At 37.8% G+C, this 144,179-nt stretch overlaps 7 protein-coding genes across 9 annotated transcripts; 3 read left to right on the top strand and 4 right to left on the bottom strand.

The window, feature by feature from the left end:
• Positions 1 to 3,430: 3,430 nt before the first annotated feature.
• Positions 3,431 to 18,678, top strand: LOC145765053 (uncharacterized). The gene is made up of 10 exons (XM_082576792.1): positions 3,431 to 3,588; positions 5,164 to 5,271; positions 5,893 to 6,059; positions 6,305 to 6,471; positions 6,895 to 6,984; positions 11,048 to 11,215; positions 11,566 to 11,729; positions 12,004 to 12,119; positions 12,427 to 12,947; positions 15,966 to 18,678. Exons 1-10 carry the CDS (start codon positions 3,431 to 3,433, stop codon positions 16,098 to 16,100), a joined length of 1,794 nt encoding a protein of 597 aa, XP_082432918.1. The 3' UTR covers positions 16,101 to 18,678.
• Positions 18,679 to 39,512: 20,834 nt separating this feature from the next.
• LOC145765421 (uncharacterized) lies at positions 39,513 to 47,381 on the top strand. The gene is made up of 10 exons (XM_082577243.1): positions 39,513 to 39,699; positions 40,306 to 40,413; positions 40,947 to 41,113; positions 41,346 to 41,512; positions 41,926 to 42,015; positions 42,970 to 43,137; positions 43,491 to 43,654; positions 43,920 to 44,035; positions 44,334 to 45,202; positions 46,156 to 47,381. The coding sequence occupies exons 1-10, from the start codon at positions 39,542 to 39,544 to the stop codon at positions 46,333 to 46,335; spliced, it is 2,187 nt and encodes a 728-aa protein (XP_082433369.1). The 5' UTR covers positions 39,513 to 39,541; the 3' UTR covers positions 46,336 to 47,381.
• A 6,362-nt stretch (positions 47,382 to 53,743) lies between these two features.
• Positions 53,744 to 56,001, top strand: LOC145765235 (decapping and exoribonuclease protein-like). Its single transcript, XM_082577022.1, has 2 exons — positions 53,744 to 54,561; positions 55,105 to 56,001. Exons 1-2 carry the CDS (start codon positions 53,758 to 53,760, stop codon positions 55,447 to 55,449), a joined length of 1,149 nt encoding a protein of 382 aa, XP_082433148.1. The 5' UTR covers positions 53,744 to 53,757; the 3' UTR covers positions 55,450 to 56,001.
• Positions 56,002 to 56,637: 636 nt separating this feature from the next.
• LOC145787873 (outer dense fiber protein 2-like) lies at positions 56,638 to 73,439 on the bottom strand. 3 transcript variants are annotated; one of them, XM_082599719.1, is made up of 22 exons: positions 73,259 to 73,439; positions 72,470 to 72,625; positions 71,304 to 71,489; positions 70,984 to 71,060; positions 70,239 to 70,511; positions 69,451 to 69,523; positions 69,203 to 69,376; positions 68,793 to 68,858; positions 68,194 to 68,315; positions 66,092 to 66,221; positions 65,530 to 65,655; positions 64,614 to 64,751; positions 63,854 to 63,985; positions 63,149 to 63,384; positions 61,344 to 61,490; positions 60,928 to 61,117; positions 59,684 to 59,818; positions 59,352 to 59,450; positions 58,426 to 58,608; positions 58,097 to 58,210; positions 57,709 to 57,801; positions 56,638 to 57,142 (listed from the first exon to the last, which is right to left on the bottom strand). In XM_082599719.1, the coding sequence occupies exons 1-22, from the start codon at positions 73,349 to 73,351 to the stop codon at positions 56,948 to 56,950; spliced, it is 3,138 nt and encodes a 1,045-aa protein (XP_082455845.1). In that variant the 5' UTR covers positions 73,352 to 73,439; the 3' UTR covers positions 56,638 to 56,947. The 3 variants fall into 3 exon arrangements, with proteins under 3 accessions (XP_082455845.1, XP_082455839.1, XP_082455851.1); XM_082599713.1 differs by having other exon boundaries at positions 70,957 to 71,060; XM_082599725.1 differs by lacking the exons at positions 69,203 to 69,376; positions 69,451 to 69,523; positions 70,239 to 70,511; positions 70,984 to 71,060.
• On the bottom strand, positions 73,403 to 76,151 carry LOC145787892 (uncharacterized). Its single transcript, XM_082599732.1, has one exon. The coding sequence runs from the start codon at positions 76,133 to 76,135 to the stop codon at positions 75,110 to 75,112; it is 1,026 nt and encodes a 341-aa protein (XP_082455858.1). The 5' UTR covers positions 76,136 to 76,151; the 3' UTR covers positions 73,403 to 75,109.
• Positions 76,152 to 83,637: 7,486 nt separating this feature from the next.
• Positions 83,638 to 113,830, bottom strand: LOC145764381 (uncharacterized). Its single transcript, XM_082575997.1, has 33 exons — positions 113,617 to 113,830; positions 111,481 to 111,621; positions 108,247 to 108,462; positions 107,834 to 107,953; positions 107,167 to 107,343; positions 106,766 to 106,963; positions 105,583 to 105,768; positions 105,238 to 105,446; positions 103,524 to 103,653; positions 102,338 to 102,466; positions 101,436 to 101,512; positions 100,949 to 101,096; positions 100,289 to 100,437; positions 99,711 to 99,837; positions 99,413 to 99,537; positions 98,770 to 98,965; positions 98,277 to 98,436; positions 96,904 to 97,051; positions 96,619 to 96,787; positions 95,710 to 95,901; positions 95,307 to 95,489; positions 94,649 to 94,828; positions 94,069 to 94,263; positions 93,418 to 93,597; positions 92,179 to 92,367; positions 91,309 to 91,704; positions 89,726 to 89,839; positions 89,119 to 89,313; positions 88,277 to 88,666; positions 87,584 to 87,697; positions 86,654 to 86,842; positions 84,484 to 84,675; positions 83,638 to 84,377 (listed from the first exon to the last, which is right to left on the bottom strand). The coding sequence occupies exons 1-33, from the start codon at positions 113,828 to 113,830 to the stop codon at positions 84,178 to 84,180; spliced, it is 5,928 nt and encodes a 1,975-aa protein (XP_082432123.1). The 3' UTR covers positions 83,638 to 84,177.
• Positions 113,831 to 128,841: 15,011 nt separating this feature from the next.
• LOC145765552 (uncharacterized) lies at positions 128,842 to 133,697 on the bottom strand. Its single transcript, XM_082577388.1, has 2 exons — positions 132,416 to 133,697; positions 128,842 to 131,830 (listed from the first exon to the last, which is right to left on the bottom strand). Exons 1-2 carry the CDS (start codon positions 133,637 to 133,639, stop codon positions 130,424 to 130,426), a joined length of 2,631 nt encoding a protein of 876 aa, XP_082433514.1. The 5' UTR covers positions 133,640 to 133,697; the 3' UTR covers positions 128,842 to 130,423.
• Between the last annotated feature and the right edge of the window lie 10,482 nt (positions 133,698 to 144,179).

Below are 144,179 nucleotides of genomic sequence, written 5' to 3' on the forward strand. Positions count from 1 at the left end.
ATTGATGAAATCCTTTGACTCAAAACATCAGTTTGCAGTTTGATTGATTTGATGTTTTTTTGCCATTGTTTACGACATTATGTCTTCTGTCTGAGTAGTGATCTCACTATGATATTAGTGATTATTAAGTTTGCAGTTTTTTTAGTTGTTTTAATTTGACCAACTAGGCTACTGCTTTTAGTGCTGTGTTTAACTATAGCCAAACAAAAGAGTCGCATAAAAGAACAAATTACTGACTTTAACACCATTCGTCATAACACATGACTGGGGAACTGTGTCCTGAAAGCTAGTGCAATCCATTATTACCACAGCGAACTCACAGCATTAGGCTAAAACAGGTCGTTAAAATTACATAATTATATTTAACTCTCTATGACAACTTGTAAAAAGTTAGTAGAATTTCATCAAACTTCACATTTCCAGTTTTTTTCACTTCTATAATTTCAATGTTTTGTTACTTCAACACTAGAGGGAGCTATTGAAAAATCTTGATGCAACCTAAAAAATTGTCAAATTTGATGGTGGTTACCTGATTTCTATGGCTGGTCAAGATCTTATCATCGTTTTCAATTTTGCATGCTTATGGAACCCTTGCCCATTTTAACAACCTGTAGGTCTGTGATAATGCCTCAAAATAGAGTTTTTTGAAAATAACTTCATTTTTAGACATTTTATGGCAAAATGTTCTCTCAAGACAAATAGAAACATGCTTCTTCTGCTTCTTTTGATACCAGTTTTAGTTCTCTATGGCCATCGGCTACAAAGATAGAGCACTTTCCAAAAAATTGACCTTTTTGCAACCTTTAGTGCGATGTTGCTCGGCCACTAGAGGGAGCAACTGAAAATTTTTAGTGAAACAGATGGTTTTGGACAATTTGCCAACTTTTAGGAGGGGCCACTTTTTCAATTTCAAAAAAAGTTTTTTTCAGCCCACCCTAAATTGCTAACTGCAGACATGTGCAGTTGTGCATGCACTACATGAACTACTATTCAGGTATACTTTTATCCTTTCAAAGTTTGGCACCTTTTTTGGTTCATTGACGTGCTGGTATGTTGGCGATTGTAGCTAGTAGTATCTTTTTCTTGTTTTGCACACTTTAATGACGAACACAATAATGACTCACTGAGGTGAAATGATATGATTTTGTTTGCCATATTTCAAACCGTTTTTTTTTTTTCAAATTTAAAGATTTCTTGTCATTTTAAAAGTTAAGGTTGTTAAGCTCTAGAAAGAAAAAACTGCTTTTTGGGAAATGCTGAGTAGGTTTCTTTCTGGATGCAACCTAGTTCGTACCCTGAAAAGATTGAGAGAAAAAATTAAAAGAAGCGGAAGTCGCTGATTGCAGTTTCTGCAAACATTTTTCCGCAGTTTCCGCTAACTCTAACTATAGGCTAGTCTATGCTTTAACCCTAACCCTCGCTGATTGCAGTTTTCGCAAACATTTTTCCGTAGTTTCCGCTAACCTTTACTCTAACCATAGAGTAATCTATGCTCTAACCCTCACTGATCGTAGTTTCCGCTAACCATGGAGTAATCTATGCTCTCTAAACCTCGCTGAACGCAGTTTCTGCAAACATTTTTTTGCAGTTTCCGCTTACTCTAACCATCGAGTAATCTATGCTCCCTAACCCTCACTGATCGCAGTTTCCGCAAATATTTTTCCGGTAACCCTAACCCTCGAGTTTGTTTGCGGAAACTCCGATCAGCGACTTTGGCTTTGTGCTATTAAACTGCGATCATCGACTTCGGCTTTTTTTGTTTCTCTCGATCTTTTCAGGGTACAAACTAGGTTGCTCCCTTTCTTTCTTGCCAACTTTATTCATTACTATGGTTATATACCAGTGGTTCTCAAACTTTTTCAAAAAAATGTTTGAACGGTCCCTTACGATTTTTTTCAACGACTCACGGTCCACTAAAAACTTAAGGCAAATTAGCGCAATTTATTTGTTACATGCAATTAAAATGCACACGTCAATAAAATGGGTGCACCTGCTTGGGTGTTATCAGTTCTATGTTAAGTTCCGTTTGGTTTAATATGATCTTGATATTATGCATTAGCATTACATCCAACATGTTTTGAGCTAGGTATCAATGTGACATTGACTTCTGTATATTTGACACTACCTGCGACAAAATGCTTTCCGATAGCTCAGATATTCTCGTACTCACAGTGTCGTTTGACAGAGACACTTGCTTCAGCTTTTGAGCTTCAGATTCTCCCAAAACGTTTGATACAATAACTTGGCAACAAGGCAAGATCAGTTGTCTCCGATGGCGTGAGGCTTCTCAGCGATAGCTATTTTACTTGCAACTTTGTAGGAGGCCTTAACCCTGCAGTATTTTCCTTCCATTGATCACTAGTGCTATAAAATCTTGACCTAACTAAACTATTAGCTTGCCGTTTAAAAAAAATCTGCATCTTTGTTTTGATAATCTGGATGATGTGTTACCAAATGTCTTTTCAGCTTGCTAGGTTTTAGAGCAGAACTTGCTAAAACTTTACAGCATAGCACGCACTGCGGCTTTTCTTCTTCTCCAGAATGTATCACAGTGAAACCAAATTGAACATGGGAATCATTGAATCCTAATTTTTTTCGAGGCTGAGCCATTTTCACTTTTTGTACTCAAATTTAAGTTAAAAATTCAATTAGTAAAGTTAAAGAGTTATTAAGTTTTGGCTAATTTGACTAAGGCTAAAAGAGCTAAAACTTCGGAAAGGCATTCAATTCAAAACTTAAATCAGTAAAAATAACTAGCCTTAACTTCGCCTAACTCCTTTTTAGTCTTCTTCTTCATCATCGTGTGTCACACGGCCGTAGCCCAGAGCATCACGCAAGCTTCTGCTCTATCGTTGAACTCGGCCAAATCCTGTGCAGAGCACCTTTCGTTTAGTCAACGAAAGGCCAGGTTGAAAAAACTCTGTGGATGGATGCCAAGCCAGCTTACTAAAATATATCTTTTAACTTTGGTTTGGAAAATAAGTTGCCAGAAAAATTTTACTTTCCACAAAACTTTTTTCTTCGGGATCGTGTTAATGTTTTGGAAGGTGCTTCGCGGTCCCAGAAAATTGTCTCGCGGACCCCAAAAGGACCGCGGACCCCAGTTTGAGAACCACTGTTATATACTGTACCTTGATAATTGTCGATGTCAAATTTGAAGGCTGGCATCCAAGACAGCACAGCAATTGTTTTGTAGATAAAAGTGGTTGCTTTGTTTGGGATTATGCTTCAGTGACTGGGGGAACATAGCCTTAGAAGCTATGTTCACAATATGGTAAGAAGCACGCCTGCACCTCTGCACACTGCAGGTTCTCTATTCATCAAGTATATATCCATCTTAAATTGTTCTAACTGTACCGAACATTGTTTTGATATTGTTTTTACATCTTCAGGATTTTTGTTGTTGTTAGATGAAATATTACTTGTAGATATGAAAGTTCCAGCAACATCCTCTATCCCTGGTACAGCAGAGGCAAAATTTGCGAAGCGTCTAGCTGGTAATGAAAAGAAAATACGTGATCGTGCTTTTAAGCAATTGAAACTATACATGATAGCAAAGTCAGAAACAACAGAAGGAAGTTTTTCCAGGTAGGCTATATATCATATAATTAATTAATACATAATTAATCGTCATAATTAATTATATCTATATTGTAAAAACTGATGATATTTGTTTTTCAATCTATAGTTCATGTTTTTTCCTTTGTAGTCAGTTTAAATACAGTATATATATATTATAATTGAATTTGTCAACTAGACATCTCTAAATGTCTAGTTGACTCAATTTGTTGACTCAAGTTGTTTAGTCAATTTTTTCTTATTACATGTTGTTTTTCTGTTAATATTTACATTATTGTAGGTGTAGGTCTATTTCTGCATTTTTATATTTTCTAAGGTTATAATTTGTTTTGTCATGCACCTGTTCTCCTAAAAGTTTCCATATATTACAGTTTACTTCTGTCCTGTTGGCAGTGTTAGGTTTGCTTGGCAGTCAGCTTTTTCTTTCATTTGTTTAATCTGTTTGTGTTGGTGATTGAATTATTGTAATTTCAGTGCTATCTACTTTAGGGATGCAACCTATTTCGTCCCCTAAAAAGATCAAGAAAAAAATACAACAAAGCCGAAGTCGCTGATCGGAGTTTCCGCAAACATGTTTCATGTTTACGGAAACTCCTAACCCTTAACCCTAACCTCTATCATATCACATCAGTAAATTTTGATATATAAGGTATGAACTGCTCTTGAGAAAACTGCAAACCTTGTGTGTGTTATATTTGTTGTATCTGTTGTATTTTTTCTCTATCTTTTCAGGGAGTGAAATAGATTGCACCCCTATTTTAGTACTTAGATAGCCATTCAGTGGCGTAGCCAGAAAAATAATTTGGGTGGGGCCAAATATGTGATGAATTGAAGAGAACGACAAAGTGTTTGATTTAAGACATCGCCTGGTGTGCTGTGGCGTATTCTGGTGGGTTAATCAAGAGAAGCAATAAAGCTGGCGGGGGTTAGATTGTGCGAAAGGCACAAGAATTTTAGGGGGATCCGGGAGCATGCTCTCCCGGGAAATTTTTGCAAAATTACACTCAAATAATGGATTATAGCGCTTTCTGGAAATACTTTGAGGGTAATATTTGTATGAAATTTATTAGCAGATAAACAACTATTAACTTATTAAAGGTAGCTGCTACACAAAAACCCAACAGAGTAAGCCATTCTGAAATTGCTTCCACAGATTAGTTGAAAGAAGCGTAAATCGCGTAAACTTTGCGCGATTTAAGATTTTCAAAATTTATTGGTGTCTTTCTTTGTGTCTAAAACAAGTCCTGGGGGGTGTTAATAGCCAGATGTCTTGGTAAACGATATAAATTTATACAAAGTATATTATATTTTCAACAAAGGGTTCAACTTCGGAATCCAAATTTTGAAAATTTGGGAGGGTCATGGCCCCTTTTGCCCCCCCCCCTGGCTACGCCTATGTAGCCATTGACTTAATTGCTAACATATTCCACAAAAGTGGGCTGCTAAATTGTTGTTGTGTTGTTTCATTCTGATATCAATTGTGCAAAAGCTATTGTATGTTGGGCTTTAGCTTAATAAAATTTTACAAAATTTTTTTGTAAATTCTTTCCTTTTTACTTAGGCTTGTGATTTTTGTGGTTGCAGAGACGAACTAATGCGATTATGGAAAGGTTTGTTTTACTGCATGTGGATGTCTGATAAACCACTTGTTCAAGAAGAATTAGCAAACAACATGGCTGAAATTTTACCAAAGTAAGTTGCAACCAGGATCACTCACAACTCACAAGTATATGTACAATTGAAACAGAATTCACAAGTATACAATTTTGGTTAAAAATCGATTTATTCAAATGTTTGCAGAGGTTTATAAAGTTATTTATTGTTACCATGTATAATGTATATATATATATTGTGTATGTTTTACATTTGGATGTGGTTTGCATTTTTTTATTAAACGAAAATTTTGTTCGGAAATTATAAACATAAGCAACTACAGTGGATTAAACACTTTCAAACTTATACCTAAATTGTTCAACAAACGCAAAGGCTTGGCGCATGGGCACATTCTGGGTTACTCTATTTTATTGGCAGTACCATGTCCAATGTCCATACCTACTTTATTTATGTGAATAAAATGACTATACATTATACAAATGTACTATACAAATGTATTGAGGCCACAGCTTGACAATTTACTTGATATAGGTACTGCTAAAGTTACAATATCAAAGCTGTTTAATGCTAAATGACAAGATTTATCTTTAGCTCGCTTTTATTTATAATCAAGGTATTCAATTAATGCTAAATGACAAGATTTATCTTAAGCTCGCTTTTATTTATAATCAAGGTATTCAATTATCACATGTTGTTCAGGCTTAAAAATACAAAAGCAAGCATGCTGTATTTTGAAACATTTCTTGCTACAATGGCTCGAGAGTGGAGAGGGATCGACCGTTTGCGAATGGACAAGTTCTATTTGCTGACTCGTTTCATGTTAAATCAGGCATTTGAATGTTTAAAACAGAATTCATGGGATAAAGGTATTTTTATCTAAATATTTAACTTTGTCAACTAACGCATCTTTGATGGGCTCATTGCGTACATTTGTATTAAAAGTGAAATGATTTAACCGACTGTACTTAGTTCAGCCGCATGTCAGAATTTGTGCTACTCCCATCTGTAGCTATCCTTAAACTTAATGCATAGATTATATATGATATAATATTTCAAATCTTGTTTGTTGAGTAGAAAATATATTACTCAGATGTTGAATCACTTTAACCAGGTCTTGTTGACTGGATCCTGAGTTTATTAAAAAACGGGCCATTGTCTCCCCTTGCCCCCACCCCAGGAGGTAATTCTGGATCTCCGTTGGGACTTCGTCTCCACTTCATGGACATATATATTAAAGAGTTGACTGCTTGCGGTCATGATTGCTTGACCACTTCTCAGGTAACTGTTTGTCACTTTGAAGCTACAGAAGAGTTGATCAATTGATCATGTCAAAACTGGAATGTATTTCCTTCAGAGTAAATAAACTAATTGTCATAATTTTCACTTCAGTTTTTAACATTTTAGTTAGCTTCATTTTAATACAGCTAATGCCTTGACAGCCATACAGGTTTATGCCTATTGCCTACTACGGTTTTGCTAGTTTTGATGTTGGGTAAGTCATATCACTTAATGGTTATCATATTATATTCGACTTTGAAAATGATGACAAAACACTGAAACAGTTCCATTTTTGCAAAGAGGTTTTACAACATTTTTTGGTGCCTTTAAAATGGTTTCCAGAAGCAACGATGTTTCACCGTATTGTCATTTATTTCATTTTAATGTGCTTTTAGATCTTTAGTGCTTTTCTTTCCCGTTCAGGTCACGAGGTTTCTTCTCCCGTATTGCTTGCTCTTGTGCAACACACCTGTGCGTAATCTTCGCAGCCGAGTTGTTATCAGAATTTTTCAGGTATGAACTTGTTTTGTGGCCCCTGTTACCGCAACCAAGGAATGTTTGCAGAAGAATGGCAGACTGAAGAAATTTGCGACTGCTGAGCCTGAAACCGTTTTGTTCTCTTGGGCAAATGTTTTCAAACTGTGTGTCACGACGCCCTGGCGCGTCGTTATCGTTTCACTTTTCCCAGGTCGTCGACCGTCGTGACACGAATGAAGGCTGGTGACAAACGAATTGACGTTTGAGAACTACTGCTCTTGGTCGTATTGTTATTGCCGGTACTCTTATTGTCGCTGTCCGAATGCGGAATGGCCCGTTTCGGCGAGTCCGATTCGGCGAGTCCGATTCGACTAGTCCGATTCGGCGAGTTCCCTATTCGGCGAGAGCCTTTTTCGGCGAGTGCCCTATTCGGCGAGTTTTTGAAATTTTTAAAAGGAAATTATCGGGTACCGTAGCCTAATTACAATTGCCGCTTTTACATCGTTTTAACGTCGCTAAACGTTGAAATCGTGCAGAAAGGAATAAAAATACAATGTTTGAACTATTAAATTAAAATTCGTCATATCAGTTCAGTTAGTTTTATTTCTGACCATCATATCAAAAACAATACACGTCAACATAGCAAAGGTCGAGAAAAATGTAGAAGCGACAAAACGCGAAGTTAAAACGTGCTTGTGACCGAAGTAAGTTATTGAGTTGAAAGAAATTTGGCACGGTCGCAACACCTTCAGAAAAATTTAAGATATGAAGGGAAAATAAAACAAAGACAATGTTACAAAAAAAATCATGTTTATGTCTATAAGTTAGTACTTTTGAATAGTTAAAATGATTAGTTTGGATCAACAAATGTTTGACCTACAGCTTAGATTGAAAGGAAATTATCGGGTACCGTGGCCTAGTTATCCCGACCAGCAAAAATTTGTTCCAAGAACCCAGTTAACCTAACAGTTCATTTTTACATTGTAGTAACAGAATAAAAAGGCTAACCAAGTGTGTAGCCTATCGTTTTAACGTCGCTAAACGTTGAAATCGTGTAGAAAAGAAAACTTTGCTGACTAGGATACGTTGAAACTGAGAAACATTCACAGAAGCCCTACGATACGTTGCATTTTTAAGATAATGTATTCAGACGTTGAATCAATGTACAAATGAAATGTTATGCTAAATGGGTTCTTGGAACAATTCGAAAGGCTTCTGTGAATGTTTCTCAGCTTCAACGTATCCTAGTCAGCAAAGTTCTCTTTTCTACACGATTTCAACATTTAGCGACGTTAAAACGATGTAAAAACGGCAATTTTTGCTGGTCGGGATAACTGGGCTATGGCACCCGATAATTTCCTTTCAATCCAAGCTATAGGCGGCCTACAGTAGGCCACACATTTGGTTAGCCTTTTTATTCTGTTACTACAATGTAAAAATGAACTGTTAGGCTAACTGGGTTCTTGGAACAAATCGTAGGGCTTCTGTGAATGTTTCTCAGTTTCAACGTATCCTAGTCAGCAAAGTTTTCTTTTCTACTCGATTTCAACGTTTAGCGACGTTAACACGATAGGCCACACATTTGGTTAGCCTTTTCATTCTGTTACTACAATGTAAAAATGAACTGCGTTCTTGGAACAAATTTTTGCTGGTCGGGATAACTAGGCTACGGTACCCGATAATTTCCTTTCAATCCAAGCTGTAGGCCACACATTTGTTGATCCAAACTAATCATTTTAACTATTCAAAAGTACTAACTTATAGACATAAACAAAATTTATTTTATTTTTTTTTGTAACATTTTCTTTATTTTATTTTCCCTTCATATCTTAAATTTTTCTGAAGGTGTTGCGACCGTGCCAAATTTCTTTCCATAGGCGCCGACTTTTCAAAAAACCTTGGGGGGCGAGAAAGGTGATGACGTCATAACCATAACGCTATTTTACTCAATTAAAATAGTCTTTGATTAAGCTTAGTGTCTTGTTTATATTAACAAATAGGTCGCAAACCAAATTTATTAGAAGCGCTGCTTGAAAGGATTAGTTTTACGCATGCAGTACGCCTAGTTGTAAAAATTTTGATATTGTTAGCTCATAATTGGAACTGTTGGAAAACAAGCCGATTCATTTCCTTTTCGTGCGAGTGAATAACAACGATCAAGACAGTGAAGTTATCGAAATAAAACGCAAAAAATCATGATCTCAAGCAGAGTGAAAACCCGCTATCAGTTTTATTAACCTCGTTTCGCTAATTACTTTCAAAGCGTTAACAACTGCGAAGTGTTTTCTCTTCTGTTGTTTATTGAAAGTCTTTATAGTCTTTTATTGAATACAGTAGGCTATACTCGAGTAAAGGTCGAGATGTTCGCAAGTGATTTTCACCTCAAAAAGACAAGTTCAACTAACACGGGACAAGCTGTTGTCTCCAGCTCGGCAATTTTCAAAATGAACGCACTAAAAATCATTGTCGACGTAGATTACGTAAGTGTGAAATCGCGTCGGCCTAAGTAAAAGTTTTGAATACGTTTATTTGCAGTGATTCAAACTTAATTTTCAAATTCAATGATTTCTTGTCAATTCTAAACTTTATGCACTTGTTGAGCAATATGCAAAGCTCACGAGACAAAACAGAAAGAGGAGATCATTTTTTTTATTTTTGCGTGTAGGATATAATCGTTCTTATTATAACGTAACATTCCATGATCGTTGAAGTCGATGTCAAACCTTAGCGGCCGCATAAAACAATGATGTCAGGTTAGCTAGGTGATAATAGCGGTAAGAGACGTCGTTAATGCAGGCAATATCTGCGACCAAGACCATTAAACACCTTTTCTTTTATCGGTTTTCGATTTAATTCTCACACATTGCGAAGAAAACAAATGCGTTCTGTTGAATCATAATTTTCTCACAGCGGGAAGGCCTCGTTGAAAATAGCGCGTCTAATTTAGCTGGTTTATTTAATATTGCAGTGAATAGTTACGTGACTATTCCAGCAGTGCAAGTTACTCTACCATCTACTTTGAAACTTCCATACCGCATGAGAAAGCCATGCGATCAGCTGCTGTTTTGCGGGCAAGAGCAACGTAGGCTTTTCTTGCTTTCGGCATTCTTTAAGACCGTTTAAATTATCTAAATCTCTTTCACGAAGTGTTTTATCTTTGAAACACCACTTGTCATCACCATTTTTTTTGCCCTTCAACCATAAATTTACGGGGGGCGCCGCCCCCCGGAAGTCGGCGCGTATGTTTCTTTCAACTCAATAACTTACTTCGGTCACAAGCACGTTTCAACGTTCGTGTTTTGTCGCTTCTACCTTTTTCTACACCTTTGCTATGTTGACGTGTATTGTTTTTCATATGATGGTCAGAAATAAAAACAACTGAACTGACATGACGAATTGTAATTTAATAGTTTAAACATTTTATTTTTATTCCTTTCTGCACGATTTCAACGTTTAGCGACGTTAAAACGATGTAAAAACGGCAATTGTAATTACGCTACGGTATCCGATAATTTCCTTTCACAAATTTCAAAAACTCGCCGAATAGGGCACTCGCCGAAAAAGGCTCTCGCCGAATAGGGAACTCGCCGAATCGGACTAGTCGAATCGGACTCGCCGAATCGGACTCGCCGAATAGTAGCAGACCCGTCCGAATGACGCGAACACGAATGACGCAAGACTCGGTTATTTCTTACTAAAGTTAATTTGTTGTGTTGTCCCTGAAGCAGCGAGGAAAGAGATTAACTTCGACAAGCCTGACTTACACTTTGAGTTTACCAGACGTTTCTGATTTATAAGATTTCTGAGCAGAGTTGTCCATAAAGATTAAATAACAACAAATGAATTAATGGCATCGTCATCTTCATTAAGTGGAAGAAAAGAATATTCTTGTTTGTGTAAAAAATTGAAATTGCTACAATGACAAATGAAATTAGTGTCTCGCGTCATTTATGTATTGCGGCCTGAGCATGGCGTCATTCGTGTTCCCGTCATTCGGGCTGCGGCAAAAAGTCTTGTATCCGTTATTGCATTGTGTTATTACTGCCACATTAAGAAAACCCACTTCGAACAAGTTAGTATGTTGAAAACGTATTGGCAGGAAATCATCGACCATTCAGACGTGGTGCTGCAAGCCGTGGCTGCCCAGATAGACGACGATGATGAAGCGGTGCCTGAGGTCGTATTAAAATACGATTTTGCTGAAGTTGCAGACTCGCTTTTTGGGCTTATCAACCAAGAAGGAGCCTATGCAAGAAATCGTCAAATCGTAAGACCTCCCGATAGTCACAGAACGTAGACTATATTTCATCATTTCCAGACACCTGGTCTTGGGTATTGTGTGTTAATAAACGCGGATTATCACCTGGAACACCTTGTTGCAGTTTGGGTTAGTTTACATCAGAAGAGCGTATCATGTTATTGGATGTTTTCAATTGTTCATAAAAACGTATTTCTTCAACTTTTAACTTGGAAAACTTCCAATTTGAAACTGCTTGTACTTTCATGAACCGTATTGAATGATGAGGCATTTTAAAATCTGTTTTAGTGTTTTGTCGCAGGATTTCTAATATTCAATTCTCCTGCTCCTTTCTTGATAATGGTTTCTTCTTTCTCCAGGTTTACAAAGTGATTCGAAAACTTCGGGAAGTTGCAGAAGGGAGACTCCCGCTGGAAGATGTTCCAGATATTCCTGAAGATCTGGACAATGAAAAAAGTGATATGAATATAGCAGAAGATCGCCTTGCCAGCAAATTGGCCAAAGAAATGGCTCGAGAGTACAGGTTTGAAAGCAAGATATAAAAATAAAATTCGTTATATTTTTTGCATTAATTCTAAATTCTTTCCATTTTACGACAATTTGCCAACGAAACGATTTTTTCTCAACAGATATTAAAATAATGTAACAAACTTAGAACTTAGTTACCCTGCTCTAGCGCTTGTACTAAAATCGCAAACGGAATGCACTTTTTTCGTGTATTACAAAGTAGTTCAAAGGTTTCTGACTCTCATGAAAAACATTTATGGCTTTCTTAATTCGATGAAGTTGTTTCTTAGGGAAAGGCAGCAGAGCCGCAGATCGTTTCGTAAAAAGTCGAAGAAACTCAACAATGGATCATCGCAAGACGCTTCAATGAAGTTTGATGGCGAAGATAGCGAAGAACCATTAGTTGGTACGTGTAAAAGTATTTTGTTTTCGTAGAAAGAAAACATTGTATGCTGCATTATTGTTAAATCTAGTTCAGGAAACTTTGTTGAAATAGAACCATCAACACGTGAAAATAATATTGTAACAAGTAAAAATATTTTATGGTTGAAAATCGTTTTATATAACTACAGAACTAAATCAGGGATTTCTGGTGTCCCTGCTAAAACTTTTTGACTTGATAATTTGTAGCATATCTTTCCAAAGTCGACTACCGGATATTATTCTTGTCAAAACTGACCGTTGTTAATCTTCGAAACGAATTGTTTTTGCAGATTTCAATCAAGAAGAGTTTAACGAGGAAAGCGAGGAAGAAGTTTTGATCGCGGAAGAGAAAATTAAGGCAAAAAAAAGGAAACAAACGAAGAAGGCAAAAAAGGCCACGAGTGGTTCAATGGCAAAGTCGGTATTTTACTCAAGCAAAAATTTTAATCAAACGTTACTCAAGCAAAAACTTTTGACACCCGACGATGACTTCAGTTGCAAATCTTCCGAGCAGACTTGTGAAAAAACAGATGTTGTAGTTATATCAAAAAATTTGAAATCTAAAAAGAAAACAGTGAAATCACCAACCCCTGCTGTGGAGAAACCGAAGAAAGAATCACCCCCGAAAGAAGAAGAGGGTATCGCTCGTTTTACCACTTCAGCTTCTCCGAAAGCTGCATTTGTGAGGTTAGCTGCATCCAAATTGAACAAGCAGGTGACGAAAACACCAACAAATACCCCAAAGCGAGAACCCCGTGAAACTAGATCTGCCTCTGCCAAGCGAGTTTCTTTTCAAATGTCAAAAACTCAGGTACGTTGAGTTGATGTGATGTATTTAAACTACGAAAGTACACTCAGAAACAACACAATCCTTGTAGGCTGCATGGGTGCGTAAACGTTCACCAGCACACGCCAAACCAGCAGCGGTGTGTATTTGGAAAGACACTACATTCTAACACAAGTATGCGAATATTTTTAAATCAAGCCTGGGTTTTTACATCACACCAACACATATTTATGTTGTTTCATAACCTACTGGAATAGTCTATAGCACGGATGTGCAAACTTGCAGCACTGCTAGGCCAAATACACATACCGTAATCATCTTGGTCTGCCGGCCACGACTGGAAATATTTATTGTCTACTTACTATGTCATGACGAATATGCACGCAATAAATGACCACGCAGCTACCTCACGCCTAGCTAGCCTAAAAGCGCCTCCAGACAGAGCGCGGATAGCGGGAACCGCAGCGGGATGCTCGGTGGATGAATATTCACTAGGGTGGCTCTTAAAATTGAGTTTTTGAATTTTGCATGGGACACCCTTTCAAATGGTGAGGTTGTCAGAAAAAATAACTCTTGCAAATTTTTTTTTAATTTGAAGTTGATTTAGAGGTAGCCCTCCCCCCCTAAAGTTCCGTGCCCTCCCTCGAAATACCAAATCTGCGTATCTCGAAAACCACTTGAGCTAGAGATACGGTTTTTGTTTTAAAAGATGCAAAAAACATGGTTTTCTATCTGCTTTCTGAACATTGAATGCATCTATCTTGAGTAGAAAAGCAGTTATTTAGAAAAAACGCATTTGACCAAATCTTGATTTTACAACCTTTTTTGTGACCACGAAACCGTCTATAAAATTTCGTTTTTTTTCTTAATTTTTGCACCTTAGAGGGAACACTGGTAACGATATTCATTTCAAAATGTAATTCTGGTCAGTACTGCAAGAAGCGATATTATCGACAATATTTTACATATTGCCTTGCGTATCGTGACAGGATGTCTGCGACCTACACAATCGGACAATTTCCCTGTCCTTGCAGGCAACCAACCAGCTGAGTTTTGTCGCGAAGAAGCCATCCTGTCTCTTTCTCGGCATTACGAACCCCAACCACTTGCTCCACTCAAGTCTCTACAAGTCTGTGAGCGAGCAATCGAGAATCCTCGCCAACTGAAATCGAGACACCCATTTGTATGTGACGCACAACTCCTGATGAAAACCGCTGAAAACCAATCCATCAGCGCGGCTACCTGGGAGGACAACAAATGGAGCTCAGAGAGGAAGAAGAACTCCTCAAGGCTCTAAAGTTTTATCTTCGACACCAGCCCCCATCCAACCAGAATGCATAATTTGCCAAGGAAGGCCTGGGTGTGGCACAACCGCCTGCGTACTGGGCTACTGGAGTCAGACTATTCCGCTCAAATATGCACAAATTGGGGATGGCTCCATCCGCAATCTGTGAGTGTGGCATAGAGGAACAAACCACTGACCACACCATCTGTAACTGCGCCAAATGGTGTGCGTGGTCTGCTTGAACTGGATGACGAATCAATGCAATTGCTACTCGACACCTGCTCAAGCATCTAAACCACATCGGCACTGCCGAAGGGTGGTAAAAGATAGAGCCCCTTGACCCCTGGAGTAACAAAGAAGGTTTAAACGAAGAAGAATCGACAATATTGTTCTTGTTGGAATTTGGATTCAACAGTTTCCTGTGTTCAGTAACAACTTGCAAAAGAAACTGAAGTTGGTACTCATCTTCAGTTGAGAGTTTGTTAAAATCCGGGATTAGACTGAGAGCAACTCCTCTCTCTGCTTTGTCATTGACTACTGAAAGTCCCTTCGCCATGTGTAAACCTTGAATAAATGCACCATCTTCAGTCCAATGAGCAGGATCCTTTGAAAGTCTAATTATTGCTTCATCTTCACCCAACAGCTGAAGCCATTTTGAATTAGAGGTGCAATACTGTTCTAGACCCTTATTGCTAAGAAACGCATCTACTTTGATGCTTCGTCTCCTTGGTGGACGTTCTGCTGTTTCATTTAACATGGTTGCCACCATTAGCTTTTTACTTTCCACAGACAATCGAGAGTCAAACAAGGCTAGACCAACCATTTCTTCAGACAGATACCATAAATGCAGACCAAGCTTTTGCATAAATCGCCTTCGCCATCCAACAAGTGCGATGCATAGCACCTGAAGCTTGAAAGCGGATTCCACGCTCAGGAGTTTCTCCAAGGAATATGACAAAAAACGGGCATTTTAGCTATGCATGAATGCATAAAAGTTTAGGAATACTTATTTCGTTTATTACTTTACCAGTTTTACAGGTTAGTTTATGAACTTTGTTTATTGAATAGCTTGGGCCACAATACTTGTTTAGCACTGTTTTGTGCTAGAATACCGAAAACAGGTTTTTTCTAAATAACTGCTTTTCTACTCAAGATAGACGCAATCACTGTTCAGAAAGCACATAGGAAATCATGCTTTCTGCATCTTTTGACACAAAAACCGTATCTCTAGCTCAAGCAGTTTTTGAGATATGCAGATTTGGTATTTGGGAGGAGGGCGCAAAACTTTAGGGGGGGAGGGCCACCTCTAAATCAATTTCAAAGTCAAACATTTTTTGCAGGAGTTATTTTTTCTGACAACCTCACCTTTTCAAAGGGTGTCCCACACAAAATTCAAATTTTTTTCATTTTTTGCCAAATAAGAGCCACCCTAATATTCACACTTGGTTAGAGTCCCCCACACTTGGTTAGACTTTGTGGAAAAAGTGTGTTCTTGCACTGGTTCGAGTAACACAGAATGATTGAACTTGTGGTTGAACGTAAATGGTTTGTTTAGTACAATAGGTAATTGCTGATATGCGTTGTCGAAACGATCCCCTTAACATTGTAGATTGGCTTTCCGCAAGTAGAAACAGCGACATGAGACAAATTAATATGTATTTTGGAAAAACTCTTGTCAATCGAGATGATAGCCATTTATGCCAATAGAAGAAATCTGTGTGTCAGTCAATCATTATCTTAAGTTGTTGCATTGACAGGTTCAACCTTTCAAGAAAAACGACCGTTCGTCCGTGCTGAGTCCTTCCCCGTTAACAGTCCCCTTCGATCCTAGCAAGACACCCGATTTTGGACGACTTCTCAAACAAAAACGCGTCATGGAGCAAAAAAAGTAAAAGTATGCCGAAGAGGAAGCGCCCACGTGCGACAGATTTTTTTGAGTAAAGAGATCAACTTTGCCTTTAAGATATAGCAAAGCGTACGAGCGTTTTGAAAGGGTCTTGTTGTTTTGGAAACCACCGCAAATTCTGTGACAATCCAACTACGCATATGGTGGCGTGATGGCGAGCCAGAATGAGTGTGTAATTAACTGGGGAAATGAGATGCAACAACATTTGAACAACGTGTGTGGATATAAATGATGCTAGGCCTGGTTAATTTTAGAAGTGATTGTTTATCCTTGTACGTACTGCCAGGCTGCTAGCGTAGCGGAAATGAAGCTGAATGTTTTTTTTTTCATGTGGTTTAGCAACCCAGTTGCTGCCCAATGGTAACTATGTTTTTGCAAAATCGAATCTGTCTTCTTTTTTGAGATGACTTGCCTTTATAAATGTACAGCACGACAATGGATAAACGAGTGGCCAGAGTCTTATCTTTTCATGAACAGCTCATATTGTGTTTTCCTCCATTGAAATTCAGGGGTTAACTTTACGCCTGCTATCTCACCATCATCATTCAAATTCGGTTTTGTCCCACTGGTGGAGGTGGCCGACTCTTTCCTTGCAGCGATTGCCTTCACTTCTATTCTCCATCTCTGTCTGTCCATTGTCGTGTTGAATTCAACGACCGATTATTATGAAGTTGATTAGTGTATCAACGTTGCCATGCCTAAGACAATTGAAAACTAATTCCTGGTGATAGGGGGTAGTTGAAATGAGTCATTCAATTGTCAACGAAATTGAGCCGATTTTACCAACATGGTTTTACACGAATAATGTTTACACTGTACGAGTTGACCGTCCGTCTAAACTCTATGGGCTTGTGCAAAGCTTTGAATTGTCAGGAAAGTCACATTTTTCAACGTCTTTGGAACAAGCTTACGGAATAACTCATTTTGTAGTTGGCAGTGACGATCGGTAAGGGAAAGCAAGGAAAGCAGTGCTTACCTGAGCGAAAACTATGCAAATTAATGACTGAATTCTAGGTTTAACTTCTTATTATTTTTATCAAGTCTATTTTAACTTGAAAATTACTGTGTTCGTGACTAGAATTACTCGTAACGCTTGTGAGTAGTCTAAGTCCTCACCAAACCGCATGTCTTGCCTATAAATGCCAATTAACGCAAACGCTTTTGTCAGAAACCATCACTGAAGCTTCAGGGAAATCAACTTTCAAAGTTGCTTACCCTACATTGAAAAACGCCTTCGTTTTATCCAATCCTCAATCGTTTTGCAAAACGACACCAGCTGCTTAGCCAATCAGATGTGTTATCTGGTGTTATGGTTAAAGTTGCTTTCCCAGTGACGTCATGCGTATCTCATAGCGGCTGCTTTTGGTTTCAGGCGAAAGGAATACAGCCTCTACGCATGAGTGATTTTCGGGCTTGTAACTATGGGCTACTGAGTACGCTGAAAATAAAGCTGGTTCTCTTACCAAAAAAAACATAGATTCTACAATAAAACATGCAATTCCAAAGGGTACATTTACCAACCAGTACTGAAACAGCACAAGTGTTTTTTAAATTCTTTGGGTCAATAGACTGACATCACAAGTTCAGAGCAAACATAGGCCTACTTGTGTTCTTCAAGAATGGACTAGCTTAATTTATAGGCTAATTATTTGCTCTTTACTAGTGCACCAGTCCAATGCATGTCGTAAATGCTTACAGATGACATTGACAATAAGTTTTTGTGCTCAGTCTAAAAAAGCAGCCAACATTCTAGACTAGTCCTAGTTTGATTGATTGATTGAATCTTTATCCTCGGACTGGGAAAGTCCGAAGATTTTGTTTTGGAAATGCTCTCAGAGCGCACCAAATTGGAAGTGTTTTTCAAAATTTTCTGGGGGAGGCCCCCCAGACCCCCCGCTGGAAGTGTTGCCTTCGGGCTTCGCCCGACGGTTACGCCCCCTCGTGCCTACTACCTTGCTGCAGCATATTTCCAAGTTGCTTTCCCAATGGTTTAAGCCACCGAACGTCACTGGTAGTTGGTATAACCTTTGATGCTTGATTCAATTTTTTTTATTTGTCACAGCTCTGCCTATTTTTTTTACAGTGCAAGTTTAAATTTCGTTTTCCAATTAAAACGCAAGGGTATATGAAGTAATTAATTATTGCTTTCGTGTGACGCCATCATAGATATAGTACTAGGCAATTAGTTTGGCCAACCGATTGCATAATTCGCTGGGTGCCAATGTAGGAATTTAGAGCCATTTTAATAAGTCGTCAGGCCACTCAGCAATCGGCATGCGACAATTCAGCAAGTGCATTTCAGCTGTTAAATAGGCAAATGAAATTTACGTGCTCAGTTCGGACTTGTAAAACGAATTTTGGTGACATGCCAAGTTTGGACTTGCTATGTTGTTCGACTTTGTTGCGTTTCAAAACTGCTGATGGTCTTGAACAGCGAATATGATGGAATAGAAGGCATATTTTGCGATGGAAAATGTCACAGATGGATGATGGGATTCCATCATTAAATTTCTAACACGTTTTTTTTTAAACATATATAAAAAAATAAATAAAAGTAAGCTTGCCTTGTTACAGGAGAATAATTTTTTGTCATTATTATCATTGAAATTATCCATCGATCAGACTCCGTTATTTTCTTTCATACAACTTCAAACACATTTTAATGGCAACATTTGTTGGAGCTGACTCAGCCGAAACCAACGCTTCGTTAGCTCGTTTGTCCGCCCCGTTAGCTCAGTGGTTACGCGCCCCGCTCAAGATCACGCGGCGCAGGTTCGACTCTCGAGGTGTGCGCTCGAACAACGCATTTCAGGACTGTTCTCCATTCAGCGGCACCTAGTGGATAGAATAATTCCCCGGCAACAATACCAACAGGCAACAGTTGGAAAACTTCACTCTACCAATCCCGGTACCCTGCCCTGCGTCAAGAGCCTCTACAAGTATGCGAAACTACCAGGAATAACCTATCAAGGCGATGTCAATACGAGAATAAACATTCAAAAACCAAACCAACGCTGAACCAAACGACGTCAGTTGAAACAATCTGAAACCTTGAATGGCTGTTTTATAGTTTTTAGTCTTATAATAATGTCAATCAATTACCGTATATGCCTGTAAACGTACAAATATGCTATTGGTCATGCATAGGCCTACTGGGTTTTAAACCAGATTTCAAGTTTACTTCGCATGCTCAGCAATTTTTATTCAAGCAAAATTTATTTTTCAAACATTCACAATTGATAAAAATGGCTGTTTTAATGTCTATTTTATAGCATATCGTATGATATATGTCGTTGTAAGTTATCAGTGTTCATGTCACATCAATCTTGTTGGATGTGATGCCCTCGGCGTTTAGCTGTAAGATGGTGGGATGACGGTACTTGTCGACAGTGGAACTACCGAGCTCTGAAAAGAGCGGTTCTCGTGGCCCGTGGGGTTTTGTGCTGAGCGTTCCGGGTCGAGGATCGGTTTTGACAGTCTTCGTTTCGCATTTTTATGCTACTTACAGGGGGGACCGCGTGAAGGTGACTGTTTTTCCTCCTGGCTGCTCAACACCTGCCCAAACATCTAGACCGGTTCACCGCCACTGCCCAAGGGTGGTAAAGGCAGAGCCCCTCGACCCTTGAAGTGGCGAAGAAGATTGTTCATGTCCATTTTATCTTTTTCTTTCTTTTTAATTGATTTAGAATTTTTTTGCCCCCGCTCCGATAAAAAATCCTAGATCTGCCCCTGCAGGAACATAGTACACGTTTGAAATATGCAAGTAATATACACAATGCAAAAGTTACACATTGAAAAAACATCATCCAAGTGAGATACCTCTGATGTTTTACATGAATTGACGAAACACGGAAAACAGCCATTCCAGCTCTCTGTACAACAAGTGTTGCAACAAAACAAGATCACAGATATATTTCTTCTAGTTTTAACTTCAAACACCAGACGGAACCTACACTTTTACAAAAAAAAATTGAATCTGTCATGTGGTGAAATTCTTTTTTTAGTAACATTTTGGACATAAAATTACTTCGGATCCGGATCTCCAAAACCAAAACTAGGATCCTAAAACCTTGGATCCGTAGTTCCGTGCACCTCTGTAGTCAGCCCAACTAGACCATGGTGCCACTCCTAGTGTTTTTCCACTAGATCTAGTGTTTTTGGGTTGCATCTAGTGCTTTTTTTTGCTATCTAGTGTTTTTTAGCGATTTAGGGAGCGTTCAAATATTACGTAACACTGTTTTTCCGAATTTTTGACCCCCCTCCCCCATGTAACGCCAACGTAACGTTTTCGTCAACCCCCCCCCCCCCTCCCCCACGTGACGCTTTTCCAATACAAAGCCCGTTTTGCCAGTTTATATCAAAATTATGACGTGGAAACACCTGCTGATAAAATATCATGGTTTGTATGCACCTAAAGCTTACGTTTGAGAGATGAAATTTTAGCTATATTCTTTTTTTGGAATTAAAACGTTATGTACCTACTGAAAACGTTTAGTAGCCTACAGCAAGCGGATGGAAAATTTGCATTGGTGTAGGCCTATGTGTGGTAATTGTGCCATCATGCCGACAACAATCGAAAGCGAATGTTGCCAGGAGAATGACTCTGTTAGCCAAAACTGTTTCAAAGTCTTGTTGTTTTCTCGCTTTGCTATTCGATCCAAACGCCCGATCGTAGCCTACTCACAGACCTGTACCTAGGTCGATCGAGTTTTGTGGGTACTGCATTGACAGTGGCTTTCACATATCTTGAAAAATCAGACAGAAGGAACAGCTTCAGGAATGAGCAGGTGTCTGGACTTGGTGCCTTGTAGCTCTGCCTGTAGATCACGTTGGTAATCGTTGGCTAGAAAATGATTGCTGCACACACGGCAGTGCTTGTTTACAGGTGGGTCTTTGAGTTTCATCGCCGAGATCCATTTCTTCAGCTTGTCGTCATTATTCAGAGGTAAACGATGAAAGGATACCCCTTTGACGATTCCCCGGTTAGTGCAACCGGGAGCCATACAAGAAGCCACCATTTTAAGGGCGTAAAAACTCTCTTAGCACAAAATTGTTCGCTGTTTCGGTAGCCTACGCGATTTGTTCCTTGTGTTTGCACGCAAAACAGTAGACCTTGGATGCGGCGTTGCCAGCCAATCACGTTATCAAAAATTTTGACCAATCAGAATCATTCAAATCAAAAAAGGTTTTTTAATTAATGGTAACACAAAAAAAAAAAATTGTTGAAAAACGTTTTATTTCAAAAAGATCTACAAATACAAAAGCCATGTATTTTCGTTGCAGTGCACCTTTAAGTTTAAAGCATAAAGACCAAAAACAGTCTTTAATGAATTTATTAACAATTAACGTAATGTAGTTCAATGGCTGCTGAAGTCAATGAGACATCTGTGGTCGATCAAAGTTGTCACTTTCATTGCAAAGCAAACATACGGTAGCCTACTGCTTTCTTGCCGACTTGTGTGAAAAGGCGCTTGAGCATATTTGTTAAATTCGCGACACTCCTTTTCAACTTTACGTTTCTTAGCAAAATCCATAGGAAAATATTTAGTGTAAATTCAAAATCTAATTCTAACTGAAAACAAATAAGCTAAAAACACAAAGAACTAAATTTTAACCAACAATCACTATTATTTGTATACCTTCCCGGTTTAGTCATTACACCAACCAGCCAAATTTCACTTTGATCTATTTTTCCGGCTTGAGACTGAAGAGATTCTTACAAGATACAAAGAAATAGAATGGAAGGCCCGTTTATGACAGAACATAACATGTTCGTCACTTGACTAAAAACAGAAAACAAATAATCAAAGAACTAAAAAATAACCAACAGTCACTATTATTTGACGTAGTAACCAAGTAGTGGTGGATTGCGGCAGAGTGTGGCCGCGGGCCACATTTATGTAAAGACCGGAAACTGTCTGCGGGCCGCTCAAAATCCCGGGCCGGATCCGGCCCGCGGGCCGTATGTTGCCCGTCCCTGACTTAGAACCTGTATGGAATTAGCCTACAGTATCGTAGTTGATACTTGATGGAGATTTTGTTGGTTGGATATGATTTCAGCTTAATTTAGTATCCAAACGACGATACCAGCCAGCACAAATAAACTACCGTACCGTACTCGTAAGCGTTACGTAACGTTTTGCTTGAACCCCTCCCCCCCGATGTGACGCTAACGTAACGCTTTTCATAAACCCCCCCTCCCCCTCGATAGCGTTACGTAATATTTGAACGGTCCCTTAGCACTATGTTGGTGTGCATAAGTTTGGACACTTGGACAGTGTTCAAAGTAGCCCCACCTGTATGGAACCACCTATTTTTTGTTTGGCTGCATCAATGTGTTTGTAGTGCTTTTCAAAGTGGACAGCGAGTTTTTTGTCTGGTTACACGCAATGATGACCAAATTTGAGATATTTAGCATAAATACTTTAAAACATGCACACAAATAACTGTGAAAAGTGTTCAAAGTAGGTAGCGTAGCCTACCTTATGGTAGGCTTACATTTCGTCGGCTTAGGCTACATTTCATGAGTGTGGAGTTCTTAGACTACACAACCGTACCTCAGAGATTGTGAGTAATATTGCGTTTTTGACAATATATTTGCAAAGGCCAAATTTGGGGAAAATTTTGTTCACCCCCCATTGATTTTTCAAAATTTTCACAGGGGGCCACGGTGTAAAAGAGGTTGGGTACCCCTGATCTAAGAAGATGTAAAAATTGTTTAAACGTAAAAATCCACTGGCATTTTACTTGCTTATACTAAACATGTCCTCTTTTTGGGTGATGAAAATATGGTAGGCCTAGGTTAAGTAGCCATTACAACACATCAGCATTGAAATTACCGTACCTTACCATTTTTGTTTCTTGAGTATGAATTTCTCTCACGATATTTCGTTTGTCTCTCACGGGTTTGGAAATGTTATGTTTTAATTGTTTTGCTCGCTTTGCCTTTATAGAACTATCTCCCACAAGCATGCACCACGTGACATCATGTGACGTTTACAAAATAAGTGCCTTTACGTCAGTAAAAACTGAAAAGTCATGCTGTCAGGAAGTCAACGTTCCACAAAAACGAAGCAGATTGAAAGTTTTTACCCACTCTACGACGTCTCTTGTCAGCTGACTTAATTATCTTATGATTATTTCATAGAAAAAATATCCTACGTACGCAGACCAGTTATTTTGATGATTGAAACAAAATTCTATCACAAAAAGCAATGTCATTGGACATTTTATCACATGAACAATTAAAAACAGTTTTTAGCAGGGAGTCGAACCGTTTGATTTTTCCGGTTCGGGTTCAAAGATTGTTTCAAAATTTGGTTCAGTTCCAGTTTGGGTTCGAAGAAACTTAAAACCGGTTTTATAAGTTCCGGTTCGGGTCCGATAAAATTAGGCCTAAGCCTACTTGTTCCCGACAATTTTCACCAAATCAAACGTCATATAAAAACCGTTCAAGTCTACTGAATATTACGTCATGGAAATTCCTAAAGCATGTGCCAAAATTGCACCATCGTTCATAAGACCTGTTTGGACCTGTTTGGGCCTGTTTAAACAGGAAATATTACATCAGCTTAAACACCTGTTGGAATGACTTCATAATTGTCTTTCATTTATTGCGTCACAGTTACTTTCTACGTGAATTTGAGATATTGATATCTATTCTGGTCATTCGTAAAATGATTGTTTGAAAGTTGGCCGCACATTTAACTGTTGGCTTAGTGCTTGCTAGCTGGACAAAAGTTCCGTCTTTTATCCAAGTAATCTGTTGTGTAGTGACAGTTTAAGTGGTGTACGCGTTGCACCCCCTCGTTTTTGGTAGCCGTGGGCTAATTTTTACAGAAATACACTGTTTGAAAAGAAGTTCAAGTGTGTGTTTCTTCGGTCATTATATGCAGACGAAAGGATCCGGGAACTTTAAGTTACAATTTTCCCACGAAGAAATTATGGTTTACCGCTGTGACCATAAAAAAATAAAAGACGAAGTTGTTGGTTGGTAGGCTACAAAAGCAAAGAAATAATAAAAGAAGATCTTGTTGGTTGGTAGTCTAAAGAAGCAAAGAAAATTAAAGACATTTCTTCTCGGTAGGCAACTGAAGAACTTTAAGCTAAAAAGTAAAGACATTTCTTCTCAGTTTGGTACAGAAGAAAAAATAACTTTGACATTCATTGGCAAGAAAGAAGATTAAAAGCAATCCATCTGTGCTTGAAGATTCAAGTGGAAGAATCCAAGCAAGTTTTGTGGACGTTTGGACTTCACATACTCGTACAGCTACGGTATCGTGCATTTAAATTCTTTTTTGTATTTTTTACGGTCTTTGCAGTTAAGTTTTTTATAACTACTGTAATTTTGTGTGTTTGTGTAACTTAATTTTTTAATTGTTAAATTTAGCCCTAACATTTAATATGTCTACACTCGGTGGTGACAGGGACTCGACCGCCGTCGACTCGACTGAGTTTAAGCCTGATGATGTTCTTTGCGGTCGGGCAGGCCATTCTGGGGAGGGACCCATTAACGATGAGGCTAAGTCAGTTCGAGAGGCCCGGCATCTTAGACGGGATATTTTGACTCAAATTGGGAAACTTTCTGTAGCCCTAGGTTCTTTGAGTGATAAGCAGGAACTGTTAATTTTTAGATCTAAGTTATCTACTTTAGAAGAGGAATTACGGCATTTCCATGCTCTTTTGAGTAAAATTGTTAACTCTGCAATCTTGGCAGAACTTCGTGATAGGGTAGATCCCGAATTTAACTCGTTAAAAAATAACTTCGAACAAAAAGAAAGTGAGTTCTCAGATAGGTTGGATGCTGACATACATCCTGAGGATAGCGCCTCAAATGTAAGCACTAGGATGTCTGAGAGCTCGTCACGGATAGTTGCACAAATTAACCTACAGTTAAGACGAGAGGAGCTCCAGATCCAAGCTGAGGCCGAAGCAAGAGCTGCTGAGGCCATCGCAAGAGCTGAAGCCAGGGATATCTATAACTACGGGATTGGAAACTCTATCCAGTGCTATACATCAGTAGGGTCATCACATTACTACGATTACAGAGAGATTAACAAAACAAAATACCGACTAAAAGATACACAAAATTTGATTTTACAATAATAATACAAAATGTACACTCACATTAAAACTTAATTGATTATAAAAGTACATTTACGCTGCTAGAAAAAAAAACGATGAATCCAAAAAATGAATGAATGCAACGAGTCCAAAAACCGCCTACTGTTGTTCTTTAGCATTTTGCGTGCTGCAAATCGGATCAGAAGTAAACGAGGAGTGTTCAGCAATCAGTGAAATATGCTGTTGTATCATCAACTTGTTCACAGACCAATCTAGTACGAAACTAATCCCTTTACGATGTCATCAGAACTAAAACCAATAGTCATTCTGGAAATTTTTTAAGCAGCAAACAATATACAACATGACTGCACTAATGGAATACAAACAAATAAACAAACCAGGCAAGCGTAGACCTTACAATTTACAGCAGGTGAATTGATTGTTACACTTTAGGTTGTTCGTTTAGCCTAATACTTGCTGCCCTTTGAGGTCAATTTATGTGATTACTTATCACAGCAGCGCACAAAGAAAAGTGACCCTACTGGTGTATAAAATGGTTTTCAGTTCCACAGAGTTTCCAATCCCGTAGTTATAGATATCCCTGGCTGAAGCCATACGAGCTGAGGCTGCCGCACGAGCAGAGGCTGCCGCAAGAGCTGAGGCCATACGAGCTGAGGCCATACGAGCTGAGGCCATACGAGCTGAGGCTGCCGCGAGAGCTGAGGCCGACGCGAGAGCTGCTGAGGCCGAAGCGAGAGCTGCTGAGGCCGCCGCGAGAGCCGAAGCTAGAGCTGCTGAGTTCGCACTCAAAGACGCTCAGTTGAGGGCCGAACAACGTAAAGAGGTAGTTTTAGCTGAATATCGTTCTGAGTTGGGCTCCCGGCGTAGCTCTAGGAAGGGCTCTTCTAGGCATTCCAGAAGTGAACATCAATCACAGTTTAATTTACCTAACCTTTTTCACACGCCTGTTCAATCCGTAAGTGGACCTGTACAATCCACATGTTTTCCAGCTGTTTCAGGAGGTCTCGGGGCCGCGGCTAAGGATCTTCCGAAGGCTGTAGAGCCAAGGTCTGCAAATTACAACCGAACTCCTCCCCCAGAGCGTACAGGTCACGGGGCCGCCATTAGCAGTAATGCTTTGCCCCCTTCACAGTTTTCAGCGCCGCTAGTTTTTGATCGCCCAGCTACACGTAATTTGGGTGGTTGTGAGAGGCGTATCGTGTCTCCTGATTTTAACGTATGTGAGGATCGTGATCGGGCTGTGCATGTGACTGAGCCCACTCAGCCCATTAAGGGATATAGCTTGTCTTCTCCCGCTAAATCGAGTTCTCAACAGCAGGATTGCTTTTTTGAATACCAAAATAGTAGGACGTTCTTCGATAAGGCGGCCTTGATTGGTTACGATGGTAATAATATGCCATTTGTCTTCTTTAAAAATCGTGTTATGGCCTTGATGGCAGCTTCGCCCTTTAAGGGAACTCGTTTGACTTTGTTGCAAGCAGCTTGTGTTAGAACAGCTGCACAAACGATTGCTAATTTGGTTTCTGACACTCCTGGCTTGTCAGAGGAAGACAGGATAGAAATGTCGTTAGCTCGCTTGTCCCAACGTTTTGGGGTTCGTGGAGGTCTTTTCGCAGAACCAGAAATTAGAAAGTATCGCTATGGTAGCAAATTGACTTCTATCTCTTCCAGTGATTTGAAAGAGTTTAAAGATGAATTGTCGCAGTGTTTGCTTTACGCGAAAGCTTATGGTCAGCGTGATAAATTAGAAGGACGTTTTGTTTTGGATTTGGCTAAGCGACTCCCGTTTGACGCTAAGCAGCGTTATCTTGACTTTTTAGGTGATCAGTATGGTAGCACTGAGGAACCCACCTTTCAGAGTTTGTTTGATTTTGTAGTACGGGAGGAAACGCGCAAGTCGACTGATTTTAGCATTATGCTAATGGGCGATTCTGGTGAGTCGCAGCATTTTAAAAAGTTTGGCAAAGGAAAATTGCCTTCATGTCCGGTTAGGCAGACGTCGGTAAAGCCCCATGATAATGTGATTTCAGGGAGTTCGCAGTACTCGACTGCTGTTGGCGCACCGCGCGGCGGTGTGGCCAGACATAGTGACATACCGGCGTGTTTTTGTTGTTCGTCACGTGGTCAAGTTGAATATCATTTTTTGTCTAATTGTAAAGAATTTTTGCGCTTGACACCTAAAGATCGGAGAGATGTCATTGTGAAAGCTGGCAAATGCTTGAATTGTTTGCGCCAGCATATGGTTAGAGACTGTAATCATGCAAATAACTGTCGTAAGTGTGGACCTACCAACGATAGGAAACACTATTTTCTTCTGCATGATTTTTATGTGACGTCACGTGATTCTCTGGATTCGGTTGGGAAAGATGATGCTGGTGCCAGAGTTCCTGTGCGTAATGTTAAGATTGGAAATGTTAAAGCAGCCTTTAACCGCGTTACTGCTGCTCGTGTTTTGAATCCAATGACTGGCAAATCGAAGTTGGTGTATTGTCAGCATGATCCTGGTTCGCAGTTGACCTTTGTTTCGAGTGACTTGGTGTGCGAACTTGGTCTTAAACCGTATGATAAAGCGTCGTTTAAAATGGATACTCTGGCTGGTCAGAAACCTACTTGTGCTGAACTTGTTAAACTCAACATTCAGTCGTTAGAGACGAATGAACTGTTTTGTGATATAACTTCGGTGGTTAACCCAGCTTGGGCTGACGATGTTAAGACTTTACCACATAAGCAGGATTTAAGTAGTTTCCGTCATTTTCATGACGTGAATATGTTTCATTTGAATGATTGTAGTACTGTAGATGTACTGATTGGCAATGACAACGCTTATTTGATGTGGGCAAAAGAAGAACGTGTTGGTGAAAATCGCAGTGAACCGCATGCTTTACTCACTCCTCTCGGTTGGTTGGCTTGTGGTGGTAAGTCACCCTTAGTTGAAAGCGTTGCTAAAGTGTGCAGAGTGCAGACGTCTTCAGAGTCGGATGTCATCTCTGGCTTTCAGCGTAAAATTGAGTCTCGTGATATGGAAATAGCAGACCTGAATAAAGTCATTCAGGATTTGACTTTGCAAAATGAAACCTGTGAATTGTCTCGCAATGATATTTTGGCTAGAGAACTTGTCGAACCGAATATTGAGTTGAAAGATGGTCGATTTGAGATACCTGTTCCGTTGAAGGAAGATATTGATCTACCTAACAATTTTGTGTTGGCGTCAGATAGAGCTGCTGCTTTAAGAAAGAAAGCTTTAAAACAACCTGAACTTCGTGATTTCCTTACTGACACCATGAAAGATCTTAAATCTAATGGCTATATTGAGCGCGCGGGTGAAGCAGGAAATGTCAAGGGATTTGAATGGTATTTACCATACTTTGTGACGTCACAATTAAAAAAGCGCATTGTTTACGATGGCAAGTCTGAATTTCGAGGAACTTGTGTTAATGATGTAATGTTTTCGGGTCCTGACTTGTTAAACCCTCTGGTAGATGTCTTGGCTAGATTTCGGCTTGGTAGATTTGGTCTCATGGCTGATGTGACTAAATGCTTCTTTCAAATAAAGTTACCGGAGTCGCAAAGGGATTTGTTTCGTATATTGTGGTTTGAAGATGATGACCTTGAAAATGGTAGGATGGTACCATTTCGTTTTTGTGTACACCCTTGGGGAATAAAGAGTAGCCCGTATATCGCTTGCTTGGCTATAAAGAAAATGATCGAGCAGAATCCCAGCAGTGCTGGTGAATTGACTCTCTGCAATATTGCAAATAATATGTACATGGATGATTTTATATTTTCGGCTGATAGCTTAGAGGAAGCTCAGCAAATCACTCATGAATCAATTGCTTTGTTTGATAGCCGTGGGTTTAAACTTGTTAAGTGGAGTGCTAACAAGGAGTCTATGATTGTCTTGTCAAATTTGGATAATGAGATGCTTTCACCTTTGATTCGTGACATTGACTTTCAGACTGAAAATATGACTTTGCCATCAGCGAAGACATTGGGTTGTGTGTGGCAAACCGAGTCTGACGAGATGCGTATCGCATGTTCCTTAAAGCCCTTAGCTAAACACACGCGCCGAAGTATGCTCAGTCAGCTTGGACAAAATTTTGATCCGCTAGGCTTTGGAGCGCCATTTTTTCTAAAAGCACGCCTTATACTTCAGCAATTGGCGATAGACAAGTTTGATTGGGACACCGAGGTCCCTGATAGCTTTGTTAAAGAGTGGGAGTCGTGGCTTCGCTCTTTGGACCTGCTTAAGGATTTTTCGTTACCGAGATGGTATTTTGCAAACTCTGGTGTGTGCAGTCCTGATGATATTGTTTCATATCAATTGCATGGGTTTAGTGATGCTTCGAATCAAGCTTTCTCTTCTGTTGTTTACTTACGTAGACTGGTTAACGGAGTTCCGAGTGTGTCTTTCGTTCTGGGTAAATCTACCATTGTTGTAAAAAATCAGTTTTCTTGGCCGATAGCTAGGAAAGAGCTTGTTGCCGCTTTAAATACAGCAAGACTCGTGAAGCAGGTCTACGAGGCATTGAAGATGCCCGACTGCAGTAAGTATTTTTGGTGTGATTCTCGGACTGTGTTGCAGTGGGTTAAGAACCCTGATTTACGTTTGAATAAGTTTATTACGCGTCGAGTTGAGCATATTTTATTGTTGTCTGGAGCCCAGGATTGGCGTTTTTGCCCTACCGATATGAACCCAGCTGATGTTGGCACAAGGCCAAATCTTATTACAAAGAAAGAGTTTCGAGAGTTGTGGTTAAATGGTTCTAGTCTTCTCTATCAGTGTGAAGAAATTCCATCTGTAGAAAACCCCACTCCAGTACCTGTCCATAGCCTATATCTTCGTGACGAAGAGGGGTCGCTTGACGTTGGACAGGGTGGCCTTCACAGATTGATCGAGGCCGCACCTTCTTTGTATGTTATGAAAAAGAGAATTGCTTATTTGGTTGCTTTTGTTGAATTTTTGTGCTGTAAAACGAAAAAGCGTAGCTTTATGAAGCCAAAACTGGACGCCTCTTATCTTGATAGAGCCTTAGACTTAACTGTGAAGTTTGTTCAGAAAAGCGTGTATGGCGATGTGTTACATTTAATGACCAAACGATCGCCGGATGCACTTGAGGAAGTGATAAAGCGGGGTAGTGTTGGCGCTTCGCAACGTGAGAAGGAACGCTTGAAAGGATTGCGTTCACTTAAAAAGTACAGACCTTGTGTAGATGATGCTGGTGTAATCCGCATTGAAGGGCGCTTAAGTAATTCTCCCGAGATTTCTCTAGAAGCAAAGCATCCGATTGTTTTGCCTTCGAAGCACCCCTTCACTAGGCTTGTTGTACTGTCGCATCATAATCGAAATGCGCACTGTGGAGTACAGCACACTTTGTTGTCTACGCGACAGAAGTTTTGGATCGCTAATGGTAATGCTTCCGTGAAGAGGTATCTTAATGATTGTGGTGTATGTGCGATTGAGAAAGCTCGGCCTATAAGGCAGCTCATGTCTGATTTACCTTTGTCTCGCACAACTGCCCATAGGAAACCCTTTTTTGATTGCGGCTTGGACTATCTTGGACCATTGACCTTTGTTGAAGGTAGGAGTCACAAAAAAGCTTGGGGACTCTTATTCACATGTATGGCATCTCGCGCTATTCATGTTGAGCTGGTTACGTCATTGTTGCTGAGTGATTTTTTACTTGCCTTTACAAGGTTTACAGATTTACGTGGGCAGGTTAATGCTATCTATTCCGATAATGGAAGTACCTTTCAGGCAGCATCTAAGAAGTTACCCGAGTTGATAGAATCAGCTGAATTTCACAACGCCCTGAGACAGAGAGAGATAAACTGGGAATTTATACCTCCGTATGCTCCGGCGCAAGGTGGCGCCTGGGAGGCAATGGTTAAACAATTTAAAATTGCATTTTTTCACATTTTGGACTCTTCAATACGTAAGCCCAGTTTTATTGAACTGCTTACGTACACAGGTAGTGCCGTTCGGATCGTGAACGAACGCCCTTTGGTACCTTTGAGTGACGACCCTAGGGATTTTACTGTCATCACCCCTGCCTCACTTTTGACCCCATACTTAGACCCATACTGTGCTGTTGGGCAACCACATGATCGTGACCAATTAAGAAGGGATTATCGGTTCAATTTGTCACTTTCTCAGCAGTTTTGGAATAAATGGATCGATTTTTACTTGCCAGGTCTTCAGGGCCGGAAAAAATGGCTAAAAATGGCCGAGAATTTGGAGCCTGGTCAACTTGTAGTGGTAGGTTCTCTCCAAGACATTGGTAAACGTGGGAAGTATCAACTTGGGAGGGTGCATGAGGTAGTTCCACAAATTAGGAAAGGGAAGCCTGTGGTTCGTAGAGCCAAAGTTGCCGTCTGCAACTATGATGAGAGTACGGGGAAAGTGAAAGTAGACTACGTGTTGAGGGATATTTCGTGCCTCGCCCCCGTAAAGAACACCTAAGTGTTAGGGTTTGAGCCTGGTTTTGTCTGCGGTGGCCGACCCTTGTCTGAGCCCGGAACAGTCGGTTATTAGCGCAACCATTGTATATAGCGTCATTTAGCGTGTACCTATGGTACCAATTTCATGTATCGTCGTGTTTATTCTTATTGCTGTTCATTCTTTGCATGCCCTTTGTATTTGCGTATTAACTTAAACGTGAGTGATTCAAACAATTTGTGTATCATGTGTTTTTATTCATTGGCTCACAATTGTCGTCATTTCTTTTTAGTTATGCCATGTCAGACTGTCATAACTAGGGGCCGCTATGTTCCCGACAATTTTCACCAAATCAAACGTCATATAAAAACCGTTCAAGTCTACTGAATATTACGTCATGGAAATTCCTAAAGCATGTGCCAAAATTGCACCATCGTTCATAAGACCTGTTTGGGCCTGTTTAAACAGGAAATATTACATCAGCTTAAACACCTGTTGGAATGACTTCATAATTGTCTTTCATTTATTGCGTCACAGTTACTTTCTACGTGAATTTGAGATATTGATATCTATTCTGGTCATTCGTAAAATGATTGTTTGAAAGTTGGCCGCACATTTAACTGTTGGCTTAGTGCTTGCTAGCTGGACAAAAGTTCCGTCTTTTATCCAAGTAATCTGTTGTGTAGTGACAGTTTAAGTGGTGTACGCGTTGCACCCCCTCGTTTTTGGTAGCCGTGGGCTAATTTTTACAGAAATACACTGTTTGAAAAGAAGTTCAAGTGTGTGTTTCTTCGGTCATTATATGCAGACGAAAGGATCCGGGAACTTTAAGTTACAATTTTCCCACGAAGAAATTATGGTTTACCGCTGTGACCACTACTATTGCCCAACTACTAACTAGCCCAATTGGGCGTGAAAACCGCAAGGTTGGCAACACTGCAGTGTTAAGATTCTTAACACTGCTTTGCTCAATTAACTTGCCTTTGTTGTTTGTTGCACAACTATATTGTCTATGATGTCACAGAACAGAAGTTGCTTACCTCAAAAAATTCCTCTCCAAAGCATCGATGATAGTGGATCGTGTGTTACGGAATAGGCTACAATTCATCCGTACAATGTGGCCTCCAAGATAACAACATGCTACGTACAACTTCACTTACCACAATGCGAACAATGACGTCATGCTGGAGTGAACCGCTTTTTTCAACCGGTTCGGGTTCGGTTAGGGTTTAAGCTAACTCAAATTTTCGGTTCAGTTCCGGTTAAGGTTCAGACAAAATCGCACCAAAACCGGTTCGGGTTCGGTTCGACTCCCTGCTTACCACAATGCGAACAATGACGTAATGCTGGAGCGAGCCGCTTTTTTCAACCGGTTCGGGTTCGGTTCGGGTTTAAGCTAACTCAAATTTTCGGTTCAGTTCCGGTTAAGGTTCAGACAAAATCGCACCAAAACCGGTTTACAAAAATCCGGTTCGGGTTCGGTTCGACTCCCTGGTTTTTAGATCACAAATGCAAAATGCATTTGGCTTTCTGAGTAGGCTACGCCAAATCAATTTTAGCGTGCTCGCTTCGGCTAATTATTTATTTCTCTCCCAGCTACAGTTGGCTACGGTAGGTTAGCCTAGCAGCCTGATACTATTGTGCACAGATGTCCAATTCTGCAGTAAAATGTTGTAGGCTATGGTGTGCAATATGCCTAAGCAAACATCACGCGTTTTGCCCAAGACAAAGGGGGCCCGTAGTGAAAGGGGAGCCCGGAATGACTCTTCGTACCCCTAGTGAAAATTTCTCTCAGAGGCCCTGTGCATAACTGCATAGATCGTTTCATACTAAAGTTAGTGAGATAGATTGATTGATTGAATGTGGGAATCTTTATCCTGGGACTGGGAAAGTTTCTTTGAGAGCTTATTCCTGGCAGTTTCGTATAGGCTAATTGCAGTGATGTACGCGCATGCAAAAAATATTGACGCCGTCAGCGTAAACGCAAACGTTTGAAAAACCATACGCCGTATGCGTCAACGCAACTTGTAAGAAAAGTTGGTGGCGTCAGCGCATACACTAGCGTAAACGTATTTTGTTTTCTAGGTGCCAAACATTCACACGGTATAAACCACTCGAAACAAACAAGTTTTATTTTGAATTTCCACGAAGAAACACAAGCATCTGAAAGTGTTCATTTGACATTTTGCTGTGTTTTGCTTCCAATATGTCTTTGCCCATTGAAAACATTCTTTCAACTGCAGCGCTGGAAGGTATTGGCGTGTTGTAGCGAAAAAATGACATCAAAAAGTATGCGTTGACGCTATGTGCTAGAAAACTGCGAAAACTTTACGGCGTAGCCTCAAGCGACAACTATCCAAAAAAATGTGGCCGTAAGCGTTAGCGTAAACAAAAAGTCTAAGCCGCAAGTCTGCGGCGTATACGTACATCTCTGGCTAATTGTAGAGGCTTTGAATTACTGACGCAGGCTCGACCACTGAGATATAGCCTACTGTGTGAAGTTTGCACTTGTTAAAGTGTTGTTGTTTGTGAATTATTCCATCCACTAGGCGCAGCTGAATGGTGAGGAGTCTTCAAATGCGTTGCTCAAGCGCACACCTCGAGAGCTAAACCAGTATCACTGCTTGATCTTGCCATTTTTTCAGGCACAAGTCGGGCGCTGTAACAACAAAGCTATTGGGGCGAAGGGTATGGGAAGGGGATGAAATTGATAGCCTACTAGCACCAACAAAGCCAAAATCCAACCCCAAGATTAAATACAAAAGGTGTTGCGACAGTGCCAAATTTTGGACTGATTATCCTGTTTCAGTATCAAGCACGTCAGAGGTGGGCAGTAGCGCGCAACTTTTTTGGTAAAAGTAGCGGTAGCGACGCTACTTTTTAGTTGGAGTAGCGGCGCTATTTTTTCTCCAAAGTAGCGGGAGAGGCGCTACTTTTTTTCAGTCGCACTCGCGCTACCCCCTACTTTTTAAATTAAATTGAAAAAAATGCTTGTATTTTGGCAATACTGACGTGGTCAAGCAGCTCTATAATCGGTTTGGTTGCAAAGTTTCGGTTTTTTCTAGCTGACGTCAACTTCTTCGGCGAACATCTCCGTGTGATGAAGCCTATCTGCCAGGCTTTAGACATTCTCCAGGGCGAGTCCAAGGCGTATTACAGAGTCTTGCTTCCAACCATCACAATTTGCGCAAAGAAGTTGACCGAGATCAGTGATCTTGTGACCTGTGAGGAGTTGAAAGTGAAAGTCCTTGAAGGGGTGAAGAAACGATAAGTGCTTTAACGACATAAAATGCGTTATGGCATCATGTCTTCATCCCTCCTTCAAGACGTCGTGGCTACAATTTCTGCACTACGTTTCCACGGATGATGCTGACGCACTGCGAGAAAAAGTTAAGACAGATGTAATTCGACTGTTGCGGGAGACATCAAGTCAGGTTGATACCGAGAAGAGTGACACCAACACCAGTCATGACTCCGAGGAAGAATTTTTTGGTGTAGGGCGCCATCCCGTGAAACGTCAGTGCAGAAGGAAGCAGCAATTATGGACGCCTTTTTTTCGGAAAGAGCAAGTTCTTGAGCTTTTCGAATACCGAGTTAAAACATCTGTTCATTAAATACAACACCCCCATTCCTTCCAGTGCTGCGGTGGAGAGACCTTTCTCTGTTGGAAAAGATGTGCTTAAGCGAAAGCTGGCAGGGTTAGTGACTCTCATTTTGAAATGGTTGTGTTTTTGAAAGATGCATAACAATAAATTTCCGTTAGAATGTGTTTTCTATAACGACGTTAAAATGACAGCGTAAACGAATGATAACATTCGTTTTCAAGGTCATTTTTGCGTCACTATAGGGACTTGAGTGTTTCCCAGTGTCACTTTAGACAAAAGTAGCGGTAGCGCGCGCTACTTTGGCCCGAGTAGCGGTAGCGCACTACTTTTGTAAATTGGTAGCGGGTAGCGCGCGCTATTTTGGCCCAAGTAGCGGTAGCGCGCTACTTTAAAAGTAGCGAGTGCCCACCTCTGAAGCACGTTATGAAGTTAGCATTTTGTCGCTTCTACCTTTTTCTAGACCTCTGCTATGTTTGGCGTATATTATTATTATTTATATGCATCAGACACAAAGTCAGAATTCAAACTTTTAACAATCATCACACAAAATATCAGATTAGGTGTTGTGTGTGACGCGAACACAACAGGTACGGTAATTGCGCCGGTGACGTCACGATTTTCCTAATCCACCCGGCAGGACTGAGCAACTGTTAAAGCACGCCAACTTGAAGAAATCACGCGGTTTCCAATGACTGCTTCGCAGCAATGAAGTTTATATCGTTTTTCTGTCAAGAAATAACACAACATAATAAAACAGTAGTCACAATTCAGCAAGCACAACAGTCGAACTGATAAACGTACCAAATTTGTTGACTAACAGTTCTCAATCCACTGTAGGCTACGGTACACAAGTTCCACAGGTTGGCCAATGACGCACTGAATAAATAAATTTGCGATGTTACCTTTCACAATTATTACGTAGGCTACCGTACAACCATAATGCTAGGCCAATAATCATTAGAAAACAAAGAAACGTGGCAATTCACTTGGCCTAGTTAAGATCGGTTTACGAATATTTATTGCCAAGAGGCTGACAAGTTATTAGTCGATAATTCAGTAGTGAACATGAATCCACAATTCACGATACAAATCAATCGATCATACAATTCAGAAATAATAAACGTACCGGTAGTATGACCGGATCAGTAATGCCAAATGATGCATTTGCACGCGAAGGATTCTATTGTGATTGACTCTGTGAAGTAGGCTATTAGCCTAACAACAATTTACGCACACCAGAGATACGTTACGCAGTGCTTCCACTTCTGACAATTGATAAATCTTCTTCAGTTTCCTTTTTTGTCCTGAAAAATCCCTTTTTTCTAAGTTGGAAATCCTACAAAATTTCATTCAAAGGCGAGGTTATTTTTGACGTTATTTAAGTTAAAAAAGGTGCTAATACAACTTTAAAGTTATTATAATTTCAGTTAAAGCTATTTTAATCTTGATTTTTTTGCAGTAGCACCGGTATGTCGAAGCAACGTTGTTTTATCGGAACAGTAGGCTGCACAAAAACAGCCTGTTTTTTTTTTCGCTGAGACTTTTCGGCCATTTGTCCGAAATGACTTGAAAAAACTCGGTCAATATTATTTATTTCGGTCATTTTTAGTCGTTTTTGGTCATATACACTCAATGTACTATATATTTTTTCGGACATTTTGACCGAATTGACTATATTCATTTCGGACATTTTGCTAAAAAATCGGTCAATGACCGATAAATGAGCGAAAAAAACCCTGAAAGCAGCACATATTTTACAATAACATGGTTTACTTCCTTTGTTCACTGTCCAGCCAAAAACTGCTTGTCAGTTAATCGGTTAGCTGGGGTATTTACCACCTGGAGTCCTGGACATCATTTACCAATTACCACTCTCATCTTTTCTACCCAGACTCCAAACCTATCCCTAACACCGAAAATGTATAGGTGGTAAATGTCCAGTAGCCTAATCAATTATCCATCCATTAACAAATTTATTTTGCGTTTAGTTCAGTTTTCCTTGATGCGCTAACTTAACACCATAGGCTAGGCTATCTTTTTTCTCCTTGTCAGTAATGCCTTCACAATCATCTGAGACTGATGAAAAACTTCAGGATACTAGGCCTATTCATGATCTACTGACTTAGTCTGACTGTGTAGTGTGTACTGTACACTATGTTGTATACACATACACAGCCTAGCTAGCTCTATTATTATGACACCACAATAGGTTAGCATAGGCTATAGGCTAACTAACTTTTCTAAACCGGAAGGATACCACTAGCCTAAGCTTATCATACCTAACTGTAGGCTATGTTGAAGCTCAGTGAACTTTCTCATTGCTACTCAAGTTCAATTTTAAATCAACGGATTAGCTAATTTTAACTAAAAGAATTGAGAACTAACTCACTGCACTCACGTCTAATTCCCAAAATAGCGAGAATAGAAATCAAGCGACAGAAAGGTGAGAATGGGGAAGAAAGGGGCTGGGGGGTTCCGGATGGCGAGTGACGACGGAAACCAGCTGATCATCGTTATTCTAGTTGTTTTTAGAACTTGAAAAGGAATATTAATAAATTTTTCTTTAAAATTGCTAAAAACAACAATTCACTTTTTAAGACAAAATTTCCTTGTAAAATTGTTAAAAATCCTTAAAAAATCCTTCTTATCTTCATTTCCTTTTTTTATCCTTCAAAGCGTTGAAAAATCCCGATTTCGGGATAAAATCCTTCAAAGTGGAAGCACTGACGTTACGTTTGTTCACGGTAGAAAGTCAACATTCAGTTATACAAAAACATTATTACATCACAAGTAGGCTCACCAGTAAGTTGAACTCTGAGAGCTAGCAAGCTGCAAATATGGAATTCAGCCTACACGTAAATATTACCATAGCAGTTGTCAAACTTAAGTCCTGTAGAAATACATAACAGAGAAGCAGCTAACAAAGCATAAACATCAATCAATCAATTTTCAGTCACAAACTACAGTAACTAACAAGTTTGGCTAGCTGGCAAACTAGCACCAAACGAAAACGTTTCAAAAGTTCCATGACAATATCGTGGTGAATGTTGCCATTTGCAAATCAGCGATAACATAACAATGAAGGGGAAACGACGCTAGGTGGCGAATACACAAATGAACGGGAGTAGGCTAATGCAGTAAAACGAAAGGCAGGCCTTATCAAGAACCTGTTGAAAATCTAACACTAGGAATACAACACCATGCAGGCTACATCAAACAATATAAAAATACTGTTATAGTGAATATAAAATGTGGAATTGAAATAGTATTCAGAAGACATAACATTCTACAAAGTGGATTAATAGATCTTTTGTAGCGTTCTACAATACATAGCAATTTTTTCTAATTAGAGCATAAAAAGTTAAAGCGTCGTTTTGTACTTGATACATTCTAGCACTATCGTATCTCGAAAAATTGTGAATGATTCTGTACGAGTCGTTGTAAGCAACTCGTATGCGATTTTAAAGTACCGTAGAAGTTTTATAATTACACCATAGCTGAGAACCATACATTGGCATAGGCTACAATATGATTGGTAGGCCTACATTACATTTTTAACTTGGGTAGAGCAATTTCCAAACTTAGACCTAAGCTGATATTATTTTGGTGGTCAGAAATAAAACTAATTGAACTGTTTTATTGATGGTTTTGCGCTGTATAAAACTTCAACAGTGGCAGACATACGTAGGCTATTGTGTTCAATTTCTTACAATAACTTAAATGCAGCGGTTCCTAGTGGTTTCTATTTTATTTGATATTGGCAACTCTAGAAACTTTGAGTGGAGTGAAAACAACGTGAGAATGAAATAAGAGAAACTGGAGAAGTGGAAAAAAGGTTAGCAAGCAAAGTTGAAGACTTCCAGCTGGCCAGTTTAAGTCATTGAACTAAAAGTTGCCAATTTTTCACATTATAGGTCTGTCCACTATTAGATTTTTTGATTAGCTAGTTTTCATTATACTCCCTGTAACCCTGTTCTCCTCCCATCAAGTATTGTCATCTTAAATTGTTCCAACTTAAACACTAAAAAACTGGGCGCTGGTATACAAGTCTCCCCCCCCTTTGGTAACTCATGACAAAGACAGGACTCGACCAAACATATAGGGTGAAACTACTTTGCCTTTGCTTTACTGTTCACACACTTCAAACCACATGTTTTGGTCAACTCCTCTTTGTCGTGAGTTACTAAGGGGGGGGGGGGGGGGGGACTTGTATACGAGCTCCAAAAACTGTACTGAAAGATGCTTTGATATTGTTCTTACATTTTCAGGATTTTTGTGTTAGAGGAAATATTACTTATAAATATGAAAGTTCCAGCAACATCCTCTATCCCTGGAACAGTGGAGGCAAAATTTGCAAAGCGACTAGCTGGTAATGAAAAGAAAATACGTGATCGTGCTTTCAAGCAATTGAAACTATACATGATAGCAAAGTCAGAAAAAACAGAAGGAAATTTTTCCAGGTATATATACCGTCTATATTGTATTGTAAAAGCTGACGATATCTGTAGTTCTTTCCTCTGTAGGGCTAATCAGTTTAAATATAGGCTACAGGTAATTGAATTTGTCAATTAGCCATCTCTAAATGTCTATGTATTCAATTTTTGTCTGATTACGTGTTGCTTTTCTGTTAATATTTACATTATGGTAGGTTTATTTCTACATTTGTATATTTTCTGTGCGCTATACTTCGTTTTGTCATGCACCTGTTCTAAAAGTTGCCGTTACACTTATACCGTATGTATATTATACAGTTTTCTTCTGCCCTGTTGGCAGTTTCAGGTTTGCTTGGCAGTCAGGTTTTTCTTTCATTTGTTTGTCTTGTGATTGAATTATTGTAATTTCAGGCTATCTATTTGAGTGATTAGATAGATATTGACTTAATTAATAACATATTCCACAAAAATAGGCTGCTAAATTGTTGTTGCGTTGTTTTATTCTGATATCAGTTATGCAAAACTGTTCTTATATATTGAACTTTAACTTCATAAAATTAAAAAAAAAACTTTTGTGATTTCTTTTGTAAATTGTTTCCTTCTTACTCAGGCTTATGATTTTTGTGGTTGCAGAGACGAACTAATGCGATTATGGAAAGGTTTGTTTTACTGCATGTGGATGTCTGATAAACCACTTGTTCAAGAAGAATTAGCAAACAACATGGCTGAAATTTTACCAAAGTAAGTTGCAACCAGGATCACTACTCACAAGTATACAATTTTGGTTAAAAACCGATTTATTCAAATGTTTGTAGTGGTTTATAAAGTTATTTTTGTTCCCATGTATTGTATATATATTGTGTACGACTGTACGTTTTACATTTGAAGGTGGTTTGCATTTTTTTATCAAATGAAAATTTTGTTTGGAAATTATAAACATAAGCAACCACATTGGATTAACCACTTTTAGCTTATTGCTGCCTTCTTAAATTGTTCAACAAATGCAAAGGCTTGGCATGGGCGCATTCTGGGTTACTCTATTTTCAGGACAGTACCAATGTACCAATTGTACCATCCCTACTCTACAGTATAAAATGCATACAAATATATTGAGGCCACAGCTTGACAATTTACTTGATATAGGCACCGGTACTGCTAAAGTTACAATACAAATCTGTTTAATGCTAAATGACAAGATTTATCTTATTCTTGCTTTTTAGTTTTATTTATAATCATTAATCAAGGTATATATTCAATTATCACACGTTGTTCAGGCTTAAAAATACAAAAGCAAGCATGCTGTATTTTGAGACATTTCTTGCTACAATGGCTCGAGAGTGGAGAGGAATTGACCGTTTGCGAATGGACAAGTTCTATTTGCTGACTCGTTTTATGTTAAGTCAGGCATTTGAATGTTTGAAACGGAATTTATGGGATAAAGGTATTTTTATCTAAATATTTTACTTTGTCAACTAACTCATCTTTGATGGGCTCATTGCGTTCATTTGCATTAAAAGTGAAATGATTTAACCGACTGTACTTAGTTCAGCCGCATGTCAGAATTGTGCTACACCCATCTGTAGCTATCATTAAATTTAATGTATACCGTATATTTCAAATCTATTTTGCTGAGTTGAAAATATGTTACTCAGATGTTGAATCACTTTAACCAGGTCTTGTTGACTGGATGCTGAGCATATTAAAAAACGGGCCATTGTCTCCCCTTGCCCCCACCCCAGGAGGCAATTCTGGATCCCCGTTGGGACTACGTCTCCACTTCATGGACATATATATTGAAGAACTGACTGCTTGCGGTCATGATTGCTTGACCACTTCACAGGTAACTGTTTGTCACTTTGAAGCTACAGAAGAGTTGATCGTGTAAAAACTGGATTGTCATTGAAATATATTTTCCTTCAGAATAAATAAACTAATTGTCATAATTTCACTTCAAATTTTAACATTTTAGTTAGCTTCCCTTTAACATAGCTAATACCTTAACAGCCATACAGGTTTATGCTTACTACGACTTTGCTACTTTTGTTGTTGGGTAAGTCATATCACGTGATGGTTATCATGTTTACATGCCGACTTTGAAAACGCATTGATGACAAAACAGTTTTATTTTTGCAAAGTTGCATTACAACATTTTTTGGTGCCTTGAAAATGGTTTCCAGAAGCAACGGTGTTTCACCGTATCACCACTTATTTCATTTTAATGTAACCTCTTTAGTGATATTCTTTCCCATTCAGGTCACGAGGTTTCTGCTCCCGTATTGCTTGCTCTTGTGCAACACACCTGTACGTAATCTTCGCAGCCAAGTTGGCATAAGAATTTTTCAGGTATGAACTTGTTTTTGTTTGTGGCCCATGTTACCGAAACCAAGGAGTGTTTGCCGAAGAAAGGCAGACTGAAGAAATTAGCGACTGCTGAAACCGTTTTATTTTCTTGGGCAGATGTTCTCAAACTGTTTATCACGATGCGCTGGCGCGTCGTTATCGTTTCACTTTTCACAGGTCGTCGTACTATGATCTTGCTTCCTATCTAAACTTAATGCGGTAATAAAATGCTTAGAGATACTATTATTCCTGACGTGTGGTTGTGCATTCGAAGTCATTATTACGAAACTGTAGCAAATGAATAATGTCTCATTCGCTTCGCGGGACACGAATGAAGGCTGGTGACAAACGAATTGACGTTTGAGAACTACTGCTCTTGGTCATATTGTTATTGCCGGTACTCTTATTGTCGCTGTCCGAATGACGTGAACACGAATGACGCCATTCCTAGGCTGCAAGACACGAATGACGTAAGGCCCGAATGCGGCAAGACTCGGTCATTTCTTACTAAAGTTAATTGGTTGTGTTGTTGTTCTGTGTTGTTCCTGAAGCAGCGAGGAAAGAGATTAACTGCGAGAAGCCAGACTTACACTTTGAGTTTGCCAAACGTTTCTGATTTGTAAGATTTCTCAGCAGACGTGTCCAAAGGTTAAAAAGCAACAAATGAATTAATGGCAACGTCATCTTTATTTTGTTAAGTGTAAGAAAAGAATATTTTTGTTTGTGTAGAAAATGAAAATTTCTACAAAGACAAATAAAATTTGTGCCGTATTAAAAAATACAATTATTTTTACTAAGAAATAACCAAGTCTCGCGTCATACATATATTGCGGCCTGGACATGGCGTCATTCGGGCTGCGGCAAAAATTCGTGTATCCGTTATTGCATTGGGTTATCACTACCACCATTAAGAAAACCCACTTCGAACAAGTTAGTATGTTGAAAACGTATTGGCAGGAAATCATCGACCATTCAGACGTGGTGCTGCAAGCCGTGGCTGCCCAAATGGACGACGATGACGAAGCAGTGCCTGAGATCGTATTAAAATACGATTTTGCTGAAGTTGCAGACTCGCTTTTTGGGCTTATCAACCAAGAAGGAGCCTATGCAAGAAATCGTCAAATCGTAAGACCTCCCTATAGTCACAGAACGTAGACTATATTTCATCATTTCCAGACACCTGGTCTTGGGTATTGTGTGTTAATAAATGCGGATTATCACCTGGAACACCTTGTTGCAGTTTAGCTTAGTTTACATCAGAAGAGCGTATCATGTTATTGGATGTTTTCAATTGTTCATAACATCGTATTTCTTCGACTTTTAACTCGGAAAACCTCCAATTTTGAAACTGTGCTGGTACGTTCATGAACCGTATTGAATGATGAGGCATTTTGAAATCTTTTTTAGTATTTTGTCGCAGGATTTCTAATATTCAATTCTCCTGTTCCCTTCTTGATAATGGTTTGTTCTTTCTCCAGGTTTACAAAGTGATTCGAAAACTTCGGGAAGTTGCGGAAGGGAGACTCCCGCTGGATGATGTTCCAGATATTCCTGAAGATCTGGACAATGAAAAAAGTGATATGAATATAGCAGAAGATCGCCTAGCCAGCAAATTGGCCAAAGAAATGGCTCGAGAGTACAGGTTTGAAAGCAAGATATAAAATTTGTTATTTTTTGGATTAATTTCAAATTCTTTCCATTTTACGACAACTTGCCAACAAAACGATTTTTTGCTCAATAGACATTAAACTAAAGTAACAAACTTCGAAATTAGTAAGCCTGTTCTAGCGCTTGTACTAAAATCGCAAACGGAGTGCACTTTTTCGTGTATTACAAAGTAGTTGAAAGGTTTCTGATTCTCATGAAAAATATTATGGTTTCCTTAATTCGATGGAGTTGTGGCTTAGGGAGAGGCAGCAGAGCCGCAGATCGTTTCGCAAGAAGTCGAAGAAACTCACCAATGGATCATCGCAAGACGCTTCAATGAAGTTTGATGGCGAAGATAGCGAAGAACCATTAGCTGGTACGTGTAAAAGTATTTTGTACACGTAGAAAATATTGTATGCTGCCTGATTGTTGAATCTGGTTCATGAAACCTTGTGAAAATAGAACTTCAACATGTGGAGATAATATTGTAACAAGTAAAAATATTTTATGGTTGAAAATCGTTTTAACTACATAACTCAACCAGGGATTACTGGTGTCCCTGCTAAAACTTTTTGACTTGATAATTTGTAGAATATCTTTCCAAAGTCGACTACCGGATATTATTTTTGTCAAAACTGACCGTTGTTAATCTTCGAAACGAATTGTTTTTGCAGATTTCAATCAAGAAGAATTTAACGAAAAAACCGAGGAAGAAGTTTTGATCGCGGAAGAGAATTTTGTGGCAAAAAAAAGTAAAAAAAAGAAAAAGGCAAAAAAGACCACGAGTGGTTCAATGGCAAAGTCGGTATTGATTGGCTCTGCCCTTGCAAAAGAAATTGATGATTGCCCAGTTCAAAGCAATAGAGGGAGTGAATTGGACACGACCATGCAAGAGCTATTAGACACGAAGAAGACAGACAAAACCGCGAAAACATCGAAAATTGATGTAAGTAAGATGATGCTGGATTTAGTAGATAAGCCAAATTCAAATTTTGAAGAAAATTCCACACAAAAAAAAGTCATAATAAGTAAAAAAAGAAAAATCGGCTCTTCAATTAACTCTGATCTTGAAAAAAATAGTATTGAGCCAAAGCAAAAAAGTGTCAAAGTTTCGGTTACTGAGTTTGATGAGACAGTATGTTCTCCAAAAAAATCTGTCAGAAAAACAAAGCGACAGAAAGTTCACAATTTACTCATGCAAAAACTTTTGACACCCGACGATAACTTCAGTTCCAACTCCTCCGAGCAGACTTGTGAAAAAACAGATGTTGTAGTTATATCAAAAAATTTGAAATCTAAAAAGAAAATAGTGAAATCGTCAACCCCTGCTGTGGAGAAACAGAAAAAAGAATCACCCCCGAAAGAAGAAGATATCGCTCGTTTTACCACTTCAGCTCCTCCGAAAGCTGCATTTGTGAGGGTGGCTGCATCTAAATTGAACAAGCCGGTGACGAAAACACCAACAAATACCCCAAAGCGAGAACCCCGTGAAACTAGATCTGCCTCTGCCAAGCGAGTTTCTTTTCAAATGTCAAAAATTCAGGTACGTAGAGTTGATGTGATGTATTTAAACTACTAAAGTACACTTAGAAACAACACAATCCTTGTAGGCTGCATGGGTGCGTAAATGTTCACAGGCACACGCCAAACTAGCAGCGGTGTGTATTTGGAAAGACACCCCATTTCAACACTAGTATGCGAATAATTTTAGGACTAGCCTGGATTGTACATCACACCAACACATATTTAGGTTATTTAATAGCCTTCAGGAATAGTATTAGCTCATAGCAGGGATGTGCAAACTTGCAACACTGTTGGGCCAAATACACATTACCAACCTGGTTTACGAGCCACGACTTGTTATTTTTATTGTTCACTACATTATGACGAATATGCACGCAAATGACCACGCAGCTAACTCACGCCTAGCTAGCCTAAAAACGCCTTCAGACAGAGCGCGGGAACCGCAACGGGATGCTCTGCGGATGAATATTTACATAATTTGTCGGGTTTTCAAACAAAAAATAATGTTCACTAAACGTTTCAAACTTGAGACGTAAAAAAAAATCATCTACACACATTATTTATAATCCGGACCTTTCCGCGGGACGAAGAGTTTAAGCTTCTTCTATTTAGAGTTTAGGCCACAGTTTGCTCATTCCTGATCTGTAGTGGTTATTTTTGTGGAGTCCCCCATACTTGGTTAGACTTTGTGGAAAAAGTGTGTTTCCGCACTGGTTTGAGCAGCACAGAATGATTGAACTTGTGGTTAAACGTGGATAATTCGTTAAGTACAAATGGGTAATAGCAGATATGCGTTGTCGAAACGATCCTCTTAACATTGTAGATTGGCTTTCCGCAAGTAGAAACAGCGACATGAGACAAATATAATATACTTTGGAAAAACTCTTTTCCATCGAGATGAAAGCCATTTATGCCAATAGAAGAAAATCTGTGTATGAGTCAATTAGTTATCTTAAGTTGTTGCATTGACAGGTTCAACCTTTCAAGAAAAACGACCGTTCGTCCGTCTTGAGTCCTTCCCCCTTAACAGTCCCCTTTGACCCTAGCAAGACACCCGATTTTGGACTTCTCAAACAGAAACGCGTCATGGAGCAAAAAAGTAAAAGTGTGCCAAAGAGGAAGCGGCCTCGTGCGGCAGATTTTTTTGAGTAAAGAGATCAACTTTACCTTTAAGATATAGCAAAGCGTACGAGGGTTTTGAAAGGGTCTTGTTGCTTTGAAAACCACCGCAATTTCTGTTACAATCCAACTTCGCATAATGGTGGCGTGATGGCGAGCCAGAATGAGTCTGTAATTAACTGGAAAAAAAAGATGCAACTTGAACAACGTGTGGATAGAAATGGTGCTAGGTCTAGCTAATTTTAAAAGTGATTGTTTATCCTTTTATTCACTGCCAAGCTTCTTGCGTAGCTGAAATGTTGCTAAATTTTTTTTTCATGTGGTTTAGCAACCCAGTTGCTGCCCTAAGGTAACTAAATCTTGCAAAATCGAGTTTGTCTTCTCTTGTGAGATGACTTGCCTTTATAAATATACAGCACCACAATGGATAAACGAGTGGTCCAGTTAAGAGTCTCATCTTTTTATGAACTACTCATATTGTTTTTTCCTCCATTAAGGGGTTAATTTTACGCCTGCTATCTCATCATCATCCAAACTCAGTTGTGTCCCCACTGGTGGGGGTGGCCGATTCTTTCCATACAGCGATTGCGTTCACACCTATTCTCCATCTCTGTCCATTGTTGTGTTGATTTCAACGGCCGATTATTATGAAGTTGATTACTGTACCAACCTTGCCATGCTGAAGACCATTGAAAACTAATTACTGGTGATAAGGGGTTAATTGAAATGAGTCATTCAACTGTCCGCAAAATTGAGCCGACTTTACAAACATGGTGTTGCACGAATAATGTTTACACTGTACTAGTCTACGAGTTGACCGTCTGTCTAAACTTTATGGGCTTGTGCAATGTGCATAGCTTTGAATTGTCAAGATAGTCACATTTTTCAATGTCTTTGGAACAAGCTTACTGAATAACTCTTTTTGTGGTTGGGATAACCTTTGATACTTAATTCAAGTCTTTTTATTTGTCACAACTCTGCCTAGTTTTTACAGTGCAAGTTTAAATTTCGTATTCTCATTAAAACGCAAGGGTGCCTTTCTCGTACAATCATGCAGTAAAGCTGAGATCCTTCACACATTTTCAAGGAATTGGTATGTGTTGGCTGCAATACTATATTTTTAACAAATTCGATCCACATTGGACTTATATGAACATGAAGTAATTATTGCTTTCGTGTAACGCCATCATAGATATACGAGGCAAATAGTTTGTCCAACCGAATACATAATTCGCTGGGTGCCGGTGTAGGAATTTAGAGCCATTTTAATAAGTCGTCAGGCCACTCAGTAATCGGCATGCGACAATTCAGCAAGTACATTTTAGCTATTGTTATGTAGGCAAATGAGATTTACGTGCTCAGTTCAGACTTGTGAAACGAATTTTCCTGACTTGTGACCTGCCAAGTTTGGGCTTGCTATGTTAATCGACCTTGTTGCGTTATCAAAAGTGCTGATGATCTTGAATAGGGAATGTGATGGAATGGAAGGCATATTTTGTGATGGAAAATGTCACAGATGGATGGTGGGATGGAAGACAGTCTTCCATCCAATTCCATCATTAACTTTCTCACACGTTTTTTTTTTCAAAAAAACATTGTAAAGTACCACGAGCAAAAGTTGCCGTGTGATGACGTTTCTTAAACTGAAGTAATTCAATTTTCGATTCGTAGCCTATTAAACCAACGCGATGTTTGAGAAGTCAACAAGCATCCTCGTGAGTAGCATAGTTTCTCTTCAGTCATTTACCGATAGCCCACTGTTACTGCACTACATTGCTCAAGTAATTTATGTGAAAAAATTAAACAATCAATCAAAACAGTCTGAGAAACAACGACATCATGTGGCATGATACAGAGCACTAACTGTGGTAATACGTTTGACAAAAGTCCGAGACAAAAATAGTGGGCTAGAATCGTGCACATAGTCTAACTTTTCAGCCATATTGAAGCAACATCTTGAGGGACCAAAAAAAACATGCGGTTATCTTAGACAAGGTGCTCCCCCCCAAAAATAAATAATACTTAAGCGATAGAAAGTAAGCTTGTAACAAACTCTTAACACACACTGGACATAAATCACCACAGAAACAGAACACAGCCACTCCTACACTCCACCAACCTGCAAAAACATATTGGTGATACACTTTAGACATCAATCAATGGTTTATTTGTCAGGAACATAGTAGGCTAGTAGTACATGTTTGAAATATGCAAGTAATATATACAATGCAAAAGTTACACATCGAAAAAACAAACAGTCATCCAAGTGAGATACCTCTGATGTTTTACATGAATTGACGAAACACGGAAAACAGCCATTCCAGCTCTCTGTGCTCCCTGTACAACAAGTGTTACAACAAAACAAGACCACAGATATATTTCTTCTAGTTTTAACTTCAAACACCAGACGGAACCTACACTTTTACAAAAAAATTGAATCTGTCATGTGGTGAAATTCTTTTTTAATAAAATTCTAGACATAAAATTCTTCGGACAGGGATATTTAGAAAAGGGGATACGAAGGCTTTTATTGCGTCTGACAATAGAAGGGCTTCTATTTATCTTAAATAATCTCTGTTTATGGTAGCCTAATTTAATAAACTCTGTTATAAATGACAACCTGCATTGCACTATTACAACCAGGTATGAATATTCAATAAATGCTCATAATCACTTGTTAATTCAACTACCCGTATAGGCCTACTTGCTTTACACCTAGCCAACTGCAAAGGTTTTGTCGAAAAAACAGCTAAACTGGTAACCTTTCAACTGTCTTTTCAAACAAGTATTCTTTAAATTTGTTCTACATAACAATTGCTAACTGTCTTGTGTAGCTAAGTGTACCACCTGCACTACAAAACTTTCTGCAATTTTAAAAAGAACCGCATGTTTAACGCGTTACCAACTACCGCCCTTTTAGTGTCATGAGAATCAGCAATCGCTCTGAGCCTTCGTATCCCCTTCTTTAGATATCCCTGACTTCGGATCCGGATCTCCAAAAGCAAAACCAGGATCCTAAAACCTTGGATCAGGGTTGCCAGGTGGCCAACTGAGGAAATAGCCAAACTACTTCAAAAATATAGCCAAATTATAGCCAAGCCTTAATTACAAAATTTAGCCAAATTATAGCCAAACCTTAATCACAAAGTTACAATGATAAATCAATCAAAATGTCTACAAATGCATCACTTTCACCACCATCAGCATAAATATTATATTGTCTGTTGTAAAGAGTTTCAACATTTCTGAAGTAACCTTAAAATTAACACTTAACACATATTTTGAAACAGCAAATGTGTACGGAATCTTAGTATTGCATTCAATGTCTCATTACCAATCAAATTTCTGCTTTTCTACCTTCTACAATTTTTCACAATTGTCACCAAAGAAAAGACCCTTTCCCCCACTGCATTGCTGTTTGGAGTAGCAAGGTACGATGGACAGTGTATATCGTGCAATTCATTGAAACTATGTTCGATGGATATCCTTCCGTATTTCGATAACATTAGCCCATCAATCAGGTTAACAGCTGGTTGACACCCATTCAACTGACTTCAATTCAAACTGAAAGCACAATACCTGATCTTGTTTTGGTGTCAACCTCAACGACTTGTTCACCTGATTGATAATCGTGGAAAATGCGAGAGGTTTTTCGCTTCATTAACTTCTGCATACCGGTATTGTTCAATTCAATTTATTTTTCTTTGTCAGAATGCAAAAGAAATGATATTGTGAAAAAGAAATACAGTAACAAAACTAACAAAAGGAAAAGGTGGCTAAACTTTAATGGTTTAAGACGTGCATGAAAGGATCTAATATTGCGATATATATATCAATAAATATAGTTAAGCACGGCCACCAAACCTGATACTTTAAAATAAGTTGATGAATTAGTTAAGAATTAGTCGCCTCCTCGTTCCTGGAACAACTGGAGCGCCAATTCTTAAAGCAATGAGAACACGACTGAACCCAACATCACAAAAACAAACTAATATACACAGTTACACACATATTGAAATTACGTAACGGACTATCAAAACAAGGACTATTTACAGATTTCATACAGAAATAAAGTGTTCGCAGCAACGATATTAAGTAGCCTATATATTGCAGAACAAATACATATTGCAGGCTATAAGTCAGCGGAAACGCAGATAAACTTTATCATTCACCAGTAGAACTTTTGATATGTCTTATTGAAAAGCATATTTCTGGCTAGCAGGTCAAAAAAGCCAAATATAGCCAAATAGGCTTGGCTATTAAAAAAAATATTCAATAGCCAAGTCACATAAAAATAGCCAAGTGGCAACCCTGCCTTGGATCCGTTGTTCCGTATACCTCTGTTACAAGGATGCCAGCGCTAGATAGATCTGTTTTGTTTTTTTGACAACATCTGGGTTTTAAGTTTTTATTTTCAAATTTGGGTAAGTCTAGGTTTTTCTGTTTGTAACTTTTCTTTGATTCAAAAAGTTGCTGATACAGCTGAACATAAAATTCCAAAACTAGCACAAACATAATGGCTTTCTCGAGAACAGGTCATCAGCAGCATATTAGAGCAGTGGGAAGCGCTGGTTTTGTATTTTCAGTCTCAATGTAAGACTGACAAGGTTGATGGTGCAAAACGGATTTATGATGCACTTGTTAATCGTGGAACAAAGCGTATGCTCGTTTTTTGCAGTATGTTCTTAAAAAAGGTAAATAGTGTCAACCTGGAATTCCATTGTGAGCATTTTCGTCTGCACAAGTTGTATGTTACGGTTTCTACAAAATATAGAAATATTTTGAGTCTCTTCACCATGGAGAAGATTCCATCATGCACAGAAAATTCGGAGAAATAGATCCAAGCAATGCTGAAAATTATAGAAGCATGTCTGCTGTGCACCTTGGTGGACGAGCAATGTCACTGTTTAAACGGGAACCCCATTTGTTTTTGTATTATGGTTATGTGCCATAATAACTACCAACATATGCATGTATATTTGTATAGCCTAATTATGTATATGTGTTACTGTTTACAGCTTTCTGAGGCTTCTGTGTAATGATATAAAGTAGTATTAAAAGCACATGCAGGTACTTTTAACCGCTTTACTACATCTTTTCTGGACCTGACTTTTCTTTGCCAAGGATCTGGGTTTTTTTGTACACACGATCTAAGTCTATTGAAAATTTGTCGCGGGCATCCCTGCTCTGTAGTCTTTAATTTTATTGGTTCTTGTAATTTGTATGATTGATTTACTGCTGCTGCAGCCTGCAGTGTTTGTTTAAAATGTAAACAACTAGACAATTAGACATATATCATGCATATGATGCATTGGTTACAAGGTAGGCTACTCGGTCTACATTAAGTTGACAAATGACGATAGATTTTATTTCATTTGCTTACAGCCTACATGTTTTAGTTATTGCTTTGCTATGTAGCCTACTGAATGGTTAGAACAGCAACCATAGTGATTGTGGGAGCTGGTTTACAAGCTCCCCCTTTGGTTAAAAATGCAATGACTTTATTTGGGTAGACGATAGCTTGTGCTTTCCAGCAATGGTTCAATTGTAAAAATCGAAGCAGAAACGACAGAGATATGTTCTTGATTAAATGCTGGTATCTTTAGAAGTATTTTTCGGATGAATAGTTAAACTTGGTCAAGTTTAATTTTTTTCTAAGGAGATATATATGTGGTGTTTTTCGGGCCTGTGTTACATTGCTTTGCGTAGGTGAGATCTTCTGCTTTGCAGGGCTGGTTCAATTGTAAAAATTGAAGCAGAAACAAGCAAATCACAACTAATTTACTAAAAGCGGACACTTGCATGCTTTTTATCGTCATGGTTGACTGATTTCACCCCACTTAATTCAATTCAATTTATTTTTCTTTGTCAGAATGCAAAAGAAATGATATTGTGAAAAAGATACCTCCTCCGTGACGTCATCGCCTTTTTAACCAAAGGGTAGCTTGTAAACCAGCTCCTGGTTGTGTCATGTACAGTAGTAGCCTATGCAATTATGCATTTGAAGAAAGAAAGATATCACATTGCAAGTCAGGATGCTTGTAATGTAGGGGCCAAGGATGCTTGTAATGTAGTAGGTGCTATGAAAGGTAATCAGCCAGTAATGCATGATACTGTATACTGGTAGGCTACTGTAGTAGGCTAAGCACCATACCATTAGGTAGGCGTATGATACCGTAGGCTACCTACTGTACTAAGTTAGTAAGCTACTGAATTTCATAAATCCATTTTGTAAACTACTTCTACCAAAAGTGTGAATCTGTCGTGTGGTGAAATACTTTTATAATAAAATTACTTTAGATCTGTGATATCTAGAAATTTCCAGATCCGAATCTCAAAAAGCAAAAACATTATTGGATCAGGAATCAGGATCCTAAAAATCTTGGATCCATGCACCTTGAAACGGCCGTCTTTAAATGTAGCAAACCACAAAGTTGCCAGATGGTATTTTTTATTGTATTTTTTTTTAATTTCTTGGCGCTTTATTTATCGGGTGCATGTTTTTTAAAACCCTTTTGAATACCTATGTTATTTGTTTAGTATTGATGTTCTATTTTCATCTATAAAAAGATATCAAAATCTCTGCTTTGTTGGTTATGGTTAGTATTGATATAAATACGTTTAAAGCAATGCCTTTGCGATCAACATTTGTGAGATATTGAAAGTTAATATTAACGCAATATTTGGTAGTACAGTACACTATAAAAAAGTACCGGTATGTTGTTGCCTTTTTACACAAATTCAAGTAAATGTAATAGAAAATTGGACTTATTGAGCAGGGTTTTGGGCTTATAAAGCGGGTTTTTATTACATGAATGAATAGGAATAATTCTGTGCGATCTGTTACTTGAACACCAGCTTCCAATTTTGATTGAATTTGTTGATCCTATTTGTAATCATACATACCGTATATATCTAAGACCAACACATGCAACAAAAAATACACATGTTGCAGAGAACATGTGTAGTTTTGTTGCAATATTGTCAGTTTAAAAGTACCGTATATGACCAAGGCCCTCAATCTTCATCCTCGGCTTACTCAGTCTGAGAATGCACATTCAAACCAACAGCAGTTGTTTTTCAATTTCAGTGGCGAACCCTTTTTATTCAATGAAGTAGTGTGCCTGCCTCTGCACACTAGTGTGTATGAATGTGTAGTTAGATTTACTGTGATGGGGTGGTGGCTGACTAGATGACTGCTTATGGTCTTTCGCTACCATCCTGATTGCGCCATAATCTAACCAACAGTTGTACAATGCATTGTTTTGACAATTACATTTTACTCTGATTGTTTGTTAATATATGGCGCTGTTAAAACAAAATAAATTGACTTGACTTTCATCCATAGAATATGCAATATTCTATAGCCTACTGGCCGGGCTATATTAATTTGTTTTGCGTAATAATGTTTAGAGCTTCAATTCTAGTGATTCATAATAAACATTTAACAATAACATGCTTCCGTTAAACTCTTTGCTTAAGTCTCATTCTGACGGATGCACATTAAGAAAACCGACAGAAGTTGGGAGGTTTTCATTGGATGGTGACAGAAAATTTCATCATGATCGTCGCCAGATGACTTGCTACACCCCGTCCGATACAAATGAAAGTTTGAGAATGGATTTAAATGACGGATTTAATACCAGTAGACATATTCAGAGAGATGAAGAAATTAAAGAACGTCTGGACAGAATGCTAACATGGCAATTGCACAATAGAGACAAATTTTCTACTTTGCAAATGAAAAATGCTGGGTTAAGGAATGAAAAGAAAACTCAAATTATTGCAGATTTTCCCGACTTCTTGCTGTGGCGAGGCCATCTCACCAAATTCATGTGTACTCCATTTGAAAACCGAGATGGATGGATTATGGCTTGCCAAAAGCATGGGGACACAATTTACATCAGCGAAATTGAGTCCCAAAAGGCTGCTGAAAAACGAAGAAATCGTAGTCCCCGAGAAAGTTTGATGACATATTGGGGTATGAGGTTCGAAGGGTACATGACAGGTTCTTTTCCAAAGCCTGGTGACAAGCCAACTCCTTACCAAGACCAAAAACAGTACGTCACTAATACCAACAAAGCGTTTTGTGCTGTGTTTCGATCTCGTTTAAACGGTCATCATTCACTCATGTACGGAGCAGAAGTGGATTGTTGCCATCCAGTGAAAGTCTTAACACCGCCAGATTGCTACGTTGAACTGAAGACCAGTCGTAAATTTTCAAGTTACCGACAAGAAGAAAACTTTTACCGCTATAAGGTGAGATTTTGCGAAAGGTCTATTTCTTTTATCGATTATTATTCTATCATTCATTTACTGTTTTTCTTTTGCACACAGTCGGTTAGCAGCAATCATTGACATTTAGTCACAGCATACATGGTCAGAGGGAGGTTTAGTTTTATATGATGCTGTTTTCTTCACTTCTCTGCTGTGTAAAGTTTTTTGACAACTTAACGCAGTACACAACTGTCCTGACTCCACACTTGAAATTATCTATTTGAATTTTCTCTTGCAAAAGGTTAAATTATTATTATCACTCACAGATGGTGAAGCTTTATCAGTTTTCCAGTAACTAACGAAGCTTGTATCAAAACTTATTGTATTCATAATCATATGCAATAATGCATGTGAATGAAAACTTCCAGATAAATATTCCCAGTCAGAAAACTCTATCATTTTTACGTTGATTCAACGTTTCCAGGCATTTCAATGTAAAAATGACTGATTTTGCTATCTGGGTCTGTGTAACAGCCTACTACGTCAAACAAGTTCTGTGTGGTTGTGATCCAACCTTGCTTTCAGGCTTTAAAGTGGTGGGCGCAGTCTTTCTTAGTTGGAATTCCTCAGATCACTTGTGGGTTCAGAGATGACGATGGCATTGTGGAATCAATACGTGATTTTGATACTTTCGCTTTGCCGGATAAAGCTGTGCGTTTGAGGAACTCGTGGAATCCTACGGATTGTCTAGTTTTTCTTGACAATTTGCTTCAAAGTATTAAAGATATATTTAAATCAAAGTGTTTATCCGGAGAAGATGTGCTTATTTTGCAGTGGGATCCTCAAGACAGTGGTATTTCTTACAAAATAACTAAATCACCCGAAGAGAGATTTTTACCCGAATGGTACTTAACAGCCGTTGATGAATAATAACGTCAGTTTTGTTTAACGTCGACAATGAATAATATTACTACAAAATTGTTGTTTTAAGACGTTGATTTCATGTTTTTGTTTTGCCAAAAACACTGTTCTCTTGATGGTTTCAAATCGATTTACGTTGCGCAACTATGTGATAAATAATTAATTGTGTGTTTTATTATAGTACCTACAGTCCTACACTCCTGCAGGTGTATTAGCGCTGTATTTATTATTTATCGCAGATATGCGTTGCTCTTATAATTTTATAACATCAGTTGTGACTTTATATTGTTTACTTTCTAAATAAAGTTTATGCAGTATTTACCCTGACAGCAAATTAGTGATTTTTTTTACATTGATTCAACGTCTGCAGACGTTGAATCAATGAAAAAATGACTGATTTGCTGTCTGGGTAGGAAATGCCTTCAACCTGACTTGTGTAGTACAGAAAATCAATGTGCACTGATCAAGCAATTTATCATAATCAGTGGATTAAAATCAAGACTGTGGCGTAAACATATCGTTCTGTTGAGTGGAGTACGAAGTGCAACAAAAACAAGTTATTTGAAAACAGGCTGTTCAATGTTCATTGGTGACTTCGCTTCCTTTTCGTTAGCTACAACCATGTGTGAGACAGCAAAATCCGTTAGTTTTACATTGATTCAACGTCTGCAGACGTTGAATCAATGTAGAAATGACGGATTTTGCTGTCTGGGTAATTTCAGTAAAATTTACGTGGGTTGAGAATAGAAATTCTCGGACGGGAAACTTTCCACCGAATGCTGTGAACTGACACGTATCAGACATTTGTAGAACCCCATACTGTTTGCCAGGTTATTCGGCATAGGCCAAGGAAACTACGCCTGGAATTGACATTTGCTAGAAAAATATGTTTATTTTGTTTTTCGCAAACAAAATGCATACAACGTCATTGAAAATGTTGCTCAAGTAGAAGATCATATTCTAAAGGAAATTCTAAAAGGTCTACATCTCGTAATAGTCAACAAATGATCAGGCCAACACCACGAATAGCTCCACTCAGGTTTGTGGAATCACCTCAGTGACAACCAGCGTACGGTTGCTAATTGTGAGATTGCAGCGCTCTACCAGAAAATGATCGTTAAACGCATTAACGTTCATACAAGTCAAAGTTACGTTGATTTAGCGTCAGTAAACGCTAAGACGATTTACAACTAAAACTGTTTGATATAAATATATCTGGAATATAATTGCGATAAAGTAAATTATCTACACAACAATTTTCATTTCCTCAACTTGTTTTATTCACTCGTGTGTCATTTAATGCAAAGCTGACGCACAAGGGTGTTCAAGCTTCATCAGCAGCTTCCAACAAGCGAGCGTTTCACGTCGTACAGTAATGCAAAGTGATACAGTACATCCAAGCTCTCACAAAAAAGACGGAAGCTTGAACGACTGAACTGCAGTGTGAATTGTAGGTTTATGAAAGTTAATTAGGGGACGGTGCAACTGAAATTTTTTTTGGCGACTTTTAAAACGGGGAATGTGCAGAGCCTGGACGTTCCCCGCGAATAGGGGTCGAGGTCAAAGATGCTTCGCCGCCAAACACGTTGTTGTATGACGTTTTCAAGAAGTTGACGTAGTTACGCATCGAGCGGTTTGTGGATTCCGCCTGGTCGAGCCGATCGCGGGCGTCCTGCAATTTGCTCTGGTTCCGTCTTTCAGACTAAGCACAAAAAGAAAAAACGATAAACTGCTGTGATCTATTCACTAAAGTTAATAAATAACGTACCGTATTAGTGCGCACGAATTCCAAAAGTAGTTGAATTGTAAATTTGTAAAAATCAGCAACGGACATTAAAAAATATAAATGGAAAGAAATACAGTAATGTATTTTAAAAGTAAATATATTTAATATTGATATACGCGCCTACCACAGCATTGTAGCCTACGTAGGCTACCTATCAAGAACGTTTTTAAAAGTTAAATCCATTTCTAAAATCAATAGAAAATAGGTTGTGGCCGAGTTGCATTGAAGTCGCAATTTGTCGAGTTTCAAAAAGGCAACACTGTGATGCGATGGCAGTTGTATTCCTTTACGTTATATCCAAGGTAACTCAAAAGACACTTCATCCAGGGGACTCCACAAAGGCACCGTGCAGTAGCAATGTTATCTAGCTGTACCATAAATGGTGGTTAAAAAGTTAGTTTTTTTTTTTTTGTCGCAATGAGAACTTTGATATGTCAAAACGAGAGCTACCAAAGTAAAGCTTATTTCAAGAAGTCACTCACATCCTCCTTGGTACGTTTGGTATTGACTATCTCGCTCTTCAATCTCGTAATCTGCGTCTCCAAGTCAACAATCCTAGCTTGGTTGGCGTGATCCTGAATACAAGGTGATAACTGATTATCGCAAACCTCTACTATTAATACAAAGACCATAATACAGTAACGTAGGTAAAAAGAAGAGAAATTAGGGGGGCGATTGCTTCCCAGGGCCACGTCCAAGTCGTCCATGCCATGATTATTTTGAAAACATTTTAATCGAGTAAGCTAATTTATGACACATGAAAGCAAACAGAAGTTATTTTTAAATTTGAGGTTAGCTACAGAAATCGGATTTTAAGATCCTATAAACCATGCAGTGATTTTAAGCGTGAAGATTGTTGCCAGACATTACCACAGCAGTAGCTTTGTACGCTTCGGACTCAACAGCTTTCCTTGTGTCTGCCACCGCTGCCTCTAGTTGCCGTTTCATGCTGTTCTTCTCGTGTGTTGCTTCATCGAGTTTCAACTGCAAAATTGTTTACAAACTTGCACAATTGTTTACTTGTTTACAAAAAGAAAAGTGCTTATGTGTACATCTTGCCAAATTACAGTACAAAATAAAGAAGAATTTCACAACATGATCATTGATCGATCAGTCAAACCGCACATATATTTTCTTACAGTGACAGTAACATCTTATTTATCGGAATAGCATTTCAGTTCTTTCTCTGCAAGTCTTACCTGCAGCTGTTGAATTTTTTCGTCCTTATTCACAGCGTTGAGGACCGTTTCTTTGGCACGGGCTTCCCTGTCATCCAACTTGACGTGTAAGATCTGTAGGCGCGCCTCCAAAGCCCGGTTTTCGTCATTCATTGCAGCGATGCGCTGTTTCAGCGTCGAAACTTGGTCTGCTATCCCATCATCCTGGCGAAAACAAGAATTTAAAGTTGGCCTGCTGTTTATATTCAGCCTAGGCTTTGAAATGATGGTGCGCATATGTACCACCCCAACCCTCAAAGGGTTAAGGTTCTAACGAAGAAGCTTCAAGATCAAGCGGCGCTGGTTCGACTCTCGGGGTGTGCGCTTGAGCAACGCACGTTAAGGACTGCTCTCCATTCAGCGGCATCTAATGGATGGAATAGTTCCCGGCAACAAGACTTCAACAATCGGAAACTTTACTCTGTCAATCTCGGTGACCGGGCCTGCGTCAGTGATTCAAAGCCTCTACAAGTATGCGAAACTGGCAGGATTAGGCTCTGCAAGAAGCTTTCCCAGGCCGAGGATAAAGATTCAATCAAGTAAATCAGAAAGGTATGAAGCCAGGCTTCGTGTCTACAAACAATAGTTTCAAATTTCAATCCCAAGTGATTCGACAAAATGTGCGCTCGCAGTTAGCGAACAGACGTGGTGTTTGATCGCCCCTCAGAAGTCCTTGTCTTTTGACCACTCATCAGACAATCAATTGTGCGAACAAAAAATCCTTCAATCAGATTTTGCACCGAACATATTTTCTGCCCTACAGTACCATTATAAATTTACGACTGGCTACGAAAAGCTGCTTCTTTTTACATCGTTTCGACGTCGCTTGAAGTAAAAAAAGACAATCTTTGCTGGCTGGGTGGAAGGTGAACACGAAAAGCCTAACTGCAGTACAAAATGTACCGTACCTTGCTTGTTAAGTCGGCGATACGTCTCGTTTGGTCAGACGATCTTTGCTCATATATATGGATCTTGTCTTGTGCATCCTGAAGCTTCATCTCTGTCTCCTAAGCAAGTGAACCATGAAGTTACACAAATTCGATGCATATGCGGATGGAACATGCCCATGAAGTACCAAGAATAAATACTGCCGATACTTTTGAAGTCTAAATTCGGAAGAAAACATAAAATGTAGCAGTTTAAACTGTAAGTTTAAAACAACTGCAGGGACTAGCTGAGCCTGAAGTCGGCTTGTGGAAAGCAAAACTGTATAATGTATATTCCTTAGCTTGCGACGTACTTGCAATAATCCTGGAAGAGGCTGTAGGTCCTTCATTCGGGTTAGCATCTGTTCTCGTACTCTTTCTAGTTCGTTGACACCATCTTCACGGATTCTTCGTGAGTTCCTTTCTACTTTCTCAGCAGTCAGAAGAGCCTGGAAGAGAAATAGAGAAAAAAACGGGGTTATGTTTTAGACCAAGGGTCTCAAACACGCGGGCCGCATGCGGCCCTCGAGAACTTTTGGTGCGGCCCGCGATGCATTTTTAAACTTTAAAATAATTCATAATCACAGTACATATTTTTCTATATAGAAGGATAAAATGCTCAACAAACCTGAAAATGCCCATCAAACTTCACACGACTTTTTAACACTACTGTCGCACCATGTTTGCGTACGGGAAACTCGTATTGTTACATCGCAATCACATTACTTATTCACTCATTGTGTCATAATTGCAATAGTAACTTTGGCACTTGCTGAAGTCAATTCTTCAACAGTTTATTTTTTTCAGCGTTTTTGAAAGTTGATTGCAAGATTTTAGCTTTCCAAGTCCGTCTTTTCGTTTGCGTGTTTTTTCTTTTTCTTTTTTTTTTACATTGGTACAGTGTTTTCCATCTCTTTGTTCTTACTAATTTTTCTTGCGATCTAACGTTCTTGGTATGTTCTTACTACTGTACAGTACCTTTTTTATTGCGTTTTCACTGTGTTATTTTGTTTATTGGTTTGTTTTGAATCTTTACCCTCGGACTAACAAAGCCTTGATAGGTTATTCCTGGTAGTTTCGCATACTTGTAGGCTGTAGCGGTTTTTGACGCAGGCCCGGTTGCCGAGATTGGCAGAGTGAAGTTTTTCGATTGTTGAAGTGTTGTTGTCGGGAATTATTCCATCCATTAGGTGCCGCTGAATGGGGAGCAGTCCTAAAATGTGTGGTGCGGCCCTCGAGTCGATTTACAAGTGTTCATTTGGCCCTCAGAGCAATTTGGGTTTGAGACCCTTGTTTTAGACGAAACCCAAAACTGTAGGCTAAGCCAAAACGCGACCTAGAACAAAATTTGGTAAGAAACACTAAACAGGTCGATATGAAAAAATGTTCAATGGATAGATGATTAAAGTAGGTATAAAGAATAAAGATAACTGGCAAGTGGAAGGTAAAACGATTTACAAAAAATAAAAACGAATTTATTTAAAAATTAAGCCAGTAACCGGAAAAACTAGACTATTCTAAAACGTTTAAGCACGTAGATACTAGATAGTGCATCTACTTCTTCAGCCTCGTTTTTCGCTTTTCTCAATTGAGAACGGAGATCAGAGACAACTTCCTCGTACTGGCGTGCGTCAGCTCTCAACGTCGAAGCGTCATGTTGGGCTTGACGGCAACGTTCTTCAGCTGACGCTGCGTCACCGGCGCAACGATCGAGTTCAGAACGAAGACGAAAATTTTCACCGGCGAGTCTAGAAATAGAGAATGCTTTACAAGTTAGAAGAGATTGCGGTAGTGTATTTTAATTTTAAAGGAAAATGACACTGGAAAGCTTACAAAAAACGTTTTCAATTTTCAGCAATAAAGCAATAAATCAATCGATAACTCCTTCATTTTGCTTACAATCCCGTTACATTAATAGTGGCTAGTACTACGCATATATGAGATAGCAGACTATATCAATTCACTTCAACCTACCTCTCAACTTGTGTTTTCATATCGCTTTCTTTATTCCGTAAGAATGCTTCGTGTGTTCTTGCCTTCGTCTCGCTCTCAGCCACATTAGCGGCAAGCGATTGAACTTCATCTTCTAGGCTGGCCTTCTCGTCAAAGATTCGCTGATATCTGGTAAGTAGGGTAATTTAAAACAGTGGAACAGGCCAACGGCATCAAGTTCTTTTTATATGAAATTCTTAATGTACACTTGTACAGTGTATAAAGTTATCAATGTTTTCTATGAGGATGAACCCAAGCAGCAAATCAGTCATTTTTTACACTGATTGAAGGTCTGCAATGTAAGAAATGGCTGATTTGCTGTCTGGGAAGTTTTCAATGCTACGAAGTTCTTCATGTAAAAGAAATTCTTGCTCGTGCTTTTCGTTAAATTGTTGTTAAAGTAGCACCTCTTCAACATCTTGATATGGAATATTGTGAAATCAATAATTGCGTATCAAACCATTTCGTACATTTTCGTAAGTTACAGAACATATGTAGATATCTATGATTAAAGTCGCATCTTTTTTAATCTGGATATAAAATAGGTCAACTGGAAAAACATCAATACTTTTACCTAAAAAAAAACAACTTTTATTTAGTCTAATAGAGAGAGAGAGAGAAACCTTTTATTTTTATTTAATAAGGAGACATCTGTTATTGATATCACGATTATACTATTAAATCAAAAATATAATTCGAGTATTTTGCTTCACAAGTATTGCGTTCAAACCGTAATGACGCATCTAGCAAATATTGTCATTTCTACATGACTTCAATGTCTAGCGACGTTGAAATGAAGATAAACAACCCAGACAGCAAAATCTGTCATTTTTACATTGTTTCAACATCTGCAGACGTTAAATCAATAAAACAAGGACAGTTTGCTGTGTTGGAAATATAGCTGGCTAGGAAAGAAAAGTATAGCGGTTCAACAAAAGGGTTTTCATAACAAATTGTCTTTTGTATGAAGCAGGCAAGCTTCTGTTAGAGCATCAGCAATGTAAAAGGCACGAAGTTGTTCAGACACAAACGGTGCTGTGTTTTCAATAGGTTTATGGTTTAACAGCAAATTCCTTTCTCAGGATGGCTGTTACATACAGGTCCCAATATAAGCAGGCACTTAATATCTTACGCCGCGGACGTTTAGTCAAATAAAGAGGATTGTTGCTTTAGTATCGTGATACCTTAACAATGGCGTTTTAACAAGTCGTAAATTGCTGAGGGACCTGTTTTGAGACAAAAGCTTAAAAGTATAAAAAAATATTAAACAAGTATAAGAGACGATGGCTGTTCAAAAGCAAAGACACTTTGAAAATATCGTTTCAAGAATACGAAAAAACTCTTTGTCTTGGATTTATTTTGTTTTATTTCGAAAAATAAATTTCACAACTTCGTAAATTTGAAAAAAAGATTTTGGTTTACGAGTGTGCAGCAGGGTTGGCCAGTGGCCTAAAATTTGGACAAAAAAAAACGACAAATTGGCCTAATTTCATATTTTGTGGCCGACAGAGCAAATCATTCAGACATTTGTTTGTTTAACTTCCTGTGACATCACTGAAGTACTGGACCATACATAAAACATTTTTATTATCAGCTCTAAAATGTTCGAATTTAAGGCTAATATTGTCCGAGATCCTCCAAGATTACCTGGCAACCCTGGTGTGCTGTACAAAAAATTTCGAAGTCTGATTTGACTCAAAATTCATTGTCTTGCCTTCGTTTCGACTTAAAACCTCGATGAAGAAATTATTTTGACATTGTTTCTAATGGCCCTAATAAGTACGCACCTTTCTTTCCACGCGTCGGCTTGGGACCTTGCTTCTATTAGTTTATCCTCTCGATCGGCCAATACCCGCTCCGAATCCTTCAAATTCTCTTCCGCTTTTTCCGCTCTGGCCCGTTGAGACTTAGCAGCTTTCTTTAAACCTTCTTTTTCAAAAGCAAGTCCTTCTCTCTCGGCTCTCACTTTGGACGTCACTTCTTGCACTTCTTTTTGGGTTTCCTCGCTATCTCGTTCCATGTTCTGGGCATAAACACGACTCAGACAAACGGTTTCCGCAAATCGTGTTTTTCGACTTTACTAGAAAACTTTACTGGTGGCACGTATGTATTGGATATACGGGCAAGGTGTATTCAATACGTAATAGACAGTATGCTGCGAAATGTGGGAGCTAGTTCGACCTCTCACGTTATTTTACTGCAGTGAATATGGGACTTGAGTATCATCTGCTGAATAACTAATTTAAAAATGGTACTTTTTTCAACTCACTTAAAAAACTTTTCTTAACTACCACTGCAATAAGTACAGTATAACATTCGGCACAGAGAAATTTAACTCAGTTAATCTTCTGCAAATAACTCAGTTAATCTTCTGCATATGAAACGTCAACAATGCATAGTCAATGTAAAACCAATTCATACTTCATATGCAGGCCAAAGTTTAGACAACAATTTTTACGAACAAATAACCAGCAAAAAGAAAGCCCACCAACCTTCAGTTGCACCTGCAGACGGTTGTTCTCCATTTCTTTATTTCGTAATTCGCGCTGCAGATGCGCTCTGGTGGCTTCCACGGATTTGTTTAATTCTGTCAATGTCCTTGTGTGATTTTTCTCTTCTCCAACCTAAGAAAGTGAATTGGTTACCCAGTAAGCAAATGAGTCCTTTTTTTACATTGACTTTAGATTCAATAAAAAAAGAACTGCTGGTGATGCATTTTCAACATAAAAAGTTTGATTCAACGTTAAGACAAAGTTGGAACTTGATAAAATTAAACATGAACATAAGCACCGTAAAAGCCCTGTTTGCACTAGCCTTGACGCATTTGATTGGTGAGGACACGCAATTGTAACAGTTGCTATCTATAACCCTATTTGTCAAAGCTCGAATCTAAACGTTGTGTGTGACAGTGTGATCCGGGCTATCTCGCTTCAATTACCGCGCGAAAGAAATTAGCCATGAATTGATAAAAAATCGGCGCGTTAAATAGTGTTTCTCATCATAGGCAGTTTGGCACGAAGTAAAATATCAAAGTGTTTTATACGGTAGGTATGCCTGAGACATAGATTTAACATTCTTTCAGTTGCTCCTACTGATGTGAAACTCATATTACCAATCACACGTATCTGTTCAACACATGGAAGCAAAAATTTCGCGTAAATCATGCAAAATTTTACGTGGACTGGAAATTTGAACTATACATCGAATCTATGCGAATCGTGAATTTTTTTCCAAACTACTGAGGGCACTAACTTGCTCGATCAGCTGCTCAAGGTTGTTCTTTCTCTGCATTAATTCCGACCGTAATTTTAACACATCGGAGTCGGCGTCTGCCATTTTCTTCATCAATACATCACGTTGTTCTTCAAGCCTCTTCACGTCCGAGACAGTCTGAAGAAGACAGAATCTGGCTTTAGAAACAAATGCATTGACACAACCTTTGTATCACCCAAAGATTAAAAAAATATATAACTCATAAATTTGTAGGCACGAAATGGCTAGAGCAATAGAGCATTGGACAAATGTGAAGAGTAAATTCATGTTTTAGCAAAGGATTTTGAATATAAACTATTTTAATCTCCAGTGAAGAACTCCAAGTTTGTCAATTTATTTTTTGTACATTAGGTTTTGAAATGGCTCGGTAAAAACTGGCAAAAATGAAGCCAAATTTGGCAACCCTGTTTATATCTATCTTGTGAATTAAACAACTGTCGGATAGCAAAGGTGAAGATATTGATACATATCACACATGTTGCGGCCTGAAAAGTTCCCTACAGGACCTACAGCACGTTGAGCTTTATGGCTTTCCTTCATCCTACCAACACTTCTTGCACCTTAATCTTACCAAGTGGGATCCATACGGACCCGTGGAAATATAGCAATTATATGCGATCATCATTGCAGGTATGAGCTTTTTTGTTGCAAAAGTTGTATTTTTAATAAAACAGCATCATATCGGCCGACTGCGCAGAAGGTAAAAGAACCAAAATTGGCAGCCCTGTGCAGGCTACATTTATCTTTTAAATTAAACAGCTAACACATAGCAAAGCTAAAGATATTTGAGACATATCACATCTGCTACGGTATGCAAAGTTTCCTGCCTACAGCACGATCAGAGCGTTAGGGCTTTAAAAAAAAATCGTAACGGCCATTGTAAATACAAATGTACCTTGTGGTGCTTTTGTAGTAGCCTTCTTACAGTTCTGTTTGATGTTTCAAAATCTTCTAATCTTTGCAACACAAGTTCCCTTTGTCTGTTCAAGGCGTTCACATCAGCGTGAGAGAGCTTTTTTTCCTAAAACGAAACTTGTCAACAATTTGTCTCAGCCAGCAAGTTGTATTTTTACATCGTTTTAACGTCGATCGACATAACGAAAATAATTGTAACTTTCACTAGCTGGCTTGAACCAATAGTAGCCTACTCTATCGTTTTGTTACTGGAAAAACAATATTAGTAACACAAAAAATAGCTTGACACCCAGTTCATTCAAGCGTTTTCTTCTTGCAAAATAAATACGGACTTCCGTTCCCATATACTTCTACTACACATGACCTCACGACTATCCGTGGGTATTTTTGAGATATTTATTTTTATCAAAAATTATGATAATGTAGGCCTTAAGGTACTACTTTAATTCATTGCTACAAGTTAGGATAAGCATTTTTTCACCTTCCCGCAACTTTTTTAACCGAGTTTGACAAGAAAATTTATTATTTTCAATATAACTCACGTATTGGAATCGTCTGAGGACATCGCGTAGTGCTGCTACTTGCTTCCCTGCTTCGGTGCCGCATACTTCAACTTCCACGAGCTGGCGATGGAGAGCATCATCAGGTTGAGTCTGGACTTCGATCTCGTTCCTATGACAACACGCACAAAAATTAAATTGTAAAAATGTTTGAAGCAAAAAAATTCAAAAGTGATGTTTCCAGAAAATTACCGTAAATAATTAAAATACCATACAGAATTTCAATCACAGTTTCTAGTGTCTCAAGTTCGTTGAAGGTCTTGGTTACACAGACGGGATACGAGCAAGTCAGTCTTCGCATCTACCTTCAATCATGACAATAAGTGGCTTCGCCAAAAGCACTACCGCATGCTTTCAAGTTTCAACAAGTGTCAACCTGGTCCTTTCTAAAGTCGTGCAGGCTTTTTCGCCAGTGGTCCCTCAGCCAGCAGTTCAAAAATTAGACGTCACAAAAATTACTCCCATAAGTTAAGTTTCGAGTTAGCTAAAGCAAACTGAGCAACGCAATATTCCAATATTCGCACATATGCTGTAAAACTTCTGAACTAGTCAAGACTCAGATACATATCAATCAATATAGCCTACTCATAAAGCCACAAGACCTCAATAAAAACGGCAATGAAACAGCCAACATCAACTATGGCGAGGTAATCAATGATTCACAGTAAGCTACGAATATTGTTACATGAAAACTATTTGGTAGATCGCAACAATTCTAACCCCACAGAACCAGATAGAGACATTGGTAAGACGAAACAAATGCATAGACACGGTAGTGAGTTGTTTATGCAGTAAAATCTTTTCTGGAAGAAAAGTATCACTCTCTTGACAACTGCCAAAGTGCGTTTAATTTAATAAAAAGTTTAACAAGCAACGATGCATTATAAAATACGTGTTAAACTGTTAAATACTGAGATCAATTAAATAAGTTTCATTTTAATCCATCACGACAAAAAATCAACCCTGAAAAGAAATAAAGCATAAAATCAACTGGCCTTAGACGTAATAGCAAACCGGTCAGGGGTTCAATTTGAACATTTTATAAAACCATCTCCGGGCCACAATTCTCATTTCATACCAGTACATGCCGCGATGCCATCCATCCACATAAGCTTTGGTTGAAGCCCGTCATTCATTTATATGGACCCTAAGAAAAACTAGGCTACTGTTTTTAAGTTAAACTAGCTGCCCTGTGGAATAAAACCATTGCACAAGGAAAACTGATTTGAATATGACGTCATAGAGCCATATTTCATACTTTTGATTGTTTATGATTTTACGATTAGTTTATCTTTTTTGTATAGCGCCCTGTTCCAAATTACACTATAATATTAAAGCAGTAGTCCCCGCTTATAAGTCCAACTTTACCTAGGAGACCAGACAATTTTGGGCTGATTAAGCTGAAGACGAATTTCTGCCACTCACGTGTAATTGAATATGGCCGACTTTACTATGAATAAAAGTGGCTGAATCTGTTAACAACCGTACACAAAGATTGGTTCTTTCCTGTTACAATCCATACATTTTTTCGGAACGCCGAATATTGCGTTATTTGCTAGTTGTGTCAGCAACGAGCCCTATTTTGTACAACGCAAAGCTCACAGAACATTAAGAAACGAGTTAGTAGCGCAATAAAACGCGAAATTGTCCATAGCAAGGCGAAAAATAGTAAATTGTGACGCCCTTTTACACTAAGCAAATATACGGTAATCAAAATTGGGAAAATTAAGCGGTTTTTATTACAAGAATAAATAGGAGTAAGTCCGGACCGGACCAAATTGGGCTTAATAAGCGGGTGTGCCTGTTAACCGTGGGCTTAATAAGCGGGGACTACTGTAGTTTATTTTACACCAGTTAGGTGCAAATACCGTCTCCGAATTACAAATTGTTGTTGATTGCTTTCGATGGATAGATTTAGGAGGAAAGTCAGTTTTTTATACTAGACGTTACTTTAAAATAGACGTGAGAAGTAGCCAGATTTCTGACATGCGGCAGGCTCAGGCAGTAAGCACATCTACCCAAAAAATGCTCACAAAACATTTAACTGAAATTTTACATTTGGCAACAACGCAAAATGCCCTTACAAACTATTCGCCAAATCATCATGATATCTTTCCAAGCTTTTCCTCAACCGATAATTTTCCTTTTCAGTTTCTTCAAACTCTTTAGAAATGTAATGAAGCTCTTGTTGCTTGTCATCCAACACCTGAAGATAAATTAACATCGTACGAAATGACGAAAAAGCTTCTATTAATCTAATTGTGGGAGCCATGAAGGCAACCTGTGGATTCCAAATAGCCAGATAAATTTAAGAAATGCTAACTGCTAGTTTTGGTAGTAAATCTTAAAAGTTTAGAAGTAAGTCTCATTTTGGTATGTGATCCCAATATGGTATGATGTATGGTATCAAAGTTACCGAGTCAGATTGCACACGAAATCGCAGCTATCTAACGATATTAAACTTGAGGTTTTATGTGATTACTGATTAGAAATTAAAACGAAAAATAATCCTTTGGAAGAAGCCAAAATCACAAGAATTCTCACCAAATTTTCAGACTTAAACAAATATCGTACTTTGTTGTACACGGTTTTTGGTTTGCAAGCGTGGTTGGTACATTTTACTCAACCACTGACAGGTGAATGACATGAAACAGAGTGGCCCGACACACAAAGATGAACTTACCATCTTCGAAGCTTCCAATTGCCCTTCTTTTTCTTCCAACTCATCTTCTACTTTCTTCAATTCAAGCTACGTGAAATAAAACATAGAAAAAAAGCAACAAGTTATCACAGTCGTATGCCATGACAATAATCGTCCCGTAAACATATTATGGTGTCTACTGTCTGTCCAGTCAAACATTTACAGTATAACGTAAATGCAAAAAAGAGATGATATATTTTATCATGAAAACACGGTTCTGTTTGATGAATTAGCTGTTTTATCCGCGTTTTGTCGCTTCTACCTTTTTTCTAAACCTCTGCTATGTTTGTCATATATTGTTTTTTCGTTGTGATGGTCAGGAATAAAAACAAACTGAACTGAAGCTGTTAGATTTTTGTGCTAACTTATAAACCAATAGAAAAAAAAATCACAGATGAATCTGATTTGTTAAGGTTGAAGGATCGTTTCCATTCCTCGTACGATATGTTATTGATATCCTCAATGACGCTCTTTTTGCTACGGTTTTCAGGAATTTGTGCTGTCTCAAGTTGAAGGTTTGTTTCAGGCTGTAGCGGTGCTTCGGATAACGGATGCTTAAAAGAAACCTGCCCAATTGAAAAAGTGATTAATACTGAGAATTGATCCCCTGATTGGTAGCTGAAACTCAACTGAAGCTTACTTCCTTACTACTGCATCTATCTTCTTTGAAGCCCCTGCCTCCATCTTTGTTGTCAAAATCCATGTGATGTGACCTGAAAAGAATTTACTCTCTCTAGTACACATTACATGACTTTAAACTTGCTCTCAAAATAGGCGTTTTGTATCATAACTATATTTTCTTCACTGGCTCTATCAACACATAATACAGGATTAATCAATTAAGAATATTACTGTTCCAACAGAACAGTGGAACAATGCATTATTTTGCATCAAACACAATATTTGATCTACAAACTGCAAGCATCTGTAGCACAGTGTTGCCAGATGGAGAAATTCGTCTCCAATGGGAGAAAATTTCAAAGTTGTTGGAGACAAACATTTACAACGGGAGAAATATGCTGGTTCTGGATGACTGTGTAACAGAGGATTGTTAGAGATCATACCACAATCGGCCTAAAAAACAGGGAAAAGTGTTTTTTGTAAAGACTCTCTTAAACTTCGTGGAAAAACTCAGCAGTGAAAAAGTGCTGGTGAAACAAGGTTATGTTTGGGGAAATTTGTGAGGTAGCTGTGGAGAAATTGATTTGGAAGTGTCTGGCAACATTGTAGTAGAAGGCATTTGACCTTTTGACGTCATTTGACCTTCAACATGACAGACACCGCCTTGTATCTGAAAATTGGTTGTTTAACTTTAGGTTGAAATCCTCTGGTAAAAAACAAAGATAAGAAAAAGAAGTTGATGCAAAAACATATTGTTATGTATCCCTTCACGTATGATAATAAGCTTTACTGACACATGAAACGTACTTATCAAAATAGAGAGTGGGATTGCTGGAATTGTCCATAAATTTTAAAATGTCTTTTCCTGAATCAACTTTCATCTCTTTAGACTTCCTTCCTTTTTCAGCAGTTCTGCTCAGCTTTGCTAAAGCTTTTTTTATCCTTTCTTCACACGGCTTCAATTGCTCCCATTCCGCACAACAATTGGAGTGAAAAGAATATCCTCCGGCTTTTTGCTTCTCCGCATTGGGGTCCGCAAGCCCTTCAAACAATGATCCAACCATAGTCGCAGACGCAGTTCTAAAGTTTACTTGTAATGTTAAGTATACTGAAGAAGAACACGCAAAGCTGTACACTAAATTTACTTTTTTCTAATTACTTTAGCTGCCCTTGTTTACTAACTCTAAAAAAATTAATCATTTTTTTCTTTCTAGTTCAAAAACACTTCAACTGAAAGGCACACTGAAAATAAGCAACAAATTTGAGATGACAAAAAATATACCAGTACAAAAAACACTGAAAGGTGGCTGTTCTGAAAGTAATTCTAAGATAAAGCTAAAACGAAATTTGTCTGTCACTAAACTCTCTTTTATTCGAACAGGATCATAAAAAGTGAGAAAATTCAACTGAAGAATAAACTGCTTTTTAAATGTGTTTTATCATAAGAGGAAAAAGCTGAGTGCTCGTATGCTTTAGCTGGCTGATAGTAGATAAGTTATGATGAGTACTGTTCTAAACTAATAACCGAGAATTGGTTGGTGTTGATGAGTACTTGGAAGTGGAAGAGTTTCTTGGGCCAGGAAGGCTATCATCACTCTTCTCATAAACAAGACCGGACAGATTTCTCGTCTAAAGTCATTAGTTTAAGGCATTAGTTACTTTAAAAAAACAAAGAAAAATTACCAATGCTAATTGTAAATGCAATTCAAAAAATCAAGCGAAAACATTCGACAAGCTTTTATGTTTTTATTAACAATTTTGACTATAGCACGCAAAAGTTAAATTGCTATGCATAGATTACGATAACATAAAATTAAAGTGAAAAAAAATACGACAAAGATATAGCATTTTTATTTCTTGCATAAATATTACCTCATTTTTAAGAGTGCCAACTTCCATCATTAGGTTTTCAATTTTGCGTTCGTATTCTGATATATGGCTGCGCAAGCGGTTGTCATCATCTGTTGATAAGTCACTTTTTCTAAGTGTTTCCCCATCTGTTGGGTAAGCGTTTGAAACTTTTCGAGGTCGATTGACTTCCAGCTGCGCTCTTCCAGACTGCAACAAAGCACAAGGATTGAAAACATTTAAAAGTTACCCGATTGAAGTTTAGCATACAGAACCTATAAGATTTACTTGTCAAGTTTTGTAAGGCAGTAAGTTTTCATTAGCTTCCCTATGCCATCCATTTCAGTTTATTAAAAATGACAACATAATTCCTATTTAGAAAAAGCTATCTTCTTGGCGTCAGCACAAGGCTGACTACTCACTAGAACAAAGAGCACTGCGTTTCGCTAACCATACCGGTGGTGTAATGTGTACATTGTGTAGGTCGCTGAAGCAGATGTTATTTTTTGACTGGAAAACACTTTAATATAGGACAATCTTTCCTATAAATAAGCATGCTCAGTGAGATAGTTGATTCTTACTTTGAACTTTGTTTAATAATTACAATAAGAAAAAAAGTAATGGCAGTGGTGGGAATCGAACCCACATCACCAAAATGACTACTTTCCTAACTTAGCTCTCAAGCCGCTCGGCCACGCTGCCTACGGCGCAACGTTCAGGTACTAGCTGCAATCAGGTGATTTAAATCATGTCTTCTGACTGGTTAATAATAATTGGCTTACTAACCTATTCCAGTATTACTCTACAATTTCAATACAAGGTGCTCTGAAACCACGATTGCTTTGTACTTATTAAACATCCATGCAAAACTATATATATCATATATATATTTCTAAAAATCGGTTGCTAATTTCAAAAAAGGCAGCAAACTACTTAGTATGTGTGTGTTTCATTCCTATAGTTGCTTACCCTTAGTTGTATAATGTATAAGTTTGGTAGGGTACTAGAAACATAAAATACTTCATCGAAGTAGCAACGGTTAAACATTATTTTCTTAAACTGAACAGAATGGGTTACAAACTCTTAAAACAAAGCAGCAAAGGTTTGGTAACTCTGATGGGTGGAAAAAATATGAACTATCAAGCATTTAAATAAATGGAATGACTGAATTTTTATTTAAAAAGACTTACATCCCATTTATAAGCCTTTTCTAACTTGTCCCCTCCTCTATTGCTAGATCTAGCTGGAGCAGGTATCCATGGATCCCCAACAGATTTAGACTTTCCTCTTGGACTTTGACGGACGCTGTGCCTGACGATGCTTGCAGATTGAGCTTTTTGAAATTCCTGCTTAAAAACACACAAGTTTCCAAAGTCAAATGCATGACTGCAATATACTTATAAAATAAATAGATACGGTAAGCAACGACAGGACAATAATTCATGAATAAATGTTATGGCCAATGTAGATTGTGGTGTGATTCAAATTGATAGCAACATTTTATTAACTGATTATGCTACAGCAAATTAGATTCTCAGTGTAATAGGAACAGATAGGTTTGTGCACACAACATCATTTCGAAATAAACTAAACAATGCAAATTAGAATTTAAGCCACGTTCATCTCGTACATCATACATTGCTTGAACTCATGAAGGACTGACAAAGAATAAGATTCGTTGAGTGAGTATATTGGTAAGAAAAAACGAATTGCTAGAAAAGCAATTTTAATTGTTACAACGAAGTTAAACTTGTTAAACTCGCAAGGTTATATATTTTGTTTTGTTTGTCTTTGATGCAAGTGCAACAAAGAAAACTCTTTATCTTAAAAATAAATTTCAGCTTCTTATACAATACGGTATGCATTGTGGGAAATTCTCAGCAATAGGCAGTGACTGGACAGAACTTGCTAAAGTCATATTGCATTTTGCATTAGCTGTTCCTGCAAACTGTAGCAGTTGATAGGTAAGCTAAACTTACATTTTTACTTCTGTCATTCTTTTTAGGCTTCTTTACGTGGACATGCAATGGTGTGTTGTCTGCAACATGAACATGGACAGGTGGTTCAGACATTCTTTCACCGCCACAGTGTAAACTTAGAACTATTACAAACAAAGCCTAACACTACGAAAAGCTAAAAACGATTAAACTTTAAACAAACTCCACAGCTCCTAGCCATGTCAAGTATATACACTTCCTCCGCAGTCCGCATTAATTTGTTGGACTGAATCATGAATAACAGAAAGACATTAAGACATTTAAGTAATTACACAAAGCTTATTTAGACACAATTGTTTTCTCAAAACAATTAAAAATCAGGAATTATTTAGTACTTTGATGATACATAGACAGTTAGGCATTAAATCTAATCTATAACAAAAGAAAACTGATTGAGCGCCTTAGTAAGGTTAAGACAGTGAGTGAGGAATGTTCATTGAATGGCTGTGGCAGTGTCTGGGCGGAATGGCCCGTTTCGGCGAGACTAATTCGGCTAGTCCGATTCGGCAAGAGCCCTTTTCTACGAGTTCCCTATTCAGCGATTTTTTTTTTTTTTTAAATTATCGGGTACTGTAGTCTAATTATCATTGCCGTTTTAGGGGTTGGGGTTAGCGTCTTATTTCAACGTTTAGCGACGTTAAAACGATGTAAAAGCGGCAATGATAATTAGGCTACGGTAACCGATCATTCAAAAAAATTTCAAAAAATTGCCAAATAGGGAACTCGCCAAAAAGGGCTTTCGCCGAATAGGGCACTCGCCGAATCGGACTAGCGGAATTGGACTCGCCGAATAGTAGCAGACCCGTGTCTGGGACCTCAATTGCTGACGAGTGGATCAGTCAGAGATCACGTAAAAATAATTTCTTGTTAAGCCATACCGGTACTTAGACATGTCAAAGTGTATGCAAAAGGATAAAATAAACATTTTACTGCAACTAAAGTAAAACTTTGGTGGATCAAAAAGGTCAATAAGAACAGAATTTATTAGCAGCAACATATCAAGTAGGCTACCGTAACAAAATTATTAGCCTACTCAAGGTTTAAAAAATACAAATGAGTACAATTAACATGTTTTTGATTATTTTATGTGCATGACGAGTGACGAATCACAAGAGTTCTAACAACCCCAAAACCAGGACATAACAGGAAATGGGATGTGGCAGTATGGCAGTAGGCTACGAGTTACAAATTCTCTAAGTTTGGAAAAAAGATTTCATGTATGGAATGTGCAGACTCTATTCTGTCATATTAAGCCAAACAAACAAATCGATAGCAGTGCTATATGTATAATATTTTTTCATTGTAAATTTTGATAGACATGTTTTTAACAGACATGTTTTTAATTTTTAAAACTAAAAGATTTTTGTGTATACAGTAATACATGAGAGAAGGTGTGTTTGAGCAACATGTAAAAGATGTTCTTGATACAATGACAGTCATACCCAATGCAAAAAATATGAAAACCAAACATTTTTATTATAATACATGGTATTGTATATACAAATGTATTACATACATACAACATACAATATTAGGTAAATAAAATCACTCTATCAAAGCAGTCTTGTTTCACCCTCAGTGAAACCTGAGAGTTCAGAAGGATCTTTTTTAAATTAGATGTTAAACAGTTTGATTGATAAACTTCTTGTGAATATCTTTTTATACAAATGACTGTAGCTACAGTATATATTGCAGTGTCCGCATAACCACAATGACAAGAAAATCTGTGCATTTACAAGTCTACAGACTTTTTCAATAAAAGCTTATAGGCTAGACTTTATTCCATTAAAATATCACTAAAAATGGATTATCACCAAAGCAAGCATTCTATGGTTAAGTTTTAGACAACCTTCTTTGTAACTCAGGTAATACAATTGCTATGTTATTGTTGGCAATTGCAGTTTGAATAAGATCCTCAGCTTTAATAGGGCTATTCCCAATCAAAATTGATTCTATAATCCTTATATCTGCTTTATCATTGTCAGAATCACAACTGAAAATTATTTTAACTACCACACTGGATTCCTTGCTTTTAGAATTTGTATAATGCACCTCAACAATGTCAAAATCGGGTTGTGAATCAATGACTTGTATACCCCCCAATGGTTTGCACAACTTTTCTGATGAGCTCTGATCTGCAGGTAAGTCATTGCACAAATTATCATCACCCTTACATGAATTGGCCCTATTTTCAAATTCAATCAACAAGCGAAAAAGCTTGTTGAGGGCAGCTCGCTGATTGTAGCATTCCTTTTCTGATGGAATCTTCAAAAATAACTCATCTTGCAACATTGCAATCTCTTTTTCTTTCTTTTGTATCAACATGGCAACATCTTCATGATTTTTGCATCCCTCAGGAAAAACTTTCAATTGAGTATTTTTTTTAGCAAGAACTTCATCGCATTGCTTTTTCTTCAGCTCAATCTCTTGAGCAATTTCTACATAAGATGCAGCATTTTTTAAAAAAGTACCATACTCTTTAAACTTCTCTTGTACAAAAACTTGTTTTTCTTTTGTTGACTGATATTCTATTTCAGGCTCTTCCAGATGTACAAAAGATTCAGTTGCGCTGACATCAATTTGTTTTTCATTGACCCATTCATCTCTAGGTTTTACAATATTATCAAGAAATGTACTGTAACTTGACATGGAGATGAAAAGCTTTTTCAAATATTTTACTTCCATTACTGAGTTGGCATTCAAAGATTCTGTTTGTCCATTAGACAAGAACTCGTGACTTTGTAAACTACTTTTCATATCTGAGAGATCATTGTAAAGTTGCAGAAATTGATCAATAGTTGTCTTCTTTGATGCGGTATGTTCTGCCTCCATTTCACAACACTTTTTTAGGTTGGGCATTAAAAATTAATCTATTATAAAATATAATTATGTGTATAATATATCTTTCGACTGCTTTAAGTAAATAGCCTACATTAAGAATGAAAACATGTGCAATTGTATTATCAACTTAACTATATTATAACCTTTCTAATAAAAAAGTATATGCTGATAATAAGAATAGCAATAAAGTTGCTTCAAATCAATGCTCAGTAACAAATGGCATTGCAGAGTACACTGTTGGTCAAAATTTTCTGCTATCTTTTACAAAGCAATCAACCCCTACTGTACTATATATCGTAACTATATATTAAAAATTTTGTTTTGCTCCTTCATCTTCAAATACTTAGTCTTTGTTTCACTCTGTATTTATTTCCCTACCCAGTGGCACCTAACGGGATGTTATTTTTGTCGTCTGCTATCTATGGAATATTAACTGCCAGTGATTTTTTTCCTTTCCCACACGATATCCCATGTGATTTGATTGATTGAATCTTTATCCTCGGACTGGGAAAGCTTCTTGAGTAGTTTAATCCTGGCAGTTTTGCATACTTGTAGAGGCTTTGAACCACTGACGCATCCATTAGATGCCGCTGAATGGAGAGCAGTCCTTACCGTGCGTTGCTCAAGCGCACACCCTGAGAGTCGAACCAGCGCCGCTTGATCTTGAAGCTCTTTGTTTCAGAAGTCATGCGCTAACCAACTGAGCTATCGGGACATGAATTCTGACATAGCACATTCTTCATTAGTTACGTGATCTCCCCAACTGTTTCACAATATTCTGTGATGTGGATTCATCACAGATGTAAGTTTTTACGATATCTGTTTGTTGGTGCTTGCTTCGTTTTACAAGCATCAGTGCCACTTAAAATAAAGCTGGTAGTCCTATCAATAACAAACAGCCTGTTCAGCTTGCACTCTAAAACTTTTTGAAACATGAGCAATAAATAAATCTTTTTATAAAATGATAATTTAAATAATTTTGATGAAGTTTTATGTTATTTCTAATGTAAAAAGGCGTAAAAAGACGGTCTTCAAACAAAAACTACTGATAGGGCTTTCACTTGGAGGCAAACAAATTTTGAAAATATCCAGAAAATACTGATGTAACCTGACGCTACAATCAGTGATGTGATTGGCTGATTACTCAGCTGTGACAAATGCCATGCATCAGCAATTTTCTTGAGATTTTAGCAAAATTATTGAAAAAAAGATTAAAAAAACCTAGAAACTCTACTTTGGTAATTTTTCTTTTAAAAAAAATTTTACCGTTGAAATATAAACTTTTAAATAAATAAACTAATTGATCTGCGTAGAAACGGAGTGATAAATGTTCAGAACTCCAGAAATAGCATACCCAGGTAAATTGGCTGTCTGGGCTACCCGTATGCTAAGTCAGTAGCGTTAACAGGGGTCCACGAGGTACTTTTAGAGTTAGACGATGATTTCACGGGCCTGTGACCTTTTCATGGGGCACAAGAACTTGAAGAGACGACGAAGTATTCTTTGAATATAGAGCGTTTTTCATAGAAGTGTGTTGATTTGGAGCCTAAGGATCTCATTGGTATGCTACCGGGCCCCCAAAGTATTCTTTCAGCGGACATAGCCTACCCTATTTTAAACTATCAGTGACTTACGAACGGTGACCATTTTTTTTGATGTTCACTTTTTTCAACAGGCCTACAACACACACCAGGTTTGCAGTTTGCTCAATGACTGTTCAGATAATGCCAAAATAAACTGATGTGATATGATATCAACTTCAATCAATCAATCAATCAATCAATCAATGTTTTATTTGTCAGTAACAGGAACATAGGTACATGTTTGAAATATGCAATATACACAGTACAAAAGTTACACAAGTTCCCATACCGACAGGGAGACAACGAGACGACCATACGGTCTACTAGTCAATTGCCACCCTACGGAAATTACGATTTTGCCATTTAAAATAAGCTTACAAGAGAAAAATAATAATTGAAACGTTCCCGCGCTTCAACAACAGCATACGCACAAAAAAAACAAAAAAAACAAAACAAAACATATCGATGATAACGTAGGCCAAAACACAAAATTCCATGAAGCAAGCAGAGAATAATAAAGTTTCCGAAGCAACTGACAAGTTGGTTTCCATAACATATCACTTACGATGCACTGTAGCTTTGTAAAATTAACGTTTTGATCTCTTTTTTGAAACAATGAAATGATAAGTTTTTTAGCCTGCTTGGAACCTCTGACCAGAGCATTGGTCCCAATACCTGCATGGACTTCTTGCCAAATTCTGTGTTTGATCTGTTTATAAAATAACTGTTGCCTGTTTGATATCTTGTGTTATGCTGATGAATAGATGAAGCATTTGTAAATAAATCACAATACGTAGACGGATTAACTTATAAAACAGTCACTGTACAAATCAAGCATGAGTTTGAAATTTTTAAAAATTTAGGCACACCAAAAAGAAATGATCACCATAGAGAGAGTAACCTTTTATTTTGTCTGCTGCGAAAAATAGTATAGCCTACGGTACAAATATATTCAACAACACTACAACAGACAGGAAGCAGCAAAAGACTATAGGCTATTAGTCATCGAGTCAGCTGCTTTCCGTGTTTTTAATGTGACAAATGTGAAGCATCGGTATTACGTTGCAAACAAGATAAGCATAAGTTTAGCAAAAATGCAAACAAAAAAGTGGATTCCTGTGGTTTCATTGTAACATCAAAAAATGTCATGCCCTATACAAAAGTAAGTTATAGTATGAGAAAAAAAAACACCTATGCAAAAACAACAACTGTTAACTGCTAGCATAAAGGACGAAGCAAAAACACTAAAAGTAGGCCAATCGTAGTTAATAAATTCATACTTTAACAAAATCAGTCAGTTTATAGGCCGACTTGAGTAGGCTACCGTTAATAAGATTGCAGTCATTAATAAGTAGTAGGCTACGTAGCACCAGTTCGTGAGTATTAAGCCCACGTAGGCTATAGGTAACTTAGTAGGCCTACTAACAATGTTCCATCCGAAATAATCGTCAATGTTGTGACAATAAAAACAGTCACGCACCAAGTTCATTTATATATTAAATTTTTAGTTTTTTTCGTGAAAGTTTTAATACTCGTAGCCCCAACTATTTCTGAAGGTAAATCATTCCATATTTTTGGGCCTAAGAATTTCAAACTGCCTTGACATTTTCTTGAGCTGACACTACGTAAGTGAAAGTTATTTATTTTGAGAAGCTCTCGTGCCATGGCAATGTACCTCAGTAATTTCCTGAAAGTAAGGTTCAAAGTAGCCAGCAGGTAATAGCATATTTTTAAATTTAAAAATGAATTTAAAAATTTCTAGTTTATGCAAATTGCTGATAGGAAGTAAGCTATGTCGAGAATTGGTAGAGTGGTGAAAGTTTTGCTCTTCTGTTGCTAAAGGTTATTGTGCGAATGATTCGATTTTGCATTGTTGAAATTTTCTTGAGCAATTTTTGTATGCTAACATGCTTTGTTTGTGTAGTTTCTAATTTTATAAAATATTCCAGATATTTTCGCCAATCTCCCAGATAGATCGTCAATGTGATAATTCCAACTTAGTTTGTCATCAAGAAATATGCCAAGATATTTGATGTCGTTTGTTTTTTGAAATTGCAAAATAGATATTGCTGAAGTAAATAAAACAGTGTCATCAGCAAACAGCTGAGAATCGAAAAGTTGTTATAAGAGGCAAATCATGTATGTTAAGCAGAAAAAACAATGATCCAAGTACAGATTCTTGCGGAACACCACATGATATTTTCATGTTTTGGTTTGAAGCCAACAGCAAAAACATATTGTTTACGTTGTGTAGAGATTTTATAAGACCTCCCATTAAGCCTTTCAAGCCGTAACACTCCAGCTTTTTTAGAAGTATTTGGCGGTTAACGGTGTCAAATGCTTTTGCTAAGTCAAGAAACAACAGGAAAACGTAATGATTTTTTTCTTTGAGTTCAATTAGTCTTTCATAAAGATAACTTATTGCTAACGTTGTAGAATGACCTTCCCTAAATCCAAATTGTTGATCATTAATCACATTGAATTTGTCAAGAAAGCTTATCAAGCGTTTGTAAATGATTTTTTCTAAAAGTTTGCTGATATTTGAAAACAAGGAAATAGGACGGTAATTAGTTGGATTGGTTCTGTTTTGCGTTTTTCTTGACAACAGGAATAACTTCTGCAATTTTTAGAGTGTCAGAAAATATTCCTTGTTTCAAGCATGAATTAAAAAGTTTAGTTAAATGAGGTGCAATAATACTTTTGATAACTTTAACATTCGAGAAGAGATGTCATCTGGCTGGTCCATCTGATTTTTTAACATCTAGTTTGTTTATTAGACATTCGACTTCACTTTCATTAGTGTCATATAGGCCTACCGGTACCGCACATGTTTGTTTTAAAGGAGGCCCCATGAATGAATCAAAGTTTGACTTTTGCTGTGTGAAGTTAATTTTTCGCCAATATGTGCAAAGTGGTAGTTAAGTTGGTTGCATATTTGTTCACGATTTTTGCATGAAATGTTTTCTGCAATAAGTTCATTGGGAAGAGTAGGCTATTGATTAATCGTTTTAGTTTTCCTGTTTTGAAGAAGTTCATTGATAGATTTCCATGTTTTTGATGAGTCGTGTCTCGATCCATTGAAGCGATGCTTGAAGTAGGTTTGTTTTGACATTTGTTTAATGTGAGTTAATTTGTTTCTATATTTTTTGTAAAAATTTATTTTTTCAGTAGCAAAGTTTGAATAATTTATTTTGGTGTTTGATTGAAACCAGAATTCCTTTTGTGATCCATGATTTGTTGTACAATCCAGACTTTTTCGTACTGAGTTTTTTTAATAGGAAATGAGAGTTGATTAGTGTTTGCATAATAAGTATGAATTTATTAGTGCTGTCGTTAACATTTTCATAGCTTGTTGTTAATTTTAGGTTTTCAAGCTGATCTGAAAGATCGCTCAAAAAACCATCAATTTTATTTTCTTCAAATTTTGTTAAATACTGACGTTTTTTCGTTTTGCATGGCACAGTTTTGATTAATAAAAATGTTGGTAAGTGATCAGATATATCATAAGTCAATGCATTAGTTTGTGCACTTTCACTGTTATTAGTATAATTGTGATCAAGTAATGTTGACGAACTTTCGGTAATTCTGGTAGGCACATTAATAGTGGCAGTTGTCGGCAGCAGTGGCCGAGTGGTTAGCGCGTTGGGCTCGCAGTCGAGAGCCTGCATGTTCGACTCCAGCCACCCGCACTTGCTGTTGTTTCTCTGGGCAAAAAACTTTACGATAATTGCCTCTACCCAGTGATCGATTTCGAGTAATGGGTAGTACCAAATTGAAGTCATAAGTAGAGTAGACAACCGGAAACAGACATTGCAGTCGGCTGCAGCGTGGGTCGCAGGTGTACGTCGGAAGGCGTATACCGATGCATAGCGCTCGAGTCCGCTTTCCCGCAATGCAGGCAGTGCCGGATTAAGGGTCTGCTGGCCTGTAGGCACATTTTATAAGTGGCCCGAAAATCAGGGCTGCCAACTAAAAACTTAAAATTATCAGTGTTGCCAAATCATTGTCACAAAGATCGTTGTTGCAACTATCCGTGCAAAAACTTGGTCATATGCCTAATTAAATAGCACCTTTGCGCGTTTTTGCGATTGAAAACTCGTTAACTAGTTTTTGGAGGTCAATCTTAGGGAGTAGATCGCTTTCAATACACAAAAGTGCCAGTGTACTCAGACGTTGTTGACACATTGTTGATTGTTTAACGTCTTTACTTCGTTTCAGTTGTGAAAACGAGCGTTCCCCCGAGCAATTCGTAGCCATTAGAGACAAGTACATTCTAAGTGCTATTTCAGTGTTCGGAAATGCATTATAAACACCAGTAGTGTGCACTGGGCACTTCCTGTTGCTGTTGTTTCATCGCGTCTTTGCTCTTTATATCAGCACATAAACTGACGAAATTCTGATGGGAAGTCGGAAGAAAGGTCCTTTGAATACACACCAACCAGACCTGCAACAGCAACATCGATGTCTTTAACAGACATGGAGTCGTACTCAGTCAAAACTCCAAACCTTTGCAGCACCATGGAATATGCATCGATACGTTTCTGTGGTGCACTCTTCAGTTGGTCGATGATCACATAAAACGTGTTGATTGTAAATTTTTGCTGGCCCGACATTCCTTCCACATCATCTGTAGCAGCTCCATCACTGACATGCTTCTGCCGCTTTGGTGCTCGCCGACTTTCAAATTTATATATGCTGCTGCCACAGCGATCACGTGCCTGCTGCTCATATCAGTCAAAATTCTCTCTGCACTCATCCAAGAATTTATCCAAGCTTCAGCAGACCAATAGCTAGTGTCAGTTCGATAGCGGAACTTTGAAGCAACTTGCTACTAGTATTGAAGCGCTGCAAAATATTGTTCCAAAGTATGCACATTAGGGCAACTTCAAGAGTGTTCATGTGTTTGGCCAATGCACTTGCTTCATTTCGTGTGCTGCCATTCTGAGTAGCATCCCCAGAGATTTCCTGAAGAGCACTTTGAAACTTGTGGTACCCAATGGTTTCTTGTGCATCAAAAGTGCTCTGCGGGCAGCACAAAATATGTCCGCGGCCCGCATGCGGCCCGCGTTTGGGTTAGACCACCCTGCTCTAAATCACAACATTAGGCTAGAAAGTTCATATCAATAATCAACTAACAACTTACATTTTTTCTTTATAGAAGCATAAAACGTCCGATAAGAAACGGTTCACAAGTCACAGCTTCAATTGCACCATAAAACTAGTCTAGGGAAAAATTGTTGCGAAATTACGATTTTTGCAACCTTTAATTCATCTGGAAAAACAAAGCTATTAAGACGAATACTTATTAGTTTAAAAAATGTTTATTTTAAATACATGACTAAATTTTTACTGATTTTAAAGTGGCCTGGATTTTTGACTGGCCTTGTAGGCACGTGCCTACTTTGCCTAATGGTTAATCCGGCACTGAATGCAGGATAAAGATAATAAAACAAAACAAAGTTTGAGCATCCCAAAGCAGTTACAGCTTGCAAATAAGAAGAAATTCTGGATTCTTTGTTGGATTTGGCTAAATCAATGTTGAAATCACCCAAAATAAAGAAGTCACAACGTTCTTTTTGGATCATGTGTAAAGTATCACTGAATTTATCCAAGAAAACTTCAAAATTACAGTAAGATGGATGTCTGTATACAACGCTTATAATATTTTTTTAGCATTGGTATGAGACAGCTCTATCCACATGTTTTCACAGTCTTCGATTATAAATTGTAGATCTTGCGTCCGTAGCCTACGTCGCTGTACGACTCTATCCCGACTGAAAAGCATTGGCTCATACAATAGGCCTATAGTTAAGGCTACACATAGGCCTATACTTATTTTGTCTTGCCATAGCTTAAATAGGCTACATCTCTAAAATACACCAAAGAAATCTCCACAACTGTGTGGCCACAAAACATAAGTTAATTCAGTTATTGTGATGTACAAATTCAGTTTTATTGATCGAACGAAATAAAGCATGGTGGACTGTGGAAATAGCTTTTTTCACAAAAAAAAAAAAAGATAGCCTATAGGTTAGCTAGCTTAGCTATTATGGAGAGTGGGCAATTCATTTAAGAATAAGTTTGTGGGTCAGGACAAATCAAGATCTATCAGAGACTTAGTTTTATGATCGGAATGTCTTTTTTAATCCTGGAGAATAATTGTCTGAACAAGCAGTTGTTCAATTTAGTAAACTGTTTTGACACGATAACAGCAAGTAATGGCCATCTATCTGGTGACTAACTTTGGTAAAATAGGTGAATCCGACAATTAAAACTTGATAGGCTACTATACGTCACACTTGTAACTGGCTGCTACTCTGCTGTAAATTGTGTAGGCTATGCTACATTTAAAGGTTACACAGGCCTTTTAGTCTACGACAACCGAGACCTCGTAATCTACAAACAATTACCGTATAACACTTTTAAAATAACACAAATGAGATTTTGTGTTTGATGAATCATGGGCTGTTTCAGCTTCTAACTACACCGGTAGTCTCTCAAATCGGGTTGCCAAATGTTTCTTCCTTGGCAAGTTAATGTGGAGCTCGCGCTCAATCGCTGCCATGGCAACCGACACGAGACTTTCAGTTCCTTTCCTGATGGATAAACAACTCCAGTCAATCCAGAAATAACGACATCACGAGGTATTCGATGTCCAAATATGGAGCAACCTTTCTCTAGAAATATATAAGGTTTCGTTAATTTTCCATTGGTTGTTGAACCGAGAACCTATTTTTGTACAATTTTGAAAAATGTTGCCTAAAAAAAGTTACTTTCACAAACCTTCGCAAATTGGCACATCGTGACTCCATTGGTAGTTTCTCCCACAAGCCATAATGGACTGGCCTACCAACCGATATCCTTCATCGCAAACAAAACGAGCATAGGAGTTTGGTAAGGATAACTCTATCCGACCCAAACGCAAAATATTTCCATTGTCAGGAGCCTTCAACCGGGGGCATCGTCTAACCATTTCTAAAAAAATATGTTTCAATCACACTTGGGATATTGGCGTAGAAAGAAGGTTCACACACTCAGATTGATTTATTGTGAATTTTTTCTATCCCGGTAGCTGAGTAGGGGAGACCCGGGAGAGTTGAGCCACAAGGAGGGTTGATCCACCCCAAAAAAATGCAATTTATAGTATTGAAATCTAATATTTGGGTTCCTCTGCGTGACAAATGCAACATTACTGCCATTTTGACTCAATCAATTTTGTAGTTATATCTAGTAAAGCTTGTTGAAGTAGTACAATGTGAAAATCAAATCTAAAGGTGGATTGCTGAATTGCAAGTCTTTCATATTATAGCCACACAAAGTATAGTGGCAGATAGTTTCTTTGTAAGATGTGTAATATATTGTCAATGTGATGCCTTTTTATCATGATAAGTATTATCAACTTTGCAGCACTGTTTTAATAAAACTCTCAAGTTTTTCCGAACAAGGTGACATAAGGAGAGTTGAGCCATTGGTGTCTAGGAGAGTTGAGCCATGGCTTTTACATAGTTTAGGTAGGCAATGGCTCAACTCCCCTCAATACTATTGGTTTACTTATTATCAAAATCAGTTTTTTGTTATTAGATTTATTAAAAGCTTGCAATTGACCAGAATAACGTGAATGATCAAAAGACTTGCTCACAGCAGGGGGCCAGAGGGCAAATGTGAACTCAAAATTTCCCTTTTGACATGTGTGTGACGTTATGATAATTGGATATTAATGATAACAATATTTATTATTATTATTGATTCAATTATTTTGCTGTCAAACAATTTCCAAAGGGGCACTTCCTCTTCTACACTAGCCTATCGCTTGAAGTGACCGCAAACGGCTGGAAAAGCGCTTGGGTTGCAATTTGAAATGGGTTAAACTACTTTTTAGACCAAAAAACTATTGGGGCCCTTCATTGATGGCGGATAATGTTACCGCAACACCACCATTTTGAATTAAATAGTGAAAAAAATAAATCTAGCAAGTGACATTGTAACACTGTGTACTGAATAATATTGGATAATTTATTTTGTATTAGATATTTTGTGTTTATATGGTTTTGGTAGGCAATGGCTCAACTCACCTTGAGACTATGATCAACTCTCCTCCATCGGCGGGAGAGTTGAGTCGACTGACTTTTTTATTTCATCGACAAAATACACATATATGCATTTGTTAGATTAATTTCCTTTTTTGTGAATGAAGATGAATGGTTAGCCTTCAGTTAACCAAACTAATTATTTGTGTAACTTAAAAATTTCGATACATATTTACCAAAGTAGAAAAATCGGCTCAACTCTCATGGGTCTCCCTCCCCTACGCTTGTAAGAAAGCTTGGTCTTGGCAGTTTTCTAAACTTGCAATTGACTTGAACCAACAGCCTAGCAAGGGCATAGCCGCAGAACAAAAAAAATTGGGGGTGCGAACAAAATTTGCCCAAATTTTGTCTTTGTAAATATATTTTTAAAAATGACATTATTTACAAATTCTCAAATAACCGGATATGTTTGCCCATCTCCTACGGCTATGAGCTAGAGTGTCAACTGCCCGAGAACCGCATGAAACCTTTTTGTGCACTTTGTTAAAAAGTGTGAGCAGTAAAAGATGATGTTTTGCTATAAAATTTGAATTTTAGAATAACTGTTAAATGAAGAATTAAGTGTCTCAAGCACACGTTATAAGAATTAAACCAGCGATGCTTGTTCTCCTGGTTTCTTTGTTAAGAAAAATCTCCACGATTAACTGAGCAATACGGTGAATTGACATCTGTAACTGAACATTTCAACAGCATATCTGTACTGCGACTATGAATTAGTTTCACCTACACAATCATTCTACAGCATTTCACCAAGACGCTGGCTCAACGCGTTTCTCACAGTAAATGATCTGGATGAGGCCACGAAGGCAACATGATTACTGACTATCCTTTACTATCGAAACATAATTTTTCTTTAATTAACCTACCACATCCCGTTGGTGGATTTCGATTCCAAGTTCCGTCATTTTCACAAGTCAGAACAGTGTTTCCCCTTACAGCTTCTTCTTCGTTCTGACAAGCGAATGTGATGATGTCATTGGTGACGTAGCGATCTTTAGCGTCTCCAACGACAATAATGCCTGCTGGCAGGTTCGATGGAGTTCGGCATTGCGTTTCTAAAAAAAAGGTTAAAGTTTAATGTTAGGCTCAAATGCTTAAGTAAAATAGTAAAGGTGATCCCATACTTGATTCAAGTGCTGGTATGAGAAGATAAGGTTCTCATTGTACTAAGCCTTCGGCACTAAGGAAAGTAGGGTGGCCAGTTCCTTTCTCTCAGCCGACTTTCTTGCAGCAATTATGCCCCCTCCCGATTTATTACACCCTAGGTAGAGGTGAGCGGTGTTTTCAATAACCAGCTGAAGCCGGGAGTTGAATCAGGTTTGCATAATTAGAAAGCCAAGGCCTTATCCGTTGCGCCATCCCATCGCCAAGGCTTAATGCTTAAAGAGGAAAGTGAAAATGTGATAAGCTTAAGTGTAAAAAATCAATTCATGTTAACAGGATTGTATTGTAGGCTACAGTAGTCACAAGCAGGCAAACTTTAAAGAAAGGCAGCCAAGCACATACTAAACATGGCGTCCGGAAAGGTGGGCTATGATAAAAGTCTACTTAGCACTCGTCGAACTTGATCTGTGGATTTGTCTTCACTTTGCAAATTCGGTGGCAGTCACGGAAAGCTGGAATAGGCTATGCTTGTACGTTTTATGCCTACAGGCAATATAGTTAAGTGCAACTAAAATGAAGAATTATTCCAATGGACTATTTCAAAACAAAACTACCGTGTGTTAAATGTGATATGCGTTGCTAATTGCACAGTTTTTGTTTGAGTTAAATACACGCATTTTAGCAGCTCTTACTTTGCTCACAGTTGTCTCCAGTGACATCTTGCGGGCAAAGACAAATGTATGAATTACCACGTCGACGGCAAGTTCCACCATTTTGACAAGGAGAATTGCTGCATGGCTTGGCCCCTTAGAACAAATAATACGGTTGTAATCACAAAAAAAAATTAATCAATATGATATAACCTGAAAAATCAAAAACAATCAACAAGTAACTTATATTATAATGTTTCTCTGTACTAGTGAGTGCTCAGCCTTGTGCTGATAGCCGGGAAGAACGCCCTTTTCTTCAGTAATTTATAGGCTATTAGTACGAATATGAAAGAAAACAAATTACGCCAGCGTTTCCCAAACTGAGCGAAGCGATGGCCCAGTGCGTCATAAAGTGCGACATTAAATTAGCAAACATTTCTTTTATCGGTACTTATCAAGGTGGATAACAACTCCATTGATTTGGGTGTTTTCACACTTTGTTGTTAACCAAGTGTGGTGCACAATTACAAAAAGCTCCCAAGTGAGGTAAGCCGAAAAAAGCTAAAGAATCACAAATGATCACATTAAAATGTAACATTGTTATGATAAAAGTGGTAACGTTTGTCGTGACGAAATCAGTCAACGAATTTATCGTGTTGAATAACCGATTCAACAAAAACAAAATAACTTTTGGGTTGCAAAATTTATGCCGTTAGCCCGTTACCACTCACTTACTGCAGCGTCGCGGTGGTCTCAGATCCCATTCTTCCAATCCCTCGCAAACAAGTCTTGAACTTCCGACAAGTTCTTCTTCACTGTCTGCGCATTCAAATGTTACCGACGCTCCAACATCATACCGCACTCTTCTCAATCCAACGACCAAAACATCTAGAGGAAGAACAGGAAGCGAGCATTGCGGTTTCAATCTGCACCGGAACAAGCGATAATTTGGAGCCCAGCGATTCCTTCCCAGGCAAATGAAGTTAGACTCTCCTATAAGCTCCCGGTCAGAGGAATTACATCTTGCACGAAGACTTTCTCCAATCCCGTAAGTCCGATTGACAAGACGCTGGATCACGACTCCTCTTGGAATATCCGATCGGATGATGCGGCATCCGCCAGTCGCTGAAACAAATTAATTCACGACATCTTGATCTATAGAAGTTTTATTTTGAAAAAAATGTACCTAGACAAACACGCGATGCAGATCTTGATCAGGTCGGGTTAGATTTGTACCTTATCTGGTAAAGGGATGCACCAGTTACAGTGGCTGTCATCATTCAGTGAATACTATCCAGCACTCCCAGTAAGGTTTAGTCCACCTAACGATTTTAAATTAAAAAAAAAATATATAAATGGAGAGCTGATTTGCAATACAGAATTAGAATATGGTGAGGAGAAAGCTTTTCATTGCTCGAAGCTGCATTAATTTTTGTCGACTATTTCTTCGGGAGCTTGTCGCAGGCTTAACAGAAGCAGACGAAAAGCAGGCTACTGCTGCTACAGCAGCAATGAAAATCTTTCTCCTCGCTAGTCAGAAATAAAATCAAACTGAACTGAACTTAAATCATGACCACCTTCACATGTCGGTACTCTGTCGCTCCATCGGAAGTTATCTTGGCAAATTAGAAAGCTTGTCCCGACAACTCTATATCCATCATCGCAAGAGTAACTAGCTATAGACTGAGGAAAGCGAAACTTTACATCTCCTAATTTTTGAAGACTGCCGTTGGGTGGCGCCGGAACACGCGGACATTTCCTGTTTCGTTGGCCTGTGAAAAATAGCTGGTAGTTACATATTATGACGTTTAAGCGTCTCCAGCTGCAGCTCTGTGCGGAAAAAAAAGGAGGCTTGTAAGCTACCGCTTAATCAAAACTAGCCACATTTTTTAAACAAGTTTTCAAACTTTTAAGCAAAGTAATAGAAACAAGGAATACATTTTCTCAAGACTTGGCTTCTCAGTAGAACAAATCAAAATCGACATAAAATTTATTTTCATATTTTAGAAAGGGGATTCAAGCAACTTTTAAGTCATTGGTGACACCTTGTGATCACGATCAGCGTAGTTGTCCACGATCAGATAAAGAAGATCGAAATAGTTACGTAACACCGGATGCTTTACAGATGTAGCTACTGTAGACATATAATTTTTACAATTTTTTTTTTATGAACAAATCACCCACGTTGTCCACAGTTCCTTCCAAAGAATTCTGGAGGGCACAAGCAGACGTAGGACAAGACATTTCGTCGGCAAGTTCCTCCATTGTCACAAGGAGAAGAGTCACATGGATCGCGGCCTGTAAACAACAGTAATTAACCAAAGGGACTTTTGTTTGCAAAGACTTAAAGAGTCTCGAGAAGGCAAAACAGTCACCCATTGCACACTGAATATACTCAGACGACAAAATCCGTCATTTCTACATTGATTCAACGTCTACAGAAGTTGAATCAATGCAAAAATGATGGATTTTGCTATCTGGGGAGTAGGCGACAGCAGCTATCAACTGCTTTGCAGAGATTAATTGAAGTAGTGAGTGAGAATTGAATTAACTACAAAAAAGATGAAAAAGGTACCAATTTTGCTACCTGGGACAGTAGGGGTATATTGCAACAACATCACTAACAGCCAAATTCGTCATTTTACATTAAGTCAACGTCTGCAGGCACTGAGTGTAAAAATACTCAATGTAAAAATAATGGATTTTGCTGTCTAGGATATGCACCATGCAGGTTACAGCATGATGTCTGCTGCATAGCCGAGTGGTGAGAACACTGGAACGGCAATCGAAAGGCCGCTGGTTCGACACCGCTCAAGAGCATGCGGCTGTGTCTGTGGCAGGACACTTAAAGGCATGCCTGAAGGTGGACACGAAGATTGGCTTCCTTGCCTTCCCGTCCACTTAATCTAAATCTTCAACCACCGGGTGTTAGCCTGGATACGACGAACAACAAGCATGATGGTTCAAAGTAAATTTTAAGCAAGCTACTTTATAAATATACTGTATACCTATTACCTAAGCACTGTACTGTAGGTCTACTTAATTGATAAAAAATGATTGTTTTAACTAAATTTCTTAAATGGGATCTAAAATAAAATACAGAAACAAAAATAATCAACCTTCAAATCAGTGGTTCCCAACGTTTTTGTTGTCACGGACCCCTTTAGACAAATTATTAATTCTGCGGACCCCTACCTAAATTTTGCCTGGAACTCAATTAACATACTATTGAGTATTGTAATAATTATGCTACTCAACTACTGTACGGTGTCATATTGCATTGCCGCTATGGCTCCTGCGGCGAATATCAGGTTAAACAGTTGCTCAAATAAGAAAATAAATGAATTGTTCAAGAAAGGTCAGCAGTATTTCAATATTAAGGTGTCCCTAAGTGCCATGCCGAAACTTTTTCAACGTAAGCAAATTTAATGAGAGGGGTGTTGTTGCAGTTTATTCTCGCGGGCTTGAGCTTGACACATTTGCATTTAAAGAGAGAAATGAAAGTAAAAAGATCGCTTTTCGTTTTTTTTTTCTTCCAAAATTCGTCAAGGTAATCACGGACCCCCAAATGCTTTCTCACGGACCCCCAAGGGGTCCGCGAACCCCAGGTTGGGAACCACTGCTTTAAATCTTATTGAAGTCTTCTCCAGAGAGTCGTAAATTGAAACAAAGTGAAAGAAATTTGTTCACAGTGAATGTCTCATGCTTACAAAAGCAGCTTATACTGTAGTTGAACTTGTAAGTGAACTTTAATGTACATAACTTACGGCAGGAGCTTGGAGGATTTCTATCCCATTCTCCATTACTCTTGCATCGGATGGTTCCGCTTCCTACAAGGATTTGATCTTTATCTTCGCAAACAAAACTAAGAGTCATTCCAGGATCATAACGGCGACGACTTCTTCCTCTGATCGCAATGGATGGTGCCGTTTCAGGATGAAGACACTTCACTTTGGGAGCCGAGCATCCGTACAACTTGTAGTCCGGCTCCCACACATTGTCACCTTGGCAAGACAATTTTGGATCACCGCTTAAAACCGCTCTGCGCTGGCTGCAAGAGGCACCTAGAATCTCTCCGGGCCTATATTCATGGCCAAGATTTTTTATACCAAGAATTTCGACACCATTTGGAATATCTCTTTTGGAAATAAAGCAGCCTCGTTCTGAAAATTTGAAAAATATTGGAGTAGACATTTGTGAAAAATTTAAACAAAACCATCACAAGTCAGTAAAAAAAGCCTAAATAGCCACTATCAAAGACCAATTGTTGTTAACCAGTTTGAATGAACCTCATCGAATGCTGGAAGAAATTAGAAGCCTATTTTTATACCCTTTGAAGAGGTTTTAAATTATAATGAAATTTAAGTCAAAATCAAAACGACCTTCAAAAGTCACCACTCACCATGGTCGAAATGCATATTTTGTCAACACATGACAGTAAATCAAATACAGATGAATAGCATATAAAAACCAATCTAATATGAGCAAGTCAATCTTATTAGTAAATTAAAATACACATTTACTCCACGGTAACATAAAACGTAGTGGAAATAGTAGGCCTACTTCTAAAATGAACATTTGGTTGTTGAAATAATAAGTTTTCTTTAAATTAGCCATCATAAAATATCTCATTTCACCTTGACAAACTGGAACTGGGTTGCTCCACCGAAACGTGGGTCTGCAAAATACGTTGGCTGCACCAACTAACTGGTAGCCATCGTCACAAGAAAATCTGGCAACAGAGTTGACCCGATAGAACTCTCCTCGACTTAATTTCTGAAAATGACCGTTCAAGGGGGCTTCTAGGTTAGGACATTTTCTATTGACTGAAATAAAATAATACTTTACTGAGTCAAGAAAGTTTTATCTTGAGGGAAGCTACGGCATAAGGGCCTAAGGGGTCTAATGTATATGTTATAAGGGATCTAATGACTTTCCTACATTGTTCATACACATGTCGTTTTTATCATGTAAGAAGAAATCAAAACAAAAGCCGGTTTTCGGACCGGTTTTCTTTCTGATGAAAAAAAAAATGGCATACTCAGTGACTTAACTTAGAGATTTTATTAAGAGTGGCAACATTATTTATACAAATGCTGTATTCTGCATTCAGTACGGAACATCAATGCGAAGAAAAAAACAGTTTTTGATAAAGTAAGCTAAACTTAGTGTCCGCTTTTATCATAGACGAAGCATTTTTCATCCTACTGCCAGTTACGTATATGTTCACTAAAGAAATTTTGTTTTGAACTTTCCTATTTTGTTGATGCTGTAGATATTAACAGTGGCGTAGCCAAGGGGGGGGGTTTTGGGGGTTACAACCCCCCTTTGGCACGCGTGTGACGTCACGACATTGAGAATGATGCTTTCAGTCTAAAAAAAATTGCCTAATTTTAAACAAAATTGCATTAAAAGAGCAAGTTTTGCCAATACCAAACATCTCAGCCAGGAATTAGCAACAAGATAACATAGAGACTTAGCTTTATTTCCGAAAAATGCCGAAGAAAACATGATCTTATTCTTTTGCTATGCCACCAGACACCACCATTTTACAGGAATATTCGTAACCACATTTTTGTTGAAAAAGCTCTCAGAATGCACCAAATTCAAAGTAATTTTTCAAAATTTTCTGGGGGAGGTCCCCCAGACCCCGGCCGCTGGGTCATCAAACCCCCCCCCCCCCCCTTTCAAAATTCCTGGCTACGCTACTGGATATTAACATCTCTATAAACTTGACTGACTACATTCTAGATGCATAATAAACATGCAGCAGTATTGAGACAATAAACTGTTGCTTTTTCTGAAGTTTTGAGTGAAATTAAACAACAAGTGGTGAATACAGGGTGTAGAATAATGTGAACATTTAGACTGCTTACCAGAGCAAGTGGGCACTTGACTTGACCATCGACCAGTAGCCAAACACGTGGCAATTTTAGCACCATTAACCACCAGATCATTGCTGCACGAATAACTGACTGTTTCCCCTACTTTCCAGCGCTGTTTCGTTTCATTGACAGAAAGAAATTGAGTTTTTCTTCGGTCGGAACAAAATATTTCTAAAAATAGAAGAAATAACAAAATTGGTCAGTAAGTACGCGATAATTTGTATAATCGTTCAATTGCCAATTACCAGTTTACTGTATACGTGCAACTGATCCTATTCTACAGCTGTTATTATTGCTACTTTGTTTATTGCTGTTATTTGCTGTTTGCGGTCAACAGTGTTCAACTTTACTCCTTTTATTTTACATGTCTGTGAATAAATAACAATTAATTAACTGAATATTTATCCTTGAACTGAGAAAGCATCTTTAAGAGCTTTATCCTGGCAGTTTCGTATACTTGCAGAGGCTTTGAACCACTGACACAGGCCCTGCCACCGAGATTAGGCGACAGACAGAGGGAAGTTTCCCCTTGAACATACAAAAGTGTTAGAAGTAGAAGTTTTTTTATGATTTTGAGCATCTTGAATATTATTAGCTTCTTAACAACATTTTTTAAATAAAGTAAACAGTAGCTTTATTTACCATTGCAGGTGGGTACATCTTGCGACCAACTTCCGTCTTTTTGGCAAGATGCAATTAATTTACGACTTTTCTGGTCTTCCAGCCTGTAGCCCACATCACATGCGTACGTGACAGTGTTGCCAAGCGGTAACCTCTCTCCAGGTGCAGGGTCCACTGTGCCATTGCTTGGAGCGTTGGGAACTACGCACGTGATCTCTTGAATATATACATAAACAATAGTTACTGTTACGTGTAAATTTAGTTTTCTTAGCTGTTAAAGACAAACAAAAAAGAGTAAAGAGATCTCTAAAACAAATAATTATTGGCAACACTGCAACATTCGTAGAGTGGTTTACGTTTGGCAAAACGCAGTTGGTATTTGGTAAGTGTTTTGACTAGGTGTTAAACTGTCGGTTTTTAGTCTTTTACTTAATAAAAACAAAGTCAACAACAATAAATTTGAGTAGGTATCTAACCTAAATAAAGTAGTCGAAATATATTAAAAGAAAAGCAGCGTAACCCAAACAGACAGCTAAATCCGTCATTTTTACATTGATTCAACGTTTGCAGACAGAAATGTACCCAAAAGAGGCTCACTAACTTTGACAAGATGGAAGTTCGTCTGACCATTTTCCTCGTTCTAAGCAAAACAAGATGGCTGTTCCCACCAGCCTATAACCTCTCTTGCATCTGTACCTCACTGCGTCCCCAACACTCCAAGATAACTGGCGTGGAATGATTCGTGAAAATCGGGGCTTCGGCCGATTTTCACACGACTTTCCTGAAGAAACAGTGATCACAAGAATAGTTTACAAACCAACATTAACTCATAAACATATTGAAAGTGAATAGGCTAGTATATCGTTACAAAAAATATAAATTAGATGAACACTGAACAGACGAAACCAAACAACACTACGATATTTAAGCAATGATGATACGTTATCAATTACGTTATCAGTTACGTTATCAATAAAATACTGTTTTAATTAGATAGGTTTTCATTTTAAAATGAAATAAAATCAAAAGAAGTTGTTAAAATTATAGTCGTAAACAAATGGCGTGGCAGTAGGCCTACTTCAAATACGAAAAACCAAAATGTTGTTTATTTAAGCGTCGTAGGCCTATGGTAACTTTAACTAACTGACTTTGTTCAACAATGCTTTCTTCACTTTCGATTGCGATTGCGTTACCAGAGCTGTTTTAGAATACATTGAATAAATTTCAATTTTTAAAAATGCAAAAGATAATCAACTCACCTTTTGAGCAAACCGGCAAAGGGCGAGACCAACGGCCATTTTCCTGACACACCGCCGTGTCAAACCCTTGTAAGTGTCTTGAATCATGACAAAAATATCTCACAGCCTCGCCAACGGTCCAGAGAGGTTTTCGAAATCTTGCGGTGGCAAAAGGTGGAGGATTCCGTTCAAGACAACTGACCACTGCATAAATACTGTCCTTGTAGCCTCCGTTTCATGAGGTAATATAAGAAAGTCACCAAAACCTGACTCCATAGTCCATTACAAATGTTACTCAATTTAAAAAACCATTCCATTTACTCCTCAACTCGATTTAAAAAAACTCTATTTAAAATGTTACATTTGGTTTATTATAAAAGAAAATTAACAGACGTTTTCAGCGTCTTTTGCAACACATTCTTACCAACACAGGCTGGAGGACTTTTAGACCACGTTGTGTCTCTTCGACAAATCGCTGATAGTTCTCCAGTGGGCTGGTTTACCATGAGATACCCAGCATCGCATTTATACGTTATCCGGCCATTCAGTGCCACTCTTTCAGCGCTAGTAGATATACTGCCATGTTGCGGTGGATCTGGTACTTCGCACTCGATCCCTAAGAAATACACATTTTTTTGCGGAATCTTTTTCATTAGCTTACAGCTTAGATGATATTCGTGAACATCGTCGCCTACAATTTCAGTTCAGTTCAGTTCAGTTGTTTTTATTTCTGACCATCATATCAAAACAATACACGTCAACATAGCAAAGGTCGAGAAAAGGTAAAGTAAGCACAAAAACGTGGAAGGTTTGAAATCTCATGTTGAAAACCTAGTTGAAGACTAAGCAACCACACGGCATTTAACATAATCCATTAAAATTGAACATAAACTATAAGCTACAAACGTTTTCGGCCATACACACGTTAGCCCTTATCAAGTAACAAAAAAAAACTGCTTATCATATCTACAATGAAAATGAATAACTGATCTAAACACTGAATTTTTATTGGTTGTATATGTCTGTGGTTGAAGAAAGCGACCTCTTTATCAAAATTGTATTAGTTAAGGACTCCAGTCAAATTAGTTCTGAGGGCAATGGTGTAAAATGCAGTCGTTTAACTTTAATTTTTGTTTACGAATATCGGAGTTGTAATGACAAACGCTATGAGTTTTAAAAGCTGATGCATTAATATCAGTTTTTTGTAAGACTACGTTGAATGACTTGAACCGTTTGTTTGTTCCTTGTGTAGATTAATTGTCTATGTGCATCTGTTTTTCTGCTTCATATTTTGAACAACACTGTCTACAAATCCGCCTTGTAAATACCGTACCTTCACTGGTGACTGTGTTGACCCAATCCATCAAGCTGACGAGATTCGTATAAAATCCTGGAAAGAACTCTCTCTTTCCATTGACTTCGTATAGTTGACCACACCCCCAGCCCCAGCTCACTATTCCTATTTGTACCCAGTAACTCTGGCCGTTTTCGACATTCTTGACCTTTATATAACAAACAAAAAGTAGAACGAATGGGTTCTACCTGGTTATTCGGAGACTGTGAAACACGCTGTAAACTGGAGACTAAGTAAATAGGAAACTAAATGCACTGGGCGTACTTCTCTAACAAATGGTCCGCCGCTATCCCCCCGACAAGCATCCACCACTTGGTTCCGGCTTCCACCAAGAGCACAAATCATTCGATCGGTTACTTTGATCTCTTCTGGTAATCCATAAAGCTCCATCACCTCTCTTGCGTCCCTGCAACTATAAAATAAATAAAGCTTTAGTAGAGAGTTTGCTTTGTAGTACCACCGACATACAAAACTTGTTGAGTTTGTGCTATTCAGTCCGGAGTATCATTTGCAGATTGCAGTTATAGCGCATAATCAAATTTATCTTCTAATTCTCACTGTTTTGCAGATGTAAGGTAATTCTCGATGAGGACACAAGTACGTGACGAAAATGCTTGAAAGTTTATTTTAATTATATTGCATATTCTCAATGTAATAACATAAATAAGCTGATAAGATAGTCCGCTCCGCTAGCTACTTGATAGGCTATGCCAGGCATTGTGACATGGCAAAAATGAGTCACATTATATTGGGCCCTCGGCGCTAACGAGAGTAAGGTGTCCAGTTCGTTTTTCCCGGCCGCGTTTCTTCCAACAATACGTCCACTTTATTATTTCCTAGGCAGAGGTAAGAGTTGTTTTCTCGATAACCAGCTTAAGCGGAGGGTCAAACAAGAAACATATCATTGAAGATCTGAGCTGAAGCACTATTTAAGTTAAATATACGACTTTTGAGATAAAGCAAGTTAAAGTTTCTTCAAAGTTTATTTTTTTACTTCTATGCAAACACCAACGTGTTATAGCGAAATTAAGTCGTTTTTTAAATCAGCATTTATAACGCGGTATAAAAGTGAAGGTCTTATCTGCTGCATCATTTCACTGCTACATTGACTATGTTGAATCAACAAAACTTGAGACAATTGATGCAAAAAGTCTCAATTATCACATTGATTTTCCCTCTTTGTGTCATTGATCAGTATGTTCTTGTTTTCTAACTTGTCGGACACTGCTTCAGTGCTTTTCTGATTGTAATTTTGTGCAAGTTATCATGACATTCGCAATCATGATTTTCCGACTGGCGTAAATCTGTCCATGAGTTCATTGTTTTTGAATAGCAAGTGTGATTAACGTTTAGGCCTATTCCTAATGAAATGCCATTTTGGAGGAAAAATCTCTATATGGCCCCACATACAAGTACATCTTTGAAAATTCTAGATTTCTAGACGCCAACTTGGTGCTTATCGAAGTAAATTCTCTGCAAACTGGTTAAAAATTCGGTTGTTTGGGGTGATGTGGATCGTGATCTATAGCTTGTGCCTTGTGAATGGCAGTGTAATGTGCTGGGCATGTAGGCCATGTTCTACTCAAAATTTCTGTACTATCACCTGTAACATTAACTTATTGCGACTGAACTTTTACCTGGCTTGTGATTTAACGCTTATGACTCCCTGTTTCAACCTTTTCGATGCCAAATTGCGAGTATTTTTGAAGAAAGCTGAAATGTTAGTAGTCGCTCCAAATCCTGTGACGACTGTGAGCATTCGCTTCACTTCCTTGTCTGATTGCAGGAGCCAATTTCCTGTGTGATATGGAGACCGCAGTTAAACATGAAAAAGTAAATTTTTTCCAAGCTCTCAGTAAATACGTTCTACAAAGAATTAGTTTGAAAAAACCTTGATAAAAAAATAGTTGATCGCTCTTTTTTTAAATGCCCAGCATTGTAAAGCATCATCACCTAACCTTCAACACAAAAAAAAAAAAAACAATTAAAAAACTAAAGAACGATATTTTTTTGGATGATTTTTATAAATGTTATTCAAACAGGAACCATTCAAAAGTGTCAAAATAATATCAAACGTTTGTAGAACTAAATATCAATGCATGATACATGTAATGTAAAGTATGTAAACACCTTCAATTGAACATCTCTCTTCTTTTGTTTCATCTCCAGATAAAACTCCTTGTTTAACCAAATATTCACCAACACAATTTCCCTCTGTGCAGGGCATACAAACTGGTCTTATATAAGCAGTGTAGTTCACCCATCCCACGTTGTCAGTGGCACGCCAGTGGATGTTTTCCTGGACGTATTCTCGGCCAATACGAATCTGAACAAAAATGAGCAAAAACATTCCTAGACGGCAGAGCAATTTCTTGAAAAAGCTGTAATTGTTATCAAATCTGTTAAAAATGTTCTTACTTATAATTTTTTCTGAAACGATTCTACTACTTATGTAGGCTAAAGTTGAAGCTAGTCTCACACTTGATTCCAAGAATTTGGGAATGAGAAGATGAAGTTCGCATTATACTCAGCCTTCGGCACTAACTAAAGTTGGATGGCCACTCCATTTCTCTCAGTCGCCTTTTTTAAGCTACATCCACCCAATTTATTCGCCTTGGTAGAGGTGAGTGGTGTTTTTCAACCTAACGGAAATCGAACCAGGATCGTATGATTGGAAAGCGCACGCTTTATCCTCTATCCCATCCCACCGCAATGCAGGTTATTGCTGCTAATTAATAGCTCAGCCTCAGAGTTTACATTAAATAATGCATACCAATGCTATATCGTTGTCCATTGTGTCAAAGGAGAACTCGTGATGAACGACAATCTCCGCCGCTTCAAATACCTTCACGCTCAAGGGGAGAATCCGTCTCTTTGACAATGGCCGTTTGTACATCCCTGTGTAAGGTATAATGCATTTACTTTATAAGTCAAGTCAAAATAAATGGACAAGAGGTGTTCATTGATGTTGATTTTTACCGTTCAAAAGTACCGTACTGCACGAACTTGGAGCTAAATTAGTTTAAATATTTGATGTTAATCCAGTATTAATAGTCTTGTACGCTACCTACCATAAGTCACCATTATCCCTTCAGCCCAATTTTCTTCGGTTTGTTGTACAAATTCAAACATATGAGATGCGGCCAGTACCCATTGGTTGTTGATAACTGTTCCTCCACCCAGTATTCCAGTGTAAGTCTGCATCACAATCACATAAACACTAAACAACAGGTACCCATGGTTGAGAAGGAGCGATCTTCCTGGCGTCAGCACTATACGGCACCTGACTACTCACTATAGAACAGCGAGCATTGTGTTTCGCTCACCATACCGGTGTAGCCTCCACACTAGCCATCAAGACTTTTTCCACAACAGGTACTCCTATTTGATTAAGTGCGCTTCTGTTTGGTATGCGAATGTTGACTGAACAACCTTGCCACAGTCCACTTCAGTTTTCGAACGTAGATTGCTGGATTTTTGTTTGGGATCACAGTTATTGACAAAATGACTTACTTTATGATTTACTTTCATTTTTTGAGCATTTGAAAGTAGACATATTGCCCATGTTGAACCGAGCAGTCTACTTATAAGATCAAACTTTAAATTGCGGTAGGTACTAAAATTAAACACACAAAACTTATAATCTTACGTCAAATACTCTGGATCGTTTGATAGCAACCAAAACTTGCCAAGGCCATGATTTAGCTACAGCCTTAGAGCCTCCTAACACTCTTTGAACTGGTCTGGCTTGCTCTCGTACCATTCCGATATCTCCAGCCTGACCACATTTGCTGTAGTCTGATAAAAGTGCATAAGCAAAGTTTTACAACTTAGCAACAGTTTGATTGACTTTATTTTGAAAAAGATGCTAAAGTTTTTTCGTTTTCTTCAAACCTTCACAAAGCAACCAAGTAGTGGTAGCCTACCACTCACACAGTATTTTACAAAATTTATTTTGCCATACATAGCACCAGATCTTCTTAGTGTTAGTGTTCTCTATACTTGCATTTGAATTTTTTGATCATTGGTCTACAATTTGGCTTAAATTTGACAAATCGTATCAGCTATTATGACTGCATACAAGTTTATTAGCAGAATTAATGAATCCTTGACAAATTTTCATAGTTTTTACACGTCAGTCAAATAGTCACTACGTAGGCTATATTTAGTAGTTGCATTTTAAAAGTGCCAATGATTTATCGGTTTAAGCAGAAAAATATCAAAGTAATGAAAGAAGTCTGTGGTTCATTTTGTTTTAGTGGACCAGCCAGATAAAATACTACAAGTCACAAATTATACAAGGACTTACCATCATCTCTATTCAATGCAGTATACGCGTTGTCAAAAGCATCCAAGTCAGGGTTGGTCAAAAATCGAGACGGAGGTGAAGCAAGATCTCTTAGTTCTTCATAAGTTGAAAACGACACAACCTTTGATCCGTAGGCTATGACGTAAATCTAAACAAAGCAATGAAATTGGAAACATCAAGCGAAATGATCGACTCAATCAAACGACTGAAGTTTTAGTTGTTCAATGAATTCCAGGATATAAGCCTAAAGTAGTTCATCTATAGCCTACAATTTGGAAAGCTGGTTTATTGACTTAAAAACGGAAAGTATTCATGGATGAAGTATTTTCCGTTGCAAATAAGAACTAAAAAAAATTATGATTAACAGTGGCTGCAGTGAAATACATGTAATATAAATTGTACAGTAGACAGGGAGTGATCAAAAATGATATCGAAATAAAAACGAACAAATAATGCAAACAAGCTGACAATTAAAGTAAAAACGTACCTCTTCAATAACGCTATTATATTCCACTTTGATATTTTCAATAACCTTTTGAGGTCTTTTCTCACTTTCATGTTTTCCTTAAAATTAAAGACTTTCTTGAAAAGTCGGAAACAAATAGCATTAAATTTATCATGATACTAAAAGAAAACCATAAAATTCAAACATTTTCGGCAATTATACACTCAGCCTAAATTTGAATAACAGGTTTGCATTGTACTAAAAAAAGAAACACAACATTGCAGTCAAGCAACATAATAAAATACAAGTTACGGTTAAAAACGATTAACAGAGGCTACAGCCATACAAAAATTCGCTACAATAAGACTAACAATGGCAATTATGTAACGCTCTTCATTTAGGCAACGCCGACTGAGAACCTTTCTGGAGACACCTTGCTGTTGCATTGGGCATGCAGTAGCTCTCTGATTGCAGTCTGAGCACTTTGACAAGTTTGGCGAAAGTACCTTTTCGATACTTCAAAACTACAAGCGGAAAGGTCGTCCTCAGTGTATCTATTGTACTGATGAGGCTGTAGGGCGCGTAAAAACGACAAGGTGTGCCATTGTCTATAGCTTTATGTTAATGTTTTATTTTAACTGATATTGAAACGAAAATAGCCCATGTCGGTTTAAAATGTAATTTAATGTTTGTTTGCTTATTTCTATTGCGTAAACTAAACACTGTGGCCTCTTAAAGCATACTTTTTTGAAATAACCGTTGCTTGCGAATGCTTTGGCAATAAGTCCGAATACCTAGCAGTAGTACTGCGATTAAATATGTGGCTTTGTAAAGAAATTGTTTACGATCATATTAAAAACGTAATCGATTACGATTACATTGTGTCTGTCTACCATACATAAATAACAACATTAAAATAGATTTTTGACTAACGTTATTTTTACCGTGTATGAATAAGAAAATGTGGCGCTGTCTTTTTCGATTAGATTGAACAGAGTCTTCAATTTCCCTTTGAAGATCTAGCAAGCCTTGATAGGTGTTTCGTCGCAAGCCAACTTGCTTAGCAATGTTATCTGATAAAGTAGAGGATAAAAACTTAATGCAGTGTTTGCGATACGATCACAAAACTCTGTGCTGTTGCATTGCCCATGGCAAAAAGAAAAATAAGAACAGGGCAAACAAAATTGCTCTTACACTGGTCAAGTATTTTAAAATACAGTACAGCTGTTTCAGTAAGCTTGCTTTAACAGTGGCTTGAACCATGGATGCTTGAACTCTCTCATAAGCTTACATAATGTAATAAACACTTTTGGTTGTTGATTTATTGCTTGTAAATACTCTAATAACTCATCTAACATTTAGCTTTTGCAGATAGTTCAAACAGTGAAAACAATTTAAGCCCCAGATTGAACGAAAGTGGAAGATGCCATACTCGAGTTGAGTTTCATCACTTGTTTGGACGTGCACCAATGATGATACCAAACAAGGGTGAAAGTCGAGTATGGCGCCTTCCATTTTCGTTCGATTGGGGTCTTAATGTTAAATGGTTTACAAATGCCGACACCCCCTTGATTCTGAAAACAATTTATTAAAATTCAAACATAGCAGTACAATCTTTTTGAGCTATACGATATTTTCTTGAAACAAACAGCTGGGTAAGGTACTTCCCATGTTCATCATGAAAAACTGAAAGTATAGCTTTGGTAGAGAGGTACTTTTTAAAAACCATAGACAGACAATCGATAACAACTTAATAACATTGACAACTTAATAACATTAACAACTTAATAACATTTATTATTAACATTTCACGAATAATTTTGTTTTGTTTAGATGAATTAAGATATTTTCCTGAAGAGGGCAGAAAGTTTTGCCGAAAACGTTTGAAATTATGTATCTGTTTCATTTCTGTATTAATTTTGAATTATGCAATTCAATGTTATTAAGTTGTTATCGATTGTCTGTCTATGGTTTTTAAAAACTGAAAGAGAATTGAAATCGCCGCCAAAAGAAATGAATTAGCAGGTAACGAGGTCAGGTAGGCAATTTATGTTTGTATCTCTACTCTCTATCTTCAAGCAAAAATTTTGACGTAGGTGATAAAACTCTGGAATATAATCGGTGGCTTACTTCTATTGGTCAAGATGTTTTCCATATCTTGAGTAACATCTTTTGTTGATCTTGAGGCCATTTTTCTTACAACTTTGGTTTTCGAGGCAAAAGCAAGAATTCCACATCTAATAGAATTGTTGTTGCTCACCTTTAAAAAAAAGCGAATTGAACAGAGAACGTTTCATAAGTTTGTTTTAGAAACGACGAAACGACAACTAAAACGAATCTTTGTTAATTTGTGCTCGATTGATCATCATTTGTACGTTGTCACATAGAGGTCGAATCAGCGATGACCATGATACGATGCAATAGCTATAGAAGCAAAGGTTTGTAGATATTACCAAATTGTACACTAGCCCAAATCTGCACGGTGTAGATTCGTGATGCATTTTATCAAAACGGGGAGGAAATAGTTTTGTACCGTAACACCACAAAACAATACTTAGACGCCTCTTATGTTTTTCCTCGTAAACTATCAACCTACTTTTCTTGTCACATCTAGGCTTACGCGCGGTGGTTAAAGATTTGGGTGAAGTAAGCGGGAAGGCAAAGAAGCCATTGTTCGTGTCCACATTTAGGCATGCTTTTACAGACTGGTCTGCTTCACATAGTCAAATGCTCTAGAGCGGTGTCGAACCATTGCTCTTAACACTTGGCTAATGGCTATCGCCTACAACTGACACTTATACATCTACTTTTATTTCTACTGTAAATATAGCCTTGTAGGAGGGGGAAAATGTGGGAAAAGATGATTTGCAAATAAACTTCGGCTTGAAACTTCATAATGTAGATATTAACGACCTGTTTTATTCTGATGCTGCGAGTTCGCTGTGGCAATAGCGAATTGCACTAGCTTTCGGAACAATTTGACAATTAACGGTAGCCACTTTAACAAGTCGAAATTCTGCCACTGAAATTGATTAGAATGTAACCGCCAACCAATCAGAACATGTTATAAGAGGCTACCGTCCAATTGTGATCCTTCTCGCACTCATCCAGAGAGTTAATGCTTGTTTTGAACTTTATTTGGTAATTACAGAAGAAAAAGAGAAATAGCAGTAGTGGGAATCGAACCCGCGTCAATGAAATGACTACTTTCTAGCCCTAACCCTAACCTCTAAGCCAACCAGCTGACAAAAAATCCATCACTTAATTTGCTTTCTATGATCTTCTTTTCGGCATTTTTTACGTCACTTAAACCGTAGCTTGTGATTGGTTGGCGGTTTCATTCTAATCAATTTCAGTGGCAGAATTTCGACTTGTTAAAGTGGCTACCACAATTAACAAGGCAATTGCCAGACAAAACGATGCGGTACAATTACGCTTCAAAGAAGCCATTTTCACAAGTGAAGTAGACAGAATCTAAAAATCAACAACCGTGCCGAAAGGGAAGAACTACGTCACCTAATCTAATAATCAACTGATTCAACAAAATTTCACAGCAATAATGCCTAACAACACAGAAACTCATTAGACAGTAAACTCAAGCCAAACAAAAGAACCGCATTAAAGAACGACTCACTGACTTCAACACCAGTCATCATAGCACATGACTAGGGAACTGTGTTTCGAAAGCTGGTGCAAGGTGCAATTCGCTATTACCACAGCGAGCACGCAGCATCAGGCTAAAACAGGCTGTTAATATCTACATTGAAAAGTAAGCAACGATCATGCTGCTAAAAGAGAAACTCAATCTATTCGGCTTGAAAGTTGGACCAAATTAGATACGAACCTTCTCAGTCCATAGAGACGCAAATCGTATTGAATTTCTAACATCTTCGTCATTTGAAGCTTTAGAAATATCAAAAAGGAAAAACACTTCGTGTTCAGCAGAAAAAATGGCTCTTCCAGCTCTGTTGATTTCCGCTGAATCAGTTATATCTTCTGAACTATCGTCAATGTTGCGTAAAATCTCGTTTCTGCTGCTAAGTATACGAGGTCCTAAAATAAAAGGTGATCGATAAAACTCCCCAAGAAAAAATATTCCAGAAAGTATCCCTCTTGGAAAATATCCATCCAAACAATATCTACCAAAGGTTTTAAGGCATAAGTTGTAAAACTACAAATAAATTTGTACTTTGACAAAGTGGCGCTCCTCCTCCACTCCATTCCAAGAAGTCCAAGCATTCTTGTTGACGCTCTCCTTCCAACACGTAACCATCTTCACACTGAAATTCTACTATGCTGCCAATTGAAAAGTTAGAACTGGTCGTGATGTTTCCGTTTATTGGAATTCCTGGATGTGAGCAACGTGTAGCGTTGTCTAAAAACAAAAGATTCAATTTGGTTCAGCGCTCGTAACCATTTCTGACCCAGCATTTGGGTGAACAGATTGACAATTCAACACTTTTAATTGGCCTTTTGTTAATGTCTTACTATTACTGCAGTGCAGAGCCCGAGGCACCGGCCTCACGCCTCCTGGTTTTGGGGCCCCCAATTCTTTTTTTTACATTAGTACCGTAGGCGTAGGTAGTAAAAGTTGTTGTGCCAGTGTGAGCACAGTTATTATTTTTGAGTAACGATTTTGCAGTAACAGTTGAGCACCCCTGCTCTGCATCGAAATCGATTTTCAATAGGGGCCCTTAATTGAGCCTTTATTAGGCCCTGCTGTAGTGCATTACGTTGTTTTAATGTTGTCATGGTATGTGTTATCATGGCTAACTAGAGCACAGTTGTGAATCACTGCGTAATACACACATGTAAAGTACAACCAGTTTTCACGTGCCGCAATTTATCAATCATACTGTTAACTCAGAAAGTTTTATGGACACCTAAAAACGCTTCGTGGACTCTCAGTTATCCGCTGATCTTAACAAAGATATAATAATCAAACTTTGAAGTGTGGGAACAAAATGCTGAATGTTTTATATTATCACACGCTTCATTAATCTCAGATTGATAAATTCATTAAAATCAGGCAGGCGGCATACGCAAACCAACTGAACGACTGAAGCAATAAAACTCAAAAATAAAGTTGAGTCGACGGCGCAGATGAGTCAAGAGAGCCCCTATACAGCGCTCGGAGGAGCACTGGTTCGACACTGATCCAGGAAAAAAAGTTATATCTTTGGAGTAACATTTAAAGACTTGCTTGAAGGCATGGTGTAGGTCATCATGCTTGGAGGTGTACACAAACATTGGCTGCCTCGCCTTATCGTCCTCTTAATTCAAATCTTTAACTACTAGGCAAAAGCTTAAATACGACAAAAATCAAACTTTTACATACCAGTATCTTTATTGAATTTTAAACTTTTACTTACCGATAATGTCGCAAACAGCATTTACTCCACTCCAACGACCATTCTTCAAACAAGTTCTAGTCTGAGATCCCAATAAGCGGTGAGTGGGAGGGCATCTAAAAGTCAACTGATTGCCAACAAAGTATGGCTCTCCGTATCTGTCGACAACCTCCCCTTCCAATGTTGCAAAAGATGGAGTTGGGTCAGGACAAGTTACATCTGTACATTTGAAAGCAGCCAACTTTAGTAGTAGGCATATCAATCGCAGTTATTTGTTCTTATTACTGTAAACCATTCACAAATATATTACAAAATTACTATAGCAATTATTGAAATTGTGAAAAACCCCTGTATGATAAATAAAAAAGCTCAAAGCATAATGTTTCATACAATTTTAGATTAATAACCAAATTAACAATTACGTTCGCAAATAGGATCTTCTCCTTCATACATTCCATTTCCTCTGCAAATCTTTGTCGGGGATCCAGCTTCGAGGTAAAACTCATCTTCGCACTCGTAGTGCGCCACTTTATGGAATCCTGCTCCGGAATACCGGACTCTTGTTCCTCTGACAATTGGAGCTTCTCCACAATCTACATCTGATCATGAAATGGATGCATTTGAGAATATTCTTTGGCTTAGTTATTGTTTTTAAATTAAGGTTTTGATAAATACATAAGCCATAAAAACCCCGATCGAATGAAAATGGGAGACGCCATACTCGAGTTTCATTCGTTTAAATCATGATTTAAATACATAAGCAATTAAGCATTGTGCATACAATGCTCTATTTTAGGTGGTTTTCAAATAATGTAGTAAACAATTAATGTGAAAATACTATAATCAAGCAGTCAACTCACAATAGTAATATCGAAAACATTCTATTCAATACCAAAGGACAAGAAAAAAAGATTAAATCAAGTTTACAAACACAAAATCCTTCATGTCAGAAGTTTTGCAATTTATAATTCTCCCTTGTTTGATGAGAGTTTAAATATGAATCAACTTTACGTCATTAGCACTTGTTCTAATTAACTTACACAAGTGTCTTGAAAGGATGTCTAAACAATCATTCAAATCTCAACTTACTTAAACGGATGCAAGACCTTCCACAATCTCCATCACAGAGGCATTGTTCGTCATCAATGCAGTGCTCATTAGTTACGCATTCCGCGCTGCAGTTAACGTTGGTACGTTGTTGGCATGATACTGCAAAGCAACATGATTTGTTGTTTCGTATTTATCTGACTTGCAGAGTCCATGAACATTTTGTTGGCTATCTGCAGGGGCGCCAGAATTAATATAATAACAATAGTGAGATATTTACAGTAGTTGCTTTTTTACACTGGAATATGTTGCTCTCTGAGTATTTGGTAAAAAACAACAACAATAACGTTAATTTAAAGTAAGAAAACAGGCGTAGGCTACTTAAAAAAGTTAAATTTGAAGTAGATTTGTATGATCTGATAAGATTTATCTAATGGCACACATAAAAAACTTACGAGCGCAAACAGCGCTGCCAGTCCATCGCCTTCGTCCATGACAATAATGTTCTGTTGTATTGCTTTCAACTTCATACCCAAGCTGGCATTCATATACACCCACATCGTTATAGAAATATGGAGGCTCTACCGGGTATCTTGATCCGTTGGAAGAAATACGATGAACTTTAAAGTCCTCCATGTTTGAAATTCTTGGAAAATCATGACATACGTTGTCTGAAACATACATTTCATAAACTATTAAACATTTTTTCAGATTTTGTAAAAAAACTTGTCCAAACTTATGAAGAGTCCTTTTTTCTTTGTCCGCTTGGCCCTTCCAAAGGTCACCGAAACAGCAAAAGCAGTAAAGCAGTAGGCTACATTTGATTAGTGAAATTGTAGGTTCAATACTTTAGGCAGCAGTGGCCGAGTGGTTAGCGAGTAGGGCTCGCAGTCGAAAGCCCGCATGTTCGACTCCAGCTACTCGCACTTGCTGTTGTTTCTCTGGGCAAGAAACTTTACGATAATTTCCTCTACCCAGTGATCGAATTCGAGTAATGGGTAGTACCAAATTTAAGCCATAAGTACATAGGCGTAGCCAGGGGGGGCGAAAGGGGCCATGGCCCCCCAAATTTTCCAAGTTTGGATTCTAAACTTGAGCCCTTTGTTGAAAATGTAATAAAATTTGTAGAAATTTGTAACGTTTTCCAAGACATCTGGCTATTAACACCTCTAATGACTTGTTTTGGACACACGGAAAGACACCAATAAATTTTGCAAATCGTAAATCGCGCAAAATTTACACGATTTACGTTTCTTTGAATTAATTTGTGAAAGCAATTTCAGAAAGGCTTACTCTGTTGGGTTTTTGTGTAGTTATTGAGTTTTTGGTGTTCTCTAATTTTAGCCGCAGTTTTTGCCCGTTCGTGTGTAAGAGCTACCTTTAATAAGTTAATAGCTGTTTATCTGCTAATAAATTTCATACAAATATTACCCTAAAAGTGTTTCTAAAAAGCGCTATAATCCATTATTTGAGTGTAATTTTTCAAAATTTTCCGGGGGAGCATGCCCCCGGACCCCCCTAGATTACGCGTGCCTTCGGCACGCTCTAACCCCCCACCACTTTCCCTTGCTCACCCCACCAGGATACGCCACTGCACATCAAGTGGCGATGGCTTAAATCAAACACTTTGTCGTTCTCTTCAGATCATCAAATATTTGGCTTCCCCCAAATTTTTTTCCTGGCTACGCCACTGCATAAGTAGAGTAGAACCATACGCATACGAAGCCGAGCAACGTTATCAAGTTTAACATATTTAAAGATTATTACATTTACAAAAAACACAAAACTACGCAACAGTTAAATATCGAATGTTTTCGACATCACAAGATGTCCTCTTCAGGAATAATATACAGTACATACAACTTACATCGAAATACATACATACAATCATACATACTACATCATCTACATCTGAAATAAAATACTAAATCTATAAACAGGAAAAAACAAAAACTGCACAGTACTTCTGACTAGCTCAAACTCAACGATAGGCTCCACGAGAATCAAAGTTAACTGCATCAACTGCATGTTACAGATCACATGATATGGTAGAAAGGCAAGGTGCGAAAAAACAAATTTTAAAATACAGAGAGCAAGAAAGACGAGCCGCAAGCATACTAAAATGACAATGACTACTAAAATACTAAAATACTAAAAAAATTTAAAAAAAGTCTGTTTAAAAGTGGATTGTGACGTTTTATGTACAAGGCTTCCAAGATCTTAGTTTGATACTCAGACCTGCCTCTGGACATGATCTCAAATTGCTTGATAGAAACGTTGTTTTGACATTTTGTACATGAGAAAATGTGATCTTTAATTGCGCTTTTCTGTACAGAATTCAAATTGAGGTGTTCCCCAGCTCTAGTCGATAAATGTCTTGTATGTCAACATGTATGGCTTGCATGTATGTCAACATGTATGGCAGCGATGTATGGCTTGCATCACGCAAACAACTGAATTTATAAACGACATTAGAACATAGAGCAAAGGGCGTAGGCGACTTCAGCTGGAAATATCTGCCTACTTTGAACGTTCTATATACAGGGTAAATGTCACAATCAAATTTCTTTTTGACAATTTTAGCTAGATTTTTTGAAAATCTTACCGAATCTTTTCCCAAGAACGGTAGATCAAAAAAGTTGCTAAAATCGTCTTCTTCGGGTTTATCTTTCGGTTTCGTAAGTAGAGTAGACAACCGGAAACAGACATTGCCTTCGGCTGCAGCGTGGGTCAGGTGTTCGTCGGAAGGCGTACACCGATGCATAGCGCTCAAGTTCGCTTTCCCGCAATGCAGGATAAAGATATGAAAAAACAAACAAAACAAACAAACAAACAAACAAATACTGAAGTAGACGACACAAAACCTAACAAGCGGGCGCGAGCTGAAGTCACGGACATAAAGAGGTTGTTGTGTAGTTGTGTAGCCTACATTCTTTTAAGATTTAATGATGATATTTCGCAAAACAAATTTTCCATAAAAAATTCCGAAAAGAAATTAAGGACCTTGCAAATATAAGAATAATGCTCGTAACGATTGTGCTTTATTGCGCAATGCATAAATTTTTTGGTTGATAAATTTCATCACGATTCTGAAGTTAAAGGCAAACATTACAAACAGGAACCAATCAGCACGAAAAATTGAAGCTGATGATGTAATTAATGCTCAAGCGAAAGAGACAAATCCTTGTTTTTACGTAGGTTCAATGCTTTAAGATGTACAGCAAAACAAATGCAAACGCGGAGAACCAAATGGAAATTTTAGCGCCTGAAGACCATTATGACTTTTTTATTCGGATTACATTGCTCGTAGCTGCAATTTTCTCATGAGAAGCAAACAAAACAATTCAAATTTCTTCAATTGACCATTCTCCACAACATCGTAAAATAATACGTTCATAATAATCATTTATTGTCATAACAGTTTGTTGTCATAATACAATCACAGATTTTTTAACGTTTCGATATCATTGTATTGTAACTACCGATTGATTGGCTCTGCCATTAGCTTTCCTAGCCAAAAATAGATATCCCAGCATTTTCCAAATTGGAAAATGTGTGCTCCAATTCCAATGTGTGCTGTATTTCAGTAGCTCCGGTGCTCTTCCCAAAATTGTTTTCTAGATCCGCTACAACTGCATTAAAAAAAACTTAAAACTTTATAACGTTTTTTCATATATTTTACCACTCACCTAATTTAATGCATGAAAGGCCACATTCATGATCGCAAAAGCAAGACTTGTCACTGCTGCATTGACTGGCACTTTTGCAGGGCTTTCTGCAAGGTCTTCCAATGCTTTGTGCTGCTGCTTCATCTCTCACTGGACATTCAGCTACAACAACATCAAACCAGTTTAAAAGAGCAATAAGAAATCACTTTTTTACGACAATCAGACTTGATTTTTGCTGGGAAAATATCAGCAGAATTGCCAGTTGTGCAGCTTTCGTGCTAAATTCGAGAAATTTGGCAAAATTATACTTTGATTGGCAGGTAAAAACAGATTGGCATTTTTGAAAAGTCGTTTGAAAACTTTTTTGGATGTGTAACAATATTTTTTTCCCGCAGCATATTTTGATAAACAACATCAAAAATAGTGGCAAAATGTACCAACTTTGACCGTCGTCCAATTTTTTTTTTTATCTAAACTTGGCAATTTTTTGGTCGCCATTGGGCAAGAAATTAAATTGTGATCTGGCAACTCTAGTTGTCAGTTTTTCTTCACGAACTTGCATCATTGGTTTGGTTCATCTGGAAAGCATGTCACCGATTTTTCCCTATCACCATTCAAAGTCTTTCAACGTTGATTGTGGAGGGATGTGACTTACAGCACAGGTACGTTTTGAAAACACACTGTTCCAGATTTGCAAACTAAGTATTGTTACTCAACAACGCTTGCAGGATGTTATTTTTTTAGAAAACGTTTGCTGATTGATTAATGCAGCTCCAGACAGCAAAATCCGTCTACAGACGTTGAATCAATGTAAAAATGACGGAGTTTGCTGTGTGAGACGCCACTGAAAGGGAATTTTGTCAATCAATCTCAATTATTGTATCCTACAAAGTAGGCCTAAAGGGGTTCTGGAAACATTCTACAAATTAAAAATGAAAAATTTACCTTGAGAAAATACAACGTAGCAGAAAATTATTGCTAGCAAGCAAAACTTAAGCATCTTGTTTCAAACTTGCACTAAAGCAAAATTCAAAATTAAACATGGCACCTTCACAATTGCTGTGAACTAAGCTTATAGCCTACTGTTTTGCGATAAGCTGGCTTCAGGCTAGCCTAAATTCAGCTAGTCAAATAGGCTACCTTTCTCACATTGAAGATCGACAAGCAATACACTGTAACTTGATAATAACAGCACAACCACTGCAAGTTTACTAAGTTGATAAAATCAGCCTCTGTAAAGCCGCACGTGACCATTTTGAAGCAGTTGATGTCAATTCGTGCTGTTACCGCAGGCTTGAAATTTTTGACATCTAAATCAAACTAACCATCCGGTAGCTTTTTCTATGCTGGTATCGAAACCAAATTGTACTTTTAAAAATTTAAACTGCAAATTGTTATAACCGACGTTGTATCAATGTAAAAAGAGGACTTGTTTCATGGTTGGGTTCATTACAAGGTTAGTTGTTGACTTGTTGTATAAATTTATTTTGTCTGTTGATGTGTAGGCTATTCAGTAATGCAAATTTTTAATTGCTCAATCAGACCTCTTGCAAGTTAAGTGTGATCTACAAAGTTGGATAAACGTAAGGGACCAAACAGATGATTCCGTAAAATAGGAAAAGGTGAAGACCTACAAAACAGTGATAAATTTAGGACCAGCAATAAAAACGGCTGGATGAAGTGTAAAAGAGGTAGTGCCAGTGGCGTAGGAGCATATGCCACCGCCCCTGGCTTTCGTTGAAAATGCCGCCCTAAGTAGACTGCAGCAAATTTTGAAATAGTTTCATATTCAAGCAATCTTTTCAATAAAAATAATTACAAATAATGTGCCGCGTCTCAGAAGTTCTATATTGCTTGAGAAAGAAGCCTCACTGTCTCAGCGTTAGGGCCGAAAAATAAAGACAAAAAATGGACAACCAGTGGTTCTTACCCTTTTTTCTATCCAGCCCCCCTTCAATAATGGTCTTGTGCATCGCGCCCCCCTAGATTTTAAATAAGTATCATACCAAAAAAATTGCATTTTTGTCTATTTATTGTACACATCAGTGAGATACTTGATACGGTTGCCAGTCTAGTACTAGTACGGTTGCCAGTCTAGACACTGCTTCTTAGCGACTAGATTTTTAATGCGAAATTTAACTCCAGAGAGTGAACAACGTAAGTCTCCTTCAACTCTCAGCCTGTTTCTGTACTTGATCTTGATAGCAACGAGAGCAGAAAATGCAGCTTCACAAAGATATGTGGATCCAAACATTGTTAGAGTTCGAAGAGCCCGAGTTGCGATAAGAGGGTAAACAGGAAGGTAATTGGCCCAGAACGTCTCAAGTTCCAGTTCTTTGAAGTCTTCTTTAGCTGTGGAGTTGAACTGCATCTCAAGAAACTCCTCTTGTCCTTCTTCGAAAATATCAACTACTTCGCATTGAAACGGGTTTCTGATAAACTTCCAGATTTCACGCTTCTCATCGAACTATCTCGCCTTATTTCCTTCGAATCTCTTCGACTATCATAGCCTTGCCTCTATCCACCCTTTTCAATCACGCATTTTCGCATGGCATATTTCCAGATGTTCTCAAAATTGCTAAAGTCATTCCAATTTATAAATCTGGAAGCAAACTTGAAACAAATAATTATAGACCAATTTCTCTACTTTCATGCTTTTCAAAGATTCTAGAAAAGTTAATGTTCAAACGTTTGACATCGTTTATAAATAAGCATTCGATCTTAACGCCTACTCAGTATGGCTTTCGTGCCAACCATTCAACAAGTCATGCTACTGTAAACATTCTTACCTCCTCATATGAGCAAATGCAGAACAATGAATTGACTGGACTTGTTTTACTAGATCTTAAAAAAGCTTTTGACACAGTTCATCATAAAAAACTCTTGCATAAACTTGATCATTATGGAATTCGAGGAGTTGCCAATGCCTTACTTACTTCCTACTTGAAAAATCGTAAACAATTTGTGTCTATAGGACAAGAAAATTCTACATTAAAAGAAATAAAATTTGGTGTCCCTCAAGGGTCCATATTAGGACCACTTCTCTTTTTACTTTATATAAATGATACTGTATATCTAACTGTGTTTCTTCTGTTCCTAGATTATTTGCTGATGACACTTGTCTTGTTATTAAAGCCCATAATTTATTAAGCCTTCAAAATTTAATTAATCTTGAACTGAAAGGAATCAAACGTTGGATCACAGCCAATTCACTCACGATAAATGCTTCTAAGTCTAACTTTTTAATAATTGCACCCAAGACCAACCAAACATCAACTAATGTTGAAGTATTTTACGGCAATACCCAACTAAAAAATGTTCACACTACTAAATACCTTGGTATCTTAATTGACAAGAATCTATCTTTTCTTCCTCATATTGATGTTCTATCTTCCAAACTCTCCAAATCTGTTGGCATACTCTCTAAATTGAAACATTGTTTATCAACCAAAGCTATGCTTCAGCTTTACTATTCTCTCGTGCATCCTTACCTAATATACGGGCTGACAATTTGGGGGTCGTCATACAAAACACATAGTATTGGAAAGCTTGGTGTTTTGCAAAATAAGGCAGTCAAAGCTGTTGTGAAAGGCAAATGGGCTGACCATGTCACACCCTTTTATAATAAACTCAATATCCTAAAGTTAAAAGATCTGCACAACTTTGATATTGCTAAATTTATGTACCAGTTTAGTTTTAACTCATTACCCGGCTCTTTTCAAAACTACTTTAAAAAATGCAACGAAATTCACAACTTTAATACTCGAAACTCGACCAACCTAGATTACTATTATTATATCGATACACAACCACAAAACTACAACGCTCAATAAAATACTCTGGCGCAAAAATTTGGAATAATATACCAGATAAAATTCGTAAATCCTCCTTCACAACTTTCAAAAGAATGTATAAAAAGAAAATTATTGACACATATTAGGCAAATGCTAAATTACTAATCAGACTTGCAATTGTAACACAGGCTACGTTGGCCTACCTGAATTTTTTTTAATTTCTTATCATCTTCACTGTTATTTATTTATTATTATGTCTTTTTCTCAAATTAGCCAATTATAATTAAGTTATCATTGATGAGTTAAGGGGTGGCTGCTTGACTTGAAGACCTTGAATGGTCACTTCGCAGCCTCCCGCTGTTGTGATGCTTTCATCATTTTTTTTTTAATTGGAATCGTTTCAACAGTTTTGCTATGTACATTGTGTTTTGTCTTGTTGTGCATCTTTTTCGCAGCAGCTAATAAACATATATGATATCTATCTATATCTATCTGTCTATCATCCAGATCTGGAAAGTATTTGATGAACTCCACTTTCAATTCATTAAGGTGGGTTTCTATTCGTTTCTTCAACTCAGACTCAAAGTTACCATCTTTGAGAGCAGAATCCAAGTTACTGAAGCTCGCTAGATTTCCTTGTTCAATTTGACTCTTCCAGAGGTCGAGTTTGACTATAAAAGTTCGAATGATGTCATGATGCTTAATGATGTTGATGTTTTTCCTTTGAAGCTTAAGGTTGAGAGTATTCAATGCTTCTGAATTAAAGTAATTTAAAAAAAAATGAAATAGTTGTAAAGCTCGCGCCCCCCCTGAGAGATGCTTCACGCCCCCCTGGGGGGCTCGTCCCCCCCCCCCCCCCCGATTAAGAACCACTGTATTAGGCAAATAAAAGATCAATAGCCGCCTCAAAATTGAACTTTTCGAGCTTTCGCCGAAGCAAAAGCAGCGATAATATCTTCAAAATCAAGTTTTTCAACGTAGTCTCTTTCTATAAAAAGAATCGATAGAACTGATAGCCGATCATCATTCATGGTAGAACATAAATACGACTTTATCATTTTGAGCTTTAAGGTGTGCTGGCTGTCTCCTTGTAAATCATTTTCTTGTTTTACTGTTTATTTATTTTTGCATTACTTCATTTCCCGTGCTGTGTGCACTGTGCAGCCTCATTTTGCCTCCCCCTTGTAGTCTGCCGCCCCTGGCGCCGAGCCAGAACCGCCAAGTGGCTGCTACGCCACTGCGGCAGTTGCCCGGCGTAGATCCTAGCCTACCCTTAGTAGCGTTGCCTGCATTAAATTTTGGTTGTCCTGTTATCACCTGTTGGGAAAGCGCAAGTTAGGTTGAAGGTGAATTTTCAAAAGCTACTTTAAATATTGGAAGGTAGTGTGTTAATTGCCTTCAGTGTGTTAATTGCAGGCTTTTCGAGAGGCTAAACTGGGCTCGTTACCAGTGACTTTTCCAAGCCCTTAAAACAAGACAAATGCACTACTGTATAACAAAAGCATACGCGACGTTTTAACTTCCCGGGCCCATAAATATGTTCCCGGTTCAAAAGACCCCCTGTCCTCGCTACTGGTTAGTTGTTTTACCAAAACAAAACCCCGTGCTCTTGCTGTGTGAGCAGAACCACTAATTTTCCATAACCTTGGTCAGACGTCTTTGCCACAGTCTATCCGACACGAAAATAGTAGACCTTTCCTCTCAAAGTAGAACTGAAATTAAGCAAAGCGAAGTTCAAATGCAAATGAGAGAATATTGTGAAATGTAAACTGTGGTAGGGTTTGTTTTTTTAAATTTCCCCTCGCTCGCGATTTAGATTTAGATCTACTATACTCATTTTTGTTACTGGCATGTTTTACTTGCTTAAGAAAGTAGCCTAACAGCTACCACATGCGATGTGCAGAGAGCTAATTAGCGAGAGAATGTAGGGACTGCCACAAATTCATTTGTCTTTGCATTTTAGAGAAATAACACAATACCTTGTGGTCAAAATTGGCTTCTACAGTAGCCTATAATTTTCTGAATTTAGCCTACAACTAAATCGGCTAACGCCATTTAACTATCGGTAATGATGTGACACATACTTTGTTTAATGAACTTTACTGTAAAAGGTTGCATTTTCTACGCTTCACCGAGAATTCGTTCAGGTGCAACAAAAATTTGTGCTAATAAATTAACTCGTTTTTTTTATTACGCAGGTGGATGGTACAGATTTACATAAATGAAACAAACATGTATTATTTGAGATAGTAGGTCGAACGTGTCTTTTCTGTTTCAAGTAGTTCAGCTTCAGCCTCCTTGTGTAATATCTTTTGAAGGTGTGATTAATTGAAGTCTGTTTGAGGCTCAGAGTTGATACCAAGAAAATATTGAGTTTGGTGTGTGCTTTCATAGCTCACTGAATTCATCTTCATTCTTGCTCAGATCTTGAAAAGAGCACAAACATTTAAGGTTTCTACATGTTTTTGATTTTTTTACCAGAAACATATAAAGCTTACATACGTAGACTACTAGCACTACAGATTTACTATTTACGTACTTATTCAGATGCATACAAAAAATAAATAAATAGAACGTTTTTGGTACAGTATAATGTATCTTTGTCAGATTAAAAGTAATCAAACTGCATGTAAAACATGACAAATTAATTTTTTTAATTTTGCTATTCCATGCAATTAATCCTTTTAGTTCTTAAAGCTTCATTATCAGGTTATTTCCTCGTAAAGTTTGCCTGGTCATGATTGGTGGTGGGTCGATAGGCCTAGAAAGTATGATCTATTAAACTTTTCGATCTGTCGCGAGTCGAGACATGTCGCAACTTGCTACGTGATTAGATTACAATAGTCAGACGTGTAAAGTCGTGTCATGAGTCAAGTTAAAAATATTTAAAGATTATTTTTATAATGCAATGAATAGTAGTGAAACTAAACCCCGAATGTTTTATTGCGTGGAGATTTGCTTATTGAACAGGAAACAGTGTGTGGTGCGCGTTTGCTGAGCAATGTAGTTTTAATGAATCAGCGGGATTCTTCATTGTGACCAGAATATACACCGCTTTCGATTGATCCGAGTGTTTAAAGACATAAATTGGACAAGTGGACATCTTGAAAGTATGAAAGCTGTTTCGAAACAAAAATAGTTCGAAAACAATTGACGGGCAAAACTTTATAAACATTTCCAAAGTTTTGATCTAACTAAACCACTTGATCTTTGCTTCACAGAGAAATGCATTTTTATTTTTGTTTTGAGTAACGATATGATTTCAAAATCGATTTTCGAAATATCTTGTTTTTATATAGCCTAATTTTGTTTCAAATCAAATTCTTGGTAAAAAATTATTTTGTTTTAAACAACTCTAGCGACAAGCTTAATATTGATTTTGCATCACAAAGCTTCGGTTACAAAAATATCAAGGCTGCGAGTTGGATTAAAAACATTGGGTTCTGTATGACTTAGCTCTTTGTAATTGAGTATCTACTTTGTTTCTATATTTATGACTGATTGTATTACGAACCATTTTGAGTCTGATGCAAATTACAAATAAATAAATTAAGGACCTACTCCAGGGTGTAACTAAAGAAACACATTCTTGATTAGCCTATTTGAAGCGCTTTTTCAAGGTATGACAAATCTTCTTTTCAATTTTCATCAAATTAAGGAAAGGCGGCGGTCGATAGTCTGTGGCATGAAGTAATGGTGTGATAGTGGTAAGCCCTGCCAAATGGGCGAAACACGTGTCTATCGCTGTCAATTCTCGCAACAATCGGCTGCCGACAAACATACAGTTGACTAAAAAGTCTTAATGGCTAGCGTGGCGGCTACACCGTTGTGGTTAGCGAATTGCAATTACTCGCTATTCTACTTCTAGTGATCAACCTACTCAACTTTGTACTGACTGCCAGGAAGAACCGTTAGCTCAGTGGTTATGCGCCCGGTTCAAGATCACGCGGCATTGGTTCGGCTCTCGGGGTGTGCGCTTGAGCAACGCATTTCAGGACTGCTCTCCATTCAGCGGCACCTAGTGAATGGAATAATTCCCGGCAATTCAACAATCGGAAAACTTCACTTTGCCAATCTCTGTAACCGAACCCTGCGTCAAGAGCGTTTACAAGTATGCGAAACTACCAGGAATAACTTACCAAGGCTTCGTCCATGCGAGTATAAAGATTCAAAATCAACCAACTCACCAAGAACGCTCGTTTTTATATAATTGCATATCACTTTCATCGCTGTTGCAAATGATTACCGCTAAGGTTTGCTGTGGAGCAAAGTTGTTCAGATTTTGCAGCCAAATTATGTCGCCGTTGAAATTTTGCTGGTTGGTTGGTTTTGAATCTTTATCCTCAGACTGACAAAGCCTTGATAGGTTAATCCTGGTAATTTTACATACTTGTGGAGGCTTTTGACCCAGGGCCGATTACCAAGATTGACAGATTGAAGTTTCCGATTGTTGAAGTGTTGTTACTGAGAAGGGAATTATTCCATCTATTAGGTCTCGCTGAATGGAGAGCAGTCCTTAGAATGCGTTGCTCAGGCGTACACCCCGAGAGTCGAACCAGCGCCGCTTGATCCTCAAGCTTCTTTGTTGGAGGTATGGGAAGCATTTACACGCTCTTGCGCAATGTACAGTTCCTCTTCATAACATAAGGTTGACCAACCTCAGAAGATAAGTAACTCAATATTCATCTTCATAAAGAATCTCTGCTGGGCTATATATCAAAGAATATACATTATACAGTATATTTATCCTTCGTGAATCAGTTATCTTAAAACTGCGCGATTTTGTGCACGAAGAAGCTGCAAGATTAAGTAGGAATGGGCCACCTCTCGGACTGTAAGCTTGAGCACCTCATTTTAAGGACAGCTCTCTATTCAGCGACACCTAGGAAATGGAATAATTTAAACCATAACTATTCAACATGTGGAAACTTTACTTTGCCAATCTCGGTTATCGGGCCTCAAAGCCCCTACTAGTATGCGAAACTGCCAGAATTTAACTCTTTAAGAAGTTCTATCAGTCCAAGGAAAAATATTCCCACAACCAACAAAGTAACACTACCAGGTTGTGCAATATTTTGTGTAAACAAAAAAATTATAAAACTGATTGTAAGTTTTTGGTGTTACAGTGTGCTTTGTCAGGAACAAGTAGCCTAATAAATAAACTGTATCTGAAGAAACATCACAATTAGATAGCATATTTTGAGCCTATGTTTGACAAAACTAAAACTTACACCTCTGAACTAAACATTAAACAACGCAACTCAGTAACAGACTAAAAATTATTAAATCGAAGTTTCCACGAAGTACAAACTCCGCGTGAGGTGCGACAGATAAGCAATGTGCTCGGAACAAATTGATTTGAAATTGCGTAGCAAAAATAGTAGCTCCGAGCGTACAAATGCTTTTTTAACGAGGGATTATTGCGCTTGATATGCAAGGTTTTTTGTTTGCAATGCACACCAGCCGTGAATATGATTTTAAGTGGATCGATCTAAACGTCATAGTGGCTTACCACAAATAAAACCACGATCGCAATGCGATTAAATCAGTAAAGCAAAAATCGTTTTGATCAACAGCGCTAACAAACAGTAGCGTTGACCAGGGAGGTCCAAGTGGTACTTTTGGACCCGGGCCCAGGATAACGTTTGGAGCCTGGAGTCTTTCCAGGATGGACTAAACAAAGAAAACACTACACATTTTTTGGAGTTCTAGTTTGTTTGGGGGCCCGAGCTTTACATTCGCACTGGGACTAAGCTATTCTCTACAGCCCTGCTAACTAACACTGACGAGAACAAAAGTGAATCAATGTAGGTTACAGTAGAATTACTTTAGTAACTCTGCTAGCCTACTGTTCAGTCATAGACCTTGATGTTAAAATTAAATATTATTTAGAAAACAAGTTTGATCATAAATAACTTTGTTTTGGTCAAAATTTTGATTAACCAAAGTTTTGATCCAAAATTCTTTATCTTTGCTGCTAGGGAAATGCAACTTCGTTTTGTTGTGGATTTAATACAAACGAGTTGAAAACTGAGTTTCAAAATATTTTGCTTTGTTTTTAAACAGAATTCTTTGCCTTGTGCTGCTTTTGTTTCAAATCAAATTCTTCGTAAAGAAATAAGTTTTGTTTCAAATACATTTAATATAGCCTTAATATTTCATTGATGCTCCACAAAATTTTGGTAATTTAGGTTTACTATTATTTTAATAACTTAAATGCTTTTGTAATTTCGCTGGAGAAAATTGTGCAGCAAGGTGTTATACAATTCAGTTATAACAACACATTCTTTAACAATGGCATTGCAATAAAAAAGATGTTTTAGGAAAATATACCTTTGGGCGATGCAATTACCTGATTATATTATCACAATATGGTTTTTGGTCATAGTAGTGTTAAAAATGTAAGGACAAGTTTTCTATTTGCTACCAAAACACCAAATAATATATGAGTTTAAACACACACCAGAGATTTAGCTTGTATTCGCAAGTTAAAGGTCAAATTGCTGTCAGTAATTGAGGTAATTAAAATGACTCTCAGACTCACTTGCGAGTGCCCGTTGGGCAAAATAATTGATGTAGTCTTGGTGTAAATTGATAATCATGAGACTGGTTATAACGAAAATTATTTAAGAAGAGGATTTAAAAAGGTAAATATTTATCACTTCACAATATATTTTATCTTCATATGTTTCGTGACAACTTCCTTTGTTCAAACTGTTTGTGCAAGGACTGCATCTTCGCAACGCATTTTCTTCTTTAAATTACCGATTTGAAATGGATCTAAGATCGGTATGATGTTGTTTAAGTTGACACGTCATTGTTTGCTTTAAAGTGCTTAACAAATGGACATGTGTAGTTTAAATTTGTAGGCCTGTCCTTCTTTTAACAGAAAGCATTTGTACAATTTGTTGCACAAAAACTCGCTCTTTTAGTCGGTGAAAATTAGTCTTCTCTTTGGTATTGTCGCACCGTAGTTTGATGTTATTTAAACAAAATTGATTTAAACGTTTGTGACATTTTATAGTTGCCAACTGTAGGTTGGTAATTGGATTTGTCACTTGTGGTGTTGAAGATAGTTTCTTAATTGTCTAATAAAAGTGTTTATGCGTCAATTAAGCGTCATGTAATTTTGCCTCTTCTCTGCCTTGCCGTTTCATGCTTATGCTTTTCTTTTTTCGATTTTTGTGTATGTAGATCAGATCTGTAATTTCAATTTATGAAGAACATCAATCAGTTGGTTATTTGAAAAGGGCTAACATGAGTATGGCTGAAAACGTTTGTAATTTTTAGTTTATTTTCATGTTATTATGTTAAATGCCGTCTGGTTGTTAGGTTTTGTTTGTCCATGGTTAAAAAAAATCACCTCCCTACCAAAATTGTAAACTGTTTATGCATTGTACTGTTTGTGCAACAACACACACTTGATCATGTGACATTTTGGAAAAGCAGCAAAGTTTCCAAACGTTGCAGTGGCATGTATTGCAACTAGGCTAACAACGTTTGCATTTTGCAGATGTGAAATCAATGTAAAAAAACGACTGATTTACTGGCTGGGATGAGGCAAAAAGTGATGAATGATGATACAACTTTGTGTAAAGCAAAGGTTTTACGAGGTGTTTTGATAAGCGTTTAATTAAAAGGAGGAAAGGAATGCAAGTTGTGCAAACACTTTTGGGATATGTTGTTGGCGCTTTGTCAATGGCACTTCACACGACACTTTTAGTTGTTGAACTTCAAATAGTGATTTCTGACTTGATGACTGCTTTATGTAGTTCATCTCTGCTTCTAGCTGGGTATTGTGCTCCGTCTGAAATTGCATTCTGTTGTATGCAATATTATAAGTTGCGACAATACACACAAAACAAAGTTATTATTAAGTGTTAATGATTGTAATTAATTTCAGTCATTTAATATTAACATTTTACAAATATCAGTTGTTTTGTTTAGATGAATTAAGTTATTTTCCTGACGAGGGCAGGAAGTTTTGCTGAAAACAGTCGAATTTATCTTAGCTTACGCCGATTAAGCGCTTTACTGGAGACGCCTTGCTATGCATTGCGCAAAGCTCACTGCTTGCAGTTTGAGCACTTTGGCAAGGTTGACAGTAGTACCATTTTTGGAGCTTAGGTTCTACTAATGGAAAAATGTCACATGGAGCTATATATCTCCATGGCCATACCTACTGCACTGAGAACGCCGAACGGTGTGCACTGTGCACAGTCTGCAGTTGTAGTTATCTTATGTATTTTTAAACCATAAACAGACGTAGTTCAGCAACAATACTACATTTAACATTATAAAAACAATAAGCGAACGTTTTCGGCTAGTCATACAGCCCTTTTCAAGCCTGTAAGAAAAATGATTGAATTGTCACGTGTTGTGCTTCTTGTATTATGCTTTGTTTGTGCCACTATCTCGTGCTGTGTTTCTGTTTATCTTGCGTAATCTGCTTGAGTCCTTTTCTGAACAATTAATTTTACCTCTCAAATACTTGACCGGTTGTGCTGCGTATTTTTTTCAGTTATCATTTTTTATAAGCAAGTTAAGCAGTCTCTCCAAAGTTTGGATTTGACCATCTTTTTTGCTGTGATACTGTATGACTCTTTACGTTTTTAAAAAGAATACGTTTTTGAATCATGCAATTCAATCCTATCAAGTTGCTATCAGTTATGTGTCTATGCCATGGTATTCAAGAATTGTCTCTCTACCAAAGCTGTAATAAGTGTTGCTATGCTATAAAAGTGTAGTCGCTTATACACTTTCATTTCGTGACAACAACAAAAATGTGTAAAGCTTCTGAAACTTCAACATCTTTTGTAAAACTGCCACGAAAAATAACCTTCAAGAAAAAGCACACACTGTTGAGTGTTGATCGGGTCACCAAGCGAACAATCCTTCGAAAAAGGAAAATTGTACGAAAAATTTGACTAAGGATTGGTGACTGAAATGCTGCTCGTTCAAGGACGTGAGCGTTTCCTGGTTTCTGCTAAATGTGGGCCAATTAAGTGGAATTAACTGAACAAGTTATTGCAAGTATTTGTAACATATAGGCTATATTTGTTTTTCAACACACTTCATTACTTAACACACACGAGTGTACAAAATAAATAGAGCAACAAAATTTGATAGTTTAATCATGACGGATATCTCACTATTATACCGGCTCAAGTGGCGTGTTAGGCCTACTGTGCGAGCGACTACAATGAAACAGTAAGGCCTCCTTGAAAAGGTTACAGTTTTTAAATTAATCGATAAAGAATAAAATTACTCCTTTGTATTTATCGTAAATATCCAAGTAACTTACCGCAGGTGCTATAGTTCATATGGATCCAGAAAATAATATCACCTTTAACCGATTGGGTGTAAATGTGACATGCAGTAGTGTTGCTGCTAGCTGACTTGACAAAGTAAGGAAGAATGATGACGCTGACCTTGTCAGTCGGTTGCTGCTAGCCACTTCAGCACAGTTCTCTAGTTCAGCAGTCGGCAAACTGTGGGTCACGAACCCAATAGGAATAGAGTGGAATGTTTCTGTTATGTTGACATGAGAGCTCTTTTGTTACTCTTTTAATTGCGGGATTCGTTACTTAGTTTATTATTCGCTTAGTATTTTCGCGCTACTCTGTTGAGGGGTCGCGAGTACGTCGAACTATTTGTGTCTTCGACAACAATTGGGTACGGTACTGTATTTTGAAACTGCTTACCGACCGCTGCTTCAATGTAGGCTACATACTTGCCTGAGCGTGACACTCACCTTATGCTGCAACGTTAGCTAGGTTAGAATACGATAGGCCTAATTACAAAGCCTTGTTCTTACAAATAACGTTGTTCAAAACGCTCTGAGTTTGATGAGGCGTACACACAACCAGGGCTGTGGTCGAGTGTGGAATCAGAGTCGTGGAGTCGGATAGAGTTTGGTGTGTTTTTGGACGCTTGCAGGTGTATTGTCAACAAGTTTTTTTCTGGTTGAAATAGCGTAGTAGTGGCTGATTTTTGTTTTGTTTTCGCTGTGATTGCTGTACTGGTATGATATTGTCCTATATTTGATACTGTCCCATATTTTCGCAACATGGACTAAAATTGATTTTTACCGCAAAGGTAGGCCTATTCGGCTTTTGTTTGTTAATTTCCTTTCAACAAACTTTTGAGAATACTGAGTAACAATTTGATGACTAGCATTTTTTGTAGATTTTCCCTTGAAAGCTTATCTAAGCACTTAGTCTACTCTACGGTAACAAGTCGTGAATCAACAAACTCCGTCAATACGGAATGCATTGGAATTTTTTCCGGCTTCTCAACTTATCTGTCTCAAAGAAAACTTTCTTCTTTGCAACGCCCTGCAAACACTTCTAAAGTACATAAGATTTGCATTACTTGCTGCTAAATTTACGTCTTTTAATCGTGAAAATTAATAACCAGACGAACATTTTTCTGCGAGTTTTTGACTCGAGTTTAAATGACATTCGACGCTGAGTTGCACTAAAATAACCTTTGTTGTTCAAGTACCCGAATAAGTAGCAATTTCCTTTTGTAAGTGGTTGACATGCAACTAATTCTCTCTATTTGCCGTTTCAAAATGACGCAGAATGTGGTAAAATTTCACCTTCATCCGAAGCTCTATTTGTGCCATACTTAGTTTAAAAGCACGGTAGATCAAATTGCAAACATGACCATAAATTTGTACCTAGGCTGCCAGACTGTTCAAAATGAAAAATTTAAACCAAGACTGTAAAATATTTAACAGTAAAAACGATGTCCAATAAAGGGATCTGCACCAAATCACTTAATTAAGGTGTTACGACCGTGTCAAATCCTTCTATTTAGTAAATCATTTCGATCTTGAGCACGCTTTTATGGTTTGGATTTTGTCGCTTCCACCTTTTTTCAGACCCTTGCTATGTTATGGCATTATGGCAAGTAATATTTTTCGCTTTGATGATCGGAAATAACACAGAAAAATGAAACTTTTTTTATATCAAATATCTCCGGACTCCGGTACATGTTAAAATCATAAATAGACATACAAAGCAAAGTAACTTCAACGGGTTTAACAGTTTTTTTACGACAACCGTTGAAGTTACATTGTTTTGTATGTCTGTGGCACAACAAAGCGAACGCTCTACCAACGCTCTTTCATTTTAAAAATATGAGGCTAGGTATCCAACATTAGGATAAAAGAAAGGTTTCTGCTTTAGTCAACTCCTCTGTAAGCTTACATATTTCTTGAAGTACCCCCTGTTACTTAATTCAACAAAGTATTGGGTGGGTATAGTTGCTGAAGGAAAGGCGGCCGAGAGAAAGGAACTGGCCGCTCTACTCTCGTGAGTTCCGAAGGCTTAGTTTCTTAGTATAATGAGAACCTTTTCATCTCATCCCCCGATGTTTGGATTCAAGTATGAGACCCACCTTTACCTTTTACGTAGCGTTGCCTACTGCATAATATATGACACTTGCCTTCTTTTAGCCAATAATTTTTTTTTTGGTGTATTGATAAAACTTCTGTGTCAATATGTTGATTGAGTTTATTATTAGAATATAGCGCGGACAAGCCGAAACGGCGTAGCCTACAAATGTCAAAAAACTGCATTCATTGAGACATCTTGGTTAAAGTTCGCCCTATTTCTTTGTTCGTTATTTTTTTAACTGCACAAGCAAATGCATACCACAATTACCACATGCACAGGATAATTCGCATAGGCGGATTACTTATGAGTTGAAACGAGAGACCATACAAGGTTCGAAATTATTTGTACATTCAATGATTAGTTAATAAATGATTTATCGATCTATCATGGTTTGTTTGTCAGGAACAGTATATGTATGAAATATGCAAGTTGTATGCACACTCCAAAAGTTGCACAAGTTTCCATGCTCGCAAGAGAGTTTCAACGAGAAATAAGTCGGCAGTCGTGGCCGAGTGGTTAGCGCGTTGGGCTCGCAGTCGAGAGCCTGCATGTTCGACTCCAGCCACCCGCACTTGCTGTTGTTTCTCTGGGCAAGAAACTTTACGATAATTGCCTCTACCCAGTGATCGATTTCGAGTAATGGGCAGTACCAAATGTAAGTCATAAGTAGAGTAGACAACCGGAAACAGACATTGCCACCTTTTCCCGTTCGTTAACGTACTGGTAGGTTTATATCGATTTTTGTAGTTAGTATCTTTTTCGTCCCAGACGCGTTAATGACGAAAAATAAAATGATTGATTGATTGCCGTCGGCTGCAGCGTGGGTCAGGAGGTGTATGTCGGAAGGCGTACACCGATGCATAGCGCTCAAGTCCGCTTTCCCGCAAAGCAGGATAAAGATAAACAAACAAACAAACAACTTAAAGGTTAATCACAGCTTACTGTTGTACACTATGCATGAGAGAATGCTTCGATAAAATAGTAACCAGCAGGCCTACAACAGTTAGCACTTTTAAATTCACTGAAGGTGGTCCCATACTCGTTTGCTGAACCTTGAAGGATAAAGATAAGGTTCTCATTTTACCCGGCCTTCGGCACTAACGAGAGTAATGTGACCAGTCCTTTCTCTCGGTCGCATTTCCTTCAGCAACTAGGCTACACCAGTGGTTTTCAAACATTTTTGGACTGGTACACCAAAGCATTTAGATTCTTCCTCGGCATATTAATTTACTACGCCAATGTTGCTCTTAGGCTACCAACTTTAAGCTGGCCTGATGACATGCAGAAGTAATGCCAAAATTTTTACTACCAGTACGCAATTAAATGGTGAGAGTTGGGAACATGGGAAGCATCCGATGATCAGGCGATTTACGAAGTTATTGCCAGCAGTTTTTCACACAAAAACAAATATTCTCCCTTCTGAACTAAATTGACGCTTTGCACTTACGGTTGCAACATTTAAACTACTGTACCAGGCTTTTGTGACACACAGTTTGGTAACCTCGGAACTACACTCACCCACTTTATTATACCCTGGGTATGGTGGGCGTTTTTATTTTCAACAAGCGGCACAAGCTGGGAGTCGAACCAGGATCGCAGGATTGGGTGGTTTTTGTGTGGTAGTTTGTTGTGCTAGAAACTGATCATTCAATTAGGCTTAAATGATTTCAAGTCTAATTGATTAAAAGGCAAATCTTATAAGTTGAGGCAAAAACGAGACAAAGCAATTTGCATCGACACGAAACATTTCAAGACATTAATGTTTTTCGAAGTGATATCGATATTGAAGTTCCTGTTCGTTACTTCTTTTGTTTTACTCTCAATCAATCAGTGGTTTATTTGTCAGTAACAGGAACATTGTACATGTTTAATCAGTGTAGACTGATTTAAGTGGTACCGGTATTACTGTCCATAAACCCACTTGTTTACTTTTTGCAATAGACGAGATTATGTTTCTACTCAGTCCGCTGTAATGAACTTTCTGTTACTCATAATGATATTGCGTTACGTTGGTACTTTTGCTTGATTTTAAATTACTTCTGTTTTTAAATTGTTGTTTTTGTTAGGATCTCACAAAAAACTTTTGAATCACGTGACATCCGCTGAAGGAGTAAGTTATCCTGTATAAAATCTCTTAACTTATCGTTTAAAATTTTTTTACACAACATAAATGTGCTATTTTATTTGGTCCTCCCACTGAAGCAGCAGAAATCAATTTTGTTGTATTTAAATGATATGTAATGACACGAGATCATCAAAATATAAACGCATTACGCAAGTACAGCATATATACGGAAGTACAAAAATATGCCAAAATGTAGATTTACTAGACTTTGCTTGCAGATTTGCAAAAGAACTTGCAGATTTATACCTAGTTTCATGATTTGCAAATACAGCAAGCCATTCTTCACAAAGCTCAACTTTGTAGAATAATACATGTTGTCTTCATTCTACAACGCATTTTTGTTACTCGACAGCTATTTAAATGCTAATACATCTACAATCTACATCGTTGATTCATCACACATTCTCGACGCTTTTCGTATTTATAGAAATATTCTGAATGACAGTGAGAACTTTCCTTGCTTTTTCTGAACAAAAACATTATAATGGATAAAACTGACAGCTAATAAAACTTGAAAATACAATGATTTTCTAATGAAGCAGCGTCATTAAGCTATTAAAACATGCAGGAGAATTGTATTGCTATGTGTTTTAACATAATAAAAAAAATGTTCAAAAAACATAGTTATAATATTACATTGTTCTTACATCTCTACTCAAAAGATCTGAGGTAGGTTTTTCAAACACATAGAAATTTATTGCTTTGACCTAATGAAATACTGTACAACTATTCAAAGCACCACGGAAGCTTGTCACACGGCACGTGTTTAGCATTTACGAGAGAGAACACGGCTGACTGATACCATTTGCATGGCTCTTTTGTAAGGGTCATTGTTGGAATTAAAATATGGGCACTCCCCACTATTTTAAGACAACAACAGCACAATCCAGAGACCAGAGTACTTACAAAAAGCATAAAAAGTGGCAGAGCTTGTCTTTTATAAACTGTTGGAAAAACAACAAAACCATGTAAATTCGGGCATTGCACAATGCACATCCAGTAGCGTAACACGAATGTTCATATATTTTTTCAAATCTCTACTTCAGCAGTTCGATGTTATGCGCACGCCGACAGTTGAACAAAAAAAAACGAAGATATTTAAAGTGTTTGAAGACTTAACAAATAAGAAAATTCAAAATATTTTGTAGTTAAATTTGAAAAGTTGGTTTACATATTCTATCCAAGAATTTGGCTCATACCATTTAAACATCTAAATTAAGGATACGACCAATCTAAAAGATAAGATTTGTAGCCTACGGGTTGTTTTCAGTACATAAGGTAAAATTTCGGTTGCAATCATTCTAAGTTGTAGCAGCAGATAAGCAAATTGTCTAATAGAAAAGTTTCTTTTTTCTCACCCGACCAGTTTCTTCACTGTGAAGGGTAAACAATAAACATCTTTCACCGTTGTTGTGTAACACTTGATAGCTTATTTCACAAGAATGTTGCATTGTTTCGCAATACTGACCACAAGTATCATTATGATAAAGAATGTTGCATCACGCGCTTCCACTACGCTGTAATCCCCACTTCACTATATTGCTATGGAAACCTTGAACCGCACAGACTCGCTGATGAGGTGCTTGTTCATGTGCTTGACTTGATTGTGCAAACAGCATGATGATGATAGCAGATTTGGGTCACTTTGGCACTTCAAAATAGGCTAAAATTGGAGAATGGTCAGACATATGTTCAGTTTCTTTCAATACTTTTGAATCTACGAGATTTAAGCCCCGGTAAAAAATGTGATCTACAATGGCAAAACGATTTTGTAACGTCGATGGTGGGCTTAATTGCCTATCTTGATGGAGAGCACTTTTAAACCCAAGGGTATTGTGGAAAATGTCCAATTGCTGCTCGTTTGGATTCAAGTTAAAATCTCCCATGATAATTGCTGGTAGCGTTTCGTTCCAGTCCTTGACTTGGTCAGCTATGAATTTCATTTGCATGCTTGACACATTTTCAAATGGACTCATATTATTTTCAGTCGCGGTCCAATTCTTGTAAACCGCATGCACGTTTACGACACGAATTTTTTTTCCACCAAAAAAAAAATCAATTTTTGTTGTTGAATAATGGGGTAACCCTTTGGTCTTGATTCCAAGTGGCAAAATCAAAGAATCGTGATGAGTGACAGTAAATTTAGTTAAAATTCCAACTCCTAAACTTGATCTCAAAGGGTTTATTCCTGAATACGATACAATATCTCCACCAAGAAACTCGCTTAAATAACCAAGAATATCTTTACCTCCCCAATATAAAGGAAGGGCGTCTGATTCTTGTAATGCCACAATGTCTGGCTTAATGTGTCGGATTACTCCTCCTAAACATGGCAAGTTATCTCGTCCATTCATATCATGACCAAGCAGAACATTCCAAGACATGACAGAGAAAGCTGAAGAGTCAGTAGGTTTAGTAAAATTCAATACATTTCTGTACGCTTGCTCGTGGGACCATAAACAATGTTGTTGGTAAATAACAGGCCCAATGCTTACTCCGGCCCCTAGAATAACCACACTAAGCAAAGCTAAAATAGCAGGCCGATGACAAAATTGTAAAGTATGTTTTAAAAATGGAAAACGTGAACTTCTTGCTTGAGAAGTTGCTGAAGCAGTTCTGTTATTACAGTGACTTTTTAAATTTCGATTTAGGCCCTCTACAAGCACATGGACAAACAGTGATAAGGAAACAAGGACGAATTGAATAAACAATATAATATCCATTCGTCCTAAAAACATTGAAGTCAATTGTGGATTTATAAAACAAATATACAACACATAAAAGAAAACAAAGGTAACGGCAGCTAAAATCGCCATTACTCCAGGAAAAATGTTTATAACAGTTGATGCATTTTGCAGTGAGTTCGACAATTTTACGATAATATAAATAGCTTGAAAGTTCAGTGATAAGCAGTAAGGCAAAACCGCTGCAAATATACAAGAGCCGATGAAAGGCATAGAAGTAAAAAGTTGACAAGTGTATGCTACAAGTAGCATAACTGTGATCGCACCAACAAAACAGGTTGCTTCAAATTCCTCTCGAAGGGCCTGAAAAATAATCAAATTGTCAATATAATCCAAAGGTTCTCAAACCGTGCGTCGCGACGCCCTGGTGTGTCGTTTCAATTTTTCAAGGGCATCGCACAATGATTCCGTTTCTTATTAAACTCAATCGCGGTAAGAAAATGCTTAGCCTCCAATAAGTGCATTCGAATTCATTATTACGAAACTGTAGTAGCCTACTTGATTGTGATTTAACCATAACAAAGGCTCATGCATAGGCCTAGCACGATCCTAACTTACTTCATGCGAGGCAAATTAAGGTTGGAGGCACAAACAATTAAAATCACTGAGTTTCTATCGCTAGGTGCGTCGTAAATCCAGCAAACTTTTTCTAAAACAAAAGTTCGAAAACCACCTATATGATTAATGCTTAAACCTCATTTTTAGGCAAGAAAACTTTATTCTTCACAAACTATGACTGTAAACGAAAAACAACTAGTCAGAATTAAAACTAGCAAGATTTTGCTTAAACAAAAGTTTTTTGAGGTACCCTATTGTCATCAGCAATTTTTTTTAAAGTTGTTAATAAAGTGCTATAGTAATTAATCTTGCTAGTAATTATGCTTTTACCTTGAGTAACCTTGGTGATTTATCTCGCTTCAACTTTGCGAATAAGAGTTTTTGAGGCTGGAATGACGACACAATCACACTCATTGTGAAAAACAACAGCACCAATAATCCGTGATGCGGATATGGGTTTAATCCTGACCATCGAGAAAGCATACTCGGGGTGCTAAAAATCCATTGGAAAAGTGCTAAGAAAGTTCCCAATGCCATTCCTTCAATAGTGCCACAAACTGTCATTACAACACGTTGAGTGTTTGACATTGAACAAGCTTTATCAGACAAAGTATCCACACAGTGCAACTCACTTGCTGAGTTAGTGTGTTGTTCCACAAAGACACTTTCTTCGGCTGGCTGGTCAATAAAAGTCTCAAAGGGAGGCGCTTCGGGATACGATATAACTAAAACGTTGTTGTTAGGGCACTTTGAATCGTTAAGCTTTGAAAAATAAACTTCTTTAGTGTCTTCAAGACAATCTGAGCTCTTTGTAGTCGATCTAGTGCTATTTCTTGTTCGTCCTTCATCATCCGTAGAACGTGTCTTCGTTGTTGTGATCAAAAATCGTAAAAAAGCAAAGAGAATTACACAAAGCAACAAAGTCAATGGCGCTTCCCAAGTCTCATACAGAACGTTGATAGTTACTGTGCACCAACGCAAAGCCATATTTAACAAAATAGCTATCAAGAATTCCAACCCAGTACAAAGAAAAGGTTGATCTCTTTTTCTTTCTACACACTGACCAATGTTTGATGATATACTCTCTGTGGGATGACGTTTTTGATCTTTTATGTGAGCAGCGCTTGTGGAGTAAGTTACCAAAGGGGTATTAGAGAAGCGGGTTGGATTTGACAACACCCAAACAACTACAAATGGAGAGACGGCAGTCCCACAAGATAACAATCCAGTCCTCACCCAAGCTCTTGCCCCAACCATCTGCATTGATGACACAAGAAGTAGACTTGGTAGAAGAGCACTTAACAGTACAATAAAAATCGGTTTCAGTTGAATACATCGAAGGGGTTTCCAACAAAGCAAAAACGGTGGTAAACAAATAGATGAGAGAAAAATAGCTCCTGCTCTCATTGAGAAACCTGAGGTCATAGGATCGGTAAAGTGCCACCATGCAGCTTCGGAAAAAGACAAAATAACTGACCAGATTGAAAGATAGATTGCTACTTTTTCAAACACATTCAACATCTCGATCATTATGTTTGCTTGTGATGATTTCATTGTGCAACATGTAATTAAAATTACATCTGTTTAAAAAAGTATATTCTGTATCCTTTAGCCTACCTGTAAACAAAACAAACACACTTTATAGGTATTCAGGCGCGAATCTAAGAGTTTTTTTCGGGGGGGGCCAGAAAATTTGAAAATCAATTAAAAAGAAAGAAAAAGCTAAACAGATATGAACAATGATACTACGACATATACGATATGCTAGAAAATAGACATTAAAACAACCATTTTCATCAATTGTGATGCCGAGGGACTAATATCAGCTGTTTAGAAGCATATCAAACCATTTGATGCGGAAACATACAATTTTTTACAAAATTTTGGGGGGGCCCCCTGGGCCCCCCATAAATCCGCGCCTGCTGGTATGTATAGCTTGTGCTAGCTACAGACTCAGATATAGCCTACATTTCTAACGTCGAAAGAATATTCGCTTCATATTCAAACAGTTCACCTTCTTTATCACCAGGGTGGTAGGTAAATTAAAATCACATATTGTAACGATGATATTTGTTTTTTATGCTGAATATTTTTCCAAAAATGATAAGGTATATACAGTACAAAATTTATAAGCAACGCTTTTCGGTATATTTTAGTTATGTTGACACCGTTATAATCCATATTTCCGCAAGAAAATGTCAAATATTTCTTTTTGGCTGAAACATAGATTAAATCTGTATTGTGTAAATTTGAATTGATTACGGAAACTTTCAGATCGCTTCTCGCAAGAAGACCTTCGTACCTGCCTCAGGCATACTTTTAAAATGTTTTACGTAAACTAAGTATCTACCGCGTATTCGCGGTCGACCTGATGCAATATCGGGGTTCCTTTCTCTTACATTGTAGGCAATCACTGGCCCAGTGCCCGTGATAAAACATAGGAGTTAACTCCAGAACATGTCTAAAAGGCTGTTTTGCAGAAATTGCCTTTATGTCCCAGAATCTTTTAACAAGTTTACTTATTGTCACACTTCAATTAATTTATAAGACTCTTAAACTGGATCACACACGCGGTTGCACACGAATGGCTTAATCCCTTATGGTAGGCTACGCTAAATTCCAGAATAAAGCCCGGAAAGTGGCTGGGATTGCAAAAGAAAAATAATTTCACAAACGATGGCACTGAAACGACCATGTGGTTTGGACGCACGCAAATAAATTGACTTTTTTTCAACTTATTTTAGTGCAAGGGTCTCAAACTCAGATTGCACTGAGGGCCAATGAAGACTTGTAAATTAACCCGAGGGCCGTAATCCACAATAAGAAGTCAATAAACAAAATAACACCGTTAACATGTAATAAAAAAGGTAGTAAGAACCAGGGCTTTGGAGCAGGCGTAAATGTTAAGTGGCTCCAGCTCCGGAGCTTATTGATACCACTGCTCCAGCTCCAGGCTCCGAAAAGTGCTTTCATTAAAATAATGACGACATATCAATTTAATTTCTAAAGCTTAAAATTGCCTGCAGGCAACTGTTACTAAAAAATGGCACAACTTTATGAAATTTAAGGTACTTTCATCAAAATGTCATGCAGAACTGCGTTTCGAAACATATTCGTTAATTCGACATCTGATTACGCAAATAATTTCTTAATTTTGTGAAGGGTTGCTGTTAAATTATGAGAATTCAGCCAATAGTAGTAGCATCATGAAATACATCGGAGCCAGAGCTATTTTCATACAACTGGCTCCCAGTCCCAGCTCCAGTTGAATTTTACGTAGAGCTCCGGGCAGGGCCTCTGAGAGAAATTTTCACCAAGGGTACGAAGAGTCATTCCGGGCCCCCCTCTCACTCCGAGCCCCCTTTGTCTTGGGCAAAACGCGTGATGTTTGCTTAGGCGTATTGCACAACATTTTAATGCAGAATTGGACATCTGTGCGCAATAATAGCATCAGGCTGCAATAAAACTATTATTTAGTGTTGTGCATATCATGTGATCTGTCCCTCGCCAATTTGTGTACGCTATCCTACATTGAATTTGTGTGTCAGTTGTTGACGGTGCTGTTAAGAGGTGTCGCTTGTACAACTTTAATGTAAAATTTCCAAATTCATTTATTTATTTCTCTTAGATGTAGCCTATAATTATTCCTAATGAGGACACTATGTTGTGTCGAAAACGTTGGATTTAGTAGTTTTTTCTTGTTTTTTTTGTGTGTGTTTAATAAAAAATATTAAATCCGCTAACGTTACTGAGTGGTATAGCCTATGTATCTAGTACAACAAGTCAAGCTTTCTATACCAAGGCTCAAACATAACATCTTGTTAAAACATAATCAAATTAAGCATCTGACCAATAACCTTTCTTGATTAACTTTTGCATTCACCTCATGCCCAGCAGAGGTGAACGAAGTCACTTTTTTTTACTCCGGCTCAAACTCCGAAATTCATTTTAAAGTGAAATAAGCGTGAAACTACTTTTTTCAAGTAATTTTTAAAAAACACAAAAAAGCCCAAAAACACCGGGGCTTTTTAAAAAAATGAGTGAATAAAAAATAACAGTTAACCTCTCAAGTAGCCTACATGTAGCTCCACACAAAGTGAAATTTACATGCCTTTTCACTCTTTTTTATTTCTTTAAAAATAATGTCTAAAAAGATATTATTGACCCAAAAGAATGTCTAAAAAGGCATTATAAAAAGTAAATACGGACATGTTAGCACAAATTTCTTAGCACAAATTCTCTCAAAAAAATCACACCTTCTAATAGGCTGTAAAATTACGTTTCGCTGAAGTTAAAACTAAAATCCAGTCTCATTGTCTCACAACAATCACTCAAGTTTCAAATCATCATCTCAAGCAACGCTTCAAGACAACTTTCCACTTTCACTTTACTACGCTGAAGAGATCGGAAGATCGAAACACTGGCCTTTGTCCGTAGTTACTTTTCATAATGTCTTTTTAAACATTCTTTTTGGGTCAATAATGTCTTTTTAGACATTACTTTTAAAGAAATGAAAAAGAGTCAAAAGGCATGGAAATTTCACTCTGTGTCGAGCTACATGTACTTGAGAGGTTAACTGTTATTTTTTATTCACTCGTTGATTCATTCATATCAGTTTGTATCCTCTGTGGATTCTTCTCTAGTATCATGGGCCAATCAAATAGATGTTTGCTGGTACACCCCTTCATTTTCTTTGAATTTTTTATCTAGGTTTTTCTGAACCCTGCTTTTACTACCCTATGCCCCCCCCCTCATTTGAACAGGAGAATAATCAACTTTTAGGCTATCATTTACTTTAGGGTGCTTTCAACAGAACATTTTTGCACATAAAGCATTAGATAACCACTTTGGGCCCCTAATTTGCGCGCAATGCACTCAATTAAGCTTATTTTTCCGGGCCTTTTTGCTACATTACGGGCCCCCCCAGAACTAAAGAACAACAACTTTTATGCTTGAATTTACTCGTTTAGGATGGTTTTAAACCAACATTTTTGCGCGTAAACTATAAAATCACATTTTCGGGCCCCCCAACAATGACAGGCCTGGGCCCTCAAGGGTACGCCGTACCCCCTCTCGTAGACCCTGGCTCCGGGGCTCCGGCTCCAAAGCCCTGGTAAGAACACACCAAGAACCGCAGGAAAAGGTAGTAAAAACAGCACGAACGCAAACGAAACGACGGACCTGGAGAGTAAAAATTTTGCAATCAACCTCCAAAAGCGCGGTAAAAACTAAACCTTTGAAAAGCTGACTTCAGCTAATACCAAGGTTACTATTCATGAAATGGCGCTACAGTAACCAGTAGCCACTATGCTGAAAAGTCGTGTGAAGTTTGATAGGCATTTTCAGATTTTTTGAACAATTTTAGAGTGAATCATATTTTTCTTAATCTACAGAATTTTTTTTACAGTGATAGTTAATTATTTCAAAGTTTAAAAATGCATCGCCGGCCGCACCAACAGTCCTCGCGGACCGCCTGTTTGAGACCCTTGCTTACAACTTAAAACTGAAAATACACTCAGAACGCACCGAATTAAACGCATTTCTTCAACAATTTTGGGGGAAGGTCCCCTAACCCCCCCACTGCTTTTCTCATCTTCAGAAACACATGGCCCCATTTTTACAACTCATCACCTGCCACTACATGCTAGTTGTATTAAGTGTTAAAGCATTATATGGTTCTTACGAAACATTTCCAAAAATGTAGCTTTCATGGCTCTCTGACCTACCGTAACAAGGTTTCCGACAGCTGCTTTAGTCGAACAAGACTGTAACCTCATATTTGCATCATTTTTCTCAACTTTGTTGAGCATCTACTTTTTCAAAATAGTTTGCAAAACGTAAGCTATGCATTCCTGAGCTGCTGTAGTAAACAAGAACTGTAAGAATACAAGTGGTATTACATGATTGGGAATAGGCTGGTCTCCTGGTCATGTGTTAGCCACAGGCAGAAGTTTCTGAAAGTTGAAAGCCGTTGTGCTCTGTCTATCGTTTCTATCACGAAGTCCATTCACCATGGCATCGCACTCACAGCGATGCATAGGCTATTGCTGAAAACCAGCAGCCTAAACTGAACGCACAAGCATCGGCAGCACCATACATTAACTCTGTTTGCTAGACACTTGCATAAACGTTATTCAATTCTACTTACAACATTTTTGCAAATTCCTGTAGGCTATGCAATCTGAATCCGCAAAAATCAGTCATCAATGTAGGCTGGTACAGAAAAGCATAGCCTACAGATTCAAAGTTTTGAATTTGTTTTCCTCAAACCTGCAGAAGTGATTCGTCAAAGCAAGCCATTTTCAGCGTACGAAATGTTTATCTGCAAAAGCATTTGGCCATTCACTTGGGCCACCTCAAGCTTATCCTTTTTCTTACAGCAAATAAACAACAAAAACAGGATGCATTTTGGCGTCTTTAATCTAAGTTGCAAAGTATTTTTGTGTAATATTTAAGCGTAACCCGACGTTCAAACAACGCAACATCAGCATTTTTGTAAGCACACGTGGCACGCTAGTGGTGGGATAAGGTTACACATGCTTACTTGCTGGCAAACAAAATCGACGGAAACCGATCCACATACGAAGTTTGTTCGAGCTTTGGAAGTCGGACCTTTAAACGTAAGGAAAAATCGACTCATCGTGTACATAACATCAAAGCAAATAGTTCTGCTCGTATCGGGCACCCTGATATTGACTACACTGCACAGACTTACACCGAAAACTGCAAACAAGAGTCATTGCACATTAAAGCTTGTTAAGCCGCTGCAGCCAGTAAACACTCTGTAATTTGATGTAAGAACAAAGCGCTTATTGCTGCTGATGAAATGAGTCAACAAAAACATATCTGGTCTATTATATTCAATTAATTTCAATTAAATAAAAAAGCAGCCGATTTATGAACAGATAAATAGCTTCCCACAAATGTTTTATTGCACATTCGTGGTTTTCGAATCGCCAAATGATGCTAAGATTAGTTTCGCTGAAGAAGTACGTAGACTAGTTTGATGTTATGAGTTCGAAGCGAACATTAATCATCACTACCGAGTGTCAAATTATAATCATCGGCGTTTTAGTGAGGTTCGTTATGCACCAAAGAAATAGCGCCACTAAAGACAAGGGTTCAAGTTGCAACAGATGAATCTTTCCGTAACATAAACGACAGAAGTCTACGCGGTAGATCTTGGCGAGCTAGAAGTTATTTACTACAACTATTCTGCTAAAACTGCAAAATTAAATACTCCACTGCAATAACCCAACTCAGGTCCTTTCCGATAGCATAAAAAGCAACAACAGAATCTCAAGTGGTTTCACCAGCTCGAGTATTACATTTCTCCAATCAACTGATGCAAACAAAAAACATAGGCCTACCACACTTTTATATTTTTTGCAATTACATTAAGTTCATCAATCGAATTAGTAGCGGCAAAGTCTGTCGACATATATACGTATAGGATACTCACAAGTCACAACCAAGTACATTACTCAAAGAGCTAACATGAAATATACTAGGCTAATGATGGTGGATAGATGCCAAATTCTTTGATCCATTAATGCAACTCAGTACGCATTAGTGTGAGACTTTTCAGCGAGTCGAGAAATTCCCTTCGATCAATCCATATGACGCTGACACAACATTTGCAGCGTCTGCGGTTTCATGTTTGAAACGTGCTTGAACATACTGTAGACTGGAACAAACATGACCGTTTTATAAGTCGTTTTTTTAAAACCGCATGTGATAAGGGAGTAGCCTACAGGGTTGTTGGTATTTTACCCGACCCAAAAAAACCCGGGTGGGTTTTTTCAATAAAACCCACTTTAAAAAACCCATAAAAAAGCCCAGAGCATCATATTTGTCCAGTTTTTATTGGAAAATTAAAAAATTTTACAAAACAACTACAAGGCACTTACAACAAACTTTAAATTAGGACTTAAGGATGTGATTGTGAAGTAATTTCCAAGAATAAACTGAAAACGCAGTGGATATTGCACAGTACACAAAAATCAAGTAATGTCACTTTGTGTATACTAGGCTACACTAAAACTCATTTATGCAAGAAGGCCTTATAGTTAAATTGGTGAAAGTACTACTCTACTGTAGTCTGTATATATATATGATGTGAAATGCAATTTAGGAGGCTATTTACCAATTACAGATTCTGGATTCTAACGCATGGCTGTTTCAGAGCATTTGCCTAATTGGCCACGCAATCGCTCAATTGCTCATCCATTACTATATATAATATATATATAAATGATAAAAAATATTTAAACATGATGGCATAAATGCTCCTTGCCTTCAAATCTAAACAAATGATGCAATAATGTGATTTCTACCACAGTAGCATCAACTTGGTATAGAAATCAGTGGATGATGCAACATCCAACTTGATCTTGAAACTAATGGATGATGCAACATTCAAGCAACAACAGCCCTAGTGCATTATTTTATTGAGTTATGCAAGCATGTACTGTGAGTGAAAGGCACTTCACTCGTAAAAAGTAGTTTTGAGGTGAAATAAGCATGAATCTATCTTTTTTTGCATCTTTTTTAATAAAACCCAAAAAAACCCGGGTTTTTTTAAAAAAACCCAGGCGGGTTGGGCTTTTTTAAAAAAACCCGGGTTTTTCTCAACCCTGGTAGCCTACCAATTTTTCTTGTTTTGTAGGCTTTGCAACACAAACTAGTGGCAGTAATAAGGAAGCTTTCAACAGCTAGCAAAATTTCTTAAACAAAAATAAGTTAGAATGAACGTATCATGGCATTTGACCAATAAGTCGCCATTAAGTATTTTCAATTGAATAGGCTATTGTGAAAAACACATTTGTTGTAGCGAAAAGTCAAACTCAGCAACACTTGATTTAATAATTAGCAATTACACTTGACAGCCATTGTCCTTTTCAACATTTTCACTGCTGACCGAATGCAGGCTACAGTTAAAGAAACTACTGCAGTGGTTCTCAACTGGGGGTCCGCGGACCCCTTGGGGTCCGCGAAGCGATTTCAGGGGGTCCGTGAAAGCTTGCGAGTTTGCAACATGATTGATAAATTACGAAATGTAAAAATTGGTTGGTTGTGCTTTATTTGTGTATTAGGCTACCGTGATTTTCAAACTGTACTTCCCAACGAACCGGTGCGATGTCCTTTGAAAGTTCAAAGGTTTGGTTTCTAACTAAAAAAATATCATATAAATAAATTAATTTTTTAATAAGGCTATGTTCAACTTAATTTTTTTGAGACAGTAGTCTATTGGTCAATGCTTAACTTAGAAATACAAACGTTGGTCAGCAGTCTATCACCACTCACAGTTTTGCGATGACAAAGATTATAACGAATTAATATTGATTAAAAACGAAAAAAGGAAGAAATTGTTTGTAACGGTCGCAAAATTCTATTGATTTTTGATAAAATTTATAGAAAAACATCAAATCAACATAATTATAGATTATATAGCCTACTGATTTTTGATGTGCCAACATAAAGCTCATAACATAATTTCTCTAATGTCATCAAACGTCATAAGTGCGTTGCGAGTTCACCAAATTCTTTTAAGTGTGTCGTTTCGAAACTCATAAAACATTTGATTCCATTATAATTATAGGAAAAGCGATATACCAAAATTTCAGATAAAATTTTTTTGGGGGTCCGCGACCGCTTCGAAGGTACCAAAAGGGGTCCGCCAAAACAAAAAGGTTGAGAACCACTGAACTACTGTGTTGTCTTTAGATAACTGTGCAAGATAGTTAGGAGCAAAACGTTTCAAGGGACAAATTAACTTTCAATTTTATTTTCAATACAAAAGCCTTGTAAGCTATTACTTTTTTGTAAAGATACGGACAAAACCTGTGACTTCCCAGAAAGCGAAATCCTTTATTTTTACAGAAATAAAATGATGGATTTACTGTAGGCTACTACCCCGGATATTTTTCCTTGTCAAAGTATTTGTCACGTTACACCTGTCCAATTCTAGAAAAGCTGCAAACTCATTTTGTTTGACCTTGTAAACAATTTATGAAAGTGATCAGATACTGACCATGACTATGAAAAGATAACGAGACATATTATTATCCAAAAATGGCTTACAAAATAGCGGAAACTCATTGTAGAAAAAGGTAATATTTTGATGTTCGTAATGGTAGGCTACTAGCCACAGGCATGTAGCCTACTTAATTGACCGAACAACTCTTTGAGCACATCTCACTGTTTGAAAGATTTTGTCATTGCTTATGTTAACTATTTGTTGCCTGAACTATTTTCTGTGAGTTAAAAAGTGTTTTAATGTTCCTTACACTTTTCCCCTAACGTAGGCTAGACAAGTGCAATGTGCATGAACATTTTGTGAAAAACCAATCTATTCGTAAACTTACGGCTCACACTGTGACTAGTAGACTAATCGTTCATACTCAAACATGTTAATGTTGAAATGTAAATAAACATCTCTGACATACATTAAGATTTCATGGCGTTTTATGCGAAGACCATCATTCTTCTTGACCACGAAGGATAACCATCATATAACATACAAAATAAAAATTTACGAGCAAAATTACGTTGCTTTTACACAAAAACAACAATAAAGCACCGGCAACCCAGACGAATTTATCTTTAAACAAAAATGTTAACGCTCTGTTTGCGATGTCGAAAAGCATGTCTATTCGTCCTGGTTTGCACAGCTGATGCGGAGTTTTTTAATTTACTATAAATTTAAACTATCTCATAAAACATCAATGCTGAGCTAAAAAAAACATATTTTTTGAAGTTTTTCCAAATTATATATCTAATCTTCTTTGAAGTGCACTTTTTCTCATAAAAAATTGTGCACAAGCAACCTTTTGCCATAGCCCAACGGCTCTAATGAAGAAAACACACGCAATTGTGATTCAAAAGTATGCACTGCAATTATGTTGCACACTTGTCTAAAAAAAGCTAGCATAAAAACTCCTCTTCTTCAGGGTGGCTAAAATATCTCGCTTCACACTGCTACTGTCAATGACATGACACTATACGCAATGCAATGAGACCTATTTGCTTAGCTCTTTATAAGAACGAACTCGAGCAGAAAACCTTTTTTCTTTCGATGACGGCAGGTTAGTTGAACAGGCTGGATGGCTTGATCAACCGGTGAAGTTTCTTGTTGGCATTTGAAGAAACACTTGCAACATTTTAGTCTTTTTGCAAGATTTGTGAAATTGAGGAAACAAATTGCCTTGTAGCATCTTGTAAATTAATCACAGCACTTGAAAATATCGATTGCTGCTGTTTGCAAACAGCAAAGAAGCGGGTAAAGCCAGACACTAAAACCGATGTCGTTGAATTGGTGTCCGCACAAGTCGTTACAACATAATGTCGTTTCAAAAGTCATCTCCCAAACAGTGGTATTTCAATTCGCCGGGTCCTAATTTTAAATTGCGGATCTGTCGCCCCTTTACATAATAAAGTTCACTTGTGGCATGAGACTGTTCGGAAGTTATTGAGTAAATGTCAAAGAGTTAAGACTAAATGTAGAAAAAAAAGCGACAAAAAGTTGCAAAAACAATATCTGTACATAATGATTCTGGCCAACTTGCTGTCTCGTCAAAAATGCCAAATATTATCAGCTTTCAAGTGTTTGCTTTACGTTTAAATTTAAAGTTGTAGACTTTCTGTCATGTGTAGATTATTTTGTGAAGGAATTGTCGTTCATTGTTTGTCACCACATTGTGGCTTTTAAGTTAATTCATTTTATAACATTCAACTAGCCTATTAGTTATGATGGGGTTGTTGCATAACGTACATTACAAATTCTTGTCAATGAACATTCGCATGTACCATCAAACATCTTTTTCGATAAGTTGACGATTTTATACGGTTTGTGCAATTCATTTACGAAAAAGTAAAAGTGTATTTCAGATTCAAAATGAGGCTAAGTTAAAAACAAGCAACAGCGTCAAGGTTATGGTATTGGCTTATTAACCTTAAAACATATTGTATTTGGTCACAGCGATTTAAATATAAGGATTGAAGCCATTCGTGCAAGAGCCTAATGTGTCAAACCAGTGCCGGTGTTAGAGTATTTCGGGCCCTGTGCGGAATATGCTTTGCGGGCCCCAATGAC

Source organism: Aplidium turbinatum, chromosome 2, assembly GCF_918807975.1.
Source record: "Aplidium turbinatum chromosome 2, kaAplTurb1.1, whole genome shotgun sequence".
Classification (NCBI taxonomy): domain Eukaryota; kingdom Metazoa; phylum Chordata; class Ascidiacea; order Aplousobranchia; family Polyclinidae; genus Aplidium; species Aplidium turbinatum.

Excerpts from the sequence above, each read along its gene's own strand:
- LOC145787892 (XM_082599732.1), bottom strand. The coding sequence starts at position 76,135 with ATGCCCAACCTAAAAAAGTGTTGTGAAATGGAGGCAGAACATACCGCA.
- LOC145765421 (XM_082577243.1), top strand. The coding sequence starts at position 39,542 with ATGAAAGTTCCAGCAACATCCTCTATCCCTGGAACAGTGGAGGCAAAA. Across the intron at positions 39,700-40,305 it reads ACAGAAGGAAATTTTTCCAG|AGACGAACTAATGCGATTAT; the intron begins GTATATATACCG and ends TTGTGGTTGCAG. Across the intron at positions 43,655-43,919 it reads GAAATGGCTCGAGAGTACAG|GGAGAGGCAGCAGAGCCGCA; the intron begins GTTTGAAAGCAA and ends GTTGTGGCTTAG.
- LOC145765552 (XM_082577388.1), bottom strand. The coding sequence starts at position 133,639 with ATGAAATCATCACAAGCAAACATAATGATCGAGATGTTGAATGTGTTT. Across the intron at positions 131,831-132,415 it reads AATCACCAAGGTTACTCAAG|GCCCTTCGAGAGGAATTTGA; the intron begins GTAAAAGCATAA and ends ATTATTTTTCAG.
- LOC145764381 (XM_082575997.1), bottom strand. The coding sequence starts at position 113,830 with ATGCAGTTCAACTCCACAGCTAAAGAAGACTTCAAAGAACTGGAACTT. Across the intron at positions 99,838-100,288 it reads AACGATCCAGAGTATTTGAC|ACTTACACTGGAATACTGGG; the intron begins GTAAGATTATAA and ends ATTGTGATGCAG. Across the intron at positions 89,840-91,308 it reads AAATCCTCCAAGCTCCTGCC|GCCGCGATCCATGTGACTCT; the intron begins GTAAGTTATGTA and ends TGTTGTTTACAG.
- LOC145765235 (XM_082577022.1), top strand. The coding sequence starts at position 53,758 with ATGCTTCCGTTAAACTCTTTGCTTAAGTCTCATTCTGACGGATGCACA. Across the intron at positions 54,562-55,104 it reads AAAACTTTTACCGCTATAAG|GCTTTAAAGTGGTGGGCGCA; the intron begins GTGAGATTTTGC and ends CCTTGCTTTCAG.
- LOC145787873 (XM_082599713.1), bottom strand. The coding sequence starts at position 73,351 with ATGTCTGAACCACCTGTCCATGTTCATGTTGCAGACAACACACCATTG. Across the intron at positions 68,859-69,202 it reads TTAACAAATCAGATTCATCT|CTTGAATTGAAGAAAGTAGA; the intron begins GTGATTTTTTTT and ends TATTTCACGTAG. Across the intron at positions 59,451-59,683 it reads CTCTTCCAGGATTATTGCAA|GAGACAGAGATGAAGCTTCA; the intron begins GTACGTCGCAAG and ends TCACTTGCTTAG.
- LOC145765053 (XM_082576792.1), top strand. The coding sequence starts at position 3,431 with ATGAAAGTTCCAGCAACATCCTCTATCCCTGGTACAGCAGAGGCAAAA. Across the intron at positions 3,589-5,163 it reads ACAGAAGGAAGTTTTTCCAG|AGACGAACTAATGCGATTAT; the intron begins GTAGGCTATATA and ends TTGTGGTTGCAG. Across the intron at positions 6,985-11,047 it reads TTGTTATCAGAATTTTTCAG|GAAATCATCGACCATTCAGA; the intron begins GTATGAACTTGT and ends ACGTATTGGCAG.